The following is a 144179-nucleotide window of genomic DNA, read 5'->3' as shown; positions in this document are numbered from 1 at the left end:
GAAACCCTTTTAAAGACCTTTCTTTTAACATGGGTTCCCAGGGCCATGGACGGGGTCACGGCCGCCGTGACAAATCCCTTTATGCACTGGACCTGGAACCGAGTACCCCACGGCCCTGGCGGGCGTACCAATAGTGGCAGTGTACAGGTAATTCACTGATCACCAGTGACATTGTACACACAAACACTGTATATAGTGTACAGGTAATAAAGTGATCACTAGTGACATTATACACAGGAGCTCTGTATACAGTGTCAGTGTACAGTTAATACAGTGATCACTAGTGACATTATACACAGGAGCTCTGTATATAGTGTCAGTGTACAGGTAATACAGTGATCACTAGTAACTTTATACAAAAGAGCTCTGTATATAGTATACAGTATATAGTGTCAGTGTACAGGTAACACACTGACTCACCAGTGATGTCTCTAGTTGAAGTCTTTCATCTTCGCTTTTCTTCTTCATCCAATTCAGACCGCCATCACTTCTTCCAGATAGGACTAATCTCTGCAGAATATAATACTGTACAGTTATCTAGAGCACATTCCTCAATTTTTCCCCAACCTCTACACTATGCCAGATGAAGAAAAGAAGCAATGGTGTCGCCCTGCACAGTAATAGGACCTCTCCTCCCCCTCATTGAAAACAATATCATAAAAATAATAATAAGTCTGCAGATGGCAGTAAGGGGCCCTCAGCTGAAGAATAGTGCAGTCAGGCCCAAACAGGACCATTTCCAAGAAGGATCCGGGGTCTACGACTGGGGTGGGAGCAGCTGAGATGGCGTTCCTGGCACCTTTACCTATTGGAAAAGAAAAAGGGGCTGGCAGGGAGCTGGTGATGCTGAAGGTACAGATGGGACACGAACTGTCTAAAGATGCTGTCCAGATGGCAGAAGAAACAAAAGTGGCTACCTAGACAAGTCCTGGGACCCGATAGCGAGAGATGCTCGGTGGGTAAAGGAAGTTATTAAAGAAACGGTGGAAGTGACAAATTTTAAAGGAGCTGCAGCAGCCAGGAGGAGGAAGCATGTCCAGCCGGATGACACGTGGCCTCTACAGAAAGCCGGAGGAACAGTGATGAGTCATCCTCCAGTGAGTGTTTGGGCCATAGTGCGGCCCACTATTCCAGCAGCAAGGAGTGAGGGTGGCCCCTTTAAGAAGAAAGTGTTGTGCCAGAGCTGGTGATGCTGAAGGTACAGATGAGACACTAACTGTCTAAAGATGCTGCCCGGATGGCAGAGAAAGGAAAGCACAAACAGAACAGAGTCTGGCTAGAGGTACGGCCGTGAACATCGAGAATAAAGATTGAGAAATGAGAAAGATACTAAAGTCTGCCCGTATGGCAGAGGAAGGGAAAGTACTGTATTACCCAGCATATGAGACGACCCCCAACTTTTCCATTTAAAATATAGAGTTTGGGATATTCTCGCCGTATAAGTCGGGGGTCATCTTATACGCCGGGTGTCGTCATATACGGCGTGTGCGGAGCTCTGAGGTCACCGCATATGGTGCAGGGAGCGGTCTCGGATGTTTCCAGGGTCTGGAGGAGAAGAGACTCTTTCAGGCCCTGGGATCCATATTCATGTAAAAAAAAGAATAAAAATAAAAAATAGGGATATACTTACCTTCTGATGACTTCCGGAGTTCTCCTGGCTCTCAGCGGTGCACACAGTGGCTTCCGTTCCCAGGGATGCATTGCGCAAAGCACCTTTGTGACGTCACGGTTGCGTTACCATGACATCATCTCAGGTCCCTGGGAACGGAAGCCGCCGTGTGCACCGCTGAGAGCCAGGAGAACTCCGGGGGCCGTCAGAAGGTAAGTATATCACTTTTTTATTTTTATTCTTTTTTTTACATGAATATGGATCCCAGGGAATGAAAGATAGTCTCCTCTCCTCCAGACCCTGGGACCTCCAGACCTCCAGACCGCTCTCTGCACCATTTGCGGCGACAGAGCTCCGCACACGCCATACCGGGCGTATAAGACGACCCCTGACTTTTTGAGAACATTTTCAGGGGATAAAAAGTCATCTTATACAATACAGGAAACGTTGCCCTGTGTGAACTGTGCTGCTGTTTTGAAAAATGCAGATAAGAAGATGTCTCTGTGTTTGAATTTTGCTGTCTGTGAGATGAATATGCTGCTGCCTAGTAAGGTTAAGCTGTTGGAAAAAGACCACAGTCTCTGAAGTGACTTGTGGAGCTCATGAATGCGAAGCCGGCATGGCAGCAGCTGAGGGGAATCTGACGGAGCCTGTGAGTGTGCTGTGGTGTATGCTGCACATGCAGTACAAGGGACTTTATTTATCTTTTCACGTACAAGGTGCCGGGGTGCTCACTGACTGTTGCTTAGTGAACTCACCCATGACTACCACCCTGTGCCACCTTTTTACAGCTTAACACTAGAGATGAGCAACTTTATTCCATGTGATTCAAATATGTGTTGAATTTTAAAATATTCAGTGGACAATGCGATTTGGAACAATTTTAGATTTGATGCACATAAACTGCCAATAAAAGTCTGCCATTTTACTTAAAGCAGAAGATTGCATCAGCAAGAGAAGGCTCACATGACCTTAGGAGTGATGGCATGGGCTTCCCCATAATGCCTTACAGCTACCACATCACATGGCATGGCACAGTTAATGAGGAGGGACTATAATAGCCAGCATAAAAGCTGAGGGAGGGAATATAGCAGCAGTTTTAGGCTGGGATCACACGTGCAAGAAACTCGCACGAGTCTCTCATCTCAATACGCGGCACTGCAGCCAGCACTCGGGACCGGAGCGCTCAGCTGCATGTATTTCTATGGAGCTGAGCACTCCGGAGTGCCGGGGGCAGTGCCAGGTATTGAGATGAGAGACTCGTGCAAGTTTCTCGCACGTGTGATCCCGGCCTTAAAGTGAATCTGGATAGTGAGAGGATGTCACATCTTAGCAATAGAAATATGGGAGGAAGTCTTGAACGACCGAATAAACACTACAGATAGCTGTTACCCATAATCATATATCTAGAGGTTGCTTGGATATCAAAAAGGTTTTGTTTGCGTTAGACCATGAAAGGGGCTCAGCATAGCTCTAGTGCACTCACAAATCTTTTCAGGGCAATTGGAGGCTTTGCGGTGTTTACGATTCATTGAAAATTCATGTCACCACACAGCCCAGTGAGTATCTGTAGCCCTATATACAGGCCACTCACTGATTCCAAGATTGTAGACACCCGTGATGCTAATTAGTGGACACACCGTGATCTAACATGTCCCTTTTGTCACGTTATTTTCAGGGCTACCATTGGAGCGCCCCCACTGCTGCAGGGCCGAGGGGTACCCGGTACCGGGCCTCTGTGTCTCAGTTCTGGGGTTGTCACGGTGGCTAGGCCCGGTCTGTGACCCTGCTGAGGGGCGTCCAGTGAAAGTTGAGAATGTGATGATGTTGTAGTGCGGTGTAGGTCGCGGTGAATAACGAGGACACCAGGTTGCAGTCTCTTTACCTCTTTGCTGAAGGCTTCAGGATGCTCAGTATGAAATACGGTTAACCGGGCTGCGTGAGTCCAGCCGATCCGATGGCACCTCCAGAGTTCCCTTTGCAGGTGGAAATCTGTGCCTACCTTCTAGCGCTTGTGTGTTGTAGTCCTTCCCTGCTGTGCTTACGGGATAGTCCTCACAACTGTTGTGTCTGTTTCTGAAGTTCCCTCACAACTCGATTACGATGTTCTGTTTCGTCCCCCCAGATGATATGGCTAGGATGCACCCGTATGACGGGTAGGCTCGGAGGTCTTCCGGGACCCTAGAGTCGCCCCTCTCCAGATGTTGCCCCCTGTGTCTGCTTAGGTGATTTTGGGTGAGACAGCCCGCCTATAACTGACTGTCCTGCCGTAGGTTTGAAGTAAGGCCTGGAGCTCAATACTTCCTCAGCGTTCCGGCCACCGGCTACGCGCCTCAGTAGGATGTTGCCTCGTCTTACAGCACGACTCCTACTGGTGTTTCTCCTTGTTGCGTTGATCTCGTTTCTCACTCAGCACAATAAACCTCGCTTCTTGTCCTTTCTTGGGGTACCGCCGCGATGAAGTGCAGGCGCGGTCCCGTAATGTTCTTTCTGTTCGCTAGGCCTCTGTCAGGATCCCACCCCTGACAGGGACCCCTCTGAATCTTCCCCTGCAACACCCTCTGCCACAGGATGTTGCCTGGTTCCAACCCAGTCAGCTTCTGTCTAACTTCCTATCTAACCCCCAGTTTTACCAGATTGTGAGGAGTGGCCTAATACATAGCACCCTTAGCTCCCCCTGGAGGCCAGACTGTGAAGTGTATTGGTGTCTGTGATACCTGGTCAGGTGAACTCCTTCAGTGCCATCAGATGTACCATAGCCCCCCTTAGCGGCGGAGCATCAGTACTGCAACGACCAGGACTCTGGGGCGCTGCACTCCCCCCCGGTTAAACCCAGTACTCCTGGAGTGGGAAGAAAACAACAATACATGTCAGCAAAAAGACATACAATTTTGAAATGCAATAACAAGTAAACTTTAAAAAGGCTTCCCTTTATGGGAGGTGAGGACACTTGAACGTTACAAACATGGTTAAATATTTTAAATAACATACCATAAATAACTTCTCTTACCCAACCGGGTATTCTACTTAGTGCAATTTCTGAACAATAATTTAACGTTGCCTTTAAGGACGTACACACTGAATCCACTAAAGACCTTCTTATAAAACACTATAAGGCTAATCAACTTTTCTTCATTTTCCACCTTTACATCTGCAGGACCGCCTGTCTATCTGCCCCAGGCCTACTGCCTCTCGCTCTATTGCAGGACCGCCCCTTCTCGCCCGGGCCTACTGCCTTTCTGCTACTATACACAGTATAGAACTTATCATCCTTCTCTCAGTTCAAGATCACTGAGCCATCTCGGTATGGCTCCTAGGAGGACTCACCGACTAACCCCATACGGGTTCACTTCCTGTCCTCATTCTCTAACACATTATTAAGCATTTCTTACAATTAACTAGCTAACTACATATAACTTCGACATGTAAGCATTATTCGACTTTAAGTGCTATTGGTGAACGTCCCCTTTAATAGGGGACCAAGTCTCTCGGAGGTAGTGCAACTTCTCAAGCTGCAAGTTCGTATACAGCAAGGACTCCGGTGCTGTTTCCAAGAAAAGTTTCTTCGCAAAGAGTCCTTTTCTTTGTAAAACCAGTAGAGGGCACCTTTAAGAAGGTGCAAACTATTTACAATACGTTTGTAATCATGCAGTGTTCATGATCCAGCAGTTCTTTTCAAATAGGGGGTTTAAAGGAGCAAAAAGGGAAAACAAAAGCAGAAATAAAAAGCAATAGGGATCCCGGGTAAACAAAGGGATCCCTTTAAGAATAACCCTAGACGGGTTTAAAGCAGCAAAAAGCAGGGAAACAAACAGTTAACTATTTACATGTTCAGGTTTCCGAGGTTTAGTTGGACGGCTTCCAGGGCTGCACCTGGCACTTAACCCCTCTTGGCTTGGGAAAAGTGAGGTCCAGGGTTACACCCAGTGCTGGACAAACGCCGTGAATCCGTCTTTCATGTACGGTTAAATCATGCGCAGCGATGGAGGTCTGCGCAGCTTGAGTATGGACATTTGCTGCAGCAGAGGTAGCGGCTGCTGCAAGATCAGTCACTGGAACGGAGTCAGCAGCTGTGGCACTAGCAGTCGCTGGAGTGGTGTCGGTCGTCAGAACAGGGTCGTCCTTCATACCTGCTTCAGATGCGGTCTCTCCGGTGCCAGTCTGCTCCGTCTCCACTGGGGTCTGGAATGCTGGTTGTGGGGCCTTGTGCTGTGACGTTGCCATCTCTGCTTGCAGCATCACGCTTTCCGGCAGGGCCTTGCTTTCCAGCTTCGGAGCGCTGGAACTTCTTTCCTGCTCCAGACCAGACGAGGCTGCCGACAGGCATCTGGCGAGGCTCCCGATGAAGATCTTCTTCCACCCGGCCTCAGTGCTCAGCTGCGTCCGCAGGAGTTGGTCGCTGAGCTCATCCACTCCGGCCTGCAGGAATTCAGCATCAGCGGTGGAGGCCTGGTTGCGGTGCCCCTCCGGGTGGCTGGGGGAGTCCTCTGCTCCGACCCCATACTCCGGCTCCCGGTGGCTCGCCATGGTGTCCTTCACGTGGCTGACTTCCTCTTTGTCCTTTTCCCGCTCTCTCCTTCGTGGGCGGTTTTGTTTTCTTTGTCTCTGCCCACCATTGAGAATCAGGAGGCGGATCTCGGCTGCTGACGGACACGTCCTCAAGGGGCCGAAATATTTAGACTGGGCGGCCATTGTCTTTCGCGCTCTTCAGCTTGTTCACGCCCACTTCCACGCCCTTCTTCTTGTCCTGCGCTCCTCGTGGCGCTGTAATGGCGGCGGTTTTGGCGGGAATCGGCAATGCACAGCCTTTGCAATAAGTCACAGTTCAAGCACAATAAATCACAGTTCCACGGCACACATGACCTGATTCTTCAGTCTTAAGTAGATCCTGTTCGTGACGCCAAGTTGGAGCGCCCCCACTGCCGCAGGGCCAAGGGGTACCCGGTACTGGGCCTCTGTGTCTCAGTTCTGGGGTTGTCACGGTGGCTAGGCCCAGTCCGTGACCCTGCTGAGGGGCGTCCAGTGAAAGTTGAGAATGTGATGATGTTGCATTGCGGTGCAGGTCGCGGTGAATAACGAGGACACCAGGTTGCAGTCTCTTTACCTCTTTACTGAAGGCTTCAGGATCCTCAGTCCGAAATACGGTTAACCGGGCTGCGTGAGTCCAGCCGGTCCGATGGCACCTCCAGAGTTCCCTTTGCAGGTGGAAATCTGTGCCTACCTTCTAGCTCTTGTGTGTTGTAGTCCTTCCCTGCTGTGCTTACGGGATAGTCCTCACAACTGTTGTGTCTGTTTCTGAAGTTCCCTCACAACTCGATTATGATGTTCTGTTTCGTCCCCCCAGATGATATGGCTAGGACGCACCTGTATGACGGGTAGGCTCGGAGGTCTTCCGGGACCCTAGAGTAGCCCCTCTCCAGATGTTGCCCCCTGTGTCTGCTTAGGCGATTTTGGGTGAGACAGCCCGCCTATAACTGACTGTCCTGCCGTAAGTTTGAAGTAAGGCCTGGAGCTCAATACTTCCTCGGCATTCCGGCCACCGGCTACGCGCCTCAGTAGGATGTTGCCTCGTCTTACAGCATGACTCCTACTGGTATTTCTCCTTGTTGCGTTGATCTCGTTTCTCACTCAGCACAATAAACCTCGCTTCTTGTCCTTTCTTGGGGTACCGCCGCGATTAAGTGCAGGCGCGGTCCCGTAACGTTCTTTCTGTTCACTAGGCCTCTGTCAGGATCCCACCCCTGACAGGGACCCCCCTGAATCTTCCCCTGCAACACCCTCTGCCACAGGATGTTGCCTGGTTCCAACCCAGTTAGCTTCTGTCTAACTTCCTATCTAACCCCCAGTTTTACCAGATTGTGAGGAGTGGCCTAATACATAGCACCTTTAGCTCCCCCTGGAGGCCAGACTGTGAAGTGTATTGGTGTCTGTGATACCTGGTCAGGTGAACTCCTTCAGTGCCATCAGACGTACCATAGCCCCCCCTTAGCGGCGGAGCATCAGTACTGCAACGACCAGGACTCTGGGGCGCTGAACCATCATTTCATGAGTTTTTAAAAAAAAAAAACATTCTGTGGAAGCATGGTTGAAAAGCAATGTCTGAATTTCATTTGTTCATTTTCATAATTTTTTTTATTTATTATTACTTTTGTCAGATTCAAGTTATTTCTGTGACCATTGTGGGTTTTTCTGTCATTAAACGAGGGGTACCAACAATTTTGACCGCGTGTGTATATGTCTAAAGGCTTGGACAGTGACACCAGCGCAAATGCTGGAAAGGCACCGACACAGGAGGTGAGTATACGCTTTTTTATTTTAGTGGAGCCAAACATGGAGAATTAGAAGGGGTTGTCCAAGTAGTGGACAATTCCTTTAATCTTGGCGTTTCATACACCAGTATTAATGACAGGCATGCGGGAGTAAGATGTGCCTAATTCAGTAAGAGGAGCACGCTACTTAATGAATTGGGAACATCGATTCATTAGCATGCGCCTCCAGGAAAAATATTTCTGGCGTACGTTACACCAGATCAACCAAGCAAAATGAAATCCTTTCACAGTCGCTTAGGAGGATTTGCAGAATTTTCTTTCATTTTACTTAATAGAATTTATACATGTTGGATTCTTCCTTATTAGTGATGAGCGAATATACTCGTTACTCGAGATTTCCCGAGCACGCCCGGGTGTCCCCCGAGTATTTTTTAGTGCTTGGAGATTTTGTTTTCATCACCGCAGCTGAATGATTTACATCTGTTAGCCAGCTTGATTACATGTGGGGATTCCCTAGCAACCAGGCAACCCCCACATGTACTCAGCCTGGCTAATAGCTGTAAATCATTCAGCGGCGGCTATGAAAACTAAATCTCAGAGCACTAAAAAATACTCGGAGGTCACCCGAGCGTGCTCGGGAAATCTCGAGTAACGAGTATATTCGCTCATCACTATTCCTTATATATTATGCATTTGTTATTATACTTGTTGTTAAGAATTTACAGTGTGTTATTTTTTGTTTGCCTACTTTTCCTTTTTTAACTTTTTACTTGTTTTTGATCTAGTACTCCTGAAGGATGGTGGAATGGATTAGCAATGATAAATAGTGATGATTGAATAGTGAAATATTCGGATTAGGGAAAATCGGCACAAATAATTTCCACTAGCCATGTATTCGTACCAAATAACGAATCCCATGCAAGTCAATGGGAAAGCTGAATATTTTTCTGCTGGACCCAACAAACAGGTCTGGGGGCCTGGGAAAAAAAGATGAAATAGATGGGAAAGAGCTAAAACTAAATGGGAACAGAATGGAGAAGATGCCTGCATGCCTTTCTGTCTCACATATGGTATCTGGGAATAATGTTGTCAGACTATTGTGTCGGTTCTATTTGGCTCCCCACTTTGGTAAGGGAAGATATATATCTTTGTACCGTGTTAGCCAGTAGATAGAAAAATATTTAGAATTGAGAGTCCTCAGTGGTGATGAAGAGACCTGTGTAGTCTCGAAAGCTTGCAATTTCTTACCATCTTTTCAGTTAGCCATTAAACGGTATCAACCACTGAGGACTCTCAATTCTAAATATTTTTCACTTTGGTAAGCATAATTTTAGCACCTTATTTGATCCTATTGCCCTTACAGGCTGGTAATGTTTACATGCACACAGGCACTTTGTAGCTTTATACCTAGGAGTCATTACATTGTCCATACATATTTATTTTATGTTCTGCACATAAGCACTTTAGAAATATAATGGAGTAATGGCAATTGAACTCAGATAATTTAAATGAGTTACATTACTTTTAGGGTTTTTGCAGTGATTGATTTATTTGGTACTTGTGTGGGTGTTTGAACTAGACCTGTTTATCCTCATCAATTTTTGAAATTATTGTTTGAATTTTGTATTATAAATAAACTATCTATCCTTATACATTCCTTTGTCTGTCCTGTCATTTGAATGGTTTGTTTTATATATGTTATAGTGGAATATGATTTTTTTTTGTGTAGAATGTATATGGACTAATATGTATACGGATTTTTAAAAAAACCTACCAAACCAAGGCAAAACATTTTTTTAAAGGGAAAAATGCTAAGAAATAAATTTTCCTTCATAATTACATGTATATAACGCAAAAAAAAAGCAAAATTATACCTCCCCTTTAGCATATGTTCACACGGAGGGTTTTGTCTTTAGTTTTTCCTTTAACATTTGGGAGCACTCTCACTCCTACATCTGGGAGGTCCCTCCCTCAAGCCAAATAGTTAGACAGATAGTGTAATACATATTTCCCATCCCTTTACAATGACATTTCAAACATGCCCATTTGAATTTTGGGCTTGCCCAACACCACCACCATGTCTACCGCCATGTCATTATGCGACCCTCACTTTTAATTTTCAGAGGGCCACCAGGTGCTGTGAAACCTGCATTTTGTGAGCTCCACAGTGCATTTTTGCCACCGGATCTCAGTTGAGCCACTATCATAGTGGGTGAAGCTGCTGCAATGTGAATATAATACAGGAGTTGAGGGAGCTGTATGATCAATGTCAGGAAATTGGATTCTACCAGACACCAAAAGCATTAGAATAAAATTCTGAATACAGTGTATGCAAGCGAGGGCCTGTATTGTGGTCAGTCTGTCAGGTCTGAAACCCATGTCAGGAACATGTACAAGCCTCATTTTGCTTGGAAGCAGCCTCCTCAAGGGAAAGAGACAGGAGTGCCATTGACCAAACTGCACAAGACCAAGCACTTCTTCTGGAAACTACTCAAGCAGGCAGAATGTAACTTTTCCATGATTTTGAGTAGCAATGGAGTAATTACAGGATATGTCACAGAGAGTGTTGAGGTCTGTGGAGTGTGGTGACAGGCCGTGCTACAGAGCTCAGATAAAGGCCTTAGCGTGCCAATGACCATGTTCCAATATGTGTAAGGCTGCGGCCTGAATAGGTCTGTTGAGCATATTAACCCAGTCTATTAGACATGCTTACAATATACAGAAACTGGCCAATACCCTGTATGAGGGTGGTGCTGTTATGGACAGTAAGGAACTCGCTGACACCCCTTACCATCCTCAAGGCAATGGAGCTTGTGAACGATTCAACAGAACCTTACTTCAAATGCTGAGAACGTTGGAGGAGGATAAGAAAGCGTGTTGGTCAGAGTACCTGCCAGAGTTTGTCTGGACCTACAACAGTCAGGTCCACTCCACCACGGGTTAAACCCCCTATCTACTGCTGTTTGGAAGAGCTGAACGAGAGATCTTTGAGCTGAATTTGGAACAGCCAGAGGAGCTGATGGAGCGAACTGTCACCTCATGGGTGAAAGAGCACTGGTAACGATTACAAACGATACGGCGGTTGGCGGGTCAGAAGCTGCAAGAAAAAGAACATATGGACCGTAAACCGAGTTACCGCTCCAACCCAGAGACCGAGTATTTGTCAGAGAGAAATGCACCAAGGGAAAACTAAGTGAGAGTTGGGAAGTACAGCCTTACAGAGTAATCGAGCGAGTGTATGCTAACGGCCCTGTCTACAAGGTGCAGATTGAGAGTGGGGCATCCGCTCCTAGAGTACTTCACATAAATATGCTGCGGCCCTGCCAGTCTGAGATCTGTTCTACGCCATTGTCACCTGAAGGCGCTACTCCACTTACTGAATCTGTCATGCCTGATGGTGAAATCGATGATGAGTGGTGGACCGTCCCTGACACAGTAGGGGGTCCTCAGCTGCACAGAGACAGTAATTCCATGGATGTACCAATACCGCCACGCGAGGACAAGACTAGACAAGAGCCCAGCATTTACATTGCATTGCTGTCATCAGTAGGACTTACAAAGTTGGAGGAAATCCAGCCCTTGTTCAATTTTAGAAGAGTCAGCCTGTCTGCATTTTTCTGTCGACAGACCTGTATGCCTATCCATTATGATTGCACATGCCGAACTAAAAACCCGCTCAGACAACACACTCGTGGCAGTGCATGGCAGCACCTCCAAAGCATACAAGGAGAGGACGGGCCAAGTGTGCAGCTTGGACAACCAATAGTTAAAGGGCACTGAAGGATCAGGAATGATGCTGGTATGGTCGCTTAAGTAGTCCTTCACCATGTTGGTCAACTTCTCCCTCGTCATAGTTACACTCACAGATAGCCCTTGCTGATGTGACTGTCTCATGAAAATGGCCCAGTTGGTGGACATTAACACCCCCTAAGTTGCACCTTGTGTTTGTGGCCCTCCTCTGTAATCCTTGTGGGTGAAAAGAGCTGGTACCTCTGCCACCAGAGGGTAATCTTTTGAGCAAGTCTTCCACTACGGCCCTCTGGCATGCATGCACTGAAAATAGCACATCTGCCTCTGACATGAGAAAATCAAATTTCTCCTTGTACTATGGGTCAAGAAAGATGCACAGTCAGTATTTCCTGGTGGACAAAATGTCTTTCACTTGAAGATCTTGGGAAAGGCATCTGAACATGAACTCTACCATGTGTGGTAGACAACAAAGAGTCAAACGTTCACAGGAACAGCCACTCTCTTCTACTTACAACGCATAGCCTCCTCCTCCTCTTCAGGCCATCCACGGTGGATAGGCATGAAGCTGGAATTGTGTTCCTCGTGTTCTTCGTCATGACCCAATGTGGCCTGAGGAAAATCTTGCTCCATAGCCACCTGATCGGCATTCAAAGCTTCCTCTTTCAGATTCTGCAAATGTTTTAATAGGCAGAGCAGTGGGATGGTTAAACTGATAACAGAGTCATCAGCACTCACCATCTTGGTGCAGTAGTCAAAGTTTTGAAGAACCTCACATTGGTCAGCGATCCACACCTACTTGGCAGTTGTTAGGTGTGGGGGCTGCATGTTACTCTGACGGGCATTGAGAAGCTGGAATTCAGAGACTGCCTTCTGCTTCTCACGAAGCTTTGCAAACATATGGAAGGTCGAAATCCAGCATGTGGGCAGGTCACAAATCATTCAGTGATGAGGCAAATGAAAGCACTGCTGCAGCGAAGCTAGACCGGCGAAAGCCTGAGATGACTTTCGGAAATATGTGCTGACACACATACCTTGGTAAGTAAGTCAGGCAAGTCAGGGTATGTTTTTAAAAACCGCTGTACAATCAAGTTCAGCACTTGGGCCATGCATGAAGGTGTACCAGCTTGCCGAGCTTTAAAGTTATGCCCATTATCTCACACAACCAGACCTGGTCGAAGGTTCAGTGCTGAGAGCTACTGATCAGTCTGTTCTTTTATCTCTTTCAACAACTCGGCTGAGTTGTGAACTTTATCACTTAAACAGATGAGCTTCAGCAGAGCATGCTCCTGCTTTGTCAAGGCAGCGCTGCAGATTTTCCAGGAGGGGCGTGATGGGGAGGCTAGTTCCGCTGAGGATGAGGAGGAGAAGGAGGAGAGACAGGGACTGGAATACGAGGAGACTGAAACTCTGATGGAAGTTGGGCCCACTATTCTTGGTGTGGGTAAGAAGTGTGATGTCCCAGACTCCATTAGATTAACTCAGTGTGCCATCAGGGAAATGTATCATCCCTGTCCACAAGAACTTGTCCACGTGCCTGTGGAAACTTTGTCTATAAGTGGGCACTTTATAGCTCAGGTCATTACAGACACTTTTTTTGCCTTTACATTTTTTATATATTAAAATGGTTTTAAAAGTGGAAATGTTTTTGATGCATTTTTCTTTCTAAATATATTTGCAATTTTATAAACTTTTTTTTTAGTCCCACTAAGTTCCCTATTTATCAGCTAGATTGCTCATGCAAGACACTGCAATACTCATGTGTTGCACTCAGTGTCGGATTGTGGTGCCAAGGACCCACCAGTAACATTGACATTGGGGCCCACTTTTCACCTGCATGCAAATATTACACTATCATCATTCTCAAATTTACCTATCTAATATACACTGTGTTCCAAATTATTATGCAGATTGGATTTAAGTGTGATAAAGATATAATTGTTTTGCTTTTCAAATAAACTCGTGGACGGTATTGTGTCTCAGGGCTCAATGTATCACTGAAATCAATCTTAAACACATGTGATAATTAGTTTTCCAGATGATTCTAATTAAAGGAAAACTACTTAAAAATGATGTTCCACATTATTAAGCAGATCACAGTTTTCAAGTAACATGGGAAAGAAAAAGGATCTCTCTGCTGCCGAAAAGCATCAAATAGTGCAATGCCTTGGAGAAGGGATGAAAACATTAGAAATTTCCTGAAAACTTAAGCGTGATCATCGTAGTGTTAAGAGATTTGTGGCTGTATCTGAGCACAGATGTGTTTATGCTGATAAAGGCATAATGAGGAAGATTTCCCCCAGGCAAGTTCATCGGATTAAGAGAGCAGCTGCTAAAAAGCCATTACAAAGCAGCAAACAGATATTTGAAGCTGCTGGTGCCTCTGGAGTCCCTCGAACCTCAAGGTGTAGGCTCCTTCAAAGGCTTGCTGTGGTGCATAAACCTACTATTCAGCCACCCTTAAACAGTGTTCACAAGCAGAAATGGTTGCATTGGGCCCACACATACATGAAGATTAATTTCCAAACAGTCTTGTTTACTGATAAGCGTTGAGCAACCCTGGATGGTCCAGATGGATGGAGTAGTGGATGGTTGGTGGATGGCACCATGTCTCAACAAGGCTGCAACGTCAGCAAAGAGGTGGAGGAGTCATATTTTTTTTTGCAGGAATCATGGAGAAACAGCTGGTAGGGTCCTTTAAGGTTCCTGAAGGTGTGAAAATGACCTCTGCAAAGTATACTGTATAGAGTTTCTGACTGACAACTTTCCTCCATGGTATAAAAAGGAGAAACGAGCCTTCAGGAGAAAAATCATCTTCATGCATGACAATGCACCATCTCATGCTCCAAAGAATACCTCATTGGCTGCTATGGGCATAAAAGGAGATAAACTCATGGTGTGGCCACCATCTTCCCCTGACCTCAACCCTATAGAGAACCTTTGGAGTATCATCAAGCAAAAGATCTAGGAGTGTGGGAGGCAGTTCACATCAAACCAGCAGCTCAGGGAGGGAAGAAATACAAGCAGAAACTCTCCAAAAACGCACAAGTTCAATGGATGCAAGAATTCTGAAGGTGATATCAAAGAAGGGTTCCTATATTAACACATAACTTGGCCTGTTAGGATGTTTTGGAGCTAAATAGATTTTTTATTCAGTTAATGTGACCTCCTAATGCTGCTAATTCCACAAATGAGTATTTTCAGTTCTTTAAAACATATCAAATGTTTAGAAATTCTACTGTGCCTAATAATTTGGAACAGTGCATTTTAAGTTTTTATTAATTTTGGAGATTATACTGTTATCATTGGGAGGTTTCTTCAATAAAATTCGATGTATACTCTAACAGGTGATTACTTTTATTAGACTGACTGTCATTTGCACCAACCATTTAGGAAAATCTGATAAAAATGTCAGTTGCATAATAATTTGGAACATCTAATATATAAAGCTGAATGTGTGTATGTGTGTGTGTGTGTGTATGTGTGTATGTCCGGGATTGGCATCTGAACCGTCGCAGCTACAGCCACAAAATTTTTCACAGTCACACGTCTGGACCCCGAGAGCATCATAGGCTATGTTGTGAGGTGAAATTTTAACCCTGCGCTTTCCAATTCACCAAACAATTTTGCCCCTATCTACATAATGGGGAAAAAGTGAAAGGAAAAGTGTTGGAGGCGTCGCAGCTACAGGCACAAAATTTTGCACAGTCACACGTCTGGACCCCGAGAGCGTCAAATGTTGTGAATTCTGTTTGTGGGCTCCCCCGGTGGTGTTTTATGGTAGTGCCACTTATTTGCCTTCTTCTATCCCTGATCACCTGTTGCCACCCATTAGGGGAGTTTCCTATTTAAGGCTGCTTGGCTGTTAGTCCTATGCCGGCCAACAATGTATCAGTAGCATTCTGTTGCATTCTCCTGCCTCAAGTTCCTGTTCAGCTAAGTTGAATTTTGTTTCTAGTTTATGCTATTTCTTGTCCAGCTTGCTGCAATGTGACTCTCTGTAGCTGAAGCTCTTGTGGACTGAAATTGCCACTCCAGTGGCATGAGTTGTCACTGGAGTTTTAAAGTAATTTCAGGATGGTGTTTTTGAGTAGTGTTTTGAAGTTGACCGTGAAGTAACTCTTTCCTATCCTTCTGCTATCTAGAAAGCGGACCTCACTGTGCTAAATCTGCTGTTCATCCTACGTATGTCATTTCCTCTGAACTCACCGTCAATATCTGTGGGGGGCTGCTATCTCCTTTTGGGGTTCATCTCTGGAGGTAAGGCAGGCCTGTATATTCCTCTGATAGGGGTAGTTAGATCTCCGGCTGGCGCGTGGTGTCTAGGGCATCGTAGGAACACTCCCCGGCTACTTCCAGTGTTGTGTCAGGTTCAGGTCACGGTCAACTTTAGTTTCCATCACCCGAGAGCTAGTCCGTTTTGTTATTTTTATTTCCCTGCCATTGGGGTAATCATGACAGTCAAAGCTATGTTGTGAGGTGAAATTTTAACCCCGCGCTTTCCAATTCACCAAACAATTTTGCCCCTATCTACATAATGGGGAAAAAATGAAAGGAAAAGTGTTGGAGGCAAATTAACAGCTGCCAGATGTGAACAAGGGGGACTTAAAGAATGAGAGCGATGGCGCCAAAGAGTATATACTGTACAGTTGCTAAGGTGGGGCCCCGACATGGGATAATCACCACACCACCACGGGGATATGAACACACACACAAAATGCGCCACACACTACCACGTGCTCGAACACATATACCACCCTCAGCGCACATTTCACCACACATACACCAACCTCGCCACATAAAAGTCGAAACACAAAAGTCGCCACTCAAAACTCACCACGCGCAAAACTCTCCACATGCAAAACTCGCCACATGTGCAAAACTCACCTCATGGAAAACTCGCCACACGCAAAACTTGCACACGCGGAAAAATTGCCACATGCACAAAATTTGCAACACATGCAAAAGTTGCCTCACACAAAACTTGCACATACTCAAAAGGCACCACACATAAAACTCGCCACACGCAAAACTCGCCATGCGCAAAACTTGCTGCACACAACTTGCTACACTAACCTGTCACATGCAACTCGACACACAAAAAGTTGCTACACGCATGTCTCCACACAAAACTCATCTCACAAAAGTCGCTACATGCATGTCGCCTGTTGTGGATTCTGTTTGTGGGCTCCCTCTGGTGGTTACTGCTGGTACTGGGTGACTTTGGTGGGTTGCGGCCTTTGGTTTCCACCTGTCCATCAGAGGCTGGGTGTTTCCTATTTTACCTGGCCTTTCTGTCATTTCCTTGCCGGCTATCAATGTATTCAGATGTGCTCTGTTTGGTTCCTGCCTACCTGCTCCCAGATCTTTCAGGATAAGCTAAGTGCTGATTTTCAGTTGTTTGGTTTTTTGTCCAGCTTGCTTATTATGTCTGTCTATGCTAGCTGGTAGCTCTAGTGGACTGAGGTTCTCCCCATGTGCCATGAGTTGGCACATGGGTTCTTGTAATCTCAGGATGGTATTTTTGATTAGGGTTTTTTGCTGACCGCTCAGTCCCCTTTTGTATCTTTCTGCTTTCTAGTTTACAGCGGGCCTCTATTTGCTAAAGCTATATATATCATCTCTATGTGTGTGCCTTCCTCTCATTTCACCGTCAATACATGTGAGGGGGCAACTATACCTTTTGGGGTTCGTTCCTCTGGAGGCAAGTGAGGTCTTTATTTTCTCTGCAGTACTAGTTAGCTCTTAGGCTGGTGCGTGGCGTCTAGAACCAACGTAGGCACGCTCCCTGGCTATCTCTAGTTGCGTTTGTCAGGCGTAGGGCAGCGGTCAGCCCAGGTTCCATCACCCTAGAGCTCGTCCGTTATATATTTGTACCTTGCTTGTCCTGTGCTATCCCTAGCCATTGGGATTCATGACAGTATAGCCGGCCCACAAAGTGTTAATTGTTTGGGCTGAAGCAGGAGAATAAGAAGTGTTTAAGGGAAATTTTTTTTTTTTTTTTCCCTTCAGAGTTTTGCTGCCTAGCCCTTAATTGCTGTCTAGCTGCTTCTTACCTCCTCTTAACCCTTGAATGGCTCTGATCTTAGCTGTTTAACATGGATGTCCAGAGTTTGGCTTCCAGCCTGAGTAATCTCGCGGCAAAAGTTCAAAACATACAGGATTTTGTTGTTCACACTCCCATGTCTGAACCTAGAATTCCTATTCCAGAGTTCTTCTCTGGAGATAGATCTACCTTCCTGAATTTCAGGAACAATTGTAAATTGTTTCTTTCTTTAAAATCTCGCTCCTCTGGAGACCCTGCTCAACAGGTCAAGATTGTAATATCTTTCATGCGGGGCGACCTTCAGAACTGGGCATTTGCATTGGCACCAGGGGATCCTGCATTGCTCAGTGTGGATGCGTTTTTTCTGGCATTGGGATTGCTCTATGAGGATTCCAACCTGGAGATTCAGGCTGAAAAGGCTTTGTTAGCCCTCTCTCAGGGGCATGATGAAGCGGAAATATATTGTCAAAAATTTCGGAAATGGTCGGTGCTTACTCAGTGGAATGAGTGCGCCCTGGCTGCAAACTTCAGAAATGGTCTTTCTGAGGCCATTAAGGATATTATGGTGGGGTTCCCTACGCCTACAGGTCTGAATGAGTCTATGGCTATGGCCATACAGATTGATCGGCGTTTGCGGGAGCGCAAACCCGTGCACCAGTTGGCGGTGTCTTCTGAACAGGCACCTGAGACTATGCAATGTGATAGAATTCAGTCCAGAAGTGAACGGCAAAATTATAGGCGGAAAAATGGATTGTGTTTTTATTGTGGTGATTCGGCTCATGTTATATCAGCATGCTCTGAACGCACAAAAAAGCTTGATAAATCTTTTGCCATTGGTACTCTGCAGCCTAAGTTCATTTTGTCTGTGACTCTGATTTTTTCACTGTCTTCCATTTCCGTTGATGCCTATGTGGATTCGGGCGCTGCCCTGAGTCTTATGGATTGGTCATTTGCTAAACGCTGCGGTTTTAGTCTGGAGCCTCTGGAAGTTCCTATTCCTCTGAAGGGAATTGACTCTACACCATTGGCTATGAATAAACCGCAGTATTGGACACAAGTGACCATGCGCATGACTCCCGTTCATCAGGAGGTGATTCGCTTCCTTGTACTGTATAATTTACATGATGTACTAGTGCTGGGGCTGCCATGGTTACAAACTCATAATCCTGTCCTGGACTGGAAAACAATGTCTGTGTTAAGCTGGGGATGTCAGGGGGTTCATGATCATGCAGCTCCGATTTCAATCGCTTCATCTACTCCTTCTGAGATCCCTGAGTTTTTGTCTGACTATAGGGATGTTTTTGAGGAGCCTAAGCTCAATTCGCTCCCTCCTCATAGAGATTGTGACTGTGCTATAGAATTGATTCCTGGCAGTAAGTTCCCTAAGGGTCGTTTATTTAATCTGTCACTGCCAGAGCATACTGCTATGCGGAATTATATTAAGGAGTCCTTGGAAAAGGGACATATTTGTCCATCTTCGTCCCCTCTGGGAGCAGGTTTTTTTTTCGTGGCAAAAAAAGATGGTTCCCTGAGGCCTTGTATAGATTATCGCCTTCTGAATAAGATTACAGTCAAATATCAGTATCCATTGCCATTATTGACTGACTTGTTTGCTCGCATTAAGGGGGCTAGGTGGTTCACTAAGATAGATCTTCGCGGTGCGTATAATCTGGTGCGGATAAAACAAGGTGATGAGTGGAAAACCGCATTTAATACGCCTGAGGGCCATTTTGAGTATTTGGTAATGCCTTTTGGACTCTCCAATGCTCCGTCAGTCTTTCAGTCCTTTATGCACAATATTTTCCGTGAATATCTGGATAAGTTTATGATTGTGTATTTGGATGATATTTTGGTGTTTTCTGATGACTGGGAGTCTCATGTTCTACAGGTCAGGAAGGTGTTTCAGGTTCTGCGGGCCAATTCTCTGTTTGTGAAGGGCTCAAAGTGTCTCTTCGGAGTCCAGAAGATTTCTTTTTTGGGGTACATTTTTTCTCCTTCTACTATTGAGATGGATCCCGTCAAGGTTCAGGCAATTTGTGACTGGACACAACCTACATCTGTTAAGAGCCTACAGAAGTTCTTGGGGTTTGCTAATTTTTATCGTCGGTTTATTGCAAATTTTTCCAGTATTGTTAAACCTTTGACTGATTTGACTAAAAAGGGTGCTGATGTTGCTAATTGGTCTCCTGCGGCTGTGGGGGCCTTTCAGGAACTTAAGCGCCGGTTTTCTTCTGCTCCTGTGTTGTGTCAACCAGATGTTTCGCTTCCTTTTCAGGTTGAGGTTGATGCTTCCGAGATTGGAGCGGGGGCGGTTTTGTCACAGAGAAGTTCTAATGGCTCGGTGATGAAGCCATGTGCGTTCTTCTCTAGAAAATTCTCGCCCGCCGAGCGCAATTATGATGTGGGTAATCGGGAGCTTTTGGCCATGAAGTGGGCATTTGAGGAGTGGCGTCATTGGCTTGAGGGTGCTAAACATCGTGTGGTGGTCTTGACTGATCACAAGAATCTCATTTACCTTGAGTCTGCCAGGCGTTTGAATCCTAGACAGGCTCGTTGGTCGTTGTTTTTTTCTCGTTTCAATTTCGTGGTTTCATACCTGCCAGGTTCAAAGAATATGAAGGCAGATGCTCTTTCCAGGAGTTTTGTGCCTGACTCTCCTGGAGATTCTGGGCCTACTGGTATCCTTAGGGATGGGGTAATATTGTCTGCCGTATCCCCAGACTTGCGACGTGCATTGCAGGAGTTTCAGGTGGATAAACCGGATCGTTGTCCACCAGAAAGACTGTTTGTTCCGGATGATTGGACCAGTAGAGTCATCTCCGAGGTCCATTCTTCTGTGTTGGCTGGTCATCCTGGAATATTTGGTACTAGAGACTTGGTGGCCAGGTCTTTTTGGTGGCCTTCCTTGTCTAGGGATGTGCGTACCTTTGTGCAGTCTTGTGAAGTGTGTGCTCGAGCTAAGCCTTGCTGTTCTCGGGCCAGTGGGTTGTTGTTATCCTTGCCCATCCCGAAGAGGCCTTGGACGCACATTTCCATGGATTTTATTTCTGATCTCCCGGTTTCACAGAAAATGTCCGTTATCTGGGTTGTGTGTGACCGCTTTTCTAAGATGGTGCATTTGGTGCCCTTGCCTAAGTTACCTTCCTCCTCTGAGTTGGTCCCTTTATTTTTTCAGAACGTGGTTCGTTTGCATGGGATTCCGGAGAATATCGTTTCTGACAGGGGATCCCAGTTTGTGTCTAGATTTTGGCGGACATTTTGTGCCAAGATGGGCATTGATTTGTCTTTCTCGTCTGCATTCCATCCTCAGACGAATGGCCAGACGGAGCGAACTAATCAGACCTTGGAAACTTATTTGAGGTGTTTTGTTTCTGCTGACCAAGATGACTGGGTTGCTTTTTTGCCACTGGCCGAATTTGCTCTTAATAATCGGGCTAGTTCTGCCACGTTGGTCTCTCCTTTTTTTTGTAATTCGGGATTTCATCCTCGTTTTTCCTCTGGTCAGGTGGAGTCTTCGGATTGTCCTGGAGTGGACGTGGTGGTGGACAGGCTACATCAAATTTGGAATCAGGTGGTGGACAATTTGAAGTTATCTCAGGAGAAGACTCAGCAGTTTGCTAATCGCCGTCGCCGCGTGGGTCCCCGACTTCTTGTTGGGGATTTGGTGTGGTTGTCTTCTCGTTTTGTCCCTATGAAGGTCTCTTCTCCTAAGTTCAAGCCTCGGTTCATCGGTCCTTATAGGATCTCGGAGATTCTTAACCCTGTATCTTTTCGTTTGGATCTCCCAGCATCGTTTGCTATTCATAATGTGTTCCATCGGTCGTTGTTGCGGAGGTATGAGGTGCCCGTTGTTCCTTCGGTTGAGCCTCCTGCTCCGGTGCTGGTGGAGGGATAATTGGAGTATGTTGTTGAGAAGATCTTGGATTCTCGTGTTTCCAGACGCAAACTCCAGTATTTGGTTAAGTGGAAGGGTTATGGTCAGGAGGATAATTCCTGGGTGGTCGCCTCCGATGTTCATGCGACTGATTTGGTCCGCGCCTTCCATAGAGCTCACCCTGATTGCCCTGGGGGTTCTCGTGAGGGTTCGGTGACCCCTCCTCAAGGGGGGGGTACTGTTGTGGATTCTGTTTGTGGGCTCCCTCTGGTGGTTACTGCTGGTACTGGGTGACTTTGGTGGGTTGCGGCCTTTGGTTTCCACCTGTCCATCAGAGGCTGGGTGTTTCCTATTTTACCTGGCCTTTCTGTCATTTCCTTGCCGGCTATCAATGTATTCAGATGTGCTCTGTTTTGTTCCTGCCTACCTGCTCCCAGATCTTTCAGGATAAGCTAAGTGCTGATTTTCAGTTGTTTGTTTTTTTTGTCCAGCTTGCTTATTATGTCTCTATGCTAGCTGGTAGCTCTAGTGGACTGAGGTTCTCCCCATGTGCCATGAGTTGGCACATGGGTTCTTGTAATCTCAGGATGGTTTTTTTGATTAGGGTTTTTTGCTGACCGCTCAGACCCCTTTTGTATCGTTCTGCTTTCTAGTTTACAGCGGGCCTCTATTTGCTAAACCTATATATATCATCTCTATGTGTGTGCCTTCCTCTCATTTCACCGTCAATACATGTGGGGGGCAACTATACCTTTTGGGGTTCGTTCCTCTGGAGGCAAGTGAGGTCTTTATTTTCTCTGCAGTACTAGTTAGCTCTTAGGCTGGTGCGTGGCGTCTAGAACCAACGTAGGCACGCTCCCTGGCTATCTCTAGTTGCGTTTGTCAGGCGTAGGGCAGCGGTCAGCCCAGGTTCCATCACCCTAGAGCTCGTCCGTTATATATTTGTACCTTGCTTGTCCTGTGCTATCCCTAGCCATTGGGATTCATGACAGTCGCCACACGCAACTCAACACACACAACTTGACACACGAAACTCGCCCTAAAACACACACAAGTCTGGTATTATCCTTCAAAAATAAAAATCTGATTAATAAGCAGACAAACTACAAGAGCAACAAATGTACCATATAGGAATCCGGCAGCTGTCAGTCACATGACCAGTCTATTATGTGTATGTGTGAGCTAATATATACTGCCAGGGGGTGGGCTTACTGTTGGCTGGGGATTTATCAGGCTGCCAATTTAGCTTACAAATACTGAGGTAAAAATACTGACCAAATAACGTGTGAACGAGGTCTAATACAGGAGGAGATGACATACAGATATATACTATATACAGGAGGAGATGACACACAGGTATATACTATTTACAGGGGAGATGACACACAGGTATATACTATATACAGGAGGAGATGACACACAGTTATATACTATATACAGGAGAGATGACGCACAGGTATATACTATATAGAGGAGGAGATGACATACAGGTACATACTACATACAGGAGGAGATGACATACAGGTACATACTATATACAGGAGGAGATGACAGACAGGTATATACTATATACAGGAGCAGATTACCTACAGGTATATAGTATATACAGGAGGAGATGACATACAGGTATATGCTATGTATAGGAGGAGATGACATACAGGTATATACTATATACAGGAGGAGATGACACACAGATATATACTATATATAGGTGAGATGACACACAGGTATATACTATATACAGGAGGAGATTACATGCAGGTATATACTATATATAGGAGGAGATGAGATACAGGTATATACTATATACAGGGGAGATGACACACAGCAGGTATATACTATATACAGGGGAGATGACATACAGGTATATACTATATACAGGAGATGACATACAGGTGTATACTATATATAAGGGAGATGACAAACATGTATATACTGAGGTGAAAATGAGAGGTGTGAGGTGAAAATGAAAAGGTGTGAGTGCAAAATGAGAGGAGTGAGGGAAAATAGTGGAGTGATCGGAAAATGACAGATGTGAGATCGAAATGACAAGTGTTAGGGGGAATGAGAGGAGTGAGGGGGAAAATAAGAGGAGTGAGGGGGAAAATGAGAGGTGTGAGGGAGAAAATGAGAGATGTGAGGGGGAAAATGAGAGATGTGAGGGGGAAAATGAAAGATGTGATGGGGAAAATGAGAGGCGTGATGGGAAAATAAGAGAAGTGAGGTGCTATAACTAACCACAGATATTTACTATGCCCAGGCAACGCCGGGCTCTTCAGCTAGTATCTCTATATAATAATAAACTGGGTAGTGTGGTTAATGAATGATGAGCTGCTGCCTTATTTCTGTGCAGAGTGAATCAAGTGAATTATGCCAAGTACTGCCCATACAGTGGGGTTGGGGGCCCAGATGTGCACAGGGGCCCGCCGGGGGATTCCCTTGTTACCCTGTTGGCCAGTCCGAGCCTGGTTGCACTGTATTATACCTATTAGTGCAGAACTGACAGACGTCCTATTAGGCTATACTTTTGGCAGGATCTAATAGGTACAGTGCGATAGTAGCTAATAACATTTGCTATTGACTATGGCCTCTTACTTAGGTTCATTCCCAGAAGTTTCTGCAGGAGCAGGGCTGTACATTACTTCCCCGCACCTGCCGGTGACTTGCAGGTGCACTTATGGCATCTATTCGATCGATTGCTGTAAAAGGTACATTGAGGAATGGGATCTAGGACCCAACTATGGAATCCCTTTTATTCATAGATTGGAAAGAAGGTAATTTATTTGCAGAAGTTTGGAAATCTTGATAATATCTATGCATACCTGGCATCACTGTAAATCTATAGGATTCCATAAAGTATTAATGCGAGTTACAGTCAGTTCAGTCTCAAGAGTCAAAATCTCATTTAAAACTTGGCAGCCTGTATGGCGTTTTTTGATGTTGAGGAGTTCCATCATTTACAAGAGAATCTAAGATTTATCACTTTACTTATTTCAATGTGGTGAGAACACAGAATGCGATGTAGGCTTTATGCAGTTATCCTGTATGTGCTCTGCAGCAGTTAACAAATTAACTTTTTGCTGCTTGCAACCATTTTTTTTCCAGTTAATTTCCTATAAAGCTCACTTTTGTGCCTGTTGTGCTTTCAATACAGATCCAGTAGCACATCCCGGTGCCATGTTTATCATGTTTGTGCCAAAAGTTTGCTAATGTCTGCCATGTATTAAAGTAGGTTTATCTGGTTTCCTTTAGTTGGTCACAGAGGGTAAAGGAGGAGCTTCAGGACGAATAGGCCCATCCCCGAGGAGCTATCAACCAGCAATGTGTGGGCAAAAAGAAGGAAAAAAACATTCTATGGGTGGATGGAAATGAGACTCACAGGCTCAATTTATAAACAGGTGGAAAACTGCCTTTTCTATAAATAGGTGGGAAAAGTAGGACTCACATGCTTTCTCTACAAGTGGGTGGGGAAAAGGACTCAAGCTTTCTCTAGGGCAGGAAAAGAAGGACTCAGAGGCTTTGTCTATAAGGGGGCAGTGACAATAGGACTACAAGGTTTTCTTCATAAGTGAGTGCAAGAAGTGCGTCTCGCAGCCTAATTTTATAAGTTGGCAGGGGAGGAAGTGAACGCCACAAGACCTGTGAAGGTGTTTGGTACCAAAACTTTAACAGCAGATCCTTTAAATATGTTGTCAGATTTAATAAAAAATTAGGACTGAGTTTGTCAAGGCCATAGAATAACTAAATAAGCAGTTTTTGCGTGTCGAATCCTCAGGTGCAACTCACCAGTCCTTATTTATAGGGCTGCAGTGGTGATGTCCCGTCTACCCAACGTGATCACTGCAGCCAACCACTTGCCTCAGCGGTAATGCCAAAATACTGTAGATGGGAGAAGACTAATAATGGCAATCCAAACCAGAACAAGGAAGCATAAGCCAAAATAAAATCCAAAAATCTTTATTCACAAATAACTCTAAAATAGATAAGAGAAAAAATGGGGGCACAATTACAAAGAGACTGCCTACCAGAGAAATATACCAGTTCGTAATAAGCCACAATTATCATAAAGGAATATTCAAAGGCTATTCAAATATAGGATGCTTCAAAACAGAACAGAAGAAAAAATATTCTAGGTGCACATCACATCCATGACATACAGTGGGGGAAATAAGTATTTGATCCCTTGCTGATTTTGTAAGTTTGCCCACTGACAAAGACATGAACAGTTTATAATTTTAACAGTAGGTTAATTTTAACATTGAGAGATAGAATATCAAAAATAAAATCCAGAAAATCACATTGTATAAATTATATAAATTTATTGGCATTTTGCAGTGAGAATTAAGTATTTGATCCCTCTGGCAAACAAGACTTAATACTTGGTGGCAAAACCCTTGTTGGCAAGCACAGCAGTCAGACTTTTTTGTAGTTGATGATGAGGTTTGCATACAGGTCAGGAGGAATTTTGGTCCAATCCTCTTTGCAGATCATTTCTAAATCATTAAGATTTTGAGGCTGTCGCTTGGCAACTCAGAGCTTCCACTCCCTCCATAAGTTTTCTATGGGATTAAGGTCTGGAGACTGGCTAGGCCACTCCATGACCTTAATGTGCTTTTTGAGCCACTCCTTTGGTACCTTGGCTGTGCTGTATGTTTTGAGTCATTGTCTTACTAGAAGACCCAGCCACGACCCATTTTTAATGTCGTGGCAGAGGGAAGGATGTTGTCACTCAGGATTTTACGGTACATGGCTCCATCCATTCTCCCATTGATGTGATGAAGTAGTGCTGTGCACTTAGCAGAAAAGCACCCGCAAAACATAATGTTTCCACCTCCATGCTTGACAGTGGGGACGGTGTTCTTTGGGTCATAGGCAGCATTTTTCTTCCTACAAACACAGCGAGTTTAGTTAATGCCAAAGACCTGAATTCTTGTCTCATCTGACCACAGCACCTTCTCCCAATCACTCACAGAATCATCCAGGTGTTCAGTGGCAAACATCAGATGGGCCTGCACATGTGCCCTCTTGAGCAGGGGGACCTTGCGGGCACTGCAGGATTTTAATCCTTTATGGCATAATGTGTTACCAATGGTTTTCTTGGTGACTGTGGTCCCAGCTGCCTTGAGATCAGTAACAAGTTCCCCCTGTGAAGTTTTAGGCTGATCTCTCACCTTCCTCATGATCAAGGATACCCCACTAGGTGAGATTTTGCATGGTGCCCCAGACCAATGTCGATTAACAGACATTTTGTATTTCTTCCATTTTCTTACTATTGCACCAACAGTTGTCTCCTTCTCACCCAGCGTCTTATTTATGGTTTTGCAGCCCATTCCAGCTTTGTGCAGGTCTATGATTTTGTCCCTGACATCCTTAGAATCCTGTGCACTGCAGGGATTCATCAGTTTCTGAGACGGGACCAGCGGGTATGTATGTGTTATGCATACTCCTGAACAGAGCCCGTGTAGTGGGCACGGCCTCGCTCCATACACTTGCATTGGTAGAGGCCGCGCGCCATCTAGTGACAGGGCCATAGAGTGGGCATGTCCATCCAGTGGGCGTGGCCTCACTCTATACAAGTGAGGCCACACCCACTAGTTTGGTTCTGGTGCATAACTCATACGTACCCACTGTTCCCAGCTCAGAAACTGGTGAATCCCCGCAGTGGACAGTGCGTGTTATTGGTGGATTCATGGTGACTGTGTTACACAGAATTATCAATTTTGACCTGACAACTCATTTAATAATTATTCATTCATTTCACAATTTTTGCTTCCATTTTGGAGGGCATTTCAACATTTAGTTACTTTTTTACATATTTGATTTTCTCTATAACGGTTAACGGTATAATGTTAACCACAGCTACTTTAGAAATTTAGCATCCTGACTGCATTGCAGAGCTACCTTGGTTTCCTAGGAAGCAGAAGCTCCTGCTCCCTCCTTACTACTGGCGATCACATGACTACTGCTACACTTCTTCAATGCTAGATATACAGTATATCAAATTTTTAGATGTTAGCAAACTATCTTTGCTTTCTTTTTGGGGAGTCTGGCTGTGTCTTACAGCCATCTCCCTGCTCCAGCAGCTCCACTATGATGTGCAGCTGCTCTACTATGGAGCAATGTTTTAGAACATCACTGCAGAGTACAACACCAACGGACTAGACCTTTATCATCTATGGGTGGTCCAGACATAGTTAAAGGACCACTACTACTTTTTTTTTACTGATCTCTCTGTTAACCATCAGGAATATGTGTACGGTGTTAGCAATAAACTACCCATCGCTGTCTTCTGGAATTTCCAGAATTGCTCCGGTCTTCTCCTACATCATGTGATTGAAGTTTTGACCAACCGGCTTACTACAGTGGTTTCAGTTGGGACCAGAAGTCACTTTCTCAATGTACCGTATATACTCGAGTATAAGCCGAGACCCCTAATTTTGCCACAAAAAACTGGGAAAACTTAATGACTCGAGTATAAGCCTATGGTGGGAAATGCAGCAGCTACTGGTAAATTTCAAAAATAAAAATAGATACCAATAAAAGTAAAATTGATTGAGACATCAGTTGGTTAAGTGTTTTTGAATATCCATATTGAATCAGGAGCCCCATATAATGCTCCATACAGTTTATGATGGGCCCCATAAGATGCTCCATAGAAACATTTGCCCCATACAATGCTGCCTGCATAAAGGTTAATAATGGCCGATAAGATGCACCATAGAAACATTTGCCCCATATAATGCTGCATAAAGGTTGATGGCCCCATAAGATGCTCCATAGATTATGCCCCATATGCTGTGATTAAAAAAAAATCACATACTCACCTCTTGTCGCTCAGGCCCCCGGCACTTGCAATATTCACCTGTCCCCGTTCCACCGCCGTGCGCTGCTCCGTCTTCTGGCTCTCTGATTATTCAGGCATAGGGCGCACACTAAACGCGTCATCACGCCCTCTGACTTGAACAGTCACAGCCAGAGGATGCGGAAGGTGGAGCGGTGCCTGGCGGTGGAACGAGGACAGGTGAATATCGTGCAATGCTCACCGCCCCGTTTACTCACCTGCTTTGGGCGCGGTCCCTGCTTCTCAGTGACAGATGTTCTCCAGGCGTCGGCAGCTTGTTCCGGTGTTCAGCGGTCATGTGGTACCGCTCATTAAAGTAATGAATATGCATCCATATTCATTACTTTAATGAGTGGTACCACGTGACCGCTGAAAACAGGAAGAGCTGCCGGCACCCGGAGACCATTGGAGATGCAGGGACTGTGGCCGGAGCAGGTGAGTATGTGACAGCCGCCGCTTCCCCTTCCACGCCGACCCCCTGGGACAACGACTCGAGTATAAGCCGAGAGGGGCACTTTCAGCATAAAAAAATGGGCTGAAAATCTTGGCTTACACTCGAGTATATACGGTAAGTCTATAAAACTCAGAATGAACTTCTAAAAGAGTTATATTAAGATAGGAAGTAACAGTCCATTTGGTCTAAACATTGGGCCTAAACTTGGCCCAACTCATTTGAATAGGTAGAGTATAATGATATTTACTGTAGGGAACAATTAAAGGGATTTACCATATAGATAGATTTGACTGTGCCTTGTCCCTCATATTCTGTCTTATTCCCTCCAATGGGACTGTCTTTGAGCTGTAGTACTAGGTACAGCCAAAAACAAAAATATGACATGGGGCCTGGTAAACTACTGTAGAAGGGTTCACAAAGGGTGGAAATTGAGTATAAAAAAAATCAGACCTCCATCAATTAGTGGCAAGGTCCTGCATAAGTTACATGCGGATTTATTGTAGATTTTTCTGCAGACGTGATACATACATCAATGTATGCATTGAAAAAGGGTGAAATCTAAGGTTAAAATCTGCAGCTCAAATAAAAAATGTGCATGTTGGACAATTTGCATGTGGATTTCACATAGGTTGTTATGCAGCATGTTTTGCTGGTATTTTAACCCCTTAAGGACCAGGAGTATTTCCGTTTTTGCGTTTCCATTTTTTGCTCCCCTTCTTCCCACGGCCATAACTTTTTTATTTTTCCATCAATATGGCCATGTGAGGGCAAAAGAAGTGCAATTCCACAATTGTTTTTTGGATTTTTTTTTTACCATGTTCACTAAATGCTAAAACTGACCTGCCATTATGATTCTCCAGGTTATTACGAGTTGTCTAACACCAAACATGTCTAGGTTCTTTTTTATTTATGTGTTGAAAAACAATTACGAAATTTGTAAAAAATAAAAGAGAAAAAAGTTGCCATTTTCCGAGCCCCTTAGCGTCTCTATGTTTTGGGACCGAGGATCGGGTGAGGGCTTATTTTTTTGCACGCCGATCTGATGTTTTAATTGATACTATTTTGGTGTGAATTCTATCTTTTGATCACCATTATTGCATTTTGCTGTGACCAAAAAAACGTAATTCTGGCGTTTTTGATTTTTTTTTTTCACTACTCCGTTTATCGATTGGATTAATTCTTTTTATATATTGATAGAACGGGTGATTCTGAAAGTGGCGATACCAAATATTTGTATATTTGATTTTTTTATTGTTTTATTTTAAATGTGGCGAATGGGGGGTGATTTGAACTTTTATATTTTTTTATTTTTTTCATATTTTTAAAAATATTTTTTTTACTTTTTACTTGCTTCAGTAGTGTCCATGAGTGACTAAATTCTAAGTTCAGCCGATCGCTTGTGCTCCATAGAGCAGTGCTGCAGCCCAGCTCTATTTAACAGAAATGATGACTTGCTATGAGCGCCGACCGCTGGGCGGCACGCATAGCTATCAAGCTATAACAACCATAGGGGTCTCCTGCAGACCCCGGGTTGTCATGCCAACCTATCGGCGACCCGCGGTCATGTGACATGGGCGCCGATGGGCGGAGATAATGATGCGCTTCATGTGCGTGCATGTTAAATACCACTATCAGTTTGACAGCGGCATTTAACATGTTAACAGCCACGGTTGGTTTGCGATTCCACCCGCGGCTGTTAGGGGCACATGCCATTTGATCAGACCAGCTGTCATGTGCCGGAAAAGAGCCCGCACCACCAGGGGGAGGCATCCAATGTCAGATATATCCATCATTGGACGTTAAGGGGCTAATGCAAGAATTAGTGTGTTTTTTTGAATGCAATAAAAAAAAATCTAAAATGTCTTATGTACCCCAACATAGTACTAATAAAAACATCAATATGGAGCACAATAAAAACAAGATTTCACATAGTTCCATTGATGAACAGCTAAAAGAAGTTACAGACCTGCAACAAGTTTTTGCATTTTGATATACAGATTCAGATCGAAATTTTGACCCTCCAAAAAAAGCAATATTTTCCCACTTTTTACAGTTATTTCCACTTCTAATTCCATTTTATATGCACCACAGTCTTATCTTTATCTATCCTTTATGTATCTATCAAAAATTGTGAGTGTAGATATAGTGGACACTATTGTTGTATCCGACTGCAGTTTTCTTGACTGTGCACCTTCTATTCATCAGAACAATTGTTTCCATCTTTCTTTGATCCTTTTATTAGAAGGATTCTTCACATTCTCCACTGAACCTTTTATCAAAACAATTATTTAAAATCCTCCTTTAATCCTTTAACCAAAATGTTTCTTTACATCCTCCTCTGACTCTTTTTATTAGACCGATTCTTCACATCCTCCTCTGACTCCTTTCGTTGATTTCCGCTCACAGGATCATATTTTGCTGGAGAGTTTTTCTTGATCTCGCCATTTTTATATTTACTGTAACAATGCTGAAAAACCCACAAGGTTGTCTATTACTGAAATTATGGCCATAACTAATCTAGCATGGATGACCATTAGTGATGAGTGAACGTGCTGAGATAAGGCGTTAACCAAGCATGCTCGTGTGCTAATCAAGTGTCTTCGGCGTGCTCGAAAAATATGTTTGTGTCCCCGCGGCTGCATGTCTAGACATGTTAGACAGTCGCAACACATGCAGGGATTACCTAACAAACAGACAATCCCTGCATGGTCATCACTAATGACCAGGCCTTGATAGAAGTCTCCCAGATCGTGCAATTTGCTGTGAAAAATCGATCACTTCATTTTATGCAGTAACCTAGCGTTATGGGCCTAAGTTTCCAAATTTTCAAAGTTCCTATCATGAAAAGGCCGGTATCATTAACAAAGTGGCCATTTAGTATAGACGTGACTTCACTTTCTGAGGACTTGCTATCACAGTGTAAACTATTTAATGAAATTTGCATCATTTTCCTCCTACATTACTGATGTTCTAACCAGACATATTCAGACTGAATGTAGCATGAAAGTCATGTTTATTCAGCAGACATCTGCAATGAAAGTAAAGCACGGCACATTAGAGAGGAAGCTAACATTTAGATGATGCTGTGCCGTGGAATTGGCAGGATGCTGTGAGCCCCGGTAATCACAATGACATGTGGGCTGAGTTTGAAACGTTTTAGAAAATGCAAGACACATGAGATCCGGAAAAACAAAAGTTGCAAAATCTCAGCAAGGTGGACGTGTTAAGAAAAGAATATTCATATGTGTATGAGAAAAGGATCACAGCAGAATGTCATTCTTCAGCAGGGACGAAGCAAGGGAGAATGTGCTGAAATGTTTAGTCAGAGCCAGCGATAAACACATAGGTTGAAACTCGAATTCGCTGACATGACTGAATTTTCCCTCAAAATTTGATTTATGGCGAATGATCTTGTGGCGCCCCTAGGGGTATTTGCCACAAAAATAGTTATGGACACCAAATACAAATATTAAAATAGCAAGACTGCACTACCATCTCCGGCCAGAAGGGGGAGCTCCAGAGACTCCCCTTGATCTATTCTGGTCTGAGAAAAGGACTGGCAGTTGGGTTGAGGAGTTGAAAGTGAGAGGTCGTATAACTGAACTCCTAACAGCCCTATGACGGATTATAGGCCTGTAATACCCATAGTAGGAAAAGAGGAACATTGTGAGAACCGGGTAGCAATAACCTCTACCCAGAATAGGCGCAGAGACGGATACCGGATCCGTGGCTATATTCATTAGATATAATACAGCAACCGGAAGGAAGTGAGGTGATATCAGCTTCATCAGGGTAAGACGCAGCAACAGACACAGAGTTCAGCGGTTCTCCCAGAGGGGGTAAGCCGACAAAAAAAGGACTCGGGTTGTCCGTCGAACCAGAGCACAGAAGAGACAGATTGGGTCGGCAGCCAGTTCACATACAGCAGCAGGGCCATACAGAAACTGCGCATAATAAGAGGTGGAAATCCTGACAGGATCAAAGTAATTCAGAGTTCTCAAACAGACTCCGGTGACAGTATTGGTTGCAAATCCCTTTTTGTTAAAGTAAACTGGTTAAACGTTTCAGCGCCTCAGTCTTTCATTTGGACAATAGCCATCGATCCAGGATCGGGGTCATCACAGCTGAGAGGACCTGCTGCTGATCAAGTAAGTGTCTGTTCCTTCATGATATCCCTTACACTGTGCATCGCCTGAGGCCACAGCACCGGGTCAAGCCACTAGTGACATCCCCCTCAAGAGACGGACCTCATTGATCTGGTGCTGGGCACCTCGGTCTCACGGGCGTCACAATCTCAATAACAAAAATATCCTAATTGCATGGAAAATACATATGGGGAGAGGAGAGAGTGAATCAAGTTGGCCATAAGAGCTTACACTCTACAGGAGAGAGAGGACGTCGCTGACCATAAGAGCTTACACTGTACAGGAGAGAGAGAGGACCCCACTGAACATAAGAGCTTACACTCTACAGGTGAGAGAGAAGACCCCACTGACCATAAGAGCTGACTCTCTACAGGAGAGAGAGGACCCCACTGACCATAAGAGCTTACACTCTACAGGAGAGAGATGACCCTGCTGACGATAAGAGCTTACACTCTACAGGAGAGAGGGAGAACCCCACTGACCATAAGATCTTACACTCTACAGGTGAGAGAGAGAGGACCCCACTGACCATAAGAGCTTACACTCTACAGGAGAGAGAGAGGACACCACTGACCATAAGAGCTTACACTGTACAGGAGAGAGAGAGGACCCCACTGAACATAAGAGCTTACACTCTACAGGAGAGAGAGGACCCCGCTGACCATAAGAGCTTACACTGTACAGGAGAGAGAGAGGACCCCACTGAACATAAGAGCTTACACTCTACAGGTGAGAGAGAAGACCCCACTGACCATAAGAGCTTACACTCTACAGGAGAGAGAGGACCCTGCTGACGATAAGAGCTTACACTCTACAGGAGAGAGGGAGAACACCACTGACCATAAGATCTTACACTCTACAGGTGAGAGAGAGAGGACCCCACTGACCATAAGAGCTTACACTCTACAGGAGAGAGAGGACCCCGCTGACCATAAGAGCTTACACTTTACAGGAGAGAGAGGACCCCACTGACCATAAGAGCTTACACTGTACAGGATAGAGAGAGGACACCACTGACCATAAGAGCTTACACTCTACAGGAGAGAGAGGACTTCACTGACCATAAGAGCTTACACTCTACAGGAGAGAGAGGACCCCGCTGACCATAAGAGTTTACACTCTACAGGAGAGAGGACCCCGCTGACCATAAGAGCTTATGCAGCGCCCCAGAGTCCTGGTCGTTGCAGTACTGATGCTCTGCCGCTAAGGGGGGCTATGGTACGTCTGATGGCACTGAAGGAGTTCACCTGACCAGGTATCACAGACACCAATACACTTCACAGTCTGGCCTCCAAGGGGAGCTAAGGGTGCTATGTATTAGGCCACTCCTCACAATCTGGTAAAACGGGGGGTTAGATAGGAAGTTAGTCAGAAGCTGACAGGGTTGGAACCAGGCAACATCCTGTGGCAGAGGGTGGTGCAGGGGAAGATTCAGGGGGGTCCCTGTCAGTGGTGGGATCCTGACAGAGGCCTAGCGAACAGAAAGAGAGTTACGGGATCGCGCCTGCACTTCATTGCGGCGGTACCCCAAGAAAGGACAAGAAGCGAGGTTTATTGTGCTGAGTGAGAAACGAGATCAACACAACAAGGAGAAACACCAGTAGGAGTCGTGCTGTAAGACGAGGCAACATCCTACTGAGGCGCGTAGCCGGTGGCCGGAACGCCAAGGAAGTATTGAGCTCCAGGCCTTACTTCAAACCTACCTCAGGACAGTCAGTTCTAGGCGGGCTGTCTCACCCAACATCACCTAAGCAGACACAGGGGGCAACATCTGGAGAGGGGCGACTCTAGGGTCCCGGAAGACCTCCGAGCCTACCCGTCATACGGGTGCGTCCTAGCCATATCATCTGGGGGACGAAACAGAACATCATAATCGAGTTGTGAGGGAACTTCAGAAACAGACACAACAGTTGTGAGGACTATCCCGTAAGCACAGCAGGGAAGGACTACAACACACAAGCGCTAGAAGGTAGGCACAGATTTCCACCTGCAAAGGGAACTCTGGAGGTGCCATCAGACCGGCTGGACTCACGCAGCCCGGTTAACCGTATTTCGGACTGAGTATCTGGAAGCCTTCAGTAAAGAGGTAAAGAGACTGCAACCTGGTGTCCTTGTTATTTACTGTGACCGACACCACACCACAACAGCATCACTCTCCACCTTCATTGGACGCCCCTCAGCAGGGTCACGGGCCGGGTCTAGCCACCGTGACAACCCCAGAACCGAGACAGAGAGGCCCGGTACCAGGTACCCCTCGGGCCTGCGGCAGTGGGGGCGCTCCACTTACACTGTACAGGAGAGAGAGAACCCCACTGACCATAACAGCTTACACTCTACAGGAGAGAGAGGACCCTGCTGACCATAGGAGCTTACACTCTACAGGAGAAAGAGGACCACACTGACCATAACAGCTTACACTCTACAGGAGAGAGAGAACTTCACTGACCATAAGAGCTTACACTCTACAGGAGAGAGAGGACCCCGCTGACCATAAGAGTTTACACTCTACAGGAGAGAAAGAGGACCCCGCTGACCATAAGAGCTTACACTCTACAGGAGAGAGAGAACCCCACTGACCATAACAGCCTACACTCTACAGGAGAGAGAGGACCCCACTGACCATAACAGCTTACACTCTACAGGAGAGAGAGGACCCTGCTAACCATAAGAGCTTACACTCTACAGGAGAGAGAGGACTCCACTGACCATAACAGCTTACACTCTACAGGAGAGAGAAGACCCCGCTGACCATAAAAGCTTACACTCTACAGCAGAGAGAGAGAGAGAACCCCACTGACCATAAGTGCTTACACTCTACAGGAGAGAGAGAACCCCGCTGACCATAAGAGCTTACACTCTACAGGAGAGAGAGTGGACCCCGCTGACCATAAGAGCTTACTCTCTACAGGAGAGAGAGGAGCCTGCTGACCATAAGAGTTTACACTCTACAGGAGAGAGAGTGGACCCCGCTGACCATAAGAGCTTACACTCTACAGGAGAGAGAGAACCCCACTGACCATAACAGCCTACACTCTACAGGAGAGAGAGGACCCCACTGACCATAACAGCTTACACTCTACAGGAGAGAGAGGACCCTGCTGACCATAAGAGCTTACACTCTACAGGAGAGAGAGGACTCCACTGACCATAACAGCTTACATTCTACAGGAGAGAGAGGACCCCGCTGACCATAAAAGCTTACACTCTACAGCAGAGAGAGAGAGAGAACCCCACTGACCATAAGAGCTTACACTCTACAGGAGAAAGAGTGGACCCCGCTGACCATAAGAGCTTACTCTCTACAGGAGAGAGAGGAGCCTGCTGACCATAAGAGTTTACACTCTACAGGAGAGAGAGAGGACCCCACTGACCATAAGAACTTACACTCTACAGGAGAGAGAGAGAGTACCCCACTGACCATAAGAGCTTACACTCTACAGGAGAGAGAAGAGAGAGGACCCCACTGACCATAAGAACTTACACTCTACAGGAGAGAGAGAGGACCCCACTGACCATAAGAGCTTGCACTCTACAGGAGAGAGAGGACCCCACTGACCATAATAACTTACACTCTACAGGAGAGAGAGGAGCCTGCTGACCATAAGAGCTTACTCTCTACAGGAGAGAGAGAGGACCTCACTGACCATAACAGCTTACACTCTACAGGAGAGAGAGAGGACCCCACTGACCATAACAGCTTACACTCTACAGGAGAGAGAGGACTCTGCTGACCATAAGAGCTTACACTCTACAGAAGAGATAGGACCCCACTGACCATAAGAGCTTACACTCTACAGGAGAGATAGGACCTTGCTGACCATAAGAGCTTACACTCTACAGGAGAGATAGAACCCCGCTGACCATAAGAGCTTACACTCTACAGGAGAGAGAGGAGCCTGCTGACCATAAGAGCTTACTCTCTACAGGAGAGAGAGGAGCCTGCTGACCATAAGAGCTTACACTCTACAGGAGAGAGAGAGGGCTCCACTGACCATAAGAACTTACACTCTACAGGAGAGAGAGAGGACCCCACTGACCATAAGAACTTACACTCTACAGGAGAGAGAGGACCCCACTGACCATAAGAACTTACACTCTACAGGAGAGAATAAATAGCAACTTATATGACTAATCACCATGGTAACTCAATATAACAGAAATCTGTACCATAGGTGCAAAAAGGACCAACAAGACCTATCATCACAGATAGACACCCAAAAAAAAAAAGGAAGGAAAGCGATGACAAATGGTCACACACAATACATAGAAACTCTATAAACTTTATTAGTAATATTCAACAATATTAAAAACAGGTGGAAGGAGGGAAGGTAGTAGCAGCACAAAAACCACTGTTGAAAGATTAACAGGAAGGGCGCCACCAGGAATAACAGTCCTCCAGGTTTACATATTACCCGAGTAGAAAAAATAAGCAAAAGTAAAAAACCATATAATAAAAAACTAAATAAACCACAAAATAATAAATAGATCTTGCTGCGGGGAAAAAAACGAGCCAATAGCAACAGTTCACAACATATGAGATAGGTGAATAGACAGGAGCCGCTATATTGCTATCCTAGTTATAGTACCATGACCTATCAAACAGACATAATAAATACTATTATAGCAAGGTACCCACCGCACAGAGGACTGAAGTACTGGAGGCGCGCTTCCACCCCAACGCGCGTTTCGGCGATCACACCTTCATCAGGGGGCGAAGAAAATGAGTGCACATGGGTTTAAAAAGCACCCGAACAGGAAATGAGCGGGTGCAGCGACCAGAAATGCCCGTGCGGCAACAAGAGAATGAGAACCAGTGTCCGCATATGCAGGAAGTAGAGGGGCGTGGCTACCGAAGTGATCGCGCAATACCATGGAAACCACAACACAGGCAGAGTCCAAGAAAAGCGCAATACCATGGAAACCACAGCGCCGGCAGCGTCTGAAAAAAGCCTAAATGATCGCGCAATACTATAGAAACCACAATGCCGGCAGCGTCCGAGAAAAGCCGAAGTAAGCCGAGGACCACCGGGGCCCCAGGTGATCCGCAGCGTTCAAGGGCCATCGCAGGAACACGCCGGCGCATAGGAATCAAAAAGACAGCGCCCGAAAGTAGAAAAAATGCTCAATAAAATTGCCACAACTACTGCAGCACAAAACTATATCTACAAATAATGCTGTGGACCTAGAAACATAGAGACTGTGATAATTAATAATAGGGATCACCATAATTGGATCTACCTCCCAAAAAATCCTAAAAGCAGCCCCCAAAAAAAGAAAATGTATAAATATTATAAAAAAACCATCAAATGACATATTCAAAAAAGGGGGCAATATTGAGGCAAAAAATAACATGATATATACATCCACAATTTTAGACATATACCAAGCATAGCTTTATCACCTATAGTCCTATAAATATTAATACAAAGGACTTATATCACAATCTATATATTACGGCCACAGTGAAAATTGATGACAATAGCATATGTAGCAGAATTTATATAGACACAACTGCGATAGTAGCCACAGTCCATTACTCATTTATTCCTCCTGAATAGTGTTGAGCGATACCGTCCGATACTTGAAAGTATCGGTATCGGAAAGTATCGGCCGATACCGGCACAGTATCGGATCCAATCCGATACCGATACCCGATACCAATACAAGTCAATGGGACTCAGGTATCGGACGGTATTCCTGATGGTTCCCAGGGTCTGAAGGAGAGGAAACTCTCCTTCAGGCCCTGGGAACCATATTAATGTGTAAAAGAAAGAATTAAAATAAAAAATATCGCTATACTCACCTGTCCGACGCAGCCGGGACCTCAGCGAGGGAACCGGCAGCGTTGTTTGTTTAAAATTCGCGCTTTTACTTGGTTACGTGAGGTCCCGGCTTGTGATTGGTCAGGGCGGCCATGTTGCCGGGACGCGGACCAATCACAGCAAGCCGTGACGAAATTACGTCACGGCTTGCTGTGATTGGTCCGAGTCCCGGCAACATGGCCGCCATTAACCAATCACAAGCCGTGACGTCACGGGAGGCTGGACATGCGCGTATTTTGAAAAGCGCGCGTGTCCAGCCTCCAGTGACATCCCGGCTTATGATTGGTCACGGCGCCATGTTGCCGGGACGCGGACCAATCACAGCAAGCCGTGACGAAATTACGTCACGGCTTGCTGTGATTGGTCCGCGTCCCGGCAACATGGCCGCCATTAACCAATCACAAGCCGTGACGTCACGGGAGGCTGGACACGCGCGCTTTTCAAAATACGCGCATGTCCAGCCTCCCGTGACGTCCCGGCTTGTGATTGGTTAATGGCGGCCATGTTGCCGGGACGTCACTGGAGGCTGGACACGCGCGCTTTTCAAAATACGCGCATGTCCAGCCTCCCGTGACGTCCCGGCTTGTGATTGGTTAATGGCGGCCATGTTGCCGGGACGTCACTGGAGGCTGGACACGCGCGCTTTTCAAAATACGCGCATGTCCAGCCTCCCGTGACGTCACGGCTTGTGATTGGTTAATGGCGGCCATGTTGCCGGGACGCGGACCAATCACAGCAAGCCGTGATGTAATTTCGTCACGGCTTGCTGTGATTGGTCCGCGTCCCGGCAACATGGCCGCCCTGACCAATCACAAGCCGGGACTTCACGTAACCAAGTAAAAGCGCGAAATTTAAACAAACAACGCTGCCGGTTCCCTCGCTGAGGTCCCGGCTGCGTCGGACAGGTGAGTATAGCGATATTTTTTATTTTAATTCTCTTTTTTACACATTATTACATTAATGTTGTTGCGATACCCGATACCCGATATCACAAAAATATCGGATCTCGGTATCGGAAATTCCGATACAGCAAGTATCGGCCGATACCCGATACTTGCAGTATCGGAATGCTCAACACTACTCCTGAATCCTTTTATTTCTTTCAGATTGTTGCGGAGATGTACTCTTCATAGCGTTGTAAAGTGAAAATTTTTGAATATGCCGCAGAGTACTACCAAGTCGCCATGTGCTAAAAACAATAAGGTGAGTTAAAAACAGAAGTTAAAAACAAAGAACAAAAACAGCGCAAAAGTGCTGATACTACAAGCAGGGCTGACAACTATATGTAGACTTGAGAGAGGAACAGTCATACATAGCATATAGTATTAATACTAATATTGAAGAAAAGGAGCATAGCTAATATTGTCATTAAGACCAGCCGGCTGTACCGTACCCAGAGTCCATATCCATCTTGACTCAACACGGGCCAGCCTCTGAAAGGTACCACCCCCACGGATCCCTACTTCAAGTAAATCAATCCCTCTCGCCCTGAGAAGGCCAGGATTGCAGTCATGAAAGATCTTAAAGTGGCGTGGTATTGTTTTGAGGGTGGATGTGTCCTCAACAGTGGCCGCTGCGCCGATGCCCAAAACATGTTCACGGATACGTGTTTTGAGTTGGCGGGTGGTCATTCCAACATACATTTTGTCACATGGACATGTGACAACATAGATCACATTGGTGCTGGTACAAGTGATTTTTTTCTTAATTTTAAATTCATGTGATCTATCCCAGTTGGAGAATACGCCAATTCTCTCAATGCTTGGGCATGCGACACAGCGGCCACACGGAACACATCCCACCCGAACCGCCATACTGTCCAGGAAAGTGGTCATCCTCTCACCAGTGTAGTGACTGTGTACCAAGGCATACCTAAGATTCCTGGACCGTCTGACTGCAATCTCAGCCCTCTCAGGAAGATACCGTGCAATAACAGGGTCAGCTCTCAGTACGTGCCATGATTTTTGTAAGATCCTTTTCATCATCGGAAACTGGGAGTGGTACTTGGTGACAAACCGAACAATATCATGCTCTTGTTTAGTATTACTCTTGTATAGCAATGAATCCCTCGGAGAATGTTTTGCTCTGTTGAAAGCTTTCTTTATGCTGCGTTTGCTGTGGCCTCGGGACAATAACCTGTTTTTTAGATCTTCAGCCTGCTCACAGAAATCCGTCTCCGTAGAACAAAGTCTACGCAGACGGAGAAACTGTCCCGTGGGAACTGATTGAATGACATAGTCAGGATGTGAGGAGGAGGCGTGCAACAAGAGATTGGTGGAAGTTGGTTTCCTATAGATAACTGTCTGCAGGTCACCACGCACATCACGTTTAATCATGACATCTAAAAACTCGATGGCATCGCCATCGAATTTGTATGTCAATTTAATGTTACTGGTGTTATTATTCAGGGATGTCATGAAGTCCTGCAGACTAGTGGAAGGACCCCGCCAGATCATCAAAATGTCGTCAATGTACCGTGTCCACAAAAGGACACGGCACATTGACTCCGGATGATCCGGCAGGGAGAGGCCCCTCTCCCACAGCCCCAAGAACAGGTTAGCGTAAGCAGGGGCAAAGGGAGCACCCATTGCTGTTCCTTGGAGCTGCAGGAAGAAGGACCCCTTAAAAACAAAAAAATTGTGGGTTAAAGAAAATTCCAGGAGATCACAAATAAGTTTTTTGATTTCAATTGAGGAGTTGGATGCGTCTAAGAAGAACTTGACAGCTCGAAGGCCATCAGGATGTCGAATACTAGTATACAAAGATTCGACATCGGCTGTAACTAGTAATTCCTCTTCACCAAGACAAACCCCATCCATAAGTCTCAGGAATTCACCCGTATCTTTAAGATACGACGGAAGGCTTACAACCAATGGTTGCAACTTAGAGTCAATCCATTGATTTACCTTCTCGAGGTAGTTACCTCTGCCAGATATTATAGGACGTCCAGGGGGCGTCTTCGTGTCCTTGTGGATCTTGGGGAGAAGATAAAATGTCGGAATTGTAGGATCACTTGTCAGCAATGCTGATGCCAATTCATTCGTGATCGTACCCGCATCTCTAGCCTGTTTAATAATATCAACAAGTTGTTTTGAGTAGGCGGACAAGGGGTTAAACGTGAGTTTTTTGTAGCAAACTTTGTTGTTCAACTGGCAATAGGCCTCCTTTTCATACATTGAATTAGGCCAAACTACCACGTTTCCCCCCTTGTCCGCCGGCTTGAACACAACGTCCCCAAGATTCTGAAGGACACGAAGACGTCCCCTCTCCTCATGTGTTAAATTATCTTTATAGATATGTTTGGGAATCCCCTGGAATTCTTTGGTGACAATTTGTACGAACAAATCTACGTTTAGACATGAAGACAGGGGAGGAAATTTTTTGGATCTAGAACGAATGGAGGTTGGAATCATACCTCCTTCAGGGGTGTCATGTTCCACAGCCAATTCTTCCAAAGTACGAAGGGCTATCTGTTCTTCCTCTGTAGGGAAGAGTGCAGCCAGATTACCATCAAAAAAATACTTTTTGAAAATCAATGATCTGGCAAAGAGGTGAAGATCTTTTACAGCCTCAAACACATCAAAAGGTGCTGCAGGTGAAAAAGATAGACCCTTCTCTAATAATTCTAAATCAGTGTCAGTAAAATCGTGTGAGCTGAGATTGATTACCTTGTTGTTATATTTACGGGGTTCAGCGGAGAAATCATCTCGTCTGTAGGGATGAAACGTGAAATCTCTCTGGTTCCGTGTAGTCATCCTTGACCGTGTGGTCACTGAAGATGTAGATCGTTCCGAAGTATCACTTACAGAAGAGATGGACGATTGAGACTGAACCCGTCTCATCTGTCCGTCACCCTGTCTACTTTTTCTCCATAGGTACTCCCTCTTACTCTCATAATCATGACGATCTCTACCGATTTTAGATGACTGAGTGTCTTGGATTTTTTTGACAACATTTTCCAGGGACTTCTCAATCTGTTTATTGCATAGGTCAAGTTGTTCCACAGTCCCACATAATTTCAATTCCTCCTCTGCTACTTTAATAGACGAATCCAACTGCTCAATGATTCCTTTATTGTAATCTCCCAATAACTTCATAAGTTGACCAGAACAATTATTGCACGCCTCTTCCCAACCAGCAATAAAGGCCGCATCCTCCACAGGAAAGGTAGGAATGACCCGAACCCTCAGGCCACGTGGGATCATCTTTCTATTTTGATACCCTTCCAAGAAGGTGCAGTTCCACCAGAGTTTTGTCCGTTTTACCACCATATTTTGCAGCTCAGTAACTTGTTCCTCCCATCTGCGGTCGGTAGCCTGCTGTGTGATGAAAACATCCCCTCCAAACACCTGATCAATATGTGAACGCCAAGCTATTTCCTTGGCTCTGAAGTCCATGCCTATAAGCAAACCTGTGCAAAACACAGCAAGAAATGAATAGCAACTTATATGACTAATCACCATGGTAACTCATAATATAACAGAAATCTGTACCATAGGTGCAAAAAGGACCAACAAGACCTATCATCACAGATAGACACCCAAAAAAAAAAAGGAAGGAAAGCGATGACAAATGGTCACACACAATACATAGAAACTCTATAAACTTTATTAGTAATATTCAACAATATTAAAAACAGGTGGAAGGAGGGAAGGTAGTAGCAGCACAAAAACCACTGTTGAAAGATTAACAGGAAGGGCGCCACCAGGAATAACAGTCCTCCAGGTTTACATATTACCCGAGTAGAAAAAATAAGCAAAAGTAAAAAACCATATAATAAAAAACTAAATAAACCACAAAATAATAAATAGATCTTGCTGCGGGGAAAAAAACGAGCCAATAGCAACAGTTCACAACATATGAGATAGGTGAATAGACAGGAGCCGCTATATTGCTATCCTAGTTATAGTACCATGACCTATCAAACAGACATAATAAATACTATTATAGCAAGGTACCCACCGCACGGAGGACTGAAGTACTGGAGGCGCGCTTCCACCCCAACGCGCGTTTCGGCGATCACACCTTCATCAGGGGGCGAAGAAAATGAGTGCACATGGGTTTAAAAAGCACCCGAACAGGAAATGAGCGGGTGCAGCGACCAGAAATGCCCGTGCGGCAACAAGAGAATGAGAACCAGTGTCCGCATATGCAGGAAGTAGAGGGGCGTGGCTACCGAAGTGATCGCGCAATACCATGGAAACCACAACACAGGCAGCGTCCAAGAAAAGCGCAATACCATGGAAACCACAGCGCCGGCAGCGTCTGAAAAAAGCCTAAATGATCGCGCAATACTATAGAAACCACAACGCCGGCAGCGTCCGAGAAAAGCCGAAGTAAGCCGAGGACCACCGGGGCCCCAGGTGATCCGCAGCGTTCAAGGGCCATCGCAGGAACACGCCGGCGCATAGGAATCAAAAAGACAGCGCCCGAAAGTAGAAAAAATGCTCAATAAAATTGCCACAACTACTGCAGCACAAAACTATATCTACAAATAATGCTGTGGACCTAGAAACATAGAGACTGTGATAATTAATAATAGGGATCACCATAATTGGATCTACCTCCCAAAAAATCCTAAAAGCAGCCCCCAAAAAAAGAAAATGTATAAATATTATAAGAGCTTACACTCTACAGGAGAGAGAGAGGACCCCACTGACCATAAAAGCTTACATTCAACAGGAGAGAGAGGACCCTGCTGACCATAAGAGCTTACACTCTACAGGAGAGCTAGGACCCCACTGACCATAAGAGCTTACACTCTACAGGAGAGATAGGACCCTGCTGACCATAAGAGCTTACACTCTACAGGAGAGAGAGGACCCCGCTGATCATAAGAGCTTACACTCTACAGGAGAGAGAGGACGCCACTGACCATAAGAGCTTACACTCTACAGGAGAGAGAGAGGACCCCACTGACCATAAAAGCTTACATTCAACAGGAGAGAGAGGACCCTGCTGACCATAAGAGCTTACACTCTACAGGAGAGCTAGGACCCCACTGACCATAAGAGCTTACACTCTACAGGAGAGATAGGACCCTGCTGACCATAAGAGCTTACACTCTACAGAAGAGATAGGACCCCACTGATCATAAGAGCTTACACTCTACAGGAGAGAGAGGACCCCACTGACCATAAGAGCTTACACTCTACAGGAGAGATAGGACCCCACTGACCATAACAGCTTACACTCTACAGGAGAGAGAGGACCTCGCTGATCATAAGAGCTTACACTCTACAGGAGAGAGAGAGGACCCCACTGACCATAACAGCTTATACTCTACAGGAGAGAGAGGACTCTGCTGACCATAAGAGCTTACACTCTACAGAAGAGATAGGACCCCACTGACCATAAGAGCTTACACTCTACAGGAGAGATAGGACCCTGCTGACCATAAGAGCTTACACTCTACAGGAGAGATAGAACCCCGCTGACCATAAGAGCTTACACTCTACAGGAGAGAGAGGAGCCTGCTGATCATAAGAGCTTACACTCTACAGGAGAGAGAGGACGCCACTGACCATAAGAGCTTACACTCTACAGGAGAGAGAGGACCCCACTGACCATAAAAGCTTACATTCTACAGGAGAGAGAGGACCCTGCTGACCATAAGAGCTTACACTCTACAGGAGAGCTAGGACCCCACTGACCATAAGAGCTTACACTCTACAGGAGAGATAGGACCCTGCTGACCATAAGAGCTTACACTCTACAGGAGAGATAGAACCCCGCTGACCATAAGAGCTTACACTCTACAGGAGAGAGAGGAGCCTGCTGACCATAAGAGCTTACTCTCTACAGGAGAGAGAGGAGCCTGCTGACCTTAAGAGCTTACACTCTACAGGAGAGAGAGAGGGCTCCACTGACCATAAGAACTTACACTCTACAGGAGAGAGAGAGGACCCCACTGACCATAAGAACTTACACTCTACAGGAGAGAGAGGACCCTGCTGACCATTAGAGCTTACACTCTACAGGAGAGAGAGGACCCCGCTGATCATAAGAGCTTACACTCTACAGGAGAGAGAGGACCCCACTGACCATAAGAGCTTACACTCTCCCGGAGAGAGAGAGGACACCACTGACCATAAGAGCTTACACTCTACAGGAGAGAGAGAGGACCCCACTGACCATAAAAGCTTACACTCTACAGGAGAGATAGGACCCTGCTGACCATAAGAGCTTACACTCTACAGGAGAGAGAGGACCTCGCTGACCATAAGAGCTTACACTGTACAGGAGAGAGAGGACCCCGCTGACCATAAGAGCTTACACTCTACAGGAGAGCTAGGACCCCACTGACCATAAGAGCTTACACTCTACAGGAGAGATAGGACCCTGCTGACCATAAGAGCTTACACTCTACAGGAGAGATAGAACCCCGCTGACCATAAGAGCTTACACTCTACAGGAGAGAGAGGAGCCTGCTGACCATAAGAGCTTACTCTCTACAGGAGAGAGAGGAGCCTGCTGACCTTAAGAGCTTACACTCTACAGGAGAGAGAGAGGGCTCCACTGACCATAAGAACTTACACTCTACAGGAGAGAGAGAGGACCCCACTGACCATAAGAACTTACACTCTACAGGAGAGAGAGGACCCTGCTGACCATTAGAGCTTACACTCTACAGGAGAGAGAGGACCCCGCTGATCATAAGAGCTTACACTCTACAGGAGAGAGAGGACCCCACTGACCATAAGAGCTTACACTCTCCCGGAGAGAGAGAGGACACCACTGACCATAAGAGCTTACACTCTACAGGAGAGAGAGAGGACCCCACTGACCATAAAAGCTTACACTCTACAGGAGAGATAGGACCCTGCTGACCATAAGAGCTTACACTCTACAGGAGAGAGAGGACCTCGCTGACCATAAGAGCTTACACTGTACAGGAGAGAGAGGACCCCGCTGACCATAAGAGCTTACACTCTACAGGAGAGATAGGACCCCACTGACCATAAGAGCTTACACTCTACAGGAGAGATAGGACCCCGCTGATCATAAGAGCTTACACTCTACAGGAGAGAGAGAGGACCCCACTGACCATAACAGCTTACACTCTACAGGAGAGAGAGGACCCCACTGACCATAAGAGCTTACACTCTACAGGAGAGATAGGACCCCGCTGATCATAAGAGCTTACACTCTACAGGAGAGAGAGAGGACCCCGCTGACCATAAGAGCTTACACTCTACAGGAGAGATAGGACCCCACTGACCATAAGAGCTTACACTCTACAGGAGAGATAGGACCCCGCTGACCATAAGAGCTTACACTCTACAGGAGAGATAGAACCCCACTGACCATAACAGCTTACACTCTACAGGAGAGAGAGGAGCCTGCTGACCATAAGAGCTTACTCTCTACGGGAGAGAGAGGAGCCTGCTGACCATAAGAGCTTACACTCTACAGGAGAGAGAGAGGGCTCCACTGACCATAAGAACTTACACTCTACAGGAGAGAGAGAGGACCCCACTGACCATAAGAACTTACACTCTACAGGAGAGAGAGGACCCTGCTGACCATAAGAGCTTACACTCTACAGGAGAGAGAGGACCCCGCTGATCATAAGAGCTTACACTCTACAGGAGAGAGAGGACCCCACTGACCATAAGAGCTTACACTCTCCCGGAGAGAGAGAGGACACCACTGACCATAAGAGCTTACACTCTACAGGAGAGAGAGAGGACCCCACTGACCATAAAAGCTTACACTCTACAGGAGAGATAGGACCCCACTGATCATAAGAGCTTACACTATACAGGAGAGAGAGAGGACCCCACTGACCATAACAACTTACACTCTACAGGAGAGAGAGGACCCCACTGACCATAAGAGCTTACACTGTACAGGAGAGAGAGGACCCGGCTGACCATAAGAGCTTACACTCTACAGGAGAGATAGGACCCCACTGACCATAAGAGCTTACACTCTACAGGAGAGATAGGACCCCGCTGATCATAAGAGCTTACACTCTACAGGAGAGAGAGAGGACCCCACTGACCATAACAGCTTACACTCTACAGGAGAGAGATGACTCTGCTGACCATAAGAGCTTACACTCTACAGAAGAGAGAGAGGACCCCGCTGACCATAACAGCTTACACTCTACAGGAGAGAGAGGACCCCACTGACCATAAGAGCTTACACTCTACAGAAGAGAGAGAGGACCCCGCTGACCATAAGAGCTTACACTCTACAGAAGAGAGAGAGGACCCCGCTGACCATAACAGCTTACACTCTACAGGAGAGATAGGACCCCTCTGACCATAAGAGCTTACACTCTACAGAAGAGAGAGAGGACCCCGCTGACCATAAGAGCTTATACTCTACATGAGAGAGAGGACCCCACTGACCATAAGAGCTTACACTCTACAGGAGAGAGAGTTACCCAGTGACTCTGGAGATGGAAAATGACTGCTATACAAACTGTGCTCTGCTGGGAACCGCTGATCTGTAATATCCCAGGTACTGACCACCATTGTATAAGGTATGATAACAGATGTAGTTACAGGGCATTATGTTGAGACTGTGAAGCAATGTGTGGCCGGGCCCACTAGTTAGGCTCTGGCAGGGAGTATGTATATGTATGTATGTGTATGTACCGGCTCAGAGACCGGCAAATCCTGGCAGGGCACAGTGCGTGCACTGGGGGGATTCATACGTCTGCAGGCACACAGAGTGACTGCAGACTTATTATATTGCACCTGAACCCCGTTTAACTATTTATATAATATTTTTTTGTTAGATTTTGATGCCTCCTTAAAAGATCTTTATATCTCCAATAAAAAAAAAAGGATAGCAACTTACATTATCGTATTGACTAAAAATATCCTTCTGTTTTTAATAACTCGCATCTCCTTGTCGCCAGTAAAAAAATCTGAATTTTGGCCAATTTGTACTATTTCGCCATTTTTGCGTCATATGTGTATGGGGATGTCAGTAAGATGCTAAAAGGTCCAGGTTTATAAAAAAAAAAATATTCTTTTAGGAAGGTGCACCACATCCGACTACAGGCCGTGTCTGGTATTTGCAGTTCATATGGAGCGCCCCCACCGCCGCAGGGCCGAGGGGTACCCGGTACCGGGCCTTCCTGTCTCAGTTCTGGGATTGTCACGGTGGCTAGACCCGGTCCGTGACCCTGCTGAGGGGCGTCCAATGAAAGTTGAGAGTGATAGTGGTGTGGTGCAGGTCGCGATGAATAACGAGGACACCAGGTTGCAGTCTCTTTACCTCTTTACTGAAGGCTTCAGGATCCTCAATCCAGAGTACGGTTAACTGGGATATCTGAGACCGGCCAGTCCGATGGCACCTCCAGAGTTCCCTTTGCAGGTGGAAATCTGTGCCTTCCTTCTAGCGCTTATGTGTTGTAGTCCTTCCCTGCTGAGCACCACGGGATAGTCCTCACAACTGTTGTGTCTGTTTCTGAAGTTCCCTCACAACTGATTCTGATGTTCTTCTCCGTCCCCCAGATGATATGGCTAGGACGCACCCGTATGATGGGTAGGCCTGGAGTTCTTCCGTGACCCTAGAGTCGCCCCTCTCCCACTGTTGCCCCCTATGTCTGCTTAGGTGATTTAGGTGAGACAGCCCGCCTATAACTGACTGTCCTACCGTAGGTTTGAAGTATTGCTTGGAGCCTAATACTTCCTCGGTGTTTCCGGCCACCGGCTACGCGCCTCAGTAGGATGTTGCCTCGGTCTTACAGCACAACTCCTACTGGTGTTATCTCCTTGTTGCGTTGATCTCGTTTCTCACTCTTCACAATAAACCTCGCTTCTTGTCCTTTCTTGGGGTACCGCCGCAATGAAGTGCAGGCGCGGTCCCGTAACGTTCTTTCTGTTCGCTAGGCCTCTGTCAGGATCCCACCCCTGACAGGGACCCCCCTGAATCTTCCCCTGCAACACCCTCTGCCACAGGATGTTGCTTGGTTCCAACCCAGTCAGCTTCTGTCTAACTTCCTATCTAACCCCCAGTTTTACCAGATTGTGAGGAGTGGCCTAATACATAGCACCCTTAGCTCCCCCTGGAGGCCAGACTGTGAAGTGTATTGTTGTCTGTGATACCTGGTCAGGTGAACTCCTTCAGTGCCATCAGACGTACCATAGCCCCCCTTAGTGGTGGAGCAACAGTACTGCAATGACCAGGACTCTGGGGCGCTGCACTCCCCCCCGGTTAAATCCAGTACTCCTGGACTGGGAAGAAAACAACAATACATGTCAGCAAAAAGACATACAATTTCTAGAAATGCAATAACAAGTAAATTTTTAACAGAGCTTCCCTTTATGGGAGGTGAGAACACTTGAACGTTACAAACATGGTTAAATACTTTAAATAACATACTATAAATAACTTCTCTTACCCAGCCGGGTATTCTAGTTAGTGCAATTTCTGAACAATAATTTAACATTGCCTTTAAGGACGTATGAGCTGAATCCACTAAAGATCTACTATAAAACTAACTTCTCCTTTAAGGGCGTATAAGCTGAACCCACTAAAGAATTACTTATAAAACACTATAATGCTAATCAACTTTTCTTCATTTTTCCAACTTTACATTCGCAGGACCGCCTGTCTATCTGTCCCAGGCCTACTGCCTCTCGCTCTTTTGCAGGACCGCCTCGTTCCTCGTCTGGGCCTACTGCCTTTCTGCTACTATACACAGTATAGAACTTGTCAACCTTCTCTCAGATCACAGAGCCATCTCTGTATGGCTCCTAGGAGGACTCACCGACCAACCCCGTACGGGTTCACTTCCTGTCCTCATTCTCTAACACATTATTAAACATTTCTTACAATCAACTAACTGACTACATATAACTTTTACATATAAGCATTATTACTACTTCTTTTAAGGCATCATTATACTTTTAAGTGCTATTAATGAATGTTCCCTTTAAGAGGGAACCAAGTCTCTTGGAGGTAGTGCAACTTCTCAAGCTGCAAGTTCATGTAAGGCAGGGACTCCTGTACTGTTTCCAGGAACAATTTCTTCTCAAAGAGTCCTTTTCCTTGTAAAACCAGTAGGGAGCATCTTTAAGAAGGTGCAAACTATTTACAATAAGTTTATAATCATGCAGTGTTCATGATCCAGCAGTTCTTTTCAACAGTGATAAACAGGAAACAAGACAAAAAGGCAAAAATAGGGATCCCGGGTAAACTAAGGGGTCCCTTTAAGAGTTAACCCTAATCGGGTTGTAGCAGCAGAAAAACATTGAAAGACAAACAGTTAACTATATACAGTATGTCGAGCTTTAGGGCCTCATAGTAAGTTGCAAGACATCAGCCGATAGTGGACATCTCTTGACCGTGGAGGCTTCAGTCCCTGATCCCCGGCTGATGCGGTGTCACTGTCAGTGGTTCGTCTCTCGGGCGCAATCAGGTCACCCGGTGTCTGGATTCGAAGCCTAACCCTGGTTTCAAGTTCGGTAGCAGCAACAAGGCGCACTGTGGCGATAGTAGCAAGATCTGTCAAGTCCGGATCGGTCATGCTCGGGGCAACAGGTGACACCTCTGCAGGCCCACAACGTTGAACGTTCCGAGCGCACCATCCTTGCCCACTCCGGTGGCGAGTGTAGGTCACCTGGTCCCCTCTTTGTAATAATTGGTCACCATATCGGTTGCGAAAGGGGGTCTTCACATTGCAACTGGTAACGAAGATGTCAGTCGGTAGTCCCGGTTCCTGTATGGAGCCCCAACCCCGCTTTGGGTGAAAGGCCAGCACAGTTCCCCGCTTTACCATGTCTTTCCTGCCGTGCGCAGGCTTTGGGTGTTGCACTTTTGGTGGGTCAATTTGTTCTGTCTCTTTTCGGTTTTTCCAGTGTAGAATTAAGCATTGTTTATATTGTTCCCAAGTGAGCACAGCAAGGGTGAGGCCCTCCTCCCGGGCTCCTTCTGGCCCAAGCCGGGGGATGTCCCACTGGAAGATCACCCCCTCTGAGCTCACATCTAAGGGTTCCCCCATCTTGGTCGGTAGCAGAGGCACCAGCTTCTCCATCGTGTCGGGGGTTAGCACCACCAGCTCCGCTGAGAGGAGCCGGTCACTGTCGGGGTGAGGAGCAGTCGCGGGAGCGGGATCGGTCAGGAGAGCAGGATCGGTCGGGGGAGCCGGGACGTTTTCCATACCTGCGTCTGATGTGATTCCACCGATGTCGATCGGTTCCGTTGACAAGGACACTGGAATCAGCTGCAGCCCGGACTGCGACTCCTCCAAGTCGGCATCCTGGTCTGGCTCCGCTCCTCATTGCTTCGCATCGGCTGGCTCCGTAGTCTGGATAGGTGGGCTGAGCTCCTCCACCGGCGGCTCCAAGGAGTTCAGGTCCTTCAGCTGCTGTGGGGTCGGGCCTGCCTCCCGCTGGTGGGGACTATCCTGGATTGCTACGTCGCCGCTCACGTACTCGCTGGTCACCTTCGCTGTCTCAAGATCAGCAGCCGTGCATGCACCTGACTCCGCCATTCCTTCGAGGCCGAGGCCACTCTGGTCTTGGATCTTGCCGTTGCAAGCCAGAGGGCGATTCCTCTCTGTTCCTGGGCAGGTCGTCATCTCGCAGCAGAAGTCGGAGGGGGTGGTCACCACTTTTGGCGCCGTTTTGGTAGTCTCCGCCCATGGCACGCCCTCCTTCTTCTTCGGCACAGCAATGGCGGCGGTTTTGGCGGGAATTTTTGGCGGCAAGTGGCAATACACAGTCTTTGCAATAAGTCACAGTCCAAGCACAATAAATCACAGTTCCAAGGCACACATGACCTGATTCCTCAGGCTTAAGTAGATCCTGTTCGTGATGCCAAGTTGGAGCGCCCCCACCACCGCAGGGCCGAGGGGTACCCGGTACCGGGCCTTCCTGTCTCGGTTCTGGGATTGTCACGGTGGCTAGACCTGGTCCGTGACCCTGCTGAGGGGCGTCCAATGAAAGTTGAGAGTGATAGTGGTGTGGTGCAGGTCGCGATGAATAACGAGGACACCAGGTTGCAGTCTCTTTACCTCTTTACTGAAGGCTTCAGGATCCTCAATCCAGAGTACGGTTAACTGGGATATCTGAGACCGGCCGGTCCGATGGCACCTCCAGAGTTCCCTTTGCAGGTGGAAATCTGTGCCTTCCTTCTAGCGCTTATGTGTTGTAGTCCTTCCCTGCTGAGCACCACGGGATAGTCCTCACAACTGTTGTGTCTGTTTCTGAAGTTCCCTCACAACTGATTCTGTTGTTCTTCTCCGTCCCCCAGATGATATGGCTAGGACGCACCCGTATGACGGGTAGGCTCGGAGCTCTTCCTGGACCCTAGTGTCGCCCCTCTCCCACTGTTACCCCCTATGTCTGCTTAGGTGATTTGGGTGAGACAGCCCGCCTATAACTGACTGTCCTGATGTAGGTTTGAAGTATTGCTTAGAGCCTAATACTTCCTCGGCGTTTCCGGCCACCGGCTACGCGCCTCAGTAGGATGTTGCCTCGGTCTTACAGCACGACTCCTACTGGTGTTATCTCCTTGTTGTGTTGATCTCGTTTCTCACTCTTCACAATAAACCTTGCTTCTTGTCCTTTCTTGGGGTACCGCCGCAATGAAGTGCAGGCGCGGTCCCGTAACGTTCTTTCTGTTCGCTAGGCCTCTGTCAGGATCCCACCCCTGACAGGGACCCCCCTGAATCTTCCCCTGCAACACCCTCTGCCACAGGATGTTGCCTGGTTCCAACCCAGTCAGCTTCTGTCTAACTTCCTATCTAACCCCCAGTTTTACCAGATTGTGAGGAGTGGCCTAATACATAGCACCCTTAGCTCCCCCTGGAGGCCAGACTGTGAAGTGTATTGGTGTCTGTGATACCTGGTCAGGTGAACTCCTTCAGTGCCATCAGACTGTCATGATCTCTGCGGGCAGAGATCATAGCAAGCCTATAGAGGGACAAGCTCTCGGAAGATGGAACTATACTGACCATGAACTAAGCCTGCCGCGCAACTAGAAATAGCCAGGTAGCATTTCCTATTTATTGCTAGATGCCCAGCTCTGGCCTAAGACCTAAATAGCTAGCAGAGGGAAATATAAGACCTGGCTCACCTCTAGAGAAATATTCCAAAGAAGACAGTAGCCCCCCACATATAATGACGGTGAGTTCAGATGAAACAACAAACGCAGCAGGAAAATAGTCTTAGCAAATTTGAGGTCCGCTTACTAGATAGCAGAAGACAGATAGTATACTTTCATGGTCAGCAGAAAAACACTAACAAAACACCATCCAGAGATTACCTTAAACTCTGGCATTAACTCATAACGCCAGAGTAGCAATCCCTGATCAACGAGAGCTTTCCAGACACAGTAACAAAACTTCAGCTGTGAACTGGAACAAATAGGCAAAATGAAACATGGACAAAAGTCCAACTTATCTAGTAGTTGTCAGAAGCAGGAACAAGCACTGAGAGGCATCAGATAACATTGTTGACCGGCAAGAAACCACCAGAGAAATGAGCTTAAATAGCGACACCCACTACTGATGGAACCAGGTGAAACAGGAAAGAGGATGACAAGTCCAATTCCACAAGCGGCCACCGGGGGAGCCCAGAATCCAAATTCACAACAGTACCCCCCCCTCAAGGAGGGGGCACCGAACCCTCACCAGATCCACCAGGGCGACCAGGATGAGCCCTATGGAAGGCACGAACAAGATCAGAAGCATGAACATCAGATGCATTGACCCAAGAATTATCCTCCTGGCCGTAACCCTTCCAGTTGACCAGATACTGGAGTCTCCGTCTGGAAACACGAGAGTCCAAAATTTTCTCCACAACGTACTCCAACTCACCCTCAACCAACACCGGAGCAGGAGGCTCAACTGAAGGTACAACAGGTACCTCATACCTGCGCAATAACGACCGATGAAAAACGTTATGAATGGAAAAGGACGCAGGGAGGTCCAAACGGAAAGAAACAGGATTAAGAATCTCCAATATTCTATAAGGGCCGATAAACCGAGGTTTAAACTTAGGAGAAGAGACCCTCATAGGGACAAAACGAGAAGACAACCACACCAAATCTCCAACACAAAGCCGAGAACCAACACGACGATGACGGTTGGCAAAACGCTGGGTCTTCTCCTGGGACAACTTCAAATTGTCCATAACCTGCCCCCAGATGTGATGCAATCTCTCCACCACCGCATCCACTCCAGGACAATCCGAGGATTCCACCTGACCGGAGGAAAATCGAGGGTGAAACCCCGAATTACAGAAAAACGGGGACACCAAGGTGGAAGAGCTGGCCCGATTATTGAGGGCGAACTCTGCCAATGGCAAAAAAGCAACCCAATCATCCTGGTCAGCAGAGACAAAACATCTCAGATATGTCTCCAGGGTCTGATTAGTCCGCTCGGTCTGGCCATTAGTCTGAGGGTGAAAAGCAGATGAAAAAGACAAATCTATGCCCATCCTAGCACAGAATGCCCGCCAAAATCTAGACACAAATTGGGTACCTCTGTCAGAAACAATATTCTCAGGAATACCGTGCAATCGGACAACATTCTGAAAAAACAGAGGAACCAACTCAGAAGAAGAAGGCAACTTGGGCAGAGGAACCAAATGGACCATTTTAGAGAAACGGTCACAGACCACCCAGATGACAGACATCTTCTGGGAAACAGGCAGATCTGAAATAAAATCCATCGAGATGTGTGTCCAAGGCCTCTTAGGAATAGGCAAGGGCAACAGCAGTCCGCTAGCCCGAGAACTACAAGACTTGGCCCGAGCACAAATGTCACATGACTGCACAAAGACTCGCACATCTCGTGACAGGGAAGGCCACCAGAAGGATCTTGCCACCAAATCCCTGGTACCAAAAATTCCGGGATGACCTGCCAATGCAGAAGAATGTACCTCAGAGATGACTCTACTGGTCCAATCATCCGGAACAAACAGTCTATCAGGCGGACAACGATCCGGTCTATCCGCCTGAAACTCTTGCAAGGACCGCCGCAGATCAGGAGAAACGGCCGACAAAATTACTCCCTCCCTAAGGATACCTGTGGGTTCAGCATTACCAGGAGAGTCCGGGTCAAAACTCCTAGAAAGGGCATCTGCCTTAACATTCTTAGAACCCGGTAGGTATGACACCACAAAATTAAAGCGAGAAAAAAATAAAGACCAGCGCGCCTGTCTAGGATTCAGGCGCCTGGCAGTCTCAAGATAAATCAAATTTTTGTGGTCAGTCAATACCACCACCTGATGCTTAGCCCCCTCTAGCCAATGGCGCCACTCCTCAAACGCCCACTTCATGGCCAAAAGCTCCCTATTCCCAACATCATAATTCCGCTCTGCGGGCGAAAATTTGCGAGAAAAGAAAGCACAAGGCCTAATGACGGAGCAGTCGGAACCTTTCTGCGACAACACTGCCCCAGCTCCGATCTCCGAAGCGTCAACCTCAACCTGAAAAGGCAGATTCACATCAGGCTGACGTAACACAGGGGCAGAGGCAAAACGGTGCTTAAGCTCCTGAAAGGCCTCTACAGCATGAGGGGACCAATTAGCAACATCAGCGCCATGTCTGGTCAAATCAGTCAGTGGTTTAACGACATCCGAAAAACCAGCAATAAATCGGCGGTAAAAGTTGGCAAAGCCCAAAAATCTCTGAAGACCCTTAAGAGAGGAGGGCTGAGTCCAGTCACAAATAGCTTGCACCTTGACGGGATCCATCTCAATGGAAGAGGGAGAAAAAATATACCCCAAAAAGGAAATTTTCTGGACCCCAAAAACGCACTTAGACCCCTTCACACATAAAGAATTAGACCGCAGAACCTGAAAAACTCTCCTGACCTGCTGGGCAGGGTCTCCAGCTGAACGAGACTTCAGGGACAAATAAAGCTTACAATTATTTCGGAAATTCTGGAAGCTAGCTCTATTCCCTGTGAAGAACTCCGGCAAAGGAATTCTCGGCTCAGATACTGGAGCATGTACCACAAAATCTTGTAAATTTTGTACTTTCGTGATGAGATTATTCAAACCCGCAGTTACACTCTGAAGATCCATTATCGTCAGGGCACACAGAGCAATACAGAGATTAGGAGGAGAGAGAGAAAAAAGACTGCAGCAAGGCAAACTGGAGGAAAAAAAAAAAAAAAATTCCAGCAGACTTCTAATAACTCTCCTTTCTCAACCTGGGTCTTTAACACTTTATGGGCCGGTCAAACTGTCATGATCTCTGCGGGCAGAGATCATAGCAAGCCTATAGAGGGACAAGCTCTCGGAAGATGGAACTATACTGACCATGAACTAAGCCTGCCGCGCAACTAGAAATAGCCAGGTAGCATTTCCTATTTATTGCTAGATGCCCAGCTCTGGCCTAAGACCTAAATAGCTAGCAGAGGGAAATATAAGACCTGGCTCACCTCTAGAGAAATATTCCAAAGAAGACAGTAGCCCCCCACATATAATGACGGTGAGTTCAGATGAAACAACAAACGCAGCAGGAAAATAGTCTTAGCAAATTTGAGGTCCGCTTACTAGATAGCAGAAGACAGATAGTATACTTTCATGGTCAGCAGAAAAACACTAACAAAACACCATCCAGAGATTACCTTAAACTCTGGCATTAACTCATAACGCCAGAGTAGCAATCCCTGATCAACGAGAGCTTTCCAGACACAGTAACAAAACTTCAGCTGTGAACTGGAACAAATAGGCAAAATGAAACATGGACAAAAGTCCAACTTATCTAGTAGTTGTCAGAAGCAGGAACAAGCACTGAGAGGCATCAGATAACATTGTTGACCGGCAAGAAACCACCAGAGAAATGAGCTTAAATAGCGACACCCACTACTGATGGAACCAGGTGAAACAGGAAAGAGGATGACAAGTCCAATTCCACAAGCGGCCACCGGGGGAGCCCAGAATCCAAATTCACAACACAGACGTACCATAGCCCCCCTTAGTGGCGGAACAACAGTACTTCAATGACCAGGACTTTGGGGCGCTGCACATACACCACCTATGTTTTAAGTTAGAATGCAGATCCCTTATTCTAAGTCTGGATAATCCCTTTAAATCTGTATATCAAGTGAACCATTAAGGCCCCGTCTCACTTAGCGACGCTAAAGCGATCCCATCAACGATACGACCTGTCAGGGATCGTTGCTGCGTCGCTATGTGGTCGCTGGTGAGATGTCAAACAGTGAGATCTTCCCAACGATCGCTGCTGCGATCTCACTGTTTGACATCTCACCGGCGACCTGTAGCGACCTGTACAACGATGTCACATGGGAGCTATTATGACGATTCAGTGTCTGAGTCGTCAACGAGGTCGTTGGTAAGGTGTCAAACACAGCGATGTGTGCTACCCAGCGGGACCTCAACGATCAGAAAACGGTCCAGGCCATTCCGACACGACCAGCGATCTCACAGCAGTGGCCTGGTCGCTGCTACGTGTCACACATAGCGAGATCGCTACTGAGGTCGCTGTTGCGTCACAAAACTTGTGACTCAGCAGCGATCTCGCTAGCGATCTCGCTTAGTGAGACGGGGGCTTTAGGCTGCTATTATGGATTATTCCTAAAATCGAATTATTGATAAATTGAAAAATCATTAGGGAGCTTTCATCACAACTTTTACAATTTTTTTTACAGTGACATATTTTGGACAGTGACAATTCATTTTCTTCCTAATGTTTCTCGCCCCGTGTCGTTCTTTAGGTGTTTCGTGACCTCTGAGTTTTCTGGAACATTTTGCTAAGATTCTAATATGCTGACTCCATTCCACAATAACACTGTGACAGATTTGGAAAAAAAAATGAGAGAAATGTATTACTCTAGACCTTTGTCAGAGATATCACCTTAATTACAACACGTGACCTTTCTTTTCAGTAAAGGTCTTCTGAAATCAATGTGCAGGCTCTCTGTTAATAGGGTCATAAAATTAATTGCCTGAACATTTCTTTTTTAATTTCCCTTCAAAAATACATTTTGCTTTTGCGGTTCATTGTTTTCTGGAGGGCATAACAACGTTAAGACCTCAATCCTCACGTCAAAGGGGTTATCCACTTTTTATTTATTTTTTTCATTAAAACTTAAGCTCATCACAACTTATTATCAGTCATTTTCTACAGAATAGAGTAACCCAGGAGCAAATGTTCGATTCCTGGAGTATTTGGTTGTGTATAGCAGTAGATGCACATGGCCATTTTATTTACATCCAAACTGTCCAATTTTTCTCATCAGAGTGAGATCAGTTCGTGAAAATCGGACCTCACTCAAATGTCATCAGGTCAGCAGAGTAGGTCTGATGTTTTCCATAAACTTGCATTGCTGATTTTGATCAGACATTCAGATTAAAATCGGACATGTCTTCGATTTTGTTCTTGGACCACTCGGTCTGCAAAATTTTTACGGACATGTGCACATCCTCATAGTATAACATGGCTACGAGTGCTATCTGTGAAAACCAATGTAATCAGTCGTGTGCACTTGTCCTAAGGATGAGTGACCTTGCAAAAATTCAAATTCACAGATTTGCCATGTTGAGGATATTCAATTTCCTTCTAAATTTATTTAGAAAAATCGAATATGCACTATTATACTTGGGATCTCTCTAGAGGGACCTCTGAGCATAATAAAAATATTTAAAATACGAAAAAAACATATATATATATATATATATATATATATATATATATATATATATATATATATATATATATATATATATATACAGTATATATATATACATGTGGTCAAAATTGTTGGCACCCTGACAGAAAAACCCACAACGGTCACAGAAATAACTTGAATCTAACAAAAGTAATAATAAGTAAAATGTCTATGAAAATGAACAAATGAAAGCCAGACATTGCTTTTCAACCATGCTTCCACAGAATAAAAAAAAAAGAAAACTCATGAAATAAGCCTGGACAGAAATGATGGTACCTTTGAAAATAATGTGACAAAAGGGACATGTTAAATCGCGGTGTGTCCACTAACTAGCATCACAGGTGTCTACAATCCTAGAATCGGTGCGTGGCCGGTATATAGGGCTGTAGATACTCGCTGTGCTGTCTGGTGACATGGTGTGTATCACACTCAACATGGACCAGAGGAGGCGAAGGAAAGAGTTGTCTCAGGAGATTAGAAAGAAAATTATAGACAAACATGTTCAAGGTAAAAGTTATAAGACCATCTCCAAGCAGCTTGATGTTCCTGTGACTACAGTTGCACATATTATCCAGAAATGTAAGATCCATGGGACTGTCGCCAACCTCCCTGGACGTGGCCGCAGGAGGAAAATTGATGACAAATCAAAGAGATGGATAATACAAATGGTAACAAAAGAGCCCCAAAAAACTTCTAAACAGATTAAAGGTGAACTTCAAGCTCAGGGAACATCAGTGTCAGATCACACCATCTGTCGATGTATGAGCCAAAGTGGACTTCATGGGAGAAGACCAAGGAGGACACCATTGTTGAAAAAAACATAAAAAAGCCAGACTGGAATTTGCAAAACTACATGTTGACAAGCTACAAAGCTTCTGGAGAATCTCCTATGGACAAATGAGACAAAAATTGAACTTTTTGGTAAGGCACATCAGCTCTATGCTCACAGACAGAAAAATGAAGCATATCAAGAAAAGAACACTGTCCCTACTGTGAAACATGAAGGAGGCTCTTTTATGTTCTGGGGATGCTTTGCTGCACCTGGCACACGGTGTCTAGAATCTGTGCAGGGTACAATGAAATCTCAAGACTATCAAGGGAGTCTGGATAGAAATGTGCTGCCCAGTTTCAGAAAGCTTGGTTTCAGTCGCAGGGCATGGGTCTCGCAACAGGATAAATATATGAAGCATCCCCAGATCATCACCGATCCTACACCAAATTTCACAATGGGTGCAAGACACTGTGGCTTGTACACCTCTCCAGATCTCGGTCTAACTATTAGATGACCAGGTGTTGATATGGGGATGCTTCCGCAAGGCTGGAGTTGGGCAAGCTATTCTTTGCGAAGGACGTATGAATCAAGCCGCATACAAGGTTATCCTGGAGAAACAGTTGATTTCTTCTGCTCAGGCAATGTTCCCCAATTCTGATGACTGTTTTTTCCAGGAGGACAATGCTCCATGCCTCACAGCTAGGTCAATCAAGGTGTGGATGAAGGACCATCACATCAAATCCCTGTCATGGCCAGCCCAATCTCCAGACCTGAACCCCATTGAAAACCTCTGGAATGTAATCAAGAGAAAGATGGATAGTCACAAGCCATAAAACAAAGAAGTACTGCTAAATTTTTGTACCAGGAGTGTCATAAGGTCACCCAAAAGCAGTGTGAAAGACTGGTGAAAAGTATGCCAAGACGCATGAAAGCTGTGATTAAAAATCATGGTTATTCCACAAAATACTGGTTTCTGAACTCTTACTGAGTTAAAACATTAGTATTGTTGTTTCTAAATGATTATGAACTTGTTTTTTTGTGTGCATTATTTGAGGTCTGCAAGCAATGCATTTTTTTTTTATTTTGACCATTTCTCATTTTCAGAAAATAAATATAAAAAGTATTGCTTGGAACTTCAGAGACATGTTGTCAGTACTTTATAGAATAGAATAAAAGAACAATTTACATTTTACTGGCTTGAGAAAGGATATTACATCCGAAACGTTGCCACGCCATTTGGGCAAAAGAGTCCACTTTTTTCAGTTTTTAGTGCTGTATATATATATATATATATACAGTTATATGAAAAAGTTTGGGCACCCCTATTAATCTTAAGCTTAATGTTTTATAAAAATTGTTTTTTTTGCAACAGCTATTTCAGTTTCATATATCTAATAACTGTTGTACACAGTAATGTTTCTGCCTTGAAATGAGATTTATTGTACTAACAGAAAATGTGCAATCTGCATTCAAACAAAATTTGACAGGTGCATAAGTTTGGGCACCTCACCAGAAAAGTGACATTAATATTTAGTAGATCCTCTAGTCGCTTCCTGTAGCTTTTAATGAGTTCCTGGATCCTGGATGAAGGTATTTTTGACCATTCCTCTTTACAAAACAATTCCAGTTCAGTCAAATTTGATGGTCGCCGAGCATGGACAGCCCTTTTCAAATGATCCCACAGATGTTCAATGATATTCAGGTCTGGGGACTGGGATGGCCATTCCAGAAAAGTGTAATTGTTCCTCTGCATGAATGCCTGAGTAGATTTGGAGCGGTGTTTTGGATCATTGTCTTGTTGAAAGATCCATCCCCTGCGTAACTTCAACTTTGTCACTGATTCATGAACATTATTGTCAAGAAACTGCTTATACTGAGAGGAATCCATGCGTCCCTCAACTTTAACAAGATTCCCGGTGCCGGCATTGGCCACACAGCCCCAACGCATAATGGAACCTCCAACAAATTTTACTGTGGGTAGCAAGTGTTTTTCTTGGAATGCTGTTTTTTTGCCGCCATGCATAACGCTTTTTTGTATGACCAAACAACTCAATCTTGGTTTCATCAGTCCACAGGACCTTCTTCCAAAAAGAAATTGGCTTCTCCAAATGTGCTTTTGCATACCTCAGCCGACTCTGTTTGTGGCGTGCTTGCAGAAACGGCTTCTTTCGCATCACTCTCCCATACAGCTTCTCCTTGTGCAAAGTGTGTTGTATAGTTGACCGATGCACAGTGACACCATCTGCAGCAAGTTGATGCTGCAGCTCTCTGGAGGTGGTCTGAGAATTGTCCTTGACTGATCTCACCATTCTTCTTCTCTGCCTTTCTGATGTTTTTCTTGGCCTGCCACTTCTGGCCTTAACAAGAACTGTACCTGTGTTCTTCCATTTCCTTACTATGTTCCTCACAGTGGAAATTGACAGGTTAAATCTCTGAGACAGCTTTTTTGTATCCTTCCCCTGAACAACTATGTTGAATAATCTTTGTTTTCAGATCATTTGACAGTTGTTTTGAGGAGCCCATGATGCCACTCTTCAGAGGAGATTCAAACAGGAGAGCAACTTGCAAGTGGCCACTTTAACCCCTTAGTGACAGAGCCAATTTGGTACTTAATGACCGAGCCAATTTTTACAATTCTGACCAGTGTCACTTTAAGAGGTTATAACTCTGGAACGCTTTATCGGATCCCGCTGATTCTGAGACTGTTTTTTCGTGACATATTGTACTTCAAGATAGCGGTAACATTTCTTCGATATTACTTGCGATTATTTATGAAAAAAATGGAAATATGGCGAAAATTTTTAAAATTTTGCAATTTTCAAACTTTGTATTTTTATGCCCTTAAATCAGAGAGATATGTCACAAAAAATAGTTAATAAATAACATTTCCCACATGTCTACTTTACATCAGCAAATTTTGGAAACAATTTTTTTTTTTGTTAGGGAGTTATAAGGGTTAAAATTTGACCAGCAATTTCTCATTTTTACAACACCATGTTTTTTTTAGGGACCACATCACCTTTGAAGTGATTTTGAGGGGTCTATATGATAGAAAATAACCAAGTGTGACACTATTCTAAAAACTGCACCCCTCAAGCTGCTCAAAACCACATTCAAGAAGTTTATTAACCCTTTACGTACTTCACAGGAACTAAAACAATGTGGAAGAAAAAAATGAACATTTAACTTTTATTTGCAAACATTTTACTTCAGAACCATTTTTTTTAATTTTCACAAGTGTAAAAACAGAAATTTAACCACAAATTTTGTTGTGCAATTTTTCCTGAGTACGCCGATACCCCATATGTGGAGGTAAACCACTGTTTGGGCGCACCGCAGAGCTTGGAAGTGAAGGAGCACCGTTTGACTGTTTCAATGCAGAATTGGCTGGAATTGAGATCGGATGCCATGTCGCGTTTGGAGAGCCCCTAATGTGCCTAAACAGTGGAAACCCCCCACAAGTGACACCATTTTGGAAACTAGACCCCTTAAGGAACTTATCTAGATGTGTGGTGAGCACTTTGAACCCCCAAGTGCTTCACAGAAGTTTATAACGTAGAGCCGTGAAAATAAAAAATCTAATTTTTTCTACAAAAATGATCTTTTTGCCCCCAAATTTTTATTTCCACAAGGGTAACAGGAGAAATTAGACCACAAAAGTTGTTGTGAAATTTCTCCTGAGTACGTCGATACCCCATATGTGGAGGTAAACCACTGTTTGGGCGCACCGCAGAGCTTGGAAGAGAAGGAGTGTCGTTTTACTTTTTCAATGTAGAATTGGCTGGAATTGAGATCGGACGCCATGTCACGTTTGGAGAGCCGCTGATGTGCCTAAACAGTGGAGACCCCCCACATATGACACCATTTTGGAAACTAGACCCCTTAAGGAACTTATCTAGGTGTGTGGTGAGCACTTTAAACCCCCAGGTGCTTCACAGAAGTTTATAACGTAGAGCCGTGAAAATAAAAAAATCGCATTTTTTCTACAAAAATGATCTTTTTGCCTCCAAATTTTTATTTTACCAAGGGTAACAGGAGAAAATGGACCCCAGAAGTTGTTGTACAATTTGTCTTGAGTACGCCGACACCCCATATGTGGGGGTAAACCACTGTTTGGGCGCATGGCTGAGCTCGGAAGCAAAGGAGCGCCATTTGACTTTTCAATGCAAAATTGACTGGAATTGAGATCGGACGCCATGTCGCGTTTGGAGAGCCCCTGATGTGCCTAAACAGTAGAAACCCCCCAAAAGTGACCCCATTTTGGAAACTAGATCCCCCATGGAACTTATCTAGATGTGTAGTGAGAACTTTGAATGCCCAAGTGCATCACAGAAGTTTATAATGCAGTCGTGAAAATAAAAAATATATATTTTTTAACAATAAAGATTTTTTAGCCCCCAAGTTTTTTTTTCACAAGGGTAACAAGAGAAATTGGACCCCAAAAGTTGTTGTCCAATTTGTCCTGAGTATGCTGGTACCCCATATGTGGGGGTAAACCACTGTTTGGGCGCACGGCAGAGCTCGGAAGGGAAGGAGCGCCATTTTGGAATGCAGACTTTGATAGAATTGTCTGCGGGCGTTATGTTGCGTTTGCAGACCCCTAATGTACCTAAACAGTAGAAACCCACAACAAGTGACCCCATTTTGGAAAATAGACCCCCCAAGGAACTTATCTAGATATGTGGTGAGAACTTTGAATGCCCAAGTGCTTCACAGAAGTTTATAATGCAGAGTAGTGAAAATAAAAAATATTTTTTTTTCCCACAAAAAAGATTTTTAGCCCCCAAGTTTTTATTTTCACAAGGGTAACAGGAGAAATTGGACCCCAAAAGTTGTTGTTCAATTTATCCCGAGTACGCTGATGCCCCATATGTGGGGGTAAACCACTGTTTGGGCGCACGGTAGAGCTCAGAAGGAAGGGAGCACCATTTGACTTTTTTAGCGCAAAATTGGCTGTCGTGTTTGGAGACCCCCTGATGTACCTAAACAGTGGAAACCCCCAAATTATAACTCCAACCCTAACTCCAACACACCCCTAACCCTAATCTCAACCCGATCCATAATCCTAATCACAACCCTAACGATAATCACAACCCTAACCCCAAAACAGCCCTAATCTCAACCCTAACCATAACCCTAATCAAAACCCTAAATCCAACACACCCCTAACCCTAATCCCAACCCTAACCCTAATCCAAACCCTAATCCCAAACGTAACCCTAATCCCAACCCTAATCCCAAACGTAACCCTAATACCAACCCTAATCCAAACCCTAACCCTAATCCCAACTCTAACCCTAACTTTAGCCCCAACCCTAACCCTAACTTTAGCCCCAACCCTAACCATAACTTTAGCCCCCGTCGTCACAAAAGTTCAATGTAACCTTTTTTTGTATGTCGCGTATGCGTGGCCGTAACTCTGCCCCCTCCTCCCCAGGACATAGACTGGGCAGCGGATGCGTTGAAAAACTGCATCCGCTGCCCACATTGTGCACAATTTTCATAACGAGCGTCGGTACGTCAGGCCGACGCATTGCGACCGCCCCGTACCGACGCCTAAGGCTACTTTCACACTAGCGTCGTACTCGGCCCATCGCAGTGTGTCGGGCCGACGTACCGACGCTAGCGTTGTAAGCGCCGCACAACGAGTGCAGCGGATGCTGTTTTTTCAACGCATCCGCTGCCCCATTGTGAGGTGCGGGGAGGCGGGGGCGGAGTTACATGTAGCTTTTTTTGTGCCGACGGTCCGCCAAAGCACGACGCATCCGTCACACAACGGATGCGACGTGTGACAATCCGTCGCAATGCGTCGCTAATGCAAGCCAATGGAGAAAAAACGCATCCTGCAAGCACTTTTGCAGGATGCGTTTTTTCTCCAACGACGCATTGCGACGGAAGCCAAAAAACGCTAGTGTGAAAGTAGCCTAACCCTAACCCTAGCCCTAACCCTAACCCTAAATTTAGCCCTAACCCTAGCCCTAACCCTAACCCTAAATTTAGCCCCAACCCTAACCCTAACCCTAAATTTAGCCCCAACCCTAACCCTAACCCTAACCCTAATTTTAGCCCCAACTCATCTCTCCTGTCGGCCGGCAGATGGCAGCAGATGGCGGGCGCACTGCGCATGCGCCCGCCATGAGGAAAAAGCCGACCGGCAGGAGAAGACAGAAGAGGACCCAGGGACACCGGGTGAGTATGTTAGGGTCCCCGAATCCCCCTATTTCTCTGTCCTCTGATGTGCGATTACATCAGAGGACAGAGAATTACAGATCGCTTTTTCTTTTTTTTTTTGCGGTCGCCGGTAAACTGTTAATTACCGGCGATCGCAAAACAGGGGTCGGTGCAAACCGACCCCGATCATGTTCTTTGGGGTCTCGGCTACCCCCGGCAGCCGAGACCCCAAAGATCTTCCAGGTGTCGGGCGGCGGGCGCACTGCGCGTGCGCCCGCCATTTTTTCCCAGAAAAAAGATGGCGGCGCCCATGGGGAGACACGAGGAGCACCGGGGGAGATAGGTGAGTATTGGGGGGCTATGCGCATGCGCCCGCCATGAGGAAAAAGCCGACCGGCAGGAGAAGACAGAAGAGGACCCAGGGACACCGGGTGAGTATGTTAGGGTCCCCGAATCCCCCTATTTCTCTGTCCTCCGATGTGCGATCACATCGGAGGACAGAGAAATTAAAAGGCAAATCGCGGTTTTTTTTTTTTGTTGTGACCGCCGGTAAACGGTTAATTACCGGCGATCGCAACTGGGGGGTCGGTAAAAAACCCCCGAATCATGTTCTCTGGGGTCTCGGCTACCCTCGGCAACCGAGACCCCAGAGAAAATCCGACTCTGGGGGGCGCTATTCACTTTTTCCACAGCGCCGTTAATTAACGGCGCTGTGGTTTAAGTACCCTTAGCGGCCGCCGTTAAAAGGCGTATCGGCGGTCGTTAAGGGGTTAAGTAGCGTTTCTCATGATTGCATACACCTGGCTATGAAGTTCAAAGCTCAATGAGGTTACAAAACCAAAAAAAAGTGCTTTAGTAAGTCAGTAAAAAGTAGGTAGGAGTATTTAAAACAAGAAAATGATAAGGGTGCCCATACTTATGCACCTGTCAAAATTTGTTTGAATGCAGATTGCACATTTTCTGTTAGTACAATAAACCTCATTTCAAGGCAGAAACATTACTGTGTCCAACAGTTATTAGATATCTGAAACTGAAATAGCTGTTGCCAAAAAAAACAATTTTTATAAAACATTAAGCTTAAGATTAATAGGGGTGCCCAAACTTTTTCATATAACTGTATACACATATATATATATATATATATATATATATATATATATATATATATATATATATATATATGTATATAGTATATTGCTAAAAAAATAAAGGAGACACTAAAATACCACATCCTAGATATATCTGAATGAAATATTCCAGTTGCAGATTTTTATTAATTGCATAGTGGAATGTGTTCATAGCAATAAAAAATAACAATTATCAATATAAATCAAAATGAATATGAAAATGATACTCAAAATCAAAGTGGAAAATCAAATTACTAGTTGATCCAACTTCATTGGAAATGCCTCATGACAAGGAAAAGATGCTCAGTATTGTGTGTGGCCTCCACGTGCCTGTATGACCTCCCTACAATCCTGGGCATGCTCCTGATGAGGCGGCGGATGGTCTCCTGGGGGTCTCCTCCCAGACCTGGACTAAAGCATCTGCCAACTCCTGGACAGTCTGTAGTGCAACATGACGTTGGTGGATGGAGCAAGACATTATGTCCCAGATATGCTCAAATGGATTCAGGTCTGGGGAATGGGCGGGCCAGTCCATAGCTTTAATGCCTTCATCTTGCAGGAACTGCTGACACACTCCAGCCACATGAGGCCTGGTATTGTCCTGCATTAAGAGGAACCCAGGGTCAACCGCACAAGCATATGGTCTCACAAAGGGTCTGAGGATCTCATCTCGGTACCTAATGGCAGTCAGGCTACTTCTGGCGGGCACATGGAGGGCTGTGGGGCCCTCCAAAGAAATGCCACCCCACACCAAATCGGTCATGCTGAAGGATGTTGCAGGCAGCAGAACGTTCTCCACGGCATCTCCAGGCTCTGTCACATCTGTCACATGTGCTCAGTGTGAACTTGCTTTCATCTGTGAAGAGCACAGGGCGCCAGTGGTGAATTTGCCAATCCTGCTGTTCTGTGGCACATTCCAAGCGCCCTGCATGGTGTTGGGCTGTGAGCACAACCCTCATCTGTGGATGTCGGGCCATCAGACCATCCTCATGGAGTCGGTTTCTCACTGTTTGTGCAGACACATGCACATTTGTGGCTTGCTGGAGGTCATTTAGCTGGACTCTGGCAGTGCTCCTCCTTTTCCTCCTTGCATAAAGGCAGAGGTAGTGGTCCTGCTGCTGGGTTGTTGCCCTCCTATGGTCCCCTCCATGTCTCCTGGTGTCTTGGCCTGTCTTCTGGTAGCACTAAACACTACGCTGACAGACACAGCAAACCTTCTTGCCACAGCTCGCATTGATGTGCCATCCTGGATGAGCTGCACTACCTGAGCCACTTGTGTGAGTTATAGAGTCTCATGCTATCATGAGTGTGAAAGCACAACCAACATTCAAAAGTGACCAAAATATGAGCCAGAAAGCACTGGCACTGAGATGTGGCCTGTGGTCCCCACCTGGAGAACCATTCCTTTATTGAGGGTGTCTTAATAATTGCCAATAATTTTTATTTCCATCTGTTGTCTATTCCATTTGCACAACAGCAGAAGTTTGATTTACTTGGAGTTAGATTCTGTTGTTTACGTGTTCCCTTTATTTTTTTTGAGCAGTGTATATATTTATTTATATATATATATATATATATATATATATATACATATATATACTATATAGTTGTGTTAGCACAGGCTTCCAGTATCCAGTGTTTCAGATGCTGCACATCTGGTATATTCACATCATAGACAATTGCCTTCAGATGACCCCAAAGATAAAAGCCTAAAACAATGGATACTGGAAGCCTGTGCTAGCATTTCTTCGGTGGTGTTGGTATCAGTGTGTCAAGAGTGGGAGAAGAGGGTTGCATTGGCAATCCAACACAATGGGCAGCACTTTGAACACATTTTATAAGTGGTCATAATCTTGTAAATAACTCATGAAAGAATAAAGTTACGTTAAAACCAAGCACACCATTTTTTTTTCTTGTGAAATTCTCAATAAGTTTGATGTGTCACAGGACCCTTTTCCCATTGGAAAAAATAAAGTAGGATCAAAAATGGCCGACTTCAAAATGGCCACCGTGGTCACCACTCATCTTGGAAAGTTTCCCCCTCCCATATACAAATTTGCCACAAACAGGAAGTTGATATCACCAACCAATCCCATTTTATTTATATGTATCCATTTAAATGGCCCACCCTTTATATACAGTATGTACTGTATATATTCACTTGTGCTCAACACTTTACATACCCTCGCAGAATTTTGGCTTTCTTCACCTTTTTTCAGAGAATATGAAAGATAACACCAAAACTTATTGTAATATTGTAATTGTGTCTATTGACATCCAGGTTGTTTCACATTTTTCTCTTATATGATTTATTCTTTCAGCTCTCAGTGATTAATGTGTTACAGAAATATTCCTGATATCTGACAAATGCCTGAAAAATATTATTTTAGTAGGAAATACAATGTGCACAGCGGATGGACGGGTGAAGTGATGAATTGAGAAATTGATTTATTAATCAGCATTTCGAATGGTAAATCACGATACGACAGGCGTCAATGTGTTACAGTTTATTTTGTTATTACTCCACATATGATCGAGCGCTGCAAAAAAGTGTAATACATAATAAATGGAGAATGTGGACCTCCTCATAATGCCCCATATACCGTAGCTTGTATATGCAGACCGTAGCTGCAGGGCGTCAATCTAGGGTAAAGCGTGTCAGTATTTGATTGTTGGGTCTGACCACAGGGACCTCGTCTGCCAATCAGAAGAATAAAAGAAACTGCATAATTGCAGGAGGGGATGTCACATAAAAGATTATAATAAATTATTGTTTGCGCCAGGACAGCAGGGAATGAAATGATCACTGTCATTTTACCAAATTTTGCAAATTTTGCAGAAATCAATAATACAGGCAAATATATATTATTATTATTTATTTATATAGCACCATTAATTCCATGGTGATGTACATGAGAACAGGGGTTACATACAGGGTTATAGATATCATTAACAGAAAATAAATTTACTATGACAGACTGGTACAGAGGGGAGAGGATATAAACTTAGTAATATATCTTATCAAAGAAATATACTTCTTTCTCCACTAATAAGTCATTTCTTTCCCCCTGCCTCCAGACTTCACTCTGATAAACAGGTAAAAATATATCCTAAAACAAGACTGTCTGACAATTCACTGATGTCTTTAGACTTTTGAAGAATATGGAGAAGAAGGGATGAGCAGAATGAGAACAGGCAGAAAGATGTGCAGACTTAGTAAGCGTTTAGAATTCCCCCGGAGCTGGCTTCACAGGTACACTGCTCAGTAGTCCTGTATAATGCCCACCATGCAGCTTCTGCTTCTAAACGTATTGCTAGAGGACAAGGGAGCAAGAATCCCTCACTTCTATGTGCACTGTTTGTGAGAGGCACCATATCAGCTATCGTACACTCACTCGGCAGCACAGGTTGTTAAATCCAACCAAAAAGAACATCTGCCTGGAGTTGTAATTGGAATGTAATCACTTCTGGAGTGATAACCTGACTGCCGAGACATCACTTACGGTCCCAGAGGTGGAGCAGCGACAAGTATTAGTTGTATCATATCTTAATATTCATTCCTACCGGTTTTCCAGGCACTTTTACATATTTTGCATATGCTGTGGATTCTGTAGAGCCTGATTTACATTCTGCTCTTTACCTAATTTTTACGTATTTTATGTAAAATCTTATAGTTGGGGAAAATGAATGGCACGGTATAAGATATGTATGTAATATACTCCGAACTGCATTCAAATCCTATATAAATCATTCTGGGGTGAATGGCTTTACATTACTTACACTGTAGATGGTGATATTTGTAATAAATAACCTACAGATCAAGGTCTCGCAGCAGTCGATAAATCATTGATTCACTCAGAACAGTTTTACCAGCGCTGTTTATTGATGGATCTGTAATGTGTCACCGAGTACTGGAGAGGGAATGGAAACTTTCCTTCGTATAGCTGTATTTCCTGTAGTCCTTTCTTTATAGAGCTTTATATATTTTATATAGGCTCTCTGCTTTTATTGATGAGTAACTTCCAAAGATTTCCTGAGATACTGTCAACAGAATATGGGCTGAAGTAGAAACCCAAGCAGGTATTACTATGTGAAGAATGATGGCAAGAAGTGCTTGGTGTCCCTGCAGGATTAGCATAGAAAAGAAATATTACATATTTGCCAATGAAATTAAAGGGGTTCTCCAGGAACAGAAAAAAAAGCTAATTAAAGGAAACGTCATTATAAACAAATTCCTAAATACATTTAAATAAGAAATCACAATAATTTTGTCTAGAGATGTAATCACTTTGAAATGTTAGGACAGATCACAATGATAGCATACATTGTATGTATGTATTCAGTAGATCCAAGCACTGCAGTGACTTGGAGATACTTATATCACTATTCAAAAAAAACAGGGCACACAGCAGTGTGAGGAGCCTCTTCTTACCTTATTACCTCTGCTATCTCCAGAATTCGATAGTCAGGGTGGACAACAGTGTGAGCAGCCTCTTCTTACCTCAGAACGCCTGGTATCTCCAGTATTAATTCATCAGATAGACAGGATGGACAACACTGTGAGCAGCCTCTTCTTACCTCAGCACACCTTGTATCTCCAGTATTAAATCATCAGATAGACAGGATGGACAACACTGTGAGCAGCCTCTTTTTACCTCAGCACACCTTGTATCTCCAGTATTAAATCATCAGATAGATAGGGTGGACAGCAATGTGAGGAGCCTCTTCTTACCTCCGCACCCCTGGTATCTCCTGAGTTAGATAGTGTTATGACCCCAATGGCAGAGGGTCTCAGGAATAATGCTAAGTCAGTAAATACAGAAAACCAGCTCATAGGGCAGTGGTAACTGGGCTGACCATATAACTAATCCTGGCACCACAAATACCAGCAGCCGGGGAACGTTCCTACGTTGATCCTAGATGTCTCGCGCCAGCCGGAGAGCTAACTACCCCTAGAAGGGAAAAGAAAGACCTTTCTTGCCTCCAGAGGAAATACCCCAAAAAGTTGGATAGAAGCCCCCCACAAATAATAACGGTGAGGTAAGAGGAAAAGACAAACATAAGAATGAGCTAGGAATTTAGCAAAGAGAGGCCCACTAGCTAATAGCAGAATATAGAAAGATAACTTATATGGTCAGCAAAAAATCCTATCAAAAATATCCACACTGGAAATTCAAGAACCCCCGAACCGTCTAACGGCCCGGGGGGAGAACACCAGCCCCCTAGAGCTTCCAGCAAGGACAGGAATCACATTTAGTACAAGCTGGACAAAAATGATAGCAAACAAATAACCCAAAAAACAAAGAAGCAAGACTTAGCTTAATTTAGCACGAACCAGGACCAGCAAACAGGAGCAAACAGAATGTGTCTGATAACACCGATGCCAGGCACTGGACTAAGGTTCCCGGAGGTTTATATAGCAACACCCCTGAAGTAACGACCCAGCTGGGTGCAAACAGAGGGAAGGAAATCCCAGAGTCATATCTCTAGTAACCACTAGAGGGAGCCAAAAAAGTCTAATTCACAGCAGATAGTCAGGGTGGACAGCAGTATAAGCAGCCTCTTCTTACCTCAGAACGCCTGGTATCTCCAGTGTTAGATCAAATAGACAGGATGAATAGCAGTGTGAGGAGCCTCTTCTTACCTCTACATCCCTGGTATCTCTAGTATTAGATCAGATAGACAGGGTGGACAACAGTGTGAGCAGCCTCTTCTTACCTCAGCACCTCTGGTATCTCCAGTATTAGATAGTCAGGGTGGACAACAGTATGAACAGCCTCTTCTTACATCAGCACCTCTGGTATCTCCAGTATTAGATAGTCAGGGTGGACAATAGTGTGAGCAGCCTCTTCTTACATCAGAACATCTGGTATCACCAGTGTTAGATCAAATAGACAGGATGAATAGCAGTGTGAGGAACCTCTTCTTACCTCAACACCCCTGGTATCTCTAGTATTAGATCAGATAGACAGGGTGGACAACAGTGTGAGCAGCCTCTTCTTACCTCAGCACCTCTGGTATCTCCAGTATTAGATAGTCAGGGTGGACAACAGCATGAACAGCCTCTTCTTACATCAGCACCTCTGGTATCTCCAGTATTAGATAGTCAGGGTGGACAATAGTGTGAGCAGCCTCTTCTTACATCAGAACATCTGGTATCTCCAGTGTTAGATCAAATAGACAGGATGAATAGCAGTGTGAGGAACCTCTTCTTGTCAGGGTTTGCGGAACGCACCAAATATATTTATTGAGGTGATTGGTGCGTTCGCAACCCGGGATCCACTGTGCAGGAATATCCTGCTGCTAAGTGGATGGCGGCGCTATATGGCGGAAATAACCAGCTACGTTAGCTTCACAGAGTGGCCGAGAAGACAAAGCTCTGTGCCCTGTTAACTGTCACAGAGACACAGGCTAACTACCCAGACGCGAGCAGTCAGTGGTCATTCATGCATACTACACTCCTCGCCGGAGGTGCCAGCATTCTAAGGGCTTGTTTCAGCCGGGTCCCTGAATACTCTCAGACACAAACTCCTCGCCGGAGGTGCCAGCATTCTAGGGGCCCATTTCAGCCGGGTCCCTGAACACATTCACACAAATGACCACAATGGCGCAAAGCATGTAATGTATGAAGATACTAGCGCATGGCCGTGCAGCCATGCGAGCCTTAAATAGCTGCAGTTCCTACAGGACCTTAAAGAAGAGGACCAATGAGAGATTGCCATACCTGAGCATGTGACCCTAGATCTCCACTGAGAGATCTTGCCCTGGGCATGCTCATTGTGTGCAAAGCAGGACTTAGTCCAAGCACCTATAGGACCTTCCTGAAAGGACCAATGGACTTGGCTGCAGAAGCTGAACATGTGACCCCCGATCTCCAGTGAGAGATCTTGCCCTGGGCATGCTCAGTATGTGCAAAGCAGGACTCAGTCCCAGAAAAGCCTGTTCGCCGTAGATCATTGCAGGGTACAATAGCAGAGCCTGGAGAGGCAGCAATAACCCTTTGCACTGAATCAGACTCAGTGAGACGCTGGGACCGACGTCTCCGCTGAGCAGGCTCCACTGCGGCCGATGGAGAATGGGAGACCGCAGCAGAGACGGATCGAGATTCCCCCTGTGCAGCAGAGGAAACTCGACTCCTAACATTACCCCCCCTCCTAGGGCCCCCCCTCCTTGAGCCTCGCTACGCTCAAAAGCTGCAATGAGCAGCGGAGCCCGAATGTGCTCCACAGGCTCCCAGGTTCTATCCTCAGGACCGTGACCCTTCCAATCCACCAGATAAAATTTCTTGCCACGTACCACCTTGCACCCCACGATAGCATTCACCTCAAACTCATCCGTAGATGAACCCGATGTCCCGGCAGATGACTCAGAAAACCGGGACAAAAGAACGGGCTTTAAGAGGGAAATGTGAAAGGTATCGGTGATACCAAGGCGTGGAGGAATAGCCAAACGGTAGACCACAGGGTTCACCTGTTCCAGAACCTTGAACGGCGCAAACTTAGTGGACTCAACTCGCAGCCTGATGTTACAGGCGAAGAGCCACACTAAGTCACCAGGAGCAAAGGTCGGAGCGGGGCGTCGGTGTGTATCAGCCGAGACCCTCATTCTCTCCTTGGAGGCCCGGATGGCATCCTGTGTGCGGTCCCAGATGTCACATGCCTCCACCGCCCAGTCTGCCACCCTAGAATCGGTGGATGACACGGGCATGGGCACAGGGACACGCGGATGCTGGCCGTAATTAAGGAGAAAAGGAGTCTGACCAGTGGAATTGGCTACAGCATTATTCAAGGCAAATTCCGCCCAAGGTAGCAAAGATGCCCAGTCATCCTGCCTAGCAGAGACAAAATGTCGCAAGTATGTCACCAGAGTCTGATTGGTTCTCTCTACCAACCCATTCGTCTGGGGATGATATGCAGAGGAGAGATTCAGCTCTATGCTGAGTAAACGGCAGAGCTCTCTCCAAAACCGAGACGCAAACTGGGGACCCCGGTCGCTGACAACTTTATCAGGCATACCATGTAAGTGGAAAATATGCTTAATGAACAACGCCGCCAAGGCCCTTGCAGAAGGTTACCGTGGTAGTGGCACCAAATGCACCATTTTCGAGAAATGTTCGGTGATGACCCAAATGATGGTACAGCCACGAGACTTGGGCAAACCCACCACAAAGTCCATCCCGACCATCTCCCAAGGCCTGTCTGCCACCGGCATGGGGTAAAGTAACCCGGCAGGGCGTTGCCGTGAAGACCGATTCTGGGCGCAGGAGACACACGCCCGAATATAGTCCCCGACGTCATGGACCATATGCGGCCACCAGTACGTCCTCGCCAAAAGCTCAGATGTCCTCTTGGTTCCAAAATGTCCACCCACTCTGGACGAGTGTGCCCAAGAGAGAACCTCCGGTCGCAAATTTGCTGGTACGAAAGTCTTGCCCGGGGGCACGGACTCAAGCGAAACCGGGGCTACAGTTCTCAGGCTCTCAGAGGGGACAATAAGCCGAGGCTCCTCATCCTCCTCCTCAGATGACACTACGGAGCGAGAGAGAGCATCGGCACGAGTGTTCTTCTCTCCAGAGAGAAAATGGAGAGTAAAATGGAACCGGGAGAAGAACAGGGACCATCTGGCCTGGCGAGAATTCAGCCGCTGGGCCGTCTGTATATACAACAAGTTTTTGTGGTCGGTGAATACTTGAAAGGGAAAGCGAGCTCCCTCCAAGAGGTATCTCCACTCAGAAAAAGCCAACTTCATTGCTAGCAACTCCCTGTCCCCGATGGAATAATTCCTCTCCGCTGGTGTGAAGGTCTTGGAGAAGAAGAAGCAAGGATGCTTCCGACCTTGAGCATCCTTTTGGAAAAGGACTGCTCCAGCACCAACGGATGAGGCATCCACCTCCATAATAAATGGCTTATCTACATCGGGACGATGTAGAATGGGAGCGCTAGCAAAGTGTGACTTAATCGAAAGGAATGCCTTGGAGACGTCCTCCGACCACAACTTGGGATTTGCTCCCTTCTTGGTGAGGGCAACCAAGGGAGCTACCAAAGTTGAAAAGTGTGGAATGAACTGGCGATAGTAATTGATGAACCCCATAAAGCGCTGCACCGCTTTAAGTGAATGGGGTTCCTGCCAGTCCATCACAGCCTGTAGCTTGGCAGGATCCATAGCCAAACCCTGGGCAGAGATGATATAACCAAGGAATGGCAAGGACTCCTGCTCAAACACACACTTCTCCAATTTAGCGTAGAGGGAGTTTGCCCGTAAGAGGTCGAAGACTTTGCGAACATCTCTCCGGTGGGAGTCAATATCTGGAGAGTAGGTGAGAATATCATCCAGATAGACTACGACCGAGGTGGTGAGCATCTCCTGGAAGATGTCGTTCACGAAGTCTTGGAAAACGGCTGGGGCATTACAGAGCCCAAAGGGCATCACCAGATATTCATAGTGCCCATCCCTGGTGTTAAAAGCCGTCTTCCACTCGTCCCCCTCACGGATGCGGATCAGGTTATAAGCACCCCGCAGATCTAATTTAGTAAAAACCTTTGCTCCCCGTAGCCTATCAAAGAGCTCAGATATCAGGGGTAGTGGGTACTTGTTTTTAACGGAGATGGTGTTAAGACCCCTGTAGTCAATGCATGGACGCAATTCTCCACTCTTCTTCTGTACGAAGAAGAACCCAGCCCCAGCAGGTGACACTGACTTCCTAATAAAACCTCTTGCCAGATTTTCTTGGATATACTGAGACATTGCCTCCGTCTCCGGGAGAGATAACGGATAGACTCGACCCCGGGGAGGCTCAGCTCCAGGCAAGAGATCGATAGGACAGTCATAGGGGCGGTGAGGCGGAAGGGTCTCCGCAGCCCTTTTGGAGAATACGTCCACATAAGTCCAATAGTGCTTGGGGAGAGAGGAAAGATCTGCGGGTACCTCAGTTGTAGCAACCTGAATGCACTCCCTCTGACATCTACCCTCACAGGATTTACTCCATCCCAAAATTTTCCCTGAGGACCACTCTATATGAGGAGAATGAAAACGAAGCCAGGGTATCCCCAACAGGACCTCATCAACTCCCTCAGGAAGGACCAAAAGAGAAATAATCTCCTGATGTGATGGAGATAACGAGAGAGTGAAAGGGATGGTTTGGTGTGTAATCTGTAAAGGTAGTGTCGACCCACTTACCACTCGAATGGTTATTGGCTTGGCGAGCATCACCAGGGGTATTGCGTGTCGCTGAGCGAAAGTGGAAGACATAAAATTACCCTCCGCTCCAGAGTCGACGCAAAGCTCTACCATAAGAGTGGATGGGCCTATGGTAATTGTCCCCTTGAAGGACAATTTTGAGGTAAACGTCGCCGTGTCTAATGCACCTCCTCCAACTGCCACTAGACACTGACGTTTCCTCGACCGCTGCGGACACTTAGAGGCAAAATGTCCGGACTGCCGGCAAACATGACAGACCTTAGAGGCAAGAGCAGCCTGGGACGTAGACCCCGCTCGTGACCCCTCCATGGCCTCATGTGACTCGGGCGCCTGGACAGGAGATTCCAAAGGTCTGGCAAAGGATGGAGCCAGCCGAAACCTCTGCTTACACTGGGCTCGCTCCAAACTTCGCTCGTGAAAACGAAGGTCTATGCGAGTTGATATGGATATGAGCTCCTCCAGTGTAGCGGGAATCTCCCTAGTGGCCAAAGCGTCCTTCACATGGTCAGCCAGCCCCCTCCAGAAGACTGGGATGAGGGTTTTATCAGACCACTCCAACTCAGACGCTAAGGTCCGGAAGAGAATGGCAAATTGACTGACCATGGTCGAACCCTGAGTCAATGCCAGCAGTTGGAGCGCCGTATCATGGGTGACTTGAGGTCCTACGAAGACCTGCTTCAGAGTGTCCAGAAACCGAGGAACACTCTGCACCACATGATCGTTGCGCTCCCACAGCGGCATAGCCCACTCCAAAGCTCTGTCCGACAGAAGAGAAATTACAAATCCCACCTTTGCCCGCTCTGTGGGAAAACGTGCAGCCAGGAGCTCGAGATGAATACCGCACTGGCACACGAATCCCCTACAGGACTTACTGTCCCCAGAGAATTTTTCAGGCAATGGAACATGGGATAAGGTCGGGACAGAGGTGGCAGTGGGTAAAGCTGCTGCAGCCACGCTAGCAGCCTGAACAGCAATTGCGGTAACATCCACCGCCGAGGTTGCGCGCTCGAGAGACGCCAACCGGCCCTCCAGCAGCTGGATGTACCCCTGCAATCGCTGTTTGTCCGCCATTACTTAGCCAGATCCTGGTGCTAGTATAATGTTAGGGTTTGCGGAACGCACCAAATATATTTATTGAGGTGACTGGTGCGTTCGCAACCCGGGATCCACCGTGCAGGAATATCCTGCTGCTAAGTGGATGGCGGCGCTATATGGCGGAAATAACCAGCTCTGTTAGCTTCACAGAGTGGCCGAGAAGACAAAGCTCTGTGCCCTGTTAACTGTCACAGAGACACAGGCTAACTACCCAGACGCGAGCAGTCAGTGGTCATTCATGCATACTACACTCCTCGCCGGAGGTGCCAGCATTCTAAGGGCTTGTTTCAGCCGGGTCCCTGAATACTCTCACACACAAACTCCTCGCCGGAGGTGCCAGCATTCTAGGGGCCCATTTCAGCCGGGTCCCTGAACACATTCACACAAATGACCACAATGGCGCAAAGCATGTAACGTATGAAGATACTAGCGCATGGCCGTGCGGCCATGCGAGCCTTAAATAGCTGCAGTACCTACAGGACCTTAAAGAAGAGGACCATGAGAGATTGCCATACCTGAGCATGTGACCCTAGATCTCCACTGAGAGATCTTGCCCTGGGCATGCTCAGTGTGTGCAAAGCAGGACTTAGTCCAAGCACCTATAGGACCTTCCTGAAAGGACCAATGGACTTGGCTGCAGGAGCTGAACATGTGACCCCCGATCTCCAGTGAGAGATCTTGCCCTGGGCATGCTCAGTATGTGCAAAGCAGGACTCAGTCCCAGAAAAGCCTGTTCGCCGTAGATCAGTGCAGGGTACAATAGCAGAGCCTGGAGAGGCAGCAATAACCCTTTGCACTGAATCAGACTCAGTGAGACGCTGGGACCGACGTCTCCGCTGAGCAGGCTCCACTGCGGCCGATGGAGAATGGGAGACCGCAGCAGAGACGGATCGAGGTTCCCCCTGTGCAGCAGAGGAAACTCAACTCCTAACACTTCTTACCTCAACACCCCTGGTATCTCCAGTATTTGATCAGATAGATAGGGTGGACAACAGTGTGAGCAGTCTCTTCTTACCTCAGCACCTCTGGTATCTGCAGTATTAGATCAGATAGACAGGTGGACATCAGTGTGAGCAGCTTCTTTTTACCTCAGCACCTCTGCTATCCCCAGAATTAGATAGAAAGGGTAGACAACAGTGTGAGCAGCCTCTTCTTACCTCAGCACCTCTGCTATCTCCAGCATTAGATCAGATAGACAGGTGGACAGCAGTGTGAGCAGCCTCTTTTTACCTCAGCACCTCTGCTATCTCCAGAATTAGATAGACAGGGTTGACAACAGTGTGAGCAGACTATTCTTACCTCAGCACCTCAGCTATCTCCAGTATTAGATCAGATATACAGGTGAACAGCAGTGTGAGCAGCCTCATCTTACCTCAGCACCTCTGCTATCTCCAGCATTAGATCAGGTATACAGGTGAACAGCAGTGTGAGCAGCCTCTTCTTACCTCAGCACCTCTGCTATCTCCAGTATTAGATCAGATAGATAGGTGGACAGCAGTGTGAGCAGCCTCTTCTTACCTCAGCACCTCTGCTATCTCCAGTATTAGATCAGATAGACAGGTGGACAGCAGTGTGAGCAGCCTCGTCTTACCTCAGCACCTCTGCTATCTCCAGTATTAGATCAGATATACAGGTGAACAGCAGTGTGAGCAGCCTCATCTTACCTCAGCACCTCTGCTATCTCCAGTATTAGATCAGGTATACAGGTGAACAGCAGTGTGAGCAGCCTCTTCTTACCTCAGCACCTCTGCTATCTCCAGTATTAGATCAGATAGACAGGTGGACAGCAGTGTGAGCAGCCTCGTCTTACCTCAGCACCTCTGCTATCTCCAGTATTAGATCAGATATACAGGTGAACAGCAGTGTGAGCAGCCTCTTCTTACCTCAGCACCTCTGCTATCTCCAGTATTAGATCAGATAGACAGGTGGACAGCAGTGTGAGCAGCCTCGTCTTACCTCAGCACCTCTGCTATCTCCAGTATTAGATCAGGTATACAGGTGAACAGCAGTGTGAGCAGCCTCATCTTACCTCAGCACCTCTGCTATCTCCAGTATTAGATCAGATAGACAGGTGGACAGCAGTGTGAGCAGACTCTTTTTAACTCGGCACCCCTCTTATCTCCAGTATTAGATCAGATAGACAGGGTGGACAACAGTGTGAGTCACATCTTCTTTCATCAGCACCTTTGGTATCTCCAGTAGTATTAATATAGGACATCTTCCTATGGAGGATCGATTTTCCTACTGAACATGCTTACAGGCTCCTGTCCTAACATTCTTCTGAGCTTTATATTGTTCCCAAACAGTAGTATTTACATATGAGGCATTGGTGTACTCAGAAGAAATTGCGCATCAAATTGGGTTGTTCATTTTCTTCTGTTAACATTGTGAAAATGAAAAAGTTAGAGCTAAAGCAACATTTTTGGGGGAATTTTTTTTTTTTTTTCATTTTTATTGTCCAATGTTTAAAAATTCTGTTAAGCACCTATGAGTTCAAAATGCTGTCCACACCCCTAGATAAATTCCTTGAGGAGTTTAGTTTAAAAAATAGGGTCACTTGTGTGGGGTTTCTGGTGTTTTCGCACCTTGGGGGCTCTTCAAATGTGACATGATATCCGCAGACTATTCCGGCTCAATCTGTGCTCGAAAAGTCAAATAGCGCTCTCTCTCTTTTGAGCCCTGCCGTGCGCCCAAACAGTGGTTTTCCTCCACATATGGAGCATCAGCGTACTCAGGAAAAATTGCACACCAAAATAGGATGTCTATTTTCTCCTGGCACCCATATGAAAATGAAAATGAAAAATTTAGGGCTAAAGCAACATTTTTTGATGAAAAATACATAATTTTTCTTTATTTTCTTCCATTTTTCTATTATTCTTGTGAAGCATCTTAAGAGTTAACAATGTTCCAGAATGCAATTTTGAATACCGTGAGGGGTTTAATTTTTACAATGATGTCTTGATTACGGTAAGTGTTTTCTGACACATAAGACCCACAAAGTCACTTCAAAGAGAAGTAGTCCTTAAAAAAATTAAAAAAATAGGTTTTGAAAATTTCGCTGTAAAAACGAAAAATTGCTGCTAAACATTTAACTAGTGATGAGCGAACATACTCATTACTCGAGATTTCTCGAGCACGCTCGGGGGTCCTCCGAGAATTTTTAAGTGTTTGGAGATTTAGTTTTTCTTGCCACAGCTGGATGATTTAAATCTGTTAGCCAGCATACGTACATGTGGGGGTTGCCTGGTTGCTAGGGAATCCCCACATGTACTTATGCTAGCTAACAGATGTAAATCAATCCGCTGCGGCAAGAAAAACTAAATCTCCAAGCACTAAAAAGTACTCGGAGGACCCTTGAGCATGCTCGAGAAATCTCGAGTAATGAGTATATTCGCTCATCACTACATTTAACCCTTCTAACTTTGTAACAAAATAATAAAAAAAAATTGCTAAAAAATGATGCCGGCATAAAGTAGACTTGCGATAAATGTTATTTATTAATTATTTTTGAGTGGTATGACTATTTGATTTAAGGGCATAAAAATTCAAAGATTGGGAATTTTTCAAACATTTTTGTCAAATATCAGATATTTTCATAAATGGGTGCAAATTTACAATTAACATGAAATTCAATATGTCATGAAAAATTCAATCTCCGATTCAATGGAATATGTTGAAGCATTCCAGTGTTATTATCACATAAAATGACACTGGCCAGAATTGGAAAATAAAATGTAGTCTGGCCTAGAAGGTGAAAACAGGCTTCAATTTGAAAAGGTTAAAAGTCAGGTTTTTATTATGATTTTTTTTTTAAACTTTTGGTGCATGTAGTTTATTGTAATCTATTTTTGAAAAAAGAGTTTGATAAAAATTTGAAACACGTAATAAATCTGCAATTAATTACTGCCGCATCATGGAATGACTAACAGCGACAGCGTGGTCAACCAGAAACGTCAATTTCCTTTTGCTCAGCACGGTCAACCAGGAATATCCATTTCCTGCATTTCAACCCTCTGAGGTCTCCTAGGACTGTATCTATTCTCTTTTCAAGTTCTTTAACATATTCACACCCCTTTAGGAATGTCAAATTAACCTCATCATACAAACGGACGGCAACTAGTAGTAATTAATAGCCCGTTTAATAACACAACGATCTGACAGTATTTTGATGTTTTTCAAAACAAATTTAAAAAAGGTCCAAAAACAATCCCAGTTAGTCTTCTCTGATCACACAGACCATCCCTGTAAGTTCAGGAGACTCATTAATATTTCCTGCACAAGGGCATACTAAGAATTTGCATGCCAAGGCTAGTGGTCCACGCCAAGCCTGGTTTGACCCTCCATTTTATATACGATGCACCAACACTTGATGATGGCCATCTAGTCCAGTGTCACTGTCTGTTTTATCAACTTTGTATGTTGCTCACTTTGCCTACAATAGTGTCCAGAACGCGGGACAAATAGTCAGGGTTTGATTTCTCATTGGATTGTCCTCTCTAACATTATAAGTTAGTGATGAAAGAAAAACACTAAGTCTTTTATGTTATTGGCAGAGGCTGTATTAGTGTTGGCTTGGATGTGTGTCAAATTGGACTGGAAAGTGTGCGTAATGAGACATGCACAGTTAAATGTCTGTCATTTTTTCTTTGCAACTGTTTTATTAAAATTCTCTCCTCACTGCTCCGAAAAGGAAATAACAAAAAATACTAGTTAGGTACACATATAAAAAAAACAGGAAATTCAACAGGACACTGTATGGAAGCAGTATACGTGTGTAAAATTGACCAGGTAAAACACAGTTTTTTGTATTCTAATCAGTTTTTTTGCAATTTTGTAAAAATTCCTCTCTCTTAGCTAAAATGACATAATGAAAAATGTGAGGTAGATAGGTACATGTCCAGAGATCCAGTGCCTGCAACAGTTTGATGTTGTGGTGTTCTGTAAAATTGAACTAATAAAACAAGTGTGCAAAAAGAAACATATCTGGACTTTTTTATATGTTTTTTTTTCTGTATTTTTATAACATAGATTCATAGAAGGGACCTCCACGGTCATCGTGTCTAACCCCCTGCTCAATGCAGGATTCACTAAACCATCTCAGACAGATGTCTGTCCAGCCTCTGTTTGGAGACTTCCATTGGAGGAGAACTCGCCACCTCTCGTGGCAGCCTGTTCCACTCATTGATCACCCTCACTGTCAAAATATATATTTTTTTATATCTAATCAATACCTTCTCCCATTCAGCTTCATTCTATTGCTTCTTGTGTTTCCATGTGCAGATGAGGATAATGATGATCCTTCTACACTGTGACATCTCTTCAGATATTTGTATACAGCTATTAAGTCTCTTCTTAGGCTTCATATTTGCAAGCTAAACATTCCCAGGTCCTTTAACTGTTCCTCGTAGGACATACATTAGTTTGCAGTCTGCTCACCATCCTGGTAGCTCTTCTCTAAACTTGCTATTCTTTTTCTTTGCAAAGTATTGTGTTGGCTGGCTGTTTTCTAGTGCATGAAGCATTTAAAAACATAGACACTGCTAAAAAAAATAAAGGGAACACTAAAATCCCACATCCTAGATATCACTGAATGAAATATTCCAGTTGTAAATCTTTATTCATTACATAGTGGTATGTGTTGAGAACAATAAAACCTAAAAATGATCAACGTAAATCACAACTAGAGTTGAGCGACTTTCATTTTTTTAAGATCGATTCGGGTTTTGTGAAACCCGATTTTGTCCAGAGTCGAGTCGAGTGCAGTCGGCCGATTATCGCTAAAAGTCGGGGATCGACCGAAACACGAAACCCAATGCAAGTCAATGGGGAAGCATAGTCGGCAGTGAGTGGAGGCCAGGAAAACACCTACAGTGCCCATTTTAATGCCAAAAACATCCATTCTTGTTTCTGAAGCTTGTCAATCTTAATTAACTTTATAATAATAGTTGGGCATAGGGAATTGGGGGTCATTTGGCAAAAGTTGTGGGGGGAGTAGGGCTGGCTCAAGTTTTTCGTGGGCCCAGGAAATGCGGACTACATCACGGCGGTGTTGCAGGGAAAGGTAAGTATTTCAACGTTGCAAGTGCTGTGATCCTGAGCAAGCAGGGGGGGCCCACTCGTTCGCATTGGCACTGGCACAGGGCCCCTCAAAGTACAGCGGTGTGTTTGCATGGCGGGGGCGCCTCCCACCAGCAGCGACACTTTTGCGTACTCTGAGGGGCCCTGTGCCAGTGACGTCGCCAACGAGTATGCCCCCCCACCTGATGAAGGAACCTGCACTTTCATCTGCACCTTCCTCTCTGTCCCTGTGTAAGGTGGTATAACATGCGGGAAGGGGAACCTTACTTTCAGCAGGGTCAGATTCTGCCTGTGTAGAGTATAAGGGGAATGTAGTGGTCTAGGTCAATGTACCAGCAGACTCATCTAGCAGTGGCTGGGCAATGGGCAGGATGAGGAGGAAACAGATATAGGGCCAAAGAATAAAGTAGGCTAAATGCAGTTCAAAATTGGTAACAGGACTAAACAGGCGGCATTGCTTTGTTCAGTGGAGTAGCAAACCCAAGAGCAGCAGACACTGTTTCAAGGGCCTAACCACACTAGTAGGCCAAATGCAGTTTAATATCTGATAGTATAGGGCGAAAGCCAGAATGTGGAAGCTCAGCTTTGTTCAGTTGAGGACAACACCAGGCAGGGGCAGACAGACACCTTTAGTAGGCCGGAACAGCCAATTTCATTTTTAAAAATGGTAATTTGGAACTGAAGGTAGAAGCTCAGCTTTACTCAGTTGAGGACAACACCAGGCAGGGGCAGACAGACACCTTTAGTAGGCCGGAACAGCCAATTTTTTTAAAAAACAGCAGTTAGTAAGAGGCAGAAGGTAGAAGCTCAGCTTTATTCAGTTGAGGACAACACCAGGCAGGGGCAGACAGACACCTTTAGTAGGCCGGAACAGCCAATTGCATTTTTAAAAATGGTAATTTGGAACAGAAGGTAGAAGCTCAGCTTTACTCAGTTGAGGACAACACCAGGCAGGGGCAGACAGACACCTTTAGTAGGCCGGAACAGCCAATTTTTTTAAAAAACAGCAGTTAGTAAGAGGCAGAAGGTAGAAGCTCAGCTTTATTCAGTTGAGGACAACACCAGGCAAGGGCAGACAGACACCTTTAGTAGGCCGGAACAGCCAATTGCATTTTTAAAAATGGTAATTTGGAACTGAAGGTTGAAGCTCAGCTTTATTCAGTTGAGGACAACACCAGGCAGGGGCAGACAGACACCTTTAGTAGGCCGGAACAGCCAATGGCATTTTTAAAAATGGTAATTTGGAACAGAAGGTAGAAGCTCAGCTTTATTCAGTTGAGGACAACACCAGGCAGGGGCAGACAGACACCTTTAGTAGGCCGGAACAGCCAATTGCATTTTTAAAAATGGTAATTTGGAACAGAAGGTAGAAGCTCAGCTTTACTCAGTTGAGGACAACACCAGGCAGGGGCAGACAGACACCTTTAGTAGGCCGGAACAGCCAATTGCATTTTTAAAAATGGTAATTTGGAACAGAAGGTAGAAGCTCAGCTTTATTCAGTTGAGGACAACACCTGGCAGGGGCAGACAGACACCTTTAGTAGGCCGGAACAGCCAATGGCATTTTTAAAAATGGTAATTTGGAACAGAAGGTAGAAGCTCAGCTTTATTCAGTTGAGGACAACACCTGGCAGGGGCAGACAGACACCTTTAGTAGGCCGGAACAGCCAATGGCATTTTTAAAAATGGTAATTTGGAACAGAAGGTAGAAGCTCAGCTTTATTCAGTTGAGGACAACACCAGGCAGGGGCAGACAGACACCTTTAGTAGGCCGGAACAGCCAATTGCATTTTTAAAAATGGTAATTTGGAACAGAAGGTTGAAGCACAGCTTTATTCAGTTGCAGCTTCTTGGCAATAATATAAAGAAGACGCGACAGGACAACACTCGGTGGATGCCATATCTGTGTTTTCAATGGAAAAAAACCTTTCAGTTAACTACTTGCAGGAGAAAGTTTTTGTAGCTGGTGGACAATTTTTTTTAAAAAAAGCAGTTAATAAGAGGCAGAAGGTAGAAGCTCAGCTTTATTCAGTTGCAGCTTCTTGGCAATAATATAAAGAAGACGCGACAGGACAACACTCGGTGGATGCCATATCTGTGTTTTCAATGGAAAAAAACCTTTCAGTTAACTACTTGCAGGAGAAAGTTTTTGTAGCTGGTGGCCAATTTTTGTACTGTACCAGTTTTTTGTTGTATGTGTTTTTGTTTTTAATGTTAAAATGTCTGCATTTGATATCTCTCCAGTATTTTCTTTTTTATAAGCAAAATACTGCAGTTTTACATCGGTTACATGGATACACGGGCAGGCAGCTTGGTGGTCAGTGGAGGAGTATTTAAAGTAGGGACCGCAGACAGGCTATCAAGGGCCTAAAATAACAAACAATAGGCTCATGGCAGTTTTACATCGGTTACATGGATACACAGGCAGCTTGGTGGTCAGTGGAGGAGTATTTAAAGTAGGGACCGCAGACAGGCTATCAAAGGCCTAAAATAACAAACAATAGGCTCATGGCTGTTTTACATCGGTTACATGGATACACGGGCAGGCAGCTTGGTGGTGAGTGGAGGAGTATTTAAAGTAGGGACCGCAGACAGGCTATCAAAGGCCTAAAATAACAAACAATAGGCTCATGGCTGTTTTACATCGGTTACATGGATACACGGGCAGGCAGCTTGGTGGTCAGTGGAGGAGTATTTAAAGTAGGGACCGCAGACAGGCTATCAAGGGCCTAAAATAACAAACAATAGGCTCATGGCAGTTTTACATCGGTTACATGGATACACAGGCAGCTTGGTGGTCAGTGGAGGAGTATTTAAAGTAGGGACCGCAGACAGGCTATCAAGGGCCTAAAATAACAAACAATAGGCTCATGGCTGTTTTACATCGGTTACATGGATACACAGGCAGCTTGGTGGTCAGTGGAGGAGTATTTAAAGTAGGGACCGCAGACAGGCTATCAAGGGCCTAAAATAACAAACAATAGGCTCATGGCAGTTTTACATCGGTTACATGGATACACAGGCAGCTTGGTGGTCAGTGGAGGAGTATTTAAAGTAGGGACCGCAGACAGGCTATCAAGGGCCTAAAATAACAAACAATAGGCTCATGGCAGTTTTACATCGGTTACATGGATACACGGGCAGGCAGCTTGGTGGTGAGTGGAGGAGTATTTAAAGTAGGGACCGCAGACAGGCTATCAAAGGCCTAAAATAACAAACAATAGGCTCATGGCTGTTTTACATCGGTTACATGGATACACGGGCAGGCAGCTTGGTGGTGAGTGGAGGAGTATTTAAAGTAGGGACCGCAGACAGGCTATCAAGGGCCTAAAATAACAAACAATAGGCTCATGGCAGTTTTACATCGGTTACATGGATACACAGGCAGCTTGGTGGTCAGTGGAGGAGTATTTAAAGTAGGGACCGCAGACAGGCTATCAAGGGCCTAAAATAACAAACAATAGGCTCATGGCTGTTTTACATCGGTTACATGGATACACAGGCAGCTTGGTGGTCAGTGGAGGAGTATTTAAAGTAGGGACCGCAGACAGGCTATCAAGGGCCTAAAATAACAAACAATAGGCTCATGGCAGTTTTACATCGGTTACATGGATACACAGGCAGCTTGGTGGTCAGTGGAGGAGTATTTAAAGTAGGGACCGCAGACAGGCTATCAAGGGCCTAAAATAACAAACAATAGGCTCATGGCAGTTTTACATCGGTTACATGGATACACGGGCAGGCAGCTTGGTGGTGAGTGGAGGAGTATTTAAAGTAGGGACCGCAGACAGGCTATCAAAGGCCTAAAATAACAAACAATAGGCTCATGGCTGTTTTACATCGGTTACATGGATACACGGGCAGGCAGCTTGGTGGTCAGTGGAGGAGTATTTAAAGTAGGGACCGCAGACAGGCTATCAAGGGCCTAAAATAACAAACAATAGGCTCATGGCAGTTTTACATCGGTTACATGGATACACAGGCAGCTTGGTGGTCAGTGGAGGAGTATTTAAAGTAGGGACCGCAGACAGGCTATCAAGGGCCTAAAATAACAAACAATAGGCTCATGGCAGTTTTACATCGGTTACATGGATACACGGGCAGGCAGCTTGGTGGTCAGTGGAGGAGTATTTAAAGTAGGGACCGCAGACAGGCTATCAAAGGCCTAAAATAACAAACAATAGGCTCATGGCAGCTTTACAGCGGTTACATGGATACACAGGCAGCTTGGTGGTGAGTGGAGGAGTAGTGCAAGGAGTGTCTGTCCCAGTACTCCCAAAATATAAATAGATGTTAATGTCTCGCAAAACAACCAAAACAAAAAAAAAGGTGGCATACTTAGGTACAGGGGTGGGCTCATCTACTGAGTTTCTGACATAGTAATTTGGCAGTAACTATTTAATGGTGCCAATATAGGACACAGACACAGACTACTTTAAGTTGCATCATTGATGTCTACAAATTTGTATTGTCAGTGCCAGACATTGAATGATGTCAGCGAATAGACTAAAGATTGGTGGAGCTGTGCGACATAATTTTGCACGTGGTAGAGCACATTTTGAGCTGGGGTAGGGGGGAACTCTCTTGAGGCCGGCGGGACCGCCCCAGGGCCCCTCATGTTACAACGGTGTGTCTGACGTTGGGTGCGCACCACCACCGCCAGAGACACTACATTGTACTATGAGGGACCCAGTAGCAATGCTGTCAACCAAAAGCGAGCACACCCACCTCTTCAGACAAACAGCAGTCTCACGGGTGCTTGCGCCAAGTCGCGATACCACGGACCCGTGTGGGGAGTTTTGCCATTTAGGGAGGTGTAAACATGTCGTATGCTGTACAATCAGCTGCAGCAAATTAGACATTAGAAAAGTAATTCACAGGCAAGAGCTTTTCATAGGAAAGCTAGGTGTCGGCCGGGCAAGGTGGGGCAAAAGATTTCGAAATCCAGTTGTGGTTCATTTTAATGAATGTTAGATCGTCAACATTTTGGGTAGCCAGACGAGTCCTTTTTTCGGTTAATATTGAACCTGCAGCACTGAATACTCTTTCTGATAGGACACTTGCTGCCGGGCAAGCAAGCTCCTGCAATGCATATTCTGCCAATTCTGGCCAGGTGTCTAATTTGGAGGCCCAGTAATCAAATGGGAATGACGGTTGAGGGAGAACATCGATAAGGGATGAAAAATAGTTAGTAACCATACTGGACAAATGTTGTCTCCTGTCACTTTCAATTGATGCAGCAGTACCTGTCCTGTCTGCGGTCATAGCAAAATCACTCCACAACCTGGTCAGAAAACCCCTCTGTCCAACGCCACTTCTGATGTGTGCACCCCTAACACTCCTAGTCTGCTGCCCCCTGGAGCTCGTGTGAGAACGATCACGTGCGCTGTGTGCTGGGAATGCCTGAAGCAAACGGTCAACAAGAGTTGATTGTTTGGTTGCTAATATTAGTTCCAAGTTCTCATGTGGCATAATATTTTGCAATTTGCCTTTATAGCGTGGATCAAGGAGGCAGGCCAACCAGTAATCGTCATCGTTCATCATTTTCGTAATGCGTGTGTCCCTTTTTAGGATACGTAAGGCATAATCCGCCATGTGGGCCAAAGTTCCAGTTGTCAAATCTCCGGTTGTGATTGGTTGAGGGGCAGTTGCAGGCAAATCTACGTCACTTGTGTCCCTCAAAAAACCAGAACCCGGCCGTGACACGCAACCAATTTCCTGTGCCCCCGGGAAAGGTTCGGCATTAAAAATATACTCATCCCCATCATCCTCCTCGTCCTCCACCTCCTCTTCGCCCGCTACCTCGTCCTGTACACTGCCCTGACCAGACAATGGCTGACTGTCATCAAGGCTTTCCTCTTCCTCTGGTGCAGACGCCTGCTCCTTTATGTGCGTCAAACTTTGCATCAGCAGACGCATTAGGGGGATGCTCATGCTTATTACGGCGTTGTCTGCACTAACCAGCCGTGTGCATTCCTCAAAACACTGAAGGACTTGACACATGTCTTGTATCTTAGACCACTGCACACCTGACAACTCCATGTCTGCCATCCTACTGCCTGCCCGTGTATCCTCCCACAAATAAATAACAGCACGCCTCTGTTCGCACAGTCTCTGAAGCATGTGCAGTGTTGAGTTCCACCTTGTTGCAACGTCTATGATTAGGCGATGCTGGGGAAGGTTCAAAGACCGCTGATAGGTCTGCATACGGCTGGCTTGTACAGGCGAACGTCGGATATGTGAGCAAAGTGCACGCACTTTGAGGAGCAGGTCGGAGAACCCAGGATAAGTTTTCAATAAGCACTGCACCACCAGGTTTAAGGTGTGAGCCAGGCAAGGAATGTGTTTCAGTTGGGAAAGGGAGATGGCAGCCATGAAATTCCTTCCGTTATCACTCACTACCTTGCCTGCCTCAAGATCTACTGTGCTCAGCCACGACTGCGTTTCTTGTTGCAAGAACTCGGACAGAACTTCCGCGGTGTGTTGTGAAATTGGATTCTGGGCTCCCCCGGTGGCCACTTGTGGAATTGTACTTGTGTGCATCATCCCCTCTGTTCACCTGCTCCTATCAGGATGTGGGAGTCGCTATATAACCTTGCTCCTCTGTCAGTTTCATGCCGGTCAACAATGTAATCAGAAGCCTTCTGTGCATGTTCCTGCTACTAGACAACTCCTAGCTAAGTTGGACTTTTGTCCTTGTGTGTTTTTGCATTTTGTTCCTGTTCACAGCTGCTGTTTCGTTACTGTGTCTGTAAAGCTCTTGTGAGCGGAAATTGCCACTCTGGTGTTATGAGTTAATGCTAGAGTCTTAAAGTAATTTCTGGATGGTGTTTTGAGAGGGTTTTCTGCTGACCATGAAAGTGCCCTTTCTGTCTTCATGCTATCTAGTAAGCGGACCTCGATTTTGCTAAACCTATTTTCATACTACGTTTGTCATTTCATCTAAAATCACCGCCAATATATGTGGGGGCCTCTGTCTGCCTTTTGGGAAAATTTCTCTAGAGGTGAGCCAGGACTGTCTTTTCCTCTGCTAGGATTAGGTAGTTCTCCGGCTGGCGCTGGGCATCTAGGGATAAAAAACGTAGGCATGCTACCCGGCCACTTCTAGTTGTGCGGCAGGTTTAGTTCATGGTCAGTATAGTTTCCATCTTCCAAGAGCTAGTTCTCATATATGCTGGGCTATGTTCTCTCGCCATTGAGAATCATGACAGTTTGACCGGCCCAAAAAAGGGTTAAATTACTGGCTGAGAAAGGAGAGAAAAAAGAAGTCTGCTACAATTTTTTTATTTTTTTTTTTCCCTCTAGTTCTGAGTGTGCTCTTAATTGAATCACTTGCTAGTTTGCCTATGCTGCAGCCTTCCTCTCTTTCTCTCCTTCTAATCCTTGAATGGCTCTGTGTTCACCTGTTTCAAATGGATCTTCAGAGTGTAGCTACAGGTTTGAATAATCTCGCCACAAAGGTACAAAATTTGCAAGATTTTGTTGTTCATGCACCTATGTCTGAGCCTAGAATTCCTTTGCCTGAATTCTTCTCGGGGAATAGATCTCACTTTCAAAATTTTAAAAATAATTGCAAATTGTTTTTGTCCCTGAAGTCTCGCTCTGCCGGAGACCCTGCACAGCAGGTCAGGATTGTAATTTCCTTGCTCCGGGGCGACCCTCAGGACTGGGCTTTTGCATTGGCACCAGGGGATCCTGCGTTGCTCAATGTGGATGCGTTTTTTCTGGCCTTGGGGTTGCTTTATGAGGAACCTCATTTAGAGCTTCAGGCGGAAAAGGCCTTGATGTCCTTGTCTCAGGGGCAAGATGAAGCTGAAATATACTGCCAAAAATTCCGCAAATGGTCTGTGCTTACTCAGTGGAATGAGTGCGCCCTGGCGGCGATTTTCAGAGAAGGTCTCTCTGATGCCATTAAGGATGTTATGGTGGGGTTCCCTGTGCCTGCGAGTCTGAATGAGTCCATGACGATGGCTATTCAGATCGATAGGCGTCTGCGGGAGCGCAAACCTGTGCACCATTTGGCGGTGTCTACTGAGAAAACGCCAGAAAATATGCAATGTGATAGAATTCTGTCCAGAAGCGAGCGGCAGAATTTTAGACGAAAAAATGGGTTGTGCTTCTATTGTGGTGATTCAACTCATGTTATATCAGCATGCTTTAAGCGTACTAAGAAGCCTGACAAGTCTGTTTCAATTAGCACTTTACAGTCTAAGTTTATTCTATCTGTGACCCTGATTTGTTCTTTGTCATCTATTACCGCGGACGCCTATGTCGACTCTGGCGCTGCTTTGAGTCTTATGGATTGGTCCTTTGCCAAACGCTGTGGGTATGATTTGGAGCCATTGGAGGCTTCGATACCTCTGAAAGGGATTGACTCCACCCCATTGGCTAGTAATAAACCACAATACTGGACACAAGTGACTATGCGTGTTAATCCGGATCACCAGGAGGTTATTCGCTTTCTGGTACTGTATAATCTACATGATGTTTTGGTGCTGGGATTGCCATGGCTGCAATCTCATAACCCAGTCCTCGACTGGAGAGCTATGTCTGTGTTAAGCTGGGGGTGTAAAGGAACTCATGGGGACGTACCTTTGGTTTCCATTTCATCATCTATTCCCTCTGAGATTCCTGAATTCTTGTCTGACTTTCGTGACGTTTTTGAAGAACCCAAGGTTGGTTCACTACCTCCGCACCGGGAGTGCGATTGTGCCATAGACTTGATCCCGGGTAGTAAATACCCTAAGGGTCGTTTATTTAATCTGTCTGTGCCTGAACACGCGGCTATGCGAGAATATATAAAGGAGTCCTTGGAAAAGGGACATATTCGTCCTTCGTCATCTCCCTTAGGAGCCGGTTTTTTCTTTGTGTCTAAGAAAGACGGCTCTTTGAGGCCGTGTATTGAATATCGACTTTTGAATAAAATCACGGTTAAATATCAATATCCGTTACCACTGCTTACTGATTTGTTTGCTCGTATAAAGGGGGCCAAGTGGTTCTCTAAGATTGATCTCCGTGGGGCGTATAATTTGGTGCGAATCAAGCAGGGGGATGAGTGGAAAACCGCATTTAATACGCCCGAGGGCCATTTTGAGTATTTGGTGATGCCTTTTGGTCTTTCAAATGCCCCTTCAGTCTTCCAGTCCTTTATGCATGACATTTTCCGCGATTATTTGGATAAATTTATGATTGTGTATCTGGATGATATTCTGATTTTTTCGGATGACTGGGACTCTCATGTCCAGCAGGTCAGGAGGGTTTTTCAGGTTTTGCGGTCTAATTCCTTGTGTGTGAAGGGTTTTAAGTGTGTTCTTGGGGTTCAAAAGATTTCCTTCTTGGGATACATTTTTTCCCCCTCTTCCATCGAGATGGATCCTGTCAAGGTTCAGGCTATTGGTGATTGGACGCAACCCTCTTCTCTTAAGAGTCTTCAGAAATTTTTGGGCTTTGCTAACTTTTATCGTCGATTTATTGCTGGTTTTTCTGATGTTGTAAAACCATTGACTGATTTGACTAAGAAGGGTGCTGATGTTGCTGATTGGTCCCCTGATGCTGTGGAGGCCTTTCGGGAGCTCAAGCGCCGCTTTTCTTCCGCCCCAGTGTTGCGTCAGCCTGATGTTGCTCTTCCTTTTCAGGTTGAGGTCGACGCTTCTGAAATCGGAGCTGGGGCGGTGTTGTCGCAGAGAAGTTCCGACTGCTCCGTGATGAGACCTTGTGCCTTTTTTTCCCGTAAATTTTCGCCCGCCGAGCGGAATTATGATATTGGGAATCGGGAGCTTTTGGCCATGAAGTGGGCTTTTGAGGAGTGGTGTCACTGGCTTGAGGGGGCCAGACATCAGGTGGTGGTATTGACTGACCACAAAAATTTAATTTACCTTGAGTCTGCCAGGCGCCTGAATCCTAGACAGGCGCGCTGGTCGTTGTTTTTCTCTCGGTTTAATTTTGTGGTGTCTTACCTACCGGGTTCTAAGAATGTTAAGGCGGATGCCCTTTCTAGGAGTTTTGAGCCTGACTCCCCTGGTAATTCTGAGCCCACAGGTATCCTTAAAGATGGAGTGATATTGTCTGCCGTTTCTCCAGACCTGCGGCGGGCCTTGCAGGAGTTTCAGGCGGATAGACCTGATCGTTGCCCACCTGGTAGACTGTTTGTTCCTGATGATTGGACCAGTAGAGTCATCTCTGAGGTTCATTCTTCTGCGTTGGCAGGTCATCCTGGAATCTTTGGTACCAGGGATTTGGTGGCAAGGTCCTTCTGGTGGCCTTCCCTGTCACGAGATGTGCGAGGCTTTGTGCAGTCTTGTGACGTTTGTGTTCGGGCCAAGCCTTGTTGTTCTCGGGCTAGTGGATTGTTGTTACCCTTGCCTATCCCGAAGAGGCCTTGGACGCACATCTCGATGGATTTTATTTCGGATCTGCCTGTTTCTCAGAAGATGTCTGTCATCTGGGTGGTGTGTGACCGTTTCTCTAAGATGGTCCATCTGGTTCCCTTGCCTAAGTTGCCTTCTTCTTCCGAGTTGGTTCCTCTGTTTTTTCAAAATGTTGTTCGTTTGCATGGTATTCCGGAGAATATCGTTTCTGACAGAGGGACCCAATTCGTGTCTAGATTTTGGCGGGCATTCTGTGCTAGGATGGGCATAGATTTGTCTTTTTCGTCTGCTTTCCATCCTCAGACTAATGGCCAGACCGAGCGGACTAATCAGACCTTGGAGACATATTTGAGGTGTTTTGTGTCTGCGGATCAGGATGATTGGGTTGCTTTTTTGCCTTTGGCGGAGTTCGCCCTCAATAATCGGGCCAGCTCTGCCACCTTGGTGTCCCCGTTTTTCTGTAATTCGGGGTTTCATCCTCGATTTTCCTCCGGTCAAGTGGAATCTTCGGATTGTCCTGGAGTGGATGCTGTGGTGGAGAGGTTGCATCAGATTTGGGGGCAGGTGGTGGACAATTTGAAGTTGTCCCAGGAGAAGACTCAGCTTTTTGCCAACCGCCGTCGTCGTGTTGGTCCTCGGCTTTGTGTTGGGGACTTGGTGTGGTTGTCTTCTCGTTTTGTCCCTATGAGGGTTTCTTCTCCTAAGTTTAAGCCTCGGTTCATCGGCCCGTACAAGATATTGGAGATTCTTAACCCTGTGTCCTTCCGTTTGGACCTCCCTGCATCCTTTTCGATTCATAATGTTTTTCATCGGTCATTGTTGCGCAGGTATGAGGTACCGGCTGTGCCTTCCGTTGAGCCTCCTGCTCCGGTGTTGGTTGAGGGTGAGTTGGAGTACGTTGTGGAAAAGATCTTAGACTCTCGTGTTTCCAGACGGAAACTCCAGTATCTGGTTAAATGGAAGGGATACGGTCAGGAGGATAATTCTTGGGTCACTGCCTCTGATGTTCATGCCTCCGATCTTGTCCGTGCCTTTCATAGGGCTCATCCTGATCGCCCTGGTGGTTCTGGTGAGGGTTCGGTGCCCCCTCCTTGAGGGGGGGGTACTGTTGTGAAATTGGATTCTGGGCTCCCCCCGGTGGCCACTTGTGGAATTGTACTTGTGTGCATCATCCCCTCTGTTCACCTGCTCCTATCAGGATGTGGGAGTCGCTATATAACCTTGCTCCTCTGTCAGTTTCATGCCGGTCAACAATGTAATCAGAAGCCTTCTGTGCATGTTCCTGCTACTAGACAACTCCTAGCTAAGTTGGACTTTTGTCCTTGTGTGTTTTTGCATTTTGTTCCTGTTCACAGCTGCTGTTTCGTTACTGTGTCTGTAAAGCTCTTGTGAGCGGAAATTGCCACTCTGGTGTTATGAGTTAATGCTAGAGTCTTAAAGTAATTTCTGGATGGTGTTTTGAGAGGGTTTTCTGCTGACCATGAAAGTGCCCTTTCTGTCTTCATGCTATCTAGTAAGCGGACCTCGATTTTGCTAAACCTATTTTCATACTACGTTTGTCATTTCATCTAAAATCACCGCCAATATATGTGGGGGCCTCTGTCTGCCTTTTGGGAAAATTTCTCTAGAGGTGAGCCAGGACTGTCTTTTCCTCTGCTAGGATTAGGTAGTTCTCCGGCTGGCGCTGGGCATCTAGGGATAAAAAACGTAGGCATGCTACCCGGCCACTTCTAGTTGTGCGGCAGGTTTAGTTCATGGTCAGTATAGTTTCCATCTTCCAAGAGCTAGTTCTCATATATGCTGGGCTATGTTCTCTCGCCATTGAGAATCATGACAGCGGTGTGTCTGTTGTCGCCCAAACACTTCATAGCCAATACAGCCTGCTGACGCTTGGCAGTAGCTGGCCCATAATGGGACAACTGGTGTGCAACAGTGTCATCTGCCGATGGAGTGGTTGGCAGACTGCGTTCTGTGGAAGAGCTGTAGCTTCTGCAGGAGGACGAGGAGGAGGAGGAGGAGGGGGTGCGAACGCCTACAGCCAACTGTTTCCTAGACCGTGGGCTAGGCACAACTGTCCCTAAATTGATGTCGCCTGTGGAACCTGCATCCACCACATTCACCCAGTGTGCCGTGATGGACACATAACGTCCCTGGCCATGCCTACTGGTCCATGCATCTGTAGTCAGGTGCACCTTTGTACTCACAGATTGCCTGAGTGCATGGACGATGCGCTGTTTAACATGCTGGTGCAGGGCTGGGATGGCTTTTCTGGAAAAAAAGTGTCGACTGGGTAGCTCGTATCGTGGTTCAGCGTACTCCATCAGGGCTTTGAAAGCTTCGCTTTCAACTAACCGGTAGGGCATCATCTCTAACGAGATTAGTCTAGCTATGTGGGCGTTAAAACCCTGTGTACGCGGATGCGAGGATAAGTACTTCCTTTTTCTAACCATAGTCTCATGTAGGGTGAGCTGGACTGGAGAGCTGGAGATCGTGGAACTTTCGGGTGTGCCGGTGTACATGGCAGACTGAGAGACGGTTGGAGACGGTATTGTTTCCGCCGGTGCCCTAGATGCAATATTTCCTCCTACAAAACTGGTGGTTCCCTGACCCTGACTGCTTTTGGCTGGCAAAGAAACCTGCACAGATACTGCCGGTGGTGCGGAAAATGGTGGCCTTACAGTGACGGAAGGGATGTTGCGTTGCTGACTAGCTTCATTGGCCGAGGGTGCTACAACCTTAAGGGACATTTGGTAGTTAGTCCAGGCTTGAAAATGCATGGTGGTTAAGTGTCTATGCATGCAACTAGTATTTAGACTTTTCAGATTCTGACCTCTGCTTAAGCTAGTTGAACATTTTTGACAGATGACTTTGCGCTGATCAGTTGGATGTTGTTTAAAAAAATGCCAGACTGCACTCTTCCTAGACTCGGATCCCTTTTCAGGGATTGCAGACTGAGCTTTAACCGGATGGCCACGCTGTCCTCCAACAGGTTTTGGCTTTGACACGCGTTTTGGGCCAGATACGGGCCCGGCAGATGGAACCTGTTGCGATGTTGATGCCTGCTGCGGCCCCTCCTCCACCTCCGCTTCTGAACTACTGCCGCCTGCACCCTGTTCCCCCAATGGCTGCCAATCGGGGTCAATAACTGGGTCATCTATTACCTCCTCTTCGAGCTCGTGTGCAACTTCGTCTGTGTCACTGTGTCGGTCGGTGGTATAGCGTTCGTGGCGGGGTAACATAGTCTCATCAGGGTCTGATTGTGGATCTGTACCCTGAGAGGGCAATGTGGTGGTCTGAGTCAAAGGAGCAGCATAGTACTCTGGCTGTGGCTGTGCATCAGTGCACTCCATGTCAGAATCTACTTGTAATGGGCATGGCCTGTTAAATGTTTCACTTTCTAAGCCAGGGACGGTATGTGTAAAGAGCTCCATGGAGTGACCCGTTGTGTCGCCTGCTGCATCCTTCTCTCTTGTTGTAGTTTTTGCTGAGGAGGACAAGGAAGCGACTTGTCCCTGACCGTGAACATCCACAAGCGACGCGCTGCTTTTACATTTACCAGTTTCGGAAGAGGAGGCAAAAGAGCTAGAGGCTGAGTCTGCAATGTAAGCCAAAACTTGCTGTTGCTGCTCCGCCTTTAAAAGCGGTTTTCCTACTCCCAGAAAAGAGAGCGTTCGAGGCCTTGTGTAGCCTGACGACGAAACTGGCTCCACAGCTCCAGACTTAGGTGGAATATTTTTATCCCCACGACCACCTGATGCTCCACTACCACTACCATCATTACCAGCTGACAATGAACGCCCACGACGACCTCTTGCACCAGACTTCCTCATTGTTTTAAAATCTTAACCAAAGTAACTTTATTTGTTGCTGTCAAACAACTTACACGGTGAGCTATAACTTAAGTATGATTTCAATATCCCTTAACAGGTTGGTGAGACCACAAGGAAAATCAGGCACAATGTTACACACTCTGTTTTCTGTGGCACAAAATCACAGAGATGACACACACGCAGGACTGTCACTCAAGCACTAATGTCAATATTAATCTCCCACCTAATTTATTTATTTTTTTTTCTCAGGGAGACTTTAGAAACCAAATAATATTAAAAAAAAAACAAAAAAAAAAGGCTTTCTATGGCCCACAATTAGAGAGAGAGAGGTGGCACACCCAGGAGTCAAGACTGGCGCACAAGCTGAAAGGGCAATATTACTCTCCCACTGTTTTTTTTATGTATTTTTTCTTTTTTAAGGGAGACTTTAGAAACCAAATAATATTAAAAAACCCAAAAAATAAATAGGCTTTCTATGGCCCACTGAATAAGAGAGAGAGGTGGCACACCCAGGAGTCAAGACTGGCACACAAGCTGAAAGGGCAATATTACTCTCCCACTGTTTTTTTTTTTTTTTTTTTTTTTAAGGGGAGACTTTAGAAACCAAATAATATTAAAAAACCCAAAAAAATAAATAGGCTTTCTATGGCCCACTGAATGAGAGAGAGGTGGCACACCCAGGAGTCAAGACTGGCACACAAGCTGAAAGGGCAATATTACTCTCCCACTGTTTTTTTATGTTTTTTTTTTTTTCAGGGAGACTTTAGAAACCAAATAATATTAAAAAAACCAAAAAAAAAAGGCTTTCTATGGCCCACAATTAGAGAGAGAGAGAGGTGGCACACCCAGGAGTCAAGACTGGCGCACAAGCTGAAAGGGCAATATTACTCTCCCACTGTTTTTTTTTTTTTTTTTTTTTTTCAGGGAGACTTTAGAAACCAAATAATAAGAAAAATAAATAAATAAATAGGCTTTCTATAGCCCACTGAATGAGAGATAGCACACACAGCAGTGGCACACAAGCCCTGACTGAGGCCAATATTTTTCTACCACTGATTGATGTAGTGTTTTTGTGTTGAGGTAGAATTTAGAACACAAATCACGGAAAAAATAAATAGCCTTTCTATGGCCCACTGAATGAGAGAGAGAGGTGGCACACCCAGGAGTCAAGACTGGCACACAAGCTGAAAGGGCAATATTACTCTCCCACTGTTTTTTTATGTTTTTTTTTTTTTCAGGGAGACTTTAGAAACCAAATAATATTTAAAAAAATAAATAAATAGGCTTTCTATGGCCCACTGAATGAGAGAGGTGGCACACCCAGGAGTCAAGACTGGCACACAAGCTGAAAGGGCAATATTACTCTCCCACTGTTTTTTTATGTTTTTTTTTTTTCAGGGAGACTTTAGAAACCAAATAATATTAAAAAACCCAAAAAAATAAATAGGCTTTCTATGGCCCACTGAATGAGAGAGGTGGCACACCCAGGAGTCAAGACTGGCACACAAGCTGAAAGGGCAATATTACTCTCCCACTGTTTTTTTATGTTTTTTTTTTTTTCAGGGAGACTTTAGAAACCAAATAATATTTAAAAAAATAAATAAATAGGCTTTCTATGGCCCACTGAATGAGAGAGGTGGCACACCCAGGAGTCAAGACTGGCACACAAGCTGAAAGGGCAATATTACTCTCCCACTGTTTTTTTTATGTTTTTTTTTTTCAGGGAGACTTTAGAAACCAAATAATATTTAAAAAAAAAAATAAATAGGCTTTCTATGGCCCACTGAATGAGAGAGGTGGCACACCCAGGAGTCAAGACTGGCACACAAGCTGAAAGGGCAATATTACTCTCCCACAGTTTTTTTATGTTTTTTTTTTTTCAGGGAGACTTTAGAAACCAAATAATATTAAAAAACCCAAAAAAATAAATAGGCTTTCTATGGCCCACTGAATGAGAGAGAGAGGTGGCACACCCAGGAGTCAAGACTGGCACACAAGCTGAAAGGGCAATATTACTCTCCCACTGTTTTTTTATGTTTTTTTTTTTTTCAGGGAGACTTTAGAAACCAAATAATATTAAAAAAACCAAAAAAAAAAAGGCTTTCTATGGCCCACAATTAGAGAGAGAGAGGTGGCACACCCAGGAGTCAAGACTGGCGCACAAGCTGAAAGGGCAATATTACTCTCCCACTGTTTTTTTATGTTTTTTTTTTTTTTCAGGGAGACTTTAGAAACCAAATAATATTAAAACCCCCCCCCAAAAAAATAGGCTTTCTATGGCCCACTGAATGAGAGAGAGAGGTGGCACACCCAGGAGTCAAGACTGGCACACAAGCTGAAAGGGCAATATTACTCTCCCACTGTTTTTTTATGTTTTTTTTTTTTCAGGGAGACTTTAGAAACCAAATAATATTTAAAAAAATAAATAAATAGGCTTTCTATGGCCCACTGAATGAGAGAGGTGGCACACCCAGGAGTCAAGACTGGCACACAAGCTGAAAGGGCAATATTACTCTCCCACTGTTTTTTTATGTTTTTTTTTTTTTCAGGGAGACTTTAGAAACCAAATAATATTAAAAAAACCAAAAAAAAAAAGGCTTTCTATGGCCCACAATTAGAGAGAGAGAGGTGGCACACCCAGGAGTCAAGACTGGCGCACAAGCTGAAAGGGCAATATTACTCTCCCACTGTTTTTTTATGTTTTTTTTTTTTTCAGGGAGACTTTAGAAACCAAATAATATTAAAAAAAAAACCCCCAAAAATAGGCTTTCTATGGCCCACTGAATGAGAGAGAGAGGTGGCACACCCAGGAGTCAAGACTGGCACACAAGCTGAAAGGGCAATATTACTCTCCCACTGTTTTTTTATGTTTTTTTTTTTTTCAGGGAGACTTTAGAAACCAAATAATATTTTAAAAAAAAAATAAATAGGCTTTCTATGGCCCACTGAATGAGAGAGGTGGCACACCCAGGAGTCAAGACTGGCACACAAGCTGAAAGGGCAATATTACTCTCCCACTGTTTTTTTATGTTTTTTTTTTTTCAGGGAGACTTTAGAAACCAAATAATATTAAAAAACCCAAAAAAATAAATAGGCTTTCTATGGCCCACTGAATGAGAGAGAGAGGTGGCACACCCAGGAGTCAAGACTGGCACACAAGCTGAAAGGGCAATATTACTCTCCCACTGTTTTTTTATGTTTTTTTTTTTTTCAGGGAGACTTTAGAAACCAAATAATATTAAAAAAAACCCAAAAAAAAAAGGCTTTCTATGGCCCACAATTAGAGAGAGAGAGGTGGCACACCCAGGAGTCAAGACTGGCGCACAAGCTGAAAGGGCAATATTACTCTCACACTGTTTTTTTATGTTTTTTTTTTTTTCAGGGAGACTTTAGAAACCAAATAATATTAAAAAACCCCCCCAAAAAATAGGCTTTCTATGGCCCACTGAATGAGAGAGAGAGGTGGCACACCCAGGAGTCAAGACTGGCACACAAGCTGAAAGGGCAATATTACTCTCCCACTGTTTTTTTATGTTTTTTTTTTTTCAGGGAGACTTTAGAAACCAAATAATATTAAAAAAACCAAAAAAAAAAAGGCTTTCTATGGCCCACAATTAGAGAGAGAGAGGTGGCACACCCAGGAGTCAAGACTGGCGCACAAGCTGAAAGGGCAATATTACTCTCCCACTGTTTTTTTAAGTTTTTTTTCTTTTATTTTCAGGGAGACTTTAGAAACCAAATAATATTAAAAAAACCAAAAAAATAAATAGCCTTTCTATGGCCCACTGAATGAGAGAGAGGTGGCACACCCAGGAGTCAAGACTGGCACACAAGCTGAAAGGGCAATATTACTCTCCCACTGTTTTTTTTTTTGTTTTTTTTTTTTCAGGGAGACTTTAGAAACCAAATAATAAGAAAAAAAAATAAATAAATAAATAGGCTTTCTATAGCCCACTGAATGAGAGAGGTGGCACACCCAGGAGTCAAGACTGGCGCACAAGCTGAAAGGGCAATATTACTCTCCCACTGTTTTTTTAAGTTTTTTTTCTTTTATTTTCAGGGAGACTTTAGAAACCAAATAATATTAAAAAAACCAAAAAAATAAATAGCCTTTCTATGGCCCACTGAATGAGAGAGAGGTGGCACACCCAGGAGTCAAGACTGGCACACAAGCTGAAAGGGCAATATTACTCTCCCACTGTTTTTTTTTTTTTTTTTTTTTTTTCAGGGAGACTTTAGAAACCAAATAATAAGAAAAAAAAATAAATAAATAAATAGGCTTTCTATAGCCCACTGAATGAGAGATAGCACACACAGCAGTGGCACACAAGCCCTGACTGAGGCCAATATTTTTCTACCACTGATTGATGTAGTGTTTTTGTGTTGAGGTAGAATTTAGAACACAAATCACGGAAAAAATAAATAGGCTTTCTATGGCCCACTCAGTGAGAGATGGCACACACAGGGATGGCACTGTAGCAGAAATGCCAATCTTAATCTCCCACAAAAAAAAAAAAAAAAAAAAAAACAGGGACTGTCCTACAATTACTATCTCCCTGCAGTAATGTAAGCCATGTATGGCAGGCAGCAATAGGAGTGGACTGATGCACAAATTAAATAAAAAGTGTGGACAAACAAAAAAGATAGCTGTGCAGAAAGGAACAAGAGGATATGTGCTTTGAAAAAAGCAGTTGGTTTCCACAGTGGCGTACACACAGCAATACTGCTATCACGGAGCCTTCTAGGGCAGCCCAATGAGCTACAGCGCTGAGGAAAAAAAAAAAAAAAATAGCTTCCACTGTTCCTGCACACCGAAGGTGGTGTTGGACAGTGGAAATCGCTACAGCACAAGCGGTTTGGTGGTTAGTGGACCCTGCCTAACGCTATCCCTGCTTCTGATGAAGCGGCAGCAACCTCTCCCTAAGCTCAGATCAGCAGCAGTAAGATGGCGGTCGGCGGGAACGCCCCTTTATAGCCCCTGTGACGCCGCAGACAGCAAGCCAATCACTGCAATGCCCTTCTCTAAGATGGTGGGGACCAGGATCTATGTCATCACGCTGCCCACACTCTGCGTTCACCTTCATTGGCTGAGAAATGGCGCTTTTCGCGTCATTGAAACGCGACTTTGGCGCGAAAGTCGCGTACCGCATGGCCGACAAGCACAGGGGTCGGATCGGGTTTCATGAGACGCCGACTTAGCCAAAAGTCGGCGACTTTTGAAAATGATCGACCCGTTTCGCTCAACCCTAATCACAACTAATATCCCATGGAGGTCTGGAGTTGGAATGATGCTCAAAATCAAAGTGGAAAATGAAGTTACAGGCTTATCTAACTTCAGTGGAAATGCCTCAAGACAAGGAAATGATGCTCAGTAGTGTTTGTAGCCTCCACATGCCTGTATGATCTCCCTACAATGCTTGGGCATGCTCCTGATGAGGAGGCGGATGGTCTCCTGAGGGATCTCCTCCCAGTCCTGGACTAAAGCATCCACCAACTCCTGGACAGTCTGTGGTGCAGCATGACGTTGGTGGATGGAGCGAGACATGATGTCCCAGATGTGTTCAATCAGATTCAGGTCTGGAGAACGGGCAGGCTAGTCCATAGCTTCAATGCCTTCATCTTGCAGGAACAGCTGACACACTCCAGCCACATGAGGTCTGGCATTGTCCTGAATTAGGAGGAACCCAGGGCCAACCGCACCAGCATATAGTCTTACAAAGGATCTGAGGATCTCATCTCGGTACCTAATGGCAGTCAGGCTACCTCTGGCGAGCACATGGAGGGCTGTGCAGCCCTCCAAAGAAATGCCACCCCACATCATTACTGACCCACTGCCAAAACAGTCATGCTGAAGGATGTTTCAAGCAGAAGATCGCTCTCCATGGCATCTCCAGACTCTGTCACGTCTGTCACATGTGCTCAGTGTGAACCTGCTTTCATTTGTGAAGAGCACAGGGCACCAGTGGTGAATTTGCCAATTCTGGTGTTCTGTGGCAAATGCATCCTGCACTGTATTGGGCTGTGAGCACAACTCCATCTGTGAACGTTGGGCACTCACACCATCCTCATGGAGTCGGTTTGTAACCATTTGTGCAGACACATGCACATTTGTGGCCTGCTGGAGGTCATTTTGCAGGGCTCTGGCAGTGCTCCTCCTGTTCCTCCTTGCACAAAGGCTGAGGTAGCGGTTCTGCTGCTGGGTTGTTGCCCTCCTACGGCCCCCTCCACATCTCCTGGTGTACTGGCCTGTCTCTTGGTAGCGCCTCTAGCCTCTGGACACTACGCTGACAGACACAGCAAACCTTCTTGCCACAGCTCACACTGATGTGCCATCCTGGATGAGCTGCACTACCTGAGCCACTTGTGTGGGGTGTAGAATCCGTCTCATGCTACCACGAGTGTGAAAGCACAACCAACATTCAAAAGTGACCAAAACATCAGCCAGAAGGTATTGGTACTGAGATGTGGTCTGCGGTCCCCACCTGCAGAACCACTCTTTTATTGATTGTGTCTTGATAATTGGCAATAATTTCCATCTGTTGTCTATTCCATTTGCACAGCAGCATGTGAAATTGATTGTCAAATAGTGTTGCTCCCTAAGTGGACAGTTTGATTTCACAGAAGTTTGATTTACTTGGAGTAATATTCTGTTGTTTAAGTGTTCCCTTTATTTTTTTGAGCAGTGTATAATTCAAATGCAGCAGGAAAGTTTCCAGCTCAGCTACACTTTATCACTGATCAATCAAACAGGTACTGCTGCTGTCTCTTTTACTATCTCTCTCACACTTTACTAATTAAATTTCTGTGTTATTCAGTTACTCACTTTTGCAGTTTTACAACAAACAGACTATGGAGTATTTGTGCAATGTTTCCGGGATTTATCTCACAAAAATGGCTGCTGCATTACCTGCCTAGGCTTTTATGCAAGCTAATCTAGTCTCTCCAAAATGACTGCTTTATTTCATGTAATATGGTAGATGCAAAGCATTATGAGGCTTTGTGAGCTTTCTCTGGCTAATGCAATCTTCTGCAATTTGTAAAATGGTGACAGTTATTTTTTGAGCAATTTGCACAATCTAATTGCAAATTATTGGAATTTGGCAAGATAATCGAGTTTCTTAAAACTCAACATAAATTCGATCTGCATTTTCAACTTGCTCAACTCTAATGGCAACCACAGCTCACTTCAGAAGGACAAAGTTGTCGTTTCACAATTTTTCATATGTCAGACTATAGGAAGATTAATTTTTATTTTAGATCGAAAATATATACAAATAGGCCTTGATTAAATTTTTTAAAGTCACTTACCTTTTTTGTCTTGAGGTATTAATTGCCATTTTTTGACACCCAATTCACAAAATAATGCACACAATTCATAAATTTGGTGCAAAGTAAAAAAAAGGTCTTTCTTCCTCTCTTGAACTGTTCTGCGACTTTTGGCAGCAAAAGCATGTTGGTGTTAAAAGCTTGCGCCAAAATTCTGTTTCACTACAAAATACACCAAGGGGGAGGGCTGGAGTGAAGCTACACAGAATTTTGAAGAAGTTTTAAAACGTTTGTGTGACCCCTTCACGACATATGACGTATATTTACCGTACATATGTCTTGTTACCCCACGACAATGGCATGGGACCTAGTCAGTACCAGAGGCAAAGTTGACATTTTGTAACTTATGGAATTTGTAAGGTGAATGGCAAACTTGCTTGCAGAGTCATTTTTCAGTTGCACATGCAGGACATAAAATCTATTCCCCCATGGCTTGGTCTATTGGTGGACTCTTTTGTCCGATTTTAAAAATAATTTCCAAATTATTGCTTTCATATGAAACTTTTTCCAAAATCCTCATTTCCTTCCACTGCTACATACAGTGGGGCAAAAAAGTATTTAGTCAGTCAGCAATAGTGCAAGTTCCACCACTTAAAAAGATGAGAGGCGTCTGTAATTTACATCATAGGTAGACCTCAACTATGGGAGACAAACTGAGAAAAAAAAATCCAGAAAATCACATTGTCTGTTTTTTTATCATTTTATTTGCATTTTATGGTGGAAAATAAGTATTTGGTCAGAAACAAAATTTCATCTCAATACTTTGTAATATATCCTTTGTTGGCAATGACAGAGGTCAAACGTTTTCTGTAAGTCTTCACAAGGTTGCCACACACTGTTGTTGGTATTTTGGCCCATTCCTCCATGCAGATCTCCTCTAGAGCAGTGATGTTTTTGGCTTTTCGCTTGGCAACACGGACTTTCAACTCCCTCCAAAGGTTTTCTATAGGGTTGAGATCTGGAGACTGGCTAGGCCACTCCAGGACCTTGAAATGCTTCTTACGAAGCCACTCCTTCATTGCCCTGGTGGTGTGCTTTGGATCATTGTCATGTTGAAAGACCCAGCCACGTTTCAACGTCAATGCCCTTGCTGATGGAAGGAGGTTTGCACTCAAAATCTCACGATACATGGCCCCATTCATTCTTTCATGTACCCGGATCAGTCGTCCTGGCCCCTTTGCAGAGAAACAGCCCCAAAGCATGATGTTTCCACCACCATGCTTTACAGTAGGTATGGTGTTTGATGGATGCAACTCCGTATTCTTTTTCCTCCAAACACGACAAGTTGTGTTTCTACCAAACAGTTCCAGTTTGGTTTCATCAGACCATAGGACATTCTCCCAAAACTCCTCTGGATCATCCAAATGCTCTCTAGCAAACTTCAGACGGGCCCGGACATGTACTGGCTTAAGCAGTGGGACACGTCTGGCACTGCAGGATCTGAGTCCATGGTGGCGTAGTGTGTTACTTATGGTAGGCCTTGTTACATTGGTCCCAGCTCTCTGCAGTTCATTCACTAGGTCCCCCCGCGTGGTTCTGGGATTTTTGCTCACCGTTCTTGTGATCATTCTGACCCCACGGGGTGGGATTTTGCGTGGAGCCCCAGATCGAGGGAGATTATCAGTGGTCTTGTATGTCTTCCATTTTCTAATTATTGCTCCCACTGTTGATTTCTTCACTCCAAGCTGGTTGGCTATTGCAGATTCAGTCTTCCCAGCCTGGTGCAGGGCTACAATTTTGTTTCTGGTGTCCTTTGACAGCTCTTTGGTCTTCACCATAGTGGAGTTTGGAGTCAGACTGTTTGAGGGTGTGCACAGGTGTCTTTTTATACTGATAACAAGTTTAAACAGGTGCCATTACTACAGGTAATGAGTGGAGGAAAGAGGAGACTCTTAAAGAAGAAGTTACAGGTCTGTGAGAGCCAGAAATCTTGATTGTTTGTTTCTGACCAAATACTTATTTTCCACCATAAAATGCAAATAAAATGATAAAAAAACAGACAATGTGATTTTCTGAATTTTTTTTCCTCAGTTTGTCTCCCATAGTTGAGGTCTACCTATGATGTAAATTACAGACGCCTCTCATCTTTTTAAGTGGTGGAACTTGCACTATTGCTGACTGACTAAATACTTTTTTGCCCCACTGTAATTGGATGTGAACAGTGTTAACCATGCCACGCTTACAAAGCTCATAGCAAGTGAAGCCCTTCCCATTTACTTAAATGACCCTGTCACCCCACCCCCCCAGGCGTTTGTAACTAAAAGAGCCATCTTGTGCAGCACTAATGCTGCATTCTGACAAGGTGGCTCTTTTAGTTATTGTTTGTTGCACTGCAGAAATAATCACTTTTGAATTTGGTCCCTCATACCTGTGAAATCGCCAGAGAGGCAGGTCTTTCCCCCCTCATCCAAACGCCTCCCAGCCGTCACTCTGCAAGAACGGCGCCGCCTCCACGGCGTTATTCAGTTGTCCAGGCGCCTGCGCGGTCATATTCTGCCTTGGGCATGCGCAGTTTGCGCTGCCCGACAACTGACATCACTTGATGTCTTGTTTACTGCGCCTGCGTGCACGCACGGCCCGAGATCCCGCGATTTCACAGGTACGAGGGACCAAATTCAAAAGTGATTATTTCTGCAGTGCTACGAACAATAACTAAAAGAGCCCCCTTGTCAGAATGCAGTATTAGTGTTGAACATGATGGGGGGGGGGGTGACAGGTTCCCTTTCAGATGTACTTGCAAAAAAATGTAACAGTTATTATCTTGAGTGGAAAGGATGAAGTTTAGTTTTTTGGGGAGTTAAATCAATGCCATTAAAAAAAAGCTAATTATTATTCATGAAAATATATATTCCAGATTCTGTTACATAACAATGAATATTCTTAACCAGAAATGATTAAATGAGATGGATGAGTTTTCTTCCTTTGGGAGTTGCACACTGGTTGGTGATGAATTTCACTCAGCTGAGAATTAAATTAATGAAAAATGGCTGCAATGTTGAAAAATACTGTCTTAATAAATTATATAACATATATTTAGAACAAGATACAATATATATATATATATATATATATATACAGTATATATAAATATATATACTGTATATATATATTTATATATATGTTGATGTATATATATTTATCATTACATGCACAAACTTACATTTATTTTATTTGGATTTTATGTTATATACTGACACAAAACATCAATTATTTGTGAAGTATAAGGGCTCTTTTGCAAGTCCTGATATTTCCAGTACTGGAAAAAGCAGTACCGGATATATCTGGGTCCGTGTGTACATGTGCTTAATATGTGTGGTATGCGTGTGGCAAGTGTTTTGTATCAGTTTAACACATACCAGCGCCTGGGAATCAGCGATACTGTTCGCACTGTTCCCCACCGCCAGGTGCCAAAAATAGCTACCATCATCGTCCCTTGCTCGCGCTGCGATCAGTGCTGTAGAGAGAGTTGTATCAAACTTATAGCAGCAAGAGCAGGCACTGGCTGATGGGCGTATTCATCAGCCACCGCCTGTGCCATGAATAAATAAATAAAATGATGCGAGGTACCTCTGTATTTTTGATAACTAGCCAGCCAAAACTGACAGCCGTGAGCTGCAACCCTCGCTGTCAGCTTTAGCATTTGTTCCTCCCATTTCTAGCAACCAACCAAGCTAAAGAGACAGGTGGGGACTGGTATTCTCAGGCTGGTAAGAGACCATGGATATTGGCCCCCACAGGATAAAAATAGCAGCCTGCAGTGGCCATCAGAAAAGGCACATCTATTAGATGCGTCAACTCTGGTGCTTTGCCCAACTCTTTCCACTTGCCCTGTGGCAGTGGCGGTTCATATTTGTTGGGTTGATGTCACCTTTGTATTGTCCAGTGACATCAAGCCCAAGGCTTAGTAATGGAGAGGCATCTATAAGACACATATATATTACTAATCCTATAGTTATAGGATTAGGTGTCCTACAGACACCTATCCATTACTAAACCGTGGGGTTGATGTCACCGGACAATACAAAGGTGACATCAAACCCAGAATTATGAACCCCACATGCCACCACCACAGGGCGAGTGGGAATAGGCTAATAGATGCGCCTTTTCTGGGGGTGGCTGCAGGCTGCTATTTTTTAGGCTGGGTAGGCCAATATCTATGGCCCCTTACCAGTTTGACAATACCAGACCCCAGCTGTCTGCTTCAGCTTGGCTGGTTGTCAAAAATGGAGGGAACCCACAATGTTGTTTAAAATTATTCATTTAAATAATTAAAAAATACAGTGTGGGGGACACCTCTATTCTTGATAACCAACCTTGCTATAGCTGACAGCTGAGGGTTGCAGCCCACAGCTGTGAGTTTTGCCTAGCTGGTTATTAAAAATACAGGGGAACCCCTTGTTATTTTTTATATTTATTTATAGCGCACACGGCGATGAATACTCCCCTCAGCTGTCGCCTGCTGTAGCTATTCTCAGAGACTTAAGGAGTAGGCTGATGAGAGTTGTAGTTCCATTAGCTGCCACCTGCTCTTGCTGTTATCAGTTGAATACAACTCTCAACATTCCTCCCTGTTCATGCTGATAACAGGCAGAGCAGGGGACAATGATGTGAGTTGTCTTCAGCACCCGTCACCGGCGAACAGTGCGAACAGTACCTCTGGTTCCCAGGCATCAGTTCGTGTAACGCTGATGACACACAGATATCATCCATGTATCATCAGTATGCACGACTGTGGGACATTTTGCAGACTGCACTGCTAGTAAAAACGACCATGTCAGTTTGTTTTGACCACAGACACATGGACAGTGGAAACACACTGACATGCGCAGACCCATTCTTTTTTGAATGGGTCTATGTGTGTAAATGTCTGTGTATGTGTGAAAACTGCCACCACAAGCAGCAGAGACACTGATGTGTGACAGAGCCCTAGTGGAAATGATACATGGTTTTCTAAACATTTTAAAAATAGAAATCTGAAAATTGTGACATGCGATTGTGTTCAGCCCCGCTGAGTCAATACTTTGTAGGACCACCTTTTGCTACAATTACTACTGAAGTCTTTTGGGGTCTGTCTCTACCAGTCTTTGCACATCTCAAAGTGAAATGTTTGCCCCTTCTTCTTTGCATACTCACTCTAGCACAGTGAGATTGGATGGAGACATTTGTGAACATCGATTTTAAAGTCTTATCACAAATTCTAAATGGGATTTAGGTCTGGACCGTGATTGGGCTGTTCACACTATTTAACTATAGACACTGTTTAACTATAGACCTGGGTGTATGGGTGGATGACAAACTCATATTCAGTGGCCAGTGTCAGGCAGCTGCTACAAAGGCAAATAAAATAATGGGATGCATTAAAAGAGGCATAGATGCTCATGAGGAGAACATAATTTTACCTCTATACAAGTCACTAGTGCGACCACACTTAGAATACTGTGCACAGTTCTGGTCTCCGGTGTATAAGAAAGACATAGCTGAACTGGAGCGGGTGCAGAGAAGAGCAACCAAGGTTATTAGAGGACTGGGGGGTCTGCAATACCAAGATAGGTTATTACACTTGGGGCTATTTAGTTTGGAAAAACGAAGACTAAGGGGTGATCTTATGTTAATGTATAAATATATGAGGGGACAGTACAAAGACCTTTCTGATGATCTTTTTAATCATAGACCGCTGACAGGGACAAGGGGGCATCCTCTACGTCTGGAGGAAAAAAGGTTTAAGCATAATAACAGACGCGGATTCTTTACTGTAAGAGCAGTGAGACTATGGAACTCTCTGCCGTATGATGTTGTAATGAGTGACTCATTGCTTCAATTTAAGAGGGGACTGGATACCTTTCTGGATAAGTATAATATTACAGGGTATATATATTAGATTCCTTGATAAGGCGTTGATCCAGGGAACTAGTCTGATTGCCGTATGTGGAGTCGGGAAGGAATTTTTTTCCCCATGATGGAGCTTACTCTTACCACATGGGGTTTTTTTGCCTTCCCCTGGATCAACATGTTAGGACATGTTAGGTTAGGCTATGGGTTGAACTAGATGGACTTAAAGTCTTCCTTCAACCTTAATAACTATGTAACTATGTAACTATGTAACACACATGAAGATGTTTTGACTTAAACACTACATTCTAGCTATGGTTGTATGTTTAGGGTCATTGTCCTGCTGGAAGGTGTACCTACTGTCAAGATGTGACGGTCTGAAATAAGGAGAAGGGGCCTGTAAGTTTCCCTGGAGCTGGGGCACTTCCAATGGAGCAACCGTTCAGCTCAGCTTCAGGAACTTGTCCATCTCTTGGATTTACAGGCGAGAGATCAGGCAACTCTTCTTTTTCATACTGTAAATAGCAATGGCCGGAGTGAACATTTCAGGAGCACTTTTCCCTTCTTCAATTTGGTCAGGCTCTGTACAAGAAAGGTACCCCCGATCCGGTACCTCTTCTTACACAGCCTCTAACCTTTATTCCAACAGGATTGCCCTCTAACCAGATTCCCTGTCCCAGTTGAAGAAAAGTCTTCCCACAGCATGATGCTGCCACCACAATGTGTGATGGTGAAGATGATGTTTTCGTTGTGATTTGCAGTGTTAGTTTTCTCCCACACATAGCCTTTTACATTTAGCCCAAAAAGTTCTACATCGGTCTCATCTGACCAGTGCACCTTCTTCCACATGTGAACTATGTCTCCTACATGGCTTATTGCAAACTAAAAATGGGACTTCTTATGGCTTGCTTTAAGAGATAACTTTCTTCTTGCCACTTTTTCATGAAGGTCAGATTTATGGAGTATATGACTAATAGTTGTCCTGTGAACAGATTCTCCCATCTGAGCAGTGGATCTCTGCAGCTCCTTCAGAGTGACCGTGGGCCACTTGGCTGCTTCTCAAGTTAGTGTTCTCCTTGCTTGTGATATTAGGTTAGGTGGATGGCCATGTTTTGGTAGGTTTGCACATGTGCTATACTCCTTCTATTACTGGATGATGGATTTGCTCCGTGAGATGTTCAGAGCTTGACCTATTTTTTATATCCTAACCCTGCTTTACTCTTCTCCACAACTTTATCCCTGACTTGTCTGGTGTGTTTGTTAGTTTTCATGATGCTGTTTGATCCCTAATATTCTCAAACAAATCTCTGAGGCCTTAAATGAACAGCTGTAGTTATACTGAGAATAAATTACACACTGTTGGACTCAGTTTACTAATTGTGACTTCTGGAGGCAATTGGTCACTGAGGATTTTATTTAGGGATATCAGACTACAGGGGGGCTGAATACAAATGCACCTCACAATGTTCAGATTTATATTCATTAAAATTTTCATAAAACCATGTTTCATTTTCTTTATACTTCGCAAATACTTTTTAAAATGTAAAATTTGTAAAACATTACAACAAATTAAACAAAAAGAATGACCTGTTAAATAAATGACAGAACGTAGAAGAACAACATAGGTATTTGCAAACACGAGTATTTTGACATTCAGAGCTGTCAGGCCCACTGTGATCTGACACTCTTCCTTTTCTACTGTTTCTGTTTTGGATGGAGCTACTGTAAATTTACAACATGTACTATGGTAAGAAAACAGTTGATGAATTACATTTCGATTCAGTTGTGATTTACAACACTTAGGAATCAGACGTGCTTGTCACCAGCAAATAATTGGAAAATCTATAATGTTTGGACTTAGGTAATGGTCATTGTACGATGTAGGAATCAATTAGTGCTCGCTCGGGTCATGCAGTGTAAACTTAATATTGCTGACACAATCTCGTGCAGACTGTATCGACACTCTGGCTCGATTGAAATATACAACCCTGATTGAGAATCTGAAAATGGTGCAGTAGGAATTAGGCAAGCCTGTCAATTAAGAGAAAAGCTTAGATGCGTACTCGACGTAGTCTTGACAAGGCTGGGGGAAGGAGAGCTGGAAATATTTCCATGACAGATGCTGCAGTGAGGCTGGATAAAGTCCAGAGGCTGGAGATAGCTTCTGAACAGGACAGTCAAGTCAGCAAAAATTCAATAGAAAGTCAAATACAGGACACAGGGCTGGTGAAAAGCCAATAAAGCCTGAAACAAACAGGTTCGGATATAAAAAGGCAGCACGTAACTTAATCAGCACGCAAACAATTATGGAATCTGACGCTGCAGATCATGTCCGTATCACCAGTATCTGATACAGTTCTTTCCCTATTCATCCAGGGGTACAGTAATCCATACCATATCCTGGTATGATTCCTGACGCAGAAGGGTTGTATGTAACTAGAAAAATCCAAATGTTACAGTACAAAAAACTAAGTGACTAGAGGGTAGTGGATCAATTCATGGAGGATCGAGTTCTGGAAGAATTTCCTGAAATTTTGGCTTTGGCGCAAATTTGATCATTTTGAGATTTGATTCGCCATTCAATAAAACAACTGCCCTGGCACCATTTCCCACACTGCTGAAACATCAGAGAGCAGGCAAGTGCGGCACCCCAGGGTCCTGATCGTCGCAGTGCTATTACTTTCCTCTCGGGGAGAGTGATGCTAGATTTGGAGGCAATGAAGGATAACTACATCCAGGTACCACAAACATGCAACACAGTTTACACTCCAGACCACCAGGGGGAGCTTCTGCTCCTATTTATTAGGTCACTCCCCATATATACACAATGTTCCAAATTATTATGCAAATGATATTTTTCTTGGACTTTCCTAAATGGTCGGTCCAAATGACAGTCAGTCTAATAAAAGTCATCACCCTTTAGATTATACATCGAATTTTATTGAAGAAACCTCCCAATGATAACAGTATAATCTTCAAAATGAATAAAACCTCAAAATGCACTGTTCCAAATTATTAGGCACAGTAGTATTTCTAAACATTTGATATGTTTTAAAGAACTGAAAATGCTCATTTGTGGAATTTGCAGCATTAGGAGGTCACATTCACTGGACATAAAAGCTATTTAACTCCAAAACATCCCAACAGGCCAAATTACATGTTAACACAGGAACCTTTCTTTGATGTCACCTTCACAATTCTTGCATCCATTGAACTTGTGAGTTTTTGTAGAGTTTCTGCTTGTATTTCTTTGCATGAAGTCAGAATAGCCTCTCAGAGCTGCTGTTTTGATGTGAACTGCCTCCCACCCTCATAGATCTTTTGCTTGATGATAATCCAGAGGTTCTCTATAGAGTTGAGGTCAGGGGAAGATGGTGGCCACACCATGAGTTTATCTCCTTTTATGCCCATAGCAGCCAATGACTCAGAGGTATTTTTTGCAGCATGAGATGGTGCGTTGTCATGCATGAAGATGATTTTACTCCTCAAGGCATGTTTCTGCTTTTTATACCATGGAAGAAAGTTGTTAGTCAGAAACTCTATATACTTTGCAGAGATCATTTTCACATCTTCAGGAACTTTAAAGGGCCCTACCAGTTGTTTCCCCATGATTTCGTCCCAAAACATGACCCCTCCACATCCTTGCTGACGTTGCAGCCTTGTTGAGACATGATGGCCATCCACCAGTCATCCACTACTCCACCCATCTGGACCATCCAGGGTTGCTCGACACTCATCAGTAAACAAGACTGTTTGAAAATTAGTCTTCATGTATGTCTGGGCCCACTACAACCGATTCTGCTTGTGAACACTCTTTAGGGGTGGCCGAATAGTAGGTTTATGAACCAAAGCAAGCCTTTGAAGGATCCTACACCTTGAGGTTTGAGGGACTCCAGAGGCATCAGCGGCTTCAAATATCTGTTTGCTGGTTTGTAATGGCTTTTTAGCAGCTGCTCTCTTTATCCGATGAACTTGCCTGGCTGAAACCTTCCTCATTATGCCTTTATCAGCACAAACATGACTGTGCTCACATTCAGCCACAAATCTCCTAACAGTAAGATGATCACGCTTACATTTTCAAGAAGTATCTAATGCTTTCATCCCTTCACCAAGGCATTGCACTGTTTGATGCTTTTCAGCAGCAGATAGATCCTTTTTCTTTCCCATGTTACTTGAAACCTGTGGCCTGCTTAATAATGTGGAACATGATTTTTAAGTAGTTTTCCTTTAATTAGAATCACCTGGAAAACTAATTATCCCATGAGTTTAAGATTGATTTCAGTGATCCATTGAGCCCTGAGACACAATGCTATCCATGAGTTTATTTGAAAAACAAAACAATTAAATCGTTTTGACACTTAAATCCAACTTGCATAATAACTTGGAACACAGTGTATATAACGTGGTAGTCTGTAGGGAAAGTTAGAAAGTTCTGGACCAGAGTCTGAGGAGGATGGAAGGTTAAAGGAGCTGTACATGCCCTCAGAGCTGCAGCTCCCAGAAAGAGACATTGAAGGCAGAATTGTATTGCAGTGAGCATGCAAGGAGAGGAAGCAAAGGAGAGGATACCAGAAGTGGACCAGCCCTGCACAGGCTGCCTCTTTCTGAGGCGCAGGATCCCGGTAGCCGGAACACCTTTATGCTTTGCTCCAGAGACTGGCAGGACAGCTAATTTGATGTTACCTGTCCACCCCTACACCCAGGAGGCATGGTGGCACCCCATAGAGGCTGGGGCGTGCTAGAGTCCCTATAAACCGCCTCAAGCCACCAGTCATACGGGTTTGTCCTATTCTATCTGGGGGACAGAGAAAAACAGAACATCTACAACAGTTGTGAGGACCTTATGAGAAGCTTGGCAGTAAGGGACTACAACACCACGGTGCTAGAGGAAGGCTTTTATTTCCACCTGGACAAGGGGACTCCAAACCGGCCGGACTCTGCCTGCCCTGTGATCTGCTGCCCTGGACTGTGGATGCTGAAGTCTTCAGTAAAGGTAAAGAGACTGCAACCTTGTGTCCTCGTTCTTCTCTGCGCCTCTCACCATACCACCATCTACACACCGGGAAGCCCTGAGGACATACTTCACCTGTGGGAAGGTATACCATCTAGCTGCCATAACATCACCCCAGCGGACCCCTTAAAGCAGTATCGGTCACCCTGACCGAATACCACAGGTGGCGTCACGAACACAAACTTTATCCCTTTAATGACCTTTCCCTTTTACACGGACATCCCAGGGCCATGAACCAGGTCAGCGACCATGAAATCCCCCTGTGACCCGCAGGACCCGGTACCGAGTACCCCACGGCCCCATGGGGGTGCTCCACAAGCATAATTTTTCACTGCCGTGCAGCCTGCCCGTAATGCCCTACATAAATGATATCTAGCAGTTTATCATACCTCGTACAGTGGTGGTCAGTACCTGGGATATCACAGATCAGCAGTTCCCAGCAAAGCCCAGTTTGTACGGCAGAGTTGTTTTTCCATTTTTAGGGTCACTGGATAAGAGTGCATATGTTTCTCTCTCCTGTAGAGTGTAAGCTCTTACGATAAGTGCGGTCCACTCTCTCCTATTAAGTGTAAGCTCTTATGGTCAGCAGGGTCCACTCTCTCCTGCAGAGTGTAAGCTACTATGGTAAGGGAGGTTCTCTCTCCTGTAGAGTGTAAGCTCTTATGGTCAGCAGGGTCCTCTCTCTCCTGTAGAGTGTAAACTCTTATGGTCAGCAGGGTCCTCTCTCTCACCTGTAGAGTGTAATCTCTTATGGTCAGCGGGGTCCTCTTTCTCCTGTAGAGTGTAAACTCGTATGGTCAGTGGGGTCCTCTCTCTTTCCTGTAGAGTGTAAGCTCTTATGGTCAGCAGGGTTCTCTCTCTCTCCTGTAGAGTGTAATCTCTTATGGTCAGCGGGTTCCTCTATCTCTCCTGTAGAGTGTAAGCTCTTATGGTCAGTGGAGTCCTCTCTCTCTTCTGTAGAGTGTAAGCTCTTATGGTCAGTGAGGTCCTCTCTCTCTTCTGTAGAGTGTAAGCTCTTATGGTCAGTAGGGTCCTCTTTATCTCCTGTAGAGTGTAAGCTATTATGATCAGCAGACTCCTCTCTATCTCCTATAGAGTTCAAGCTCTTATAGTCATTGGGGTCTTTTCTATCTCCTGTAAAAGTTTGTATGTACAATGAGGTCCCTATTTTATCTCCTGTACAATATAAACTCTTATAATCAGCACGGGGTCCTCACTCTCTCCTCTCCCCTCGTGTATTTTCCGAGTAATTGCAAGCTTTTCATTATTGAGATTTATTCACCAGAATCAAATTTTTAGGAAAATTTGCCAAAGTCGACAAATTTGAATTTCAAAAGATCTCCTCATCTCTATAAATGGACACTACAGATTAGCAAATTGATGTGTAATGTCACAATTCTCATAAAACAGTTTGGATATTCTAGAATCTGCATTCTTTGGTCTTCCAATTCTCTAAAAATCCAGAAAAATTGAGGCATTTTTCTGGATTTTAAGAAGTGGGATAACAATTTTTTTTTTACTAACCTGTTCTCAGCCTTTTCGTACCTCTCCTGTAGCCATTGGTCTTTTGGTCACATCCTCTGTTTTCTCTCTTCTGTCTTTTACTGTGTACAAGTCTTCAGTGCTTGCTGTTATTCACTAGACTTAACAGTCACGTGGGCCATGTTAAAGAAGTACGTTATACTGCAACGCACACCATTGTTATCACAGTTGAGCTTCAAACTCTACATAACAGTCACGTGGAGCCTAGGGAAGATTGGCAACGCCAGAGAATTGAAAGAGCAAATGATAGGAGCAGATCGGAGGACCATTACCGGGAGTGAGTGAAGCTTGAGGAGAAACGAGTCAATGTAAGTATGAATGTTTTTTTCTAAGCAATTCCTAGCCATTTCAATTGGCGCCAAATTTATTTAATGCAAGTTCAATTTGACAGCCAAATTTCGGAAGATTTACTCATGTCTAGAAATCACTTCTGCTGCACCTCAGATATCTGCACTAAAGAGATTTCTTGGGATTTTTGACTTAGGTTTTGTTTATAGGTTTTCAATATCAGATTGATTAGGTCCAACTGACCAGTTGTTTGAAGGGTCCACAACACCATGATAAAATTGTCCTTCAAGCGTTTTCCTAACTTCTGATATACTATGACGCCATCAATAAACTTAGCGGTGCCAGGAGCAAGACTTCTCTCCTTGATCTGATATTGATGACCTCAAGGTCTGGAAAACCCTTTTAATTGGAAATCCAAAAGTCAAATATTATGGAGAAGCGAGGGTGTCATCACTGAATTGCGACCCTACTTCTGGTGCTGGTTTTCTTTAACACACTCAATCTCGAAGTAGTGGCAAGAGGCTCTGCAGCAGGTAGATTCTTCAGCTATTTTAGCCTCGAATAAATAATCGTGAATTACAATAATTGGGACACTGGCAGAATTGATCAAAGTTTTTGTTTTTTTTCATGGTAACAAAATGTCAGATTTTGGAGAGTTTTTTTGTGTGCAGCAGATGACTTAATCATTTTAGACAAAATTAAATAATGCATCAGCAGATGCCTAGTATAAAAACCGACTTAATTATCCCTAACACCTTCTAATTATTTTAAGAAGTTTAAAACATCTAAAAGATTTATTAGTAGGTATCGCAGAAGCCAACCCTAAAAGAAAAAAAGAAAGAAGATGATTTTTGGCGAAGGTTTTCCAAAAAATAAACTTATTAAAAAAAGGACGACTGCAAGGACGCAGAAAGACGAGCCGGCCTGTAATACGTTAATTTGTCTGGCAACAAACATGGTGGTTTCCTGCCAGTTGGCATCCAGTTGTAGCTGTTATGATGGCACATTAATATATGACATTAATTAAATTTCTGTAGGCATGGCACTTAGGAAAGTATTGAACCATGCCATCTTTCTATACTTCCAATCATTTTATACTGAATAAGATTTTTAGTCTGAGGTCATTGTATAACATGCAGGTATTTACCATTATAATGTTCTGCAACTCTTAAGGGGAGTGTACTACCCCAAAACCACTTCTTAAAAGGAATTTGTCAGAACAAATCTATTCCCTTAAACTGTATATATGTTCATGTTGTTTTCTGAAAGATAAAGTCAGCCATACCTTTATGCTATGAGATGCTAAGTTGCGAAAAAATGCTGCATTCATGCATTTGTAAATGAGACTCAATTGCTCTGGGCTTGGTCGGAGCACTTCTGAAGCCACTGCCTTCAAGACTCTAACTCCTGCCCAGTCTCAACTGGACTGACAGCTCACTGACTGTAAGCTCACATTTCTGCAATTCAGTAGGATTCTTGAATCCTCGAGTCCCATCCTCAAGTATGCTACTTGTCTCAATGTGTGTAATGTAACCTCTTGGTAAATCCTAAGTCTGGGTTCACATTGCGTTATGGCAGTCCGTTAGATGGACTTTAACGCTGCCATTAGCCCCTATTATCGGGCACATCACCAACGCATTTCATAATCGGCATGCGCTAGCGATGTGCCGTCATTCAGTGATGGAGCCTCAGTTGCGGGCTTCAGCGGCTCCGTCACCGCTAGCACAGAGGAATCATAGCATTATGCGATGGCGTGTATGCTATAGCGTTAACGCAGCCCGTCAATGCTATGCATTGAACAGGCTGCTTTAACGCAATGTGAACCTGGCTTAATACTTTTCTTTACTCGGTGTAAGACTTTGTGTAAAGATTTACAGAAAATATTGGGTTTTGCAGTCCATTTTGAGATCAGTGCTATTGGTCCCTCTCTAGTGATTTTCGTGCTACATTCCCATCTGTTGTGCTGCTGTAGTGACGTAAAGGAACTCATAACTTAGAATGTTAATCTGTTTTCTCTTAAACCTGTCAGCAGGCTGTTCCCATATAATGTAGGACCAGCACCTGTAAGCCTGCATTATAGAATGCACTGCTCTATACAAGTCCCCAATCCGCTATCCATAAAACAAATAATAGCTTTTATTATACTCACAAACAGATCGGTCCGCTCCGATGGGCATTGTTGGACTTGATCTGGCACCTTCTCTCTTCTTGCTTTATGTGGATGACTAATTCTATGTCATCCACATAATGTCCTTGGCATTGCACTCCTGCCAGGCGCACTTCTCTGCCTTACCCACAGCAAAGTATTCTTTAGCCTTTCCTGCGCATGCGCACTACAGTACTTTGCTCTGCATCCCAGCAGGGCAGAGAAGTACGCATGGGCATATGGGCGATTGGGGACACTGTGTGGATGAAGTACAATGCTTCACCCTTACCAAGCAAGAAGAGAGGAGATGCTAGATCAAGACCATTAGACTGGACCATCCCATCTGTGAGCATAATAAAAGCTAGTTATTGTTTTATGGACATCGCATTGGGGACATATATTCAGCATTCTAGTATGTTGTATATGAGGACTTACAGGTGCTGGCCCTGCATTATATGGGAAAAACCAGGGGACAGGTTCATTTTAAAGGGTTGTCACTTTATGTGACTGCAGACTTGTGAATTCTCACAGCGTGCTGTGAGGATTCTCCAGTGCCAACGCAGAGATCGGCAGGTTCGTGAACACAAGTGTAGAAGAGAAGACCGTGCTGTGGGTGCTGACAAGGCACCGGGTCTGGAACTGCTGGGTCCAGGCCTACTGTTGCAGAGGGAGAAGGAGATTAAGGGCAGAGCAGACCCTTGACCTGTGCAGAGGGGGTGTGGTGAGCCAGGGAAGTATAAGAGGGTTTGCTCAGGAAAAGACAGGGGCTTCACACCAGCGAGAGGAGTTAGTGCGTACCGGCGTTGAGCCACGGGTAGAGAGAGGCCACACGGCAGTGATTATGGCTGGGCATAGCAAGGACTCTCAGACCTCATCGGGCATGTGGAAAAACTTACGCCGAGTGGAGAATCGCAGTGAGTTACTCCCTGCTGCGCTGTAGCATAACAGATTAGGGGCTCAACGGGTCAGACCGGTGACCGCTCACTGCCACCAGAAGTCAGACCGACTTGTTAGCCAGGGAAGCCAGGAGAACTCAGCACAGGCCTCAACCGGCAGCCAGCCATCAAACCCAGGAAGAGAGATAGACTTCTGAGTTACACTAAGTGGGCACGGGACTGTGAATGTGCTAATTACATATGAGTGGTCACATGGCTGCCACTCAAACCGCTTAAGGTGTGTATAGGGGGGGCACACCAAATTAAGTTCTTGTCCCGGGTGCAGGAAAACCTAGATTTGCCTCTGGGAACCTGCACGATTTTGCTGAAATTGTTTTAGAAAATTTGGTACAGTCCTGATAAATATTGGACTGTTAGCAGTTAACCTATGACATCCTTTGCCAATTACTTCAACAACAGCAGTTCGATGCTCAAAAAATAAATTGTACTCAAATTGAATTTCCTGGCTAAATTTCAGGGAGTCTGTGAACTGAATTTCATCAGATTCTTTCATCTTGGGTGATAACCCTGATGTCCTATCCCACCTCGACAGCTGTTGGTCAATTTGGGAGCCACTGTTGTAGATAACAGAGAAGGTCAATCTTTATATCGGCAATGCTTCGGTATATATCCCCGGTAAACATACATAAAACCCATTGCTCGCAACTGATACGGCAGGCCCGAATGCCACATTTTATGTCAATTATGTTAAGTGGACATTTTATTAGTAATTTGACCATTACAGTAGAAAATATTTTCCTGGCTCCATCAGAAATCACTTTGAAAAATAATGTATGATTTAGAAGAAAGTTGGAAACTTAACAATTAGACCAAAGAGTGAAGGAAATTATTTATTCATCCCCATCTGGAGTGTGGCTCACAAAAGTCTCTCATTTTCATTAGTGTGTGTTTGTTTGGCTGGGAAAGCATATTTTGCATTAAGGTATTGCATTATTCAGCTCGGAATTAATATTTAATGGAGTCTTAGGTACAATGCAGCTGAAATTTACGACACAAGCACATATTGTGGTCAAAAAGAACCACGTAGACCGTACAGAAAACTGTAAAAAAGAAGGATGGGTGACAGGTGTTTGCCATTCTTTCCCTAATGACCACATTACACCAAATAGCACAGCACCTGCTTCCATTCAGTAATAAGATACATTTCGGTCTAACAAATTACTTGGCGTGGTCACCATATTTTAACCTGGGGAAATTAGACATTTTAATAAATCACTGGTGTGTCACATTATACAAACTATTCAGTACATTTTAAAGAGGTTTGGGGGTTTATAAAACCCATTCAAATACTATATTAACAAAATAATTTCTAAATAATGGAGCCTCATCTATTAGCTAGAGTAGAATTGGCTACAAATGGTGCTACTTCTATTGACACTCTGATAGCACTGGGTACTGTGCTGAGGCTTAGATAGGGGCTCAGCATTGAGGAGGTGGAACAAATCTGACTGGGCACCTCCATCTATGTTTACCGCTACAGAACCTCACTCTTATCATTGTAGGTATTGTGGGCATCATAGAAGGCAGCAATACAATTACAGATACAAAGTGATCAATATTACCACCAAACGGTGACCATATAGTGGTAGATACCTTTTCTGCAGAAAACATAAGTGATAATATTTAGTGATGAGCGAATGCATTCGGCACTATTCGTTATACGGCAAGTAATTAGGTATTCGCCTCAATATATTTGAGTGACCCACCCAGAATGTTTGGCGCTTTATTGGCAGCCAATGAACATGCTGGGCTGGCTTGCCAATTACAGTAATGCCGGTGCCATCTTTGGTGTGGCATTACTGTGATAGACCGGCCTTCCAGCATCATAGGGACTATTTAAAGGCTGCCTGCTCCATCTTGCGCACATTGCAGACAGAAACAGCGTAGGGAGAACGTAGCATCAGCGTAGAGACAGTGCAAGGAGCATAGGGAAAGTGATAGATGGTTAGAGTGAGTGTTACTTATTTCAAAAAGCTCTTTTTAGAGCTGAAGACTGTCAAGATTAGTTGTTTGTTAGATCTGAATTTAGTAGGTAGAGATTTAATAGGAGGGAGGGAGCGTGGGTGGAAGGCAGGCACCTGGGTGTTCCCATCATTGCAAGTACATGCTGCAGATTTCTGCTATTTTCCACTTAAAATACCTAATATTTACTTAAATCTGTACGACTGGGCAATCTGGGTTGAGATAATCGTACGTGACAATATAGCAGGGGCAATAATCTAAATTGCTCTGCATTTGGAGTGCGTCAGCAAGACGATTGAAAAATAATCATAATTTTCTATTGGTTTAACCCCTTTACCCCCAAGGGTGGTTTGCACGTTAGTGACTGGGACAATTTTTACAATTCTGACCACTGTCCCTTTATGAGGCTATAACTCTGGAAGGCTTCAACGGATCCTGGTGATTCTGACATTATTTTCTTGTGACATATTGTTTTTCATGACAGTCATAAAATTTCTTTGATATTACTTGTGTTTGTTTGTGAAAAAAATGGAAATATGGCGATTTTGAAAATTTTGCAATTTTCCAACTTTGAATTTTCATGCCCTTAAATCACAGAGATATGTTATATAAAATACTTAATAAGTAACATTTCCCACATGTCCACTTTACATCAGCACAATTTTGGAACCAAAATTTCTTTTTGTTAGGGAGTCATAAGGGTTAAAAGTTGACCAGCGATTTCTCATTTTTACAACACCATTTCTATTTAGGGACAACAACATTTTAAGTCACTTTGAGGGATCTATATGATAGAAAATACCAAAAACTGACACCATTCTAAAAACTGCACATCTCAAAATGCTCAAAATCACATTTAAGAAGTTTATTAACCCTTCAGGTTCTTCACAAGAGTTTTTGTAATGTTTAAAAAAAAAAAAGAACATTTAACTTTTTTTTACAAAAAAATTACTTCAGATCCAATTTGTTTTATTTTACCAAGGGTAACAGGAGAATTTGGACCCCAAGAGTTGTTGTACAATTTGTCCTGAGTACGCCGATACCCCATATGTGGGGGTAAACCACTGGGCGCATGGCAGAGCTCGGAAGGGAAGCAGCGCCATTTGACTTTTCAATGCAATATTGGCTGGAATTGAGATGTCACGTTTGGAGAGCCCCTGATGTGCCTAAACAGTGGAAACTCCCCACAAGTGACACCATAATGTAGAGCCGTAAAAATAATTGTATATTTTTCACAAAAATGATCTTTTTCACCCCCCAATTATTTTTTTCCAATGGTATCAGGAGAAATTGGACCCTAAAAGTTTGTCCTGAGTACACTGATACTCCATATGTGGGGTAAACCACTGTTTGGGCACACGTCGGAGCGCAGAAGGGGAGAAGTGGCATTTTGGAATGCAGACTTTGATGGAATGGTCTGTGGGCGTCATGTTGCATTTGCAGAGCCCCTGATGTGCCTAAACAGTGGAAACCCCCCAATTCTAACTCCAACCCTAACCCCAATACACCCCTAACCCTAATCCCCACCCTAACCATAACCCCAACCACTCCCCTAACCCAACCATAAACGTAATTCAAATCCTAACCCCAACTCTAGCCCTAACCCTAACTTTAGCCCCAATCCTAACCCTAACTTTAGCCCCAACCCTAACTCTAACTTTAGTCCCAACCCTAACCCTAATGGGAAAATGGAAATCAATACTTTTTTTATTTTATTATTTTTTCCTAACTAAGACGGTGATAAAGGGGGTTTGATTTACTATTTATAGCAGGTTTGATAGCGGATTTTTATGTTTGGCAGCTGTCACACACTAAAACACGCTTTATATTGCAAAAAAAGGTTTTTGCGTCACCACATTTTGAGAGCTGTAATTTTTCCATATTTTGGTCCACAGAGTCATGTGAGGTCTTGTTTTTTGCGGGACGAGTTGACATTTTTAGTGGTACCATTTTCGGCACATGACATTTTTTGATCGCTTTTTATTCTGATTTTTGTTAGGCAGAATGAACAAAAACCAGCAATTCATGAATTTCTTTTAGGGGGGCACGTTTATACCGTTCCACGTTTGGTAAAATTGATAAAGCAGTTTTATTCTTCGGGTCAGTACAATTACAGCGATAACTCATTTATATCATTTTTTTATGTTTTGGCGCTTTTATACAATAAAATCTATGTTGTATAAAAAATAATTATTTTTGCATTGCTTTATTCTGAGGGCTATAACTTTTTTATTTTTTTGCTGATGATACCGTGTCATGGCTCAGTTTTTGCGGGTCAAGATGACGTTTTCAGCAGTACCATGATTATTTATATCCGTCTTTTTGATCGTGTGTTATTCCACTTTTTGTTAAAGAAGAATAGTTTTTTGCCTCGTTTTTTATTTATTTTTTCACGGTGTTCACTGAAGGGGTTTTTTATGGTGTTCACTGAAGGGTCATTACGGACGCGGCGATACTAAATGTATGTACTTTTATTGTTTTTTTATTCACATAAAGAAATGTATTTATTGGAACAATATATATTTTATTTATTTTCTTTATTTAGGATTTTTTTTTAAATATTTATACACAGTGTATTTTTTTTTTTTACTTCTTTTACATTGTCTCAGGGTGCGACATCACTATATAGTGTCAGATCGCTAATAAAACGCAACAAAGTGATTTTAATGACAAATGGAAACTAGCGGCATGTTCAGGGGAGCAAGGGGATTTAGCAAAGTAATTAACTCATTTTCTTGGACACTTTTTAGGAAAAAATGATTTTATCACATTAAATGTACCTTGCGTCCGTAAGAAAAGTTGTAAAAGATCAGAAACAGTATTTTTTTTTTTTTACAAAAGTGACCAGTGACCACAGGAATTGACAGCTTATCGTCAGTTGTCAGGTATCGAGCGGACTCCATACTTTTATATGTAAGGAGTTCTACTTTTATAGCCAAAGACAAGGGCACATTTCTTGATGGCAGAAGAACCCTGCAAAAACTTTTCTGAAAGCACCACTTCAGCATTTTTTTTCTATTTCACTACTGGGGTAGTATCTCTAATGTCTGTCCTCTGCCGATTTTTTAATATTTGCCAGCCGCCATCTTCTGCTGTTCTTGGCATTGCTCCGGTCCTGTTCTGCTAGTTGTGACCTGACGGATCACTCTGCTGTCTGCAGGGCAGACCGCTAGACACTTTCCAATGAAAGTCTTTGAGCGACAGAATGAGGCCAGAACGAGATTGAGAGCTTGTCAGTGTTATCTCCGTTCAATCAGGAACTGTGGTCACAAGATAGTGGATTGGGACCAGAGTGGCGTTGGGAAGAGAAGAAGACATCGGCCGGTAAGTATACAACTAGGAGCAGGAAACATGGATTAGTGATACCACTCTGGCAGTAAAATAAAAAAAAATGTTGGAGTGGTTCTTTTAGCACATTTTCCAAAATCTTAGAACCCATCTCAATGATTACTTTTCATAGTCAGGCACAAAATTAAGTATAGTATTTATATTCTGTTGGCCTAATCTAAGCTTTCTGCTACTGTTGTAGGGATATTAATTTGCTTTTTAGAGACCGTACACATCTATACTTACAATAAATTTTTATCTTATTATTTATTTAATCTCTGTTCTTTCAGCTTTATCCATAAGTATCAGATTCCAGCGTGTACAGCCAAGCAATAAACCAGCAAAAACAGTATGGATTGCGGACTGTCAATTCTAAAAATGCATGAGGTGAGACACGTCAGCTTCTTGGCATCGGTAAGCAGGATTTAATTTGTTAATTTCATTTTTGTAACACAATGCAGGGCTGTACAGAAATTGTAATTGGAGCTTGGCAGATCATTCAATTCCTCAATGTATTTGTCTTGATAAATGTAGCCTGGAAAGGCATCTTAAGATGAAAAATGGTGTTAGTATAGCAACTCACTCCGAAAAATAGGCAACACACTAAAAACCATAGCTGACCCTGCCAGTTCCTGTACAGACTAGAAATCCTGACTAGTGTTGAGCGATACCGTCCGATACTTGAAAGTATCGGTATCGGAAAGTATCGGCCGATACCGGCAAAGTATCGGATCTAATCCGATACCGATACCCGATACCAATACAAGTCAATGGGACTCAAGTATCGGACGGTATCCCTGATGGTTCCCAGGGTCTGAAGGAGAGGAAACTCTCCTTCAGGCCCTGGGATCCATATTAATGTGTAAAATAAAGAATTAAAATAAAAAATATTGATATACTCACCTCTCCGACGCAGCCTGCACCTTATCGAGGGAACCGGCAGCCTTCTTTGCTTAAAATGCGCGCGTTTACTGCCTTCCGTGACGTCACGGCTTCTGATTGGTCGCGTGCCGCCCATGTGACCGCGACGCGACCAATCACAACAAGCCGTGACGTAATTTTCAGGTCCTGAATGCCGAATTCTAGGCATTCAGGACCTGAAAATTACGTCACGGCTTGTTGTGATTGGTCGCGTCGCGGTCACATGGGCGGCACGCGACCAATCAGAAGCCGTGACGTAATTTTCAGGTCCTGAATGCCTAGAATTCGGCATTCAGGACCTGAAAATTACGTCACGGCTTGTTGTGATTGGTCGCGTCGCGGTCACATGGGCAGCACGCGACCAATCAGAAGCCGTGACGTAATTTTCAGGTCCTGAATGCCTAGAATTCGGCATTCAGGACCTGAAAATTACGTCACGGCTTGTTGTGATTGGTCGCGTCGCGGTCACATGGGCGGCACGCGACCAATCAGAAGCCGTGACGTCACGGAAGGCAGTAAGCGCGCAAAGAAGGCTGCCGGTTACTACCAGGGCGCGTCAGAGGGTGAGTATATCCCTATTTTTTATTTTAATTCTTTATTTTTTACATGGATATGGATCCCAGGGCCTGAAGGAGAGTTTCCACTCCTTCAGACCCTGGGAACCATACACTGGGAACTTCCGATTCCGATTCCCGATACCACAAAAGTATCGGATCTCGGTATCGGAATTCCGATACAGCAAATATCGGCCGATACCCGATACTTGCGGTATCGGAATGCTCAACACTAATCCTGACCCCAAAGTCCCTAGTGGATCCTGTGTGAGCTGAGACAGAACTAACCATAGACTAGATTATAGCAATTTGGACCTATGCTGCCTGAAAGGCCATTGAGCGCTTCATGTTTCTCATAAAGAATCGGAGGGCAGATGATAGTGCAAATTGCCTACAGATAGGAAAGGGATCCCAGAGTGAGTAAAACAAACTACAAAATGCAAAATAAAGGATTAAATACGTACTGATAGAGAATATACCTCCTATTTATTAAATAGAAACAGAAGATAGGTGCAGGGTAAAGAACTTAAACAGCAGAAAGATAGACCCAAGCTGGTCTTTCACAGACTGACTTAAACTATAGTAGTATAGCTGAACATCCAAGTGAGCCTATCACCAGCAGGAAATACCAGCAGCGTGAAAGTATACAAAGCCGCACCCGAAAGGTGATAGGGAAGACAAATGAGTAAATGTGTCACGATTCCATCCCTCAGTGTGTCTGGGATGCATTTACTGACAGCTCAGCAGTTCAATCTCGTACAAAGGCATGCTGAAGCTGTCAATAATTTGACAGCTCAGTCGTTCACAAAAAACAAAAAGACAGCGCCACAATGGATGGTGAAAAAATACGAGCTTACATTTATTCTGCCTCCTGTAGCGACGTTTCGGTCAACAGACCTTTATCAAGCATAGGTCTGTTGACTGAAATGTCGCTACAGGAGGCAGAATAAATATAAGCTCCTATTTTTTCACCATCCACTGTGGCGCTGTCTTTTTGTTTTTTGTGATCTTGGTACTGTCCGGGATGGGCTACCTGGTTTTGGACGTGTCCGCTGAGACCTTCAATCTATATATAAAAGGGTGCGGTTTTGACTTTCTTTTGTTTTGACTCTGATAGCTCAGTCGTTCAGTCTGGTGGTGGGGTGTGCTGAGCTGTCAGTGTGTTGATTGATGCCTCGGCTGTCCAATCTGAGACTGGGAGGCGCTGGCTGTCTTCAGGTGTTCATTGTTCCTGATGATTGCCAGGAATTTTAACTAGGCTGTTTCTTCCAGCCCTCTGCCAGATGTACATTCAGCTACTGTGTGGTTAGTTTTTCTGTGCCTTGTGTTTCGTTTGTAGATCTTTAGTTGCCTGACCTTCGACCACATTCTGATCATTTGTTTGTTTAATCCCTTCTGCTTTTAATCTGCTATCATCCTGGTATTCTGACCTTGGAACATTACCTGACTACACCTTTGTCTCTTCCTTTTTGTTTTTTGCTTCCTGACTTCTAACTTTGGATTCCTTGACAATCCCAAATCACGGCTTGGCCATGAGAAGTGACTCTGCATCACATTACTTATGACTTTTTTCTTTTTCACCAGTATGGAACCTGTTCACACACTTTGTGAACAGGAGGCAAATTTGACGCAAATGGCTCAGGATCTGGATAATGAACGCCAGAGTCTGGAGTCATCACAATATCAGATGCAGGGTCAGATAGTTAATTTAATGAAGACCCATATAGCCCTCCACTGATGGCAGTGGCTGTGACGTCAGTACTCTAATGTACATTTGGCCTCTCCTGAACCTGTAATGGCCCTACCTGATACATTTGTGGGAGAAAAAGACCAGTTTAGGGTATTCAGGGAGAGCTATGGGTTATGGACCTCTGGTCATCAGGGAAGGAATTCCAGCAGTTGGAAATAATCATGTCCCTACTACGAGGGGATCCTCAGACCTAGGCATTTTCTTTGTCCCCACAAGCCCCTGAATGTTTGTTTGTTTGTTTAGGCCTGTTTAGGCCACTTTAGGTCTGATATATGATGAACCAGACAGGATCCATGTTGCTGAGGTTAAAATCATAGACCTGGCATGGGGGGGGGGTCACACAGCTGAGGACTATTGTTCTTGTTCTGGCAGTGGGCCACTGGAGTCGTATTGAACGATGCACCTATCAGGTGCTAGTTCCACAAAAGGCCTTTCCAAAACCCTTAAGGATACTCCGATCCTTCATGACCACCTTGTTCTTTGGTGGAGGCTATGACTCAGGCCATATGAATGGACCACAGAATCTGTGAGACTTGGTGAATAGACAGTAAAGTTCGGGGTCCAAACTGAACACCTACGGCTCAGGCATGGACCCCGAACATTGACTTCACTAGGAAGTCCGTGTTACTACTCGGGTTCAGCACCCCGGGCACTGGATGTTTCTCCTGCTGTCATGACAGTGAACTCAACGCTGTACTTTGAGACTTTTTTTCAGGATGCTAGCGGTGATATCACTGAGGTCATGCAGTTCATATTCCTGGCTGGGAACGCAGCCTCAGTGACCGGCGGTAACCTCAATAATGTCACCACTAGCAGCGGCTAATTCTCAATTTGTTTTCAGCCTGGACGGTCTCATCTTGGCACCGTCCAGGTTAAAAACTATTGCAGACGTGGATTGCAGTGTGGGACAGAACATTGGACAGGTGAGAAATATGGTTGCTTTTTATTTTTATTTTTACAGGAGATGATTGCTTCAATGCAATGGACGTTAGGGAAATATTTTTGTTGTTTATTATTTTTCAGTTTTTTTACAGGAGATGATGGCTTTAATGGAATGGGCATTAGGTGAATATAACTGTGTTTATTATTTTTAAATAAAAAGTAAACGTGTGTTTTTTATTTCAAATAAAGGACTTTATTCCTGCAGTGTGTTTATTTACAATATAACTATAGGATTAGTAATGGATAGATATCTTATAGACGCCTCTCCATTACTAACCCATTGGCTTGATGTCACTTGACAATACAAAGGTGACATAAACCGCACAAATACTAACCCCATTTGCCACCACCACTGGGCAAGTGGGAAGATCCAGGCAAATCCCAGAATGGGTGCATCTAATAGATTTGCCTTTTCTGGGGCAGCTGTGGGCTGCTATCTTCAGTCGGGGGGGGGGGCAATATCCATGGTCCCTTACCAGCCTGAAAATACCAGCCCCCAGATGTCTGCTTTAGCTTGACTGGTGTTCAAAAATGAGGGGGAACTCATGCTGTTTTTTTTTTAAATTATTCATTTAAATCATTTTTACAAATCTGGCGACCCCTCTGTTCTTGATCACCAGCTTTGCTAAATCTGACAGCTGCAGCTGTTGGTTTTCTCAAGCTGGTTTTCAAAAATACAGGGGAACCCAAGTCATTTAAAAAAAATTTCTCTATAGCGCAGGCGCCAACTGATATATACTCCCATCAGCTGCCACCTGCTCTCACTGTTATCAGTACTAGTCATCTGTAATGTTCTTTCCACCTATCAGAGGCAGTGTTTGCGTTGCTGTCATGCACATGACACTGTGGCAAACACTGGATGTTTGGGCTCCCCATTCATGTGAAAGGGAACAGGATTTGGGTTTGGTTACTGTTTTGGTACCCAAACTGAGGTTTTTTTAACTGTTCGGCTGGACCCGAACATCCAGGGGTTCGCCTATCTCTAGTGGTGATATACTTTCCCAGAGCTGGTTCATTTACCGGAGGTGAATCATTGGATGTTAGAGTTGCCAAACCTCGTGTTTTGGAGAAAATACATAGATAAGACCTTGGACTCTGCATGTACTATGGTCTCTCTGGGCATTTTCTCAAGAATTGCCCAACTTGCTCTCAGGCTAGAAAACCATAGGGAGAATTAATGAGGCTGGGTGATGGCCAAGGAGGTCACCCAGACTCCCAGGTACCTTTTTCTTTCTCTAATAAAGTATTGATAAATATGGTATTATCCTTCGAGAATCAGGCATTATCAACATTGGCATTCATTGACTGTGGGACTGCTGCTAACTTAATTGATTCGGATCTAGTTCTGAAGGTAGGGTAAGGGACAGTAAGTTTAGAAAGACCCATCCAAAGCTACACCCTTGATAAGACATCATTAGCATGGAATTTGGTCAAGAGGGTAACGGTGGAATCAACTCTCCAAGTGGGAGCACTTCACTCTGAATCCATTTCCTGTTTTGTGTTGGATAATTTCCCTGTAGGTTTACTGGGGCTTCCAGGGTTGCAAATTCACAATCCTGTTATTGATTGGTGCCAGAGGGAGATTGTTAAATGGAGCCTCAATTGTTGCAAGAAATGTCTAAAAACTGTACAAATATGCTCCGCTAGTCTAAAGGGTCTGCCAGGTTGCCTGAAGGACTTCGGAGATGTTTTATCGGAAAAAGAGGCAGAAATATTACCTACCCATCATCCTTATGATTGTGCTATTGATCTTATTCCTAGCTCCAAACTGCCTAAAGCTCGCCTTTACAATTTTTCTGGGCCTGAATGGACCGGCACGAAAGAATATGTGAACAAAAGTTTACGGAAGGGTCATATTTTTTACATCTGAGGGTCTTTTTGAAAACCTTGTTATTCCATTTGGATTATCCAATGGACCTGCCATGTTTCAAAATTGTATGAACTATTTTCTCTGATTGCAATGGAAGATATGTTGTGATTTACATGGATGATATGGTCCAAAAAACTAAAGCAATTGTTACCATCCACCTCTCGTGTCTCCCCTTTTCCTCATAGATTGTAAGCTTGCGAGCAGGGCCCTCATTCCTACTGGTATCTGTTTTGAACTGTGATTTCTATTATGCTGTAATGTCTATTGTCTGTACAAGTCCCCTCTATAATTTGTAAAGCGCTGCGGAATATGTTGGCGCTATATAAATAAAAAATATTATTATTATTATGATATTCTAATTTTCTCACCAGATTTTGACTCTCAGCATAAGCATGTTTGTGTTGTATTAGGCTACTTTCACACTAGCGTTAACTGCAAACCATCTCAAAACGTCTTTTTTCTGAAAAAACGCATCCAGCAAAAGTTTTTGCTGGATGCGTTTTTTCCCCATAGACTTGTATTGGCGACGTATTGCGACGGATTGGCATACGTCATGTACGTTTTACGACGTATGCGTCGAAATTTGGCGACACGTCGTCGGCAAAAAACGTTGATTGTAACGTTTTTTGTCTCCGCCTAAAAAACGTGTCGCGACGTATCCTGCGGCATACGTCGTTGGCTGCAATGGAAGCCTATGAGCGACGGATGCGTCGGGACACGTCGTACGACGCAATACAGCGCTGCAATACGTTTTTTTTACACTGAGCATGCTCAGAAGCAGAATTTTGTTGCCAATTGGCCAGACACCCCCAAATCTATATAAACCTGGCCTGGGCCTTCAACCCCACATATGCCAGCAAGAAGACCAAGAGAGAAGACTGCCAGCAAGACCCCTGCCAGCCACAAGACCCCAGCCAGCAACAGGACCCCAGCCATAAGACCCCAGCCACAAGACCCCAGCCTTCCACAGGAGCCAGCCACAGGAAGGAGCCAGCAACAGGACCCCAGCCATAAGACCGCAGCCTGACACAGGAGCCAGCCACAGGAGCCAGCCACAGGAAGGAGCCAGCCACAAGACTCCAGCCACCATAGAGCCAGTGTGAGTATTGCAATTTTTGTGTGCATCTGTGTGCCTGTGCATTTGTGTGTGTATGAGGTACTGACTACAACAAGAGCTTAAAACCTGAAGAGAACCTGAGGCCTGCCATCGTCCTGCACCAGCCAGTGCCATGCTAGAGTCCAGATGCACCCTGATGCCAGCCACTGTGAAGACCTGCAGCTCCAGCCAAAGGATTGTCAGCCTTTTGTATGTGTGTGTGTAATGTGTGTGTGTGTATGCGTCTTCTGATTGGGTTCACCCTTCTGCCTTTGTTGTACATATGTGTAATTGCATAAAGCTTATGTGCGTGCGTGCATGCGTGTACGTGTGTGTGTGTATTTTTGTACGGCTGTGTGCTTTTGTAAGTATGTCTTCATGTGCCTGCACCTTATTATGCCTTTTCCAATCTTATGCCTGTTCATGTGGGAGGGTATGTGTCCACGTTCAGAATTGCATCAGGATTTGGTCAGGATTTTCCATCAGTATTTGTAAGCCAAAACCAGGAGTGGGTGATAAAAGCAAAAGTGTGCCTGTTTTTCTATTATACTTTCCCTCTAATAATTGTTACACTCCTGGTTTTGGCTTACAAATACTGATGGAAAATCCTGACCAAATCCTGATGCGATCCGGAATGTGGACACATACCATGCATGTTTGTGTGCGTCTTGTTGATTGCATGTGCATTTGTCCATGCTTTAATTGGTTAATTGCCTTTTTCTGATGTATTTACTGTATAGTGGTCTGTGCAGCATGTGGTTTAAATGTGTTTTTTTTTTTTGTTTTGTTTTTTAAATCTGATGTATTTTTTAACCCCTTAAGCCCCGAGGGTGGTTTGCACGTTAATGACCGGGCCAATTTTTACAATTCTGACCACTGTCCCTTTATGAGGTTATAACTCTGGAACGCTTCAACGGATCTTGGCGATTCTGACATTGTTTTCTCGTGACATACTGTACTTCATGATAGTGGTAAAATTTCTTTGATATTACCTGCGTTTATTTGTGAAAAAAATGGAAATTTGGCAAAAATTTTGAAAATTTTGCAATTTTCCAACTTTGAATTTTTATGCCCTTAAATCACAGAGATATGTCACACAAAATACTTAATAAGTAACATTTCCCACATGTCTACTTTACATCAGCACAATTATGGAAACAAATTTTTTTTTTTGTTAGGGAGTTATAAGGGTTAAAAGTTGACCAGCAATTTCTCATTTTTACAACAAAATTTACAAAACCATTTTTTTTAGGGACCACCTCACATTTGAAGTCACATTTAGGGGTCTATATAGCAAAAAATACCCAAAAGTGACACCATTCTAAAAACTGCACCCCTCAAGCTGATCAAAACCACATCCAAGAAGTTTATTAACCCTTCTGGTGCTTCATGAGAGCTAAAGCAATGTTGAAGGAAAAAATGAAAATTTAACTTTTTAGTCATGAAAACGATGTTTTAGCAACAATTTTTTTATTTTCCCAAAGGTAACAGGAGAAATTGGACCACAAAAGTTGTTGTCCAATTTGTCCTGAGTACGCTGATACCCCATATGTGGGGGGGGGTACCACTGTTTGGGCGCATGGCAGGGCTCAGAAGGGAAGGAGCGCCATAAGACTTTTTCAAGCTAAAATTAGCTGGAATTGAGATTGGACGCCATGTCGCGTTTGGTGAGCCCCTGATGTGCCTAAACAGTGGAAACCCCCCACAAGTGATCCCATTTTGGAAACTACACCCCCTAAGGAACTTATCTAGATGTGTGGTGAGCACTTTTATCCCCCAAGTGCTTCACAGAAGTTTATACCGCCCGTACGTGAAAATAAAAAAACGTATTTTTTCCACAAACATGATGGTTTAGTCCCCAATTTTTAATTTTCACAAGGGTAACTGAAGAAATTGGACCACAAAAGTTGTAGTCCAATTTGTCCTGAGTACGCCAATACCCCATATGTGGGGCGGAACCACTGTTTGGGTGCATGGCAGGGCTCAGAAGGGAAGGAGCGCCATAAGACTTTTTCAAGCTAAAATTAGCTGGAATTGAGATTGGACTCCATGTCGCGTTTGGTGAGCCCCTGATGTGCCTAAACAGTGGAAACCCCCCACAAGTGACCCCGTTTTGGAAACTAGACCCCCTAAGGAACTTATCTAGATGTGTGGTGAGCACTTTTATCCCCCAAGTGCTTCACAGAAGTTTATACCGCCCGTACGTGAAAATAAAAAAACATATTTTTTCCACAAATGTGATGGTTTAGTCCCCAATTTTTAATTTTCACAAGGGTAACTGAAGAAATTGAACCACAAACGTTGTAGTCCAATTTGTCCTGAGTACGCCAATACCCCATATGTGGGGCGGAACCACTGTTTGGGTGCATGGCAGGGCTCAGAAGGGAAGGAGCGCCATAAGACTTTTTCAAGCTAAAATTAGCTGGAATTGAGATTGGACGCCATGTCGCGTTTGGTGAGCCCCTGATGTGCCTAAACAGTGGAAACCCCCCACAAGTGACCCCATTTTGGAAACTAGACCCCCTAAGGAACTTATCTAGATGTGTGGTGAGCACTTTTATCCCCCAAGTGCTTCACAGAAGTTTATACCGCCCGTACGTGAAAATAAAAAAACATATTTTTTCCACAAACGTGATGGTTTAGTCCCCAATTTTTAATTTTCACAAGGGTAACTGAAGAAATTGAACCATAAAAGTTGTAGTCCAATTTGTCCTGAGTACGCCAATACCCCATATGTGGGGCGGAACCACTGTTTGGGCGCATGGCAGGGCTCAGAAGGGAAGGAGCGCCATAAGACTTTCTCAAGCTACAATTAGCTGGAATTGAGATTGGACACCATGTCGCGTTTGGTGAGCCCCTGATGTGCCTAAACAGTGGAAACCCCCCACAAGTGACCCCATTTTGGAAACTAGACCCCCTAAGGAACTTATCTAGATGTGTGGTGAGCACTTTTATCCCCCAAGTGCTTCACAGAAGTTTATACCGCCCGTACGTGAAACTAAAAAAATGTATTTTTTCCACAAACATGATGGTTTAGTCCCCAATTTTTAATTTTCACAAGGGTAACTGAAGAAATTGGACCACAAAAGTTGTAGTCCAATTAGTCCTGAGTACGGTAATACCCCATATGTGGGGCTGAACCACTGTTTGGGCGCATGGCAGGGCTCAGAAGGGAAGGAGCACCATAAGACTTTCTCAAGCTACAATTAGCTGGAATTGAGATTGGACGCCATGTCGCGTTTGGTGAGCCCCTGATTTGCCTAAACAGTGGAAACCCCCCACATGTGACCCCATTTTGGAAACTAGACCCCCTAAGGAACTTATCTAGATGTGTGGTTAGCACTTTTATCCCCAAAGTGCTTCACAGAAGTTTATACCGCCCGTACGTGAAACTAAAAAAACGTATTTTTTCCACAAACATGATGGTTTAGTCCCCAATTTTTAATTTTCACAAGGGTAACTGAAGAAATTGGACCACAAAAGTTGTAGTCCAATTTGTCCTGAGTACGTCAATACCCCATATGTGGGGCGGAACCACTGTTTGGGCGCATGGCAGGGCTCAGAAGGGAAGGAGCGCCATAAGACTTTCTCAAGCTACAATTAGCTGGAATTGAGATTGGACTCCATGTCGCGTTTGGTGAGCCCCTGATGTGCCTAAACAGTGGAAACCCCCAACAAGTGACCCAATTTTGGAAACTAGACCCCCTAAGGAACTTATCTAGATGTGTGGTGAGCACTTTTATCCCCCAAGTGCTTCACAGAAGTTTATACCGCCCGTACGTGAAAATAAAAAAACGTATTTTTTCCACAAACATGATGGTTTAGTCCCCAATTTTTAATTTTCACAAGGGTAACTGAAGAAATTGGACAACAAAAGTTGTAGTCCAATTTGTCCTGAGTACGGCAATTGTTGTGAATTTACCTTTTGGCTCCCTCTAGTGGCTACTAGTGATTTTACTCTGGGTATGTCTATCATCCCTTGTATGCTCACCTGGGTCGTTAGGTCAGGGGTGTTGCTATATAAGCTCCCTGGACCTTCAGTTCAATGCCTGGCAACGTTTATATCAGAGCTAATCTGTAGTGCTCTTGTCTACTGATCCTGGTTCCTGCGTGATTAAGCTAAGTCCGCTTTCTTGCTTTTTGCTATTTGTTTTTGTTTGCATTTTTGTCCAGCTTGTTCATTATCTGTATCCTTTCCTTGCTGGAAGCTCTAGGGAGGCTGGAGTTCTCCCCCCGGCCGTTAGACGGTTCGGGGGTTCTTGAATCTCCAGTGTGGAATTTTGTTAGGGTTTTTGTTGACCATATAAGTTATCTTACTACATTCTGCTATTAGTAAGCGGGCCTCTCTTTGCTAAACCTAGTTCATCTCTGTGTTTGTCATTTCCTCTTACCTCACCGTTATTATTTGTGGGGGGCTTGTATCCTACTTTTGGGGTCTATTCTCTGGAGGCAAGAGAGGTCTTTGTTTTCCTCTTCTAGGGGTAGTTAGTCCTCCGGCTGGCGCGAGACATCTAGCGACCAACGTAGGCATGTTCCCCGGCTACTTCTAGTGTTGGCGTTAGGAGTAGATATATGGTCAACCCAGTTACCACTGCCCTATGAGCTGGATTTTTGTACTTCGCAGACTTGCTGATATCTCTGAGACCCTCGCCATTGGGGTCATAACAGTTTGCCAGGCCCGTATTAAATGTTAAATGCATTGCAGAAGCGGGATTATAAGAAAGAAAGTTCTGAGTTTTTTTTTTCTCTCTCTCATTTTTTTTTTCTTTTCCCCTTTAACTCTGAGTGGCTTGTGTTTGCTGCAGACATGAATGTCCAGACCTTGATTACAAGTGTGGACCAGCTTGCTGCTCGTGTGCAGGGCATACAAGATTATGTTATCAGAAATCCTATGTCAGAACCTAAGATACCGATTCCTGAACCATTTTCCGGAGACCGATTTAAATTTAGAAATTTCAGGAATAATTGTAAATTGTTTTTGTCCCTGAGACCCTGTTCATCTGGAGACTCCGCTCAGCAAGTTAAAATTGTTATTTCTTTTTTACGGGGCGACCCTCAGGATTGGGCCTTCTCGCTGGCGCCAGGAGATCCGGCATTGGCTGACATTGATGCGTTTTTTCTGGCGCTCGGTTTGCTTTATGAGGAACCCAATCTTGAGATTCAGGCAGAAAAAGCCTTGCTGGCGATGTCTCAGGGCCAGGACGAGGCCGAAGTGTATTGCCAAAAATTTCGGAAATGGTCCGTGCTGACCCAGTGGAACGAGTGTGCATTGGCTGCAAATTTTAGAAATGGCCTTTCTGAAGCCATTAAGAATGTGATGGTGGGTTTTCCCATTCCCACAGGTCTGAATGATTCTATGGCCCTGGCTATTCAAATCGACCGGCGGTTGCGGGAGCGCAAAACCGCAAATCCTCTCATGGTGTTGTCTGAACAGGCACCTGATTTAATGCAATGTGATAGAATCCTGACTAGAAATGAGCGGAAAATTCATAGACGCCAGAATGGCTTGTGTTACTACTGTGGTGATTCTACACATGTTATCTCAGCATGCTCTAAACGTCTTACTAAGGTTGTTAGTCCGGTCGCCATTGGTAATTTGCAACCTAAATTTATTCTATCTGTAACTTTGATTTGCTCACTGTCATCGTATCCTGTCATGGCGTTTGTGGACTCAGGTGCTGCCCTGAGCCTTATGGATCTGTCATTTGCCAAGCGCTGCGGATTTGTGCTTGAGCCATTGGAAAATCCTATCCCTCTTAGGGGTATTGACTCTACGCCATTGGCAAAAAATAAACCGCAGTTTTGGACACAGGTTACCATGTGCATGACTCCCGAACATCGGGAGGTAATACGTTTTCTTGTTCTACATAAAATGCATGATTTGGTTGTTTTGGGTTTGCCATGGTTACAGACCCATAATCCAGTCTTGGACTGGAAGGCTATGTCAGTGTCAAGCTGGGGCTGCCATGGAATTCACGGAGATTCCCTGCCCTTGTCTATTGCATCTTCTACGCCTTCGGAAGTTCCGGCGTATTTGTCTGATTATCAGGATGTCTTCAGCGAGTCTAAGTCCAGTGCACTGCCTCCTCATAGGGAATGTGACTGTGCAATAGATTTGATTCCTGGCAGTAAGTTTCCTAAGGGGAGACTGTTTAATCTGTCGGTACCTGAACATACCGCGATGCGTTCATATATCAAGGAGTCTCTTGAGAAGGGGCATATCCGTCCTTCTTCTTCCCCTCTTGGTGCGGGATTCTTTTTTGTGGCCAAAAAGGACGGATCTTTGAGGCCTTGTATTGACTATCGGCTTTTAAATAAGATCACTGTCAAATTTCAGTATCCTTTGCCGCTGTTGTCAGATTTGTTTGCCCGGATTAAAGGTGCCAAGTGGTTCACCAAGATAGACCTTCGTGGTGCGTACAACCTTGTGCGCATTAGGCAGGGCGATGAATGGAAAACCGCATTCAATACGCCCGAAGGTCATTTTGAGTACTTGGTGATGCCATTTGGGCTCTCTAATGCACCTTCAGTTTTTCAGTCCTTCATGCATGACATTTTCCGGAAGTATCTGGATAAATTTTTGATTGTTTATCTGGATGATATTCTGGTTTTTTCTGATGATTGGGACTCGCATGTGGAGCAGGTCAGGATGGTTTTTGAGATTCTGCGTGAAAATTCTTTGTTTGTGTCACGATATGGTATGAAATATCATATAAGTTTAGTTTCTCTTGTCAGCCCAGGATGTGGGCTAAGAAACCCCCCTTCTCTCTGGTTCTCTTTCCTTCCCTGTGTTTCTAACTGTGTAGAAGAGCTTGCCTTGTGGGGGAGTTTTATTGACAAAAGGTATTTACGACCAGTATTTCTTGTGGGGGGAAAGTGCCCAGCTTTAACTAGATTAGAACCTTCCAGAAAATGAAAGTCTTTTGTTCTGTTTTTGGAAGATATTATGCAAACCGGTTAAGTTACGAACACCAAAATATATCGTCATAATCACACTCGGAGGATCTACGCATCACTCTAATCACAGGCTTGTAGCTCCATCTGGTACAGAGGTAGGGATTTCTCTGTCAGTGTGCGTGACAAATAGGACATATTTGATCTCATCGGAATGCCCACGATACTATGAGATGAACGATGGGTAGGGTGCGATTATTTTATGTTCTGTAGCGAAGTTACGGGCATCAGATATATTTAATGCCCAGTGAGCAATACTGAAGAAGTAGGAGGGGTTGGAAAAACCAGCCCTTTCTGTGAGGTCACAGGCTGTAGGTTATAAAGTTGCTGGCAGGTTTCCAGGGGGGAGTTGTGAGTTTTTACCTGAAGCGACCAGACTGCGAGTGCCAATGCACTGGGATAGATGGAAAGCTCCTAGCCTGCTGCCTGCAATGCAATGATCTGAGAATATGTGAGTGTTACCTTTTCTTCATTTAATCCTTTTATTTTCATAATTACCTTGTACATATTTGCAATTGTCTCATTTGTAACATCTTTGTAAAATATTTTATAAACACTGCCTAAAAATCATTTATGGGGTATAATCTTTAATACTAGTTCGTTCTTCCTGCCCTAAACCGTACCCTGTCTCTGAAGGGAATTTACGCTACTGTGTTGGGTTAGCAGCCGAACCCGTTTAATCGGCGCTGGTGGCAGCTTACCGTGTGCAGGCTGTTGGGGGGTCACTGTAGCGACTGCGGCTTGATAATTATTGTTCCTGCCTGAGTGGGAGTAGTTATCGCGTTGCTGTAGTGCACCCAATAGCCAGTACATAGCAGGCAGCCTTTCTGGCGACTAATTACCCCAGGTGCAGTACCGAATCTGACCTGAGAGAAAGGGGGGCGCCAGAGAGCTGCAAGTGTTAAGGGGAACTGTAAGCGGGATAGACACAAATCCCTGCAGTTCATGGTATACTGAAGAGCAGTGGGATACCTAAAATAAGCCCCTGCTGTAAACTAAGAGGTCAATAGCCTCGTGTGTGTTTTTTCATCACATTGTGGCATTGGAGGGATAACTAGGATAAGCCCCCTGCACATGTGATAGCCGTCTGCTGGTCTAAGGTCACCCCAATCCGTGACATATTGTAGGCAGCGGCTAAGGGATCTTGACAATTGGTGACCGTCACGGTGTGAATCGTGACATATTGGTGGCAGCGGTGGGATATTAGAGCATTAGTGATTTGGTTTGAGCAATCATTCCTCTCACTAAAAACTTGCAGAAAGTTCTTGCGAGAACTCTGCGCAAATAAGTTTGGAGAACGAACTCAGTGTTTATTAGTTGTGAGACAATTGTGTACTGGTAATTATCCCTTCCCTTTCTCTTCGTTTTTCTATTCTATCTTTTATTTGGCAACCATGGCTGCGAAAGGAGAAGCCTGGTACACCCAGCAGAAGAAAGACACTCTTGCTGGGATATGCATGTACCATGGCCTGAAACCCCAGGACAAGACCAAGGCTCAAATGGTCGCTGAACTGGTGCAATTTGAAGCAGACCAAGCCAGGCCACAGAGCCCAGAGGCCGCAGAAGCAGGCACAAGCGAGCATGGTGCTGCCGCAGAGGTCCAACCACTGAATACGGGCCCTACTGGCAACCAAGGGGGCGCAGACCTCCTCCTGCAGCTGGCTCTGCAACAATGCCCCGCAGATGACCTAGAGAGACGTCTGCAGCTGATCCAGCAATACCAAGAGCGAGCCGAGCGAGAGGCCCAAGCGCAGCGGGAGTACCAGCTGCAGATGGCCCAACTGCAAATGCAGGGGTCGCCTCAGAGCCGTGAGCCCAGCAGCGCTCAGACACCAAAGCCCCGGCCCGACCACTTTCCGGTTATGGAAAAGGATGGGGACTTGGACACTTTTCTGCGGGCCTTTGAGAAAGCCTGCAGGCAGTACCAGCTGCCTACACAAGAATGGGCACGGTATCTGACACCAGGGCTGAGAGGAAAAGCTCTGGAAGCGTTTGCTGCACTCCCTCAAGAACAAGATGGTGACTATGAGGCCATCAAGCAGGCTCTGATAGCCAAGTACCAGCTTACACCCGAGGTGTACCGTAAAAAGTTTCGGACCCTCCAACGTGGCCCACACGACAGTTACAGTGATGTGGTGCATGGACTGGGGACCCACTTTGACCAGTGGACCCAAGGACTGTCAGTGACCACCTTTGCACAGCTGCGAGACCTGATGATCAAAGACCAGTTCTTCCGTCTTTGCCCAACTGAGGTGCGACAGTTCGTGATGGACAGAGAACCCAAAGACGTGACGAAAGCAGCGCAGATTGCCGATGCCTATGAGGCCAACCGTAGACCGGAAGTGCGGAAGCCAGTCACCACCAGCTGGAGAGGGGGTAAGCCTGCATCCAACGTCAGTACCCCTGCCAGCCAACACACCAGAGGTCCTGTCCCCGTGGCCAACAGCACCAGACCTACCACCGAACTTCGCCAGTGTTACCACTGCAGGCAGACTGGACACCTCAGTCACCAGTGTCCAGCCAAGCAGAAGAACCCCTCATCCCAGGCCCCAGGGCCTAATGCAGCTGTTCTTTTGGTGGGTGGTGTGGTTGGGAGGGTGTGTGACAACGTACAGCCCGTCACTGTGGGAGGTCGTGTTGCTACAGG

The sequence above is a fragment of the Ranitomeya variabilis genome, chromosome 2 (assembly GCF_051348905.1).
Source record: "Ranitomeya variabilis isolate aRanVar5 chromosome 2, aRanVar5.hap1, whole genome shotgun sequence".
In the NCBI taxonomy this organism is placed as follows: Eukaryota; Metazoa; Chordata; class Amphibia; order Anura; family Dendrobatidae; genus Ranitomeya; species Ranitomeya variabilis.
Note: the sequence above shows the minus strand (reverse complement) of the source record.